Below are 144179 nucleotides of genomic sequence, written 5' to 3'. Positions count from 1 at the left end.
GCTTCATGGTGGGTTCCCATTTCAGCAGTTTACCTTAGGTTGAAGAACTGCATGGTAGTGCATAAGGTTGGAGGAGTTCAAGTGAGAAGAGCAAAGAAGCAGAAAAGGAAAGTAGCCTTCTCAAGATTTAGTAATGAAAACAGTGCTTGTCTGTATGTATTGTGAGGCCTTTGATAACTTAAGCATAGTTTTGGGTGCAAGGTGCTCTGTAGATGCAGGTGCTTTGAGTGACTTGTTGGGAATAACAGGCTGCCAGGTTTTCAGGAGTAGCACAGACGCAGTAAGTGTGTGTGCTTTCCGGTTTTGTTCTCTTGTTTCTTAACACAGTCACATTTTAACTATAAAACTATAATGAACTGTATATAACTAGTTGTCCTCTGGAACTTGTATGTCCTCGTAAACATTCAGTATTTTTATGTTAGCAACTTCCAAGTTTGTCATTTTAAGGTCATTTTGACCCTAAATCTGCATTGTTAAACAGAACATTATATAACTTCTGCTTAAAGGAATTGGGATATATTATAATGGTTTATCATTCAGCATCTTTTGTGTGAATATATATGTGTGTCTATGTATCATGTGGGGATATGCTCATTTTGACTACGAAGGCAATTATGAACATCTTCATTAACTGTGGTGAAGCATAAGGGCAGCTGTTCAGTGTTCTGGTTTACAAGCAAAGTCTGTTCTCAGTCTTTTCTTCACTGTTGGTGTGTTTTAATGTTTCCCTCTCTCCCTTTCATCTAACTTGTCTTTCTTTCCTCTTCAGTGGAGATAGTTTCCGAACTCTCGAGGCTACACACTTCTTTCTTCCCCTTCCCACATCTGCTGCTTCCTTCCAGGTGTACTTTGATGTGACAGCACAGCCTAACTCAAGCTACATACAGGGTTCTTCAGTATAACGTGGCCTAAAAAGTGAAGAACAAAGTTTTCAAATACATTGTTATATATGTGGTTTTAGAATAAAATGTGATTTTTTAGAGTAAATCTTAACAATTTAGACCTTAATCCCTTTATTGTTCCTCTTCCATCCGTTTTAATTCTGTATTTTGTTTCATTTTTGGAGATGATACACTGTGTAATGGGATTAATATTCTTTTGTATAGATTAGCATAAATTTGGCAGGTTCAGCCGCAAAAAGGTTGGCCAGAATTCAGTGTGTTGGAGTTGAATGTTTACACTCGGGCAGAGGGGGTAAGGGGAAAGAAGGGAGGGGGGGAAGAGAAAACCTTTGTTCTTCACCTTTTAAAGAAAAATTGCTTTTCCTTGGAAGCTGTCTGCACTGTTCAGGCCTTACCACTCTACCAAAGCAGCAGTGATCTTCTGAGTTGATCTCTACAGTGGCTTCTCTTGATTTTCGCCAGGACTTGGCTGTGGGTGAGGAAAGTCTGCTTCTTCCATCATTGCTCCTTCTATATTAATAAAGAAAATGTACCCTCTGTGCCCTGTCCACCCAATTCCCAAGCTCCCCCCTCTCCCCTTGGCTGCATTAACTTAGTGTTTTTTTTCTCAGGCCTGGCACTAATTATGTACTTGGAGGGTGACCCTCCGAGGGTACCGCCCCATGAACTGCTGTAATTCAGGTCACCTTCTCCAGGACTCATCTCTGTACTTTGTCTATTTTCTCATCTTCTTTCTTCAGGGTAAGCAGCGTTTCCTTCATCCATTCTGATCCATAGTACTGTTTTTTTGCATTTTCGGTTTGTTAGTGTCCTTCCTGGCTGTGGGCCCAATACTGGCTGGAAGCTGGAGGTTCAGAAGCAATTAGCACTCATCTGTGTGATGTTGAACTCTCTGAAGGCTCTGTTCCTACCGTGGCATTTGCAGAATTATCTCTGGCTAAACCAGGGAAAGCAGATGGACCTGTTTGTTTAGTGGTCCAGGCTGAGTGGCAGTAAATGGGTAACTGCGGCAAGTGCTCAAATTACAGGTGGGTAAGCTGTGTTTACCCTCAGCTGCGTTTTGGTGAGAGGTGCTTGTGCCTGACAAGCAAGTGGCAGAGATGAGATGGACCAAGTGCTGGCCTTCCAAACTAAGCAAAAGTTACCTCTAGTCTTTTTGTCTTTTGCTGTGCTCATGTCCCCTAAAGGGTTACTTTCTCGGCAGTTGTATTTGGGAAATCCTGATTAGTCTTCATGACGGCAGCTTTTCCTGCTGTTTGTACTAGGTTCTTCCTCACGATGTTCTTACCAGGCAGCTTGTCTCCATAGGCGAAGAAGGGTTGCTCTTTGGGGGACCCTCACTAGAGTGCTTGCTTGCTTTTTTAGATGCCCTGAAGTACCAATGTGGCCAGCCTGCTGAGGTAACAGGGTTTTTTTATATCTCCCCTCTGCTGTTTAAGAGGTAGTTGGAGGTTTCTTGCTTGTGTTTATGATGAACAAAGAGAGTTGCCAGAGTCAGGTGGTTTATTCCCTCTCTGACGCTTTTATCCTCTTAACAACTGTGTTTCTGCTAATGAACGGACCGTTGGCCACATGTGCATTTCTTCAGTACACCACAAATCCATACAGGAAGCTTTTTATTCTAATATATTTCTATTTTAATTTTGCTGTATTTATCTTTTTCTTCTGAGGAATATTGCTAGAAAATTTAACATATTAGCTGACTAGTATATCTAATGGAGGTTTTAGTGGAGCAAAATATTTCATACATTTATAGCAAAATCACTTGTGTATGTGAGCTTGTGTTTGAGTCTGGTCACACACAGTAGTTATTTGTGTTTGTTCAGAATGGATGGGTTGTGATTATTTACAGTTTACAGCAGTTCAGGCTATTTTGGGTGAGTGACATTTTTGGAACATAGTTGTATCACATGAAATTTGCTTGTAGGCAGTTTAAAATTAATTATCTCATTATTCTCTTGCTTTTAAGTCAATATGGTTGGTAAAATGTGTGATTTAGCAGCCTTCGTAGATTTTGCAGTTAACATTGAGCAGGTGGATAAGCTTGCTTATGCTAAGCACATCGTGGACATGGATTTAAAGTGCTCTTTACAGACTTGAGTTGATGTACTTTCTAACAGTACAGCATACTTAAATATCCTGTTTAATTTTCCTGAAAAAACAACAAGTTATGTCATAGATTATTATTACCAAACATGATTTGTCTTGCCTGCAGTGTTACTATTTCACTTGGCAGTTCCACATATTAAAGATTAGGATCCTTTTTTCAACCAGAGCCTCCTTTCCTTTTCTACCAAGAATCCTTTTCGTCCTGTTGTGAATACCGTTTCCATGATCGTAACACTTATCTAGGAAACCTTTGTTTAAAAAACAGGGCTGGTCTGAAAACACTGACATGAATCAGACAATAACAGGGCTTGCTAAAAGAACTCTCATTCTAAGGTTGATTTTCAGTGCTCATAAATAAAGACTGGGTTGCCTAGTCCTGCAAACCCTTCTGTTTCATTCCGTGAGCGTGACAGCGGCTGTTTGGCTGCACGGCGATGTTGGCAGGAGCAACGCCCAAGTGCACCTTTCCCAGCGCTCAGTGCTCGGGTGGTTCGTGACCATTCGCAGGGCTGCCTGCGGTCCCTTAATTAGAAACAGATGTCCGAAATGAAAAGGATGATTAGAGCAATGTTAATGCCTCAACTGCTAATTGCAAATTTCTGGCTGTATTTCGAAGTTCAGTAGGATATTTTTTTGTGTGTGCATAGAGAAAGCAAATTTAGAAATTGGTGGTACATAAGTAGTTACATGGTGTGATAAAACTGTGTGTTATTTTGGCTTGAAAGATGTCAGTTCCTCATAGTAACAATTTTACTGGAAGGCACATAAGTAAAATATTGGTAAATGATTTTAAGAATTTTTCCATGTTTATTTGTGTGTGTATGGAGATGTATATGTACACCCATATGCACTTGAATGTGATTGTAGGAAAATTCTAAAACTGAAGCAACTGTGCTTGTGGATGATTTCTTTCAGGTCTGCTGAATTGTTAAGGTTTTTTAAAAGCTGCACTTTTTATTTTTTTTCCAAGTATTTGCCTGAGCTGCACAAAACGAGCCACTTGGGAAATCAACATAGAATTCTAATAGACTTTTCTCCATTTGTATATGCAAGAATGGACAAAAACCATCCCAGAAAATGCCTGCGTCTGCTAAATAACAGTTAATATAATTGCTTGAAATTAATTTTCATATTTTTCATCTTTTTAATACTTCTTGTTAGTTACTTTCATGGCATTAACTTAAGAAAACAACTTTATTTGTAAAAGTTTCTGCCGTCTTAGAAAGCACAGCAGAAATGTAACTTAAAATCAGCACCTGGACAGGCCAGTTTCAGCTGTTGTATATTCTGATTTCTGGAGGTTATGTCTTTCCCCATTTCCCCTCCTTCTCCCAGTACGTACCTCATGAATTTACAGACATATCTTTTTTTTGCTGTTCATCAGATCAACATTTCCATTCTCTTCTTATCTGAAACTTCAGTTCTGCTTATTGCCTTAGAGAGTCCTTCTCCCTCTCAACACCCTCTCTACTACAGGTCTTTCTGGTCACTTTTGCTCTCTCATTTACTGGCTTGCTTCAGTCCTTTGTTCACCCACATCATTCCAATGAATCGTTCATCTTTAAAACTTCAGTGCCCTCCTCCTTATATATTTTTTATATATATATAAACACTATGTTACAGTTTCAGTTTGTGTCAGCAGAATGTTTTTGAAGTGAATCTTTTCCTTAAACCCTGCTCACTGCACATTGGTTCACTTTATGGAGGAATTTAGGAGTGATCCTAACAGGTGACTGATGTGTGTTCAGGCCACAAGACCAGACTAGGTCTAGCTGTGAAGGTTAAATGCTGCTCCAAGTGTACAGTGCAGATGTCAGATCTTCAGTGCCAGCTCTCGGTCTACAGGTGCGTTCCTGCTGGTGCACCATTACTTCCTAATGCAGATGTGGTCTCTGCTGCCCTGATGGCTCTTCCATCTCTGGACTTTGCTGCTCCTTCCCTCACTCCTTCATTCTTACCTGTTTCCATATCTGGAATTTGACTGACCCACAACCTGAACCCAGGCTCACCCATGTTCTGCCTCCCTCTGGCCTTGCTTGCATCCAGGCTGGGTCCTCTCTTACGGTCTTAAGCTGTGGCAGAAACTGATCCTGTCTCCACTTTGGCTGTGACAGCTTCTTGTGTTGTGTCACTGCCAGGATGCTTTCCATGTGAAGTAAGTATCTGTTTATGGTCTTTCCTGTTCTGTGTCGAGACTGAATGTCATTCTTCCCTTTTGAAGTACTCCCCACCACTGCAGCTGTCCAGATATCCTCGTACTAACCTATTTTTTTTGCAAGCCACTTTTCACTGAGAACACCATCTGACCATTTCATCAACTGCTGTCTCCGCAACTGTTCACGTGTCGTATCCTGTGTATGTATTAGTGTCACAGCTGAAGTGTAGCAGGATCTCTCTTTGTTTCAGAAAATTCTGAGAAATACAACTCCAAGAGCTTCCTTCTTCAGTGAATATACTGTGTATTTTTTCCGTTGCACAGGAAGTACTGCATATTTTTGCATAGGATCTTGCCCACACTGAAGAATTTAATGTTCTGGCATGTGCTTTTTGTACGTACTAAACAGTAGTAGACGCTGGATTTTTGTGTCAAAATCAGATTGTCTTTTTAAGTATTCTCATATGTAACAAGTGTTCATATACCTACATTAAGGAAGGTCCATACACACATGCATGTATGTTAAAATGATGTTTCTAGCAACTTCACTGGTAATGTAATTTCAGAAGTTAGACCTGTGCTTAAGAACCAACATGTTTCAGTGTACTGTAACATTATTTAGACTTATTTTAATATAACACTTAATGTTATAGAAAAATCTTGCTTATTGCAACTGTTGCACTTGCAAACAAATGATTCTGCATTGAAGGTTGTTTTTTTTAAGAAGCTGGTAAAAGCTCAGAGAAAGAGAAATCCTTGGCCTTTCTGAGCTACATGCACTTACAGGATTAGCCAGTATTAGCTGCATTTCTATTTGCCTGTTATACAAGTTGTACTCTTTGTGTGTGACCCAGCCTGACAGCACTGCATCCCAAGTTTTTTCCAGGTGACTCATTTTTGGCTACAGACTCTGTTTCTGCTGTTTAATTACGTTCTGTTTGCAAATGCCATTTCATGTCTCTGGTTTGTAAGTTTTATCTGGGGCAGGGCTCTTTTTCTGATAAGCAAGCAGTGCTAGATTTATATGGTTGCTAGCAATATGTGTTTACTGTGCTGCAAGAGGCAAAGTGCAACTATATTCAAGCACACAACTTGAAATTTCTTGTAATACAACATTTATATCCAGTTCAGGCAAAGAATATGCCTGCAGAATAGAAAATGAACTCTGGCATCTGAGGAGCAGCTATTCAATGACATTTTGAGGGCTTTTTAAGTCTCTTTTCTACTCTGGGTATATACTTGTAAGTATAAATTCAAAAGTCACCACGCCCCAGTGAAAGCACGCACGCACAAAATATGCAGTTATCATTACTTACCTACTCAAACAAGACGTGTATTTTTCTTTTGTTTTGCTAATTGCACAGGAAGAATGCTTAGAAAATACTAACACAGTAATTGAATCAGAGGAAAAGTGAAAGGGGTCATCTTGCCATGTATGTTTTAGCTGTCTGTTTAGGATATATTTCAAGCTGGTTGTTTGTTGTTTGTTTGGTTGGTTGGTTGTTTTAGCAACATATGTCCCCCTTCCCATTCTTGCCTCACAAGAATGTGTGTGTTTGTGGAGAGGGGATGTTGAAGGTATGTTAAGCCATTTGTTCAAACTGGCTTTGCAGCAGCGTCAAAGAAATTCAAAAGGCAATGCCAGCTTTTAAAAGAAAAAAGTGTCAAAAGCAACAGAAAGCAAAAATGCCAAATTGAGGATTTTAGGGGATGCTTGTTTAATACTCATTAGGATTCTTGCTTTCAAAACACCTCTAAGGAAAAAGGACATTAATATAAGAAATGCAGCTAATTTAATTGAACAGTAATGAAAAACAAAAACTTTCTGTACTGTGTTAAAGCTCAGTTAATGCAACATTAAAGTATTAACTTGAAATTAGTGAATGTTAATGACAGCTTGTAACTAACAGTTGTTATCTTGTGGCTATGCTGGGAATGGTGTTTGTCGGTATTGGAAGACGTTTTGTATACAAGAGGGGTTTTACCATATCGTTTAATAAGACCTTAGTGTTAGAGGCTATCAAAGAGAGATTAGGCATGTCATGTGGAAGACCACATAGATATTTGTCTTGAGTTGGTCCTTTGTGAATTCTTTTCTGAGTATTTTTGACAGTAGGAAGTCTGACTTTAGTGCTTCAAGTATGTTAACTTCATTCTGTTGTTAGGATTTTGCTTCTGAATCTACAGATTTTTTTTTTCCTTTAAGGCATCTGGATTTAGTTACTGCCTACTGCCTCACCAGTGCAAACAAGGAAGTACAGGATTTGGAATAATGCAAATGTACTGCTGTAGGAAAATCAAAACATACGCGAATTACTGTTTTAATCTTGTCTGCTGAATGTACACATTGTTTTGTAGACGAGGTGATTCATTGCTCTGCTGATATCACTGTGGGGTTTTGTGTTTTGATTTACATCTTAAAAGCTTAATTAAAAAAAAAAAACAACCTACAAACTGGTCCAGTAGAAACATGGAAGAATCCAGACGGACAGAAGCTTTTTCACTGTAGCCTATGGTTGAACAACATCTGCACAAATCTATAAATTTTGTTCAAAAATACACATTCCTCTATGTTGACCATTTTATACTGTGTGTGTTAGTCTTATTGTTGCACACTTGCATACCATAGTTATTGATGCCATACTTTCCCAAGACTTTTGAGCTCTGTGATAATTAATTATGCCTTGTGTAGTAAACAAGTGACTTGAAGTTACTAATATCAATCTTAAAATAATATTTTTATTTTATTTTCTGTCTTCTTCCACAAAACCAGATAATATACCTGAGACAATCCCCAGAAGATGTATACAGGCTTATATTGGCTGGAAGCATTTCATATCTTCCTTTCAGGTAAATAGCAAGTTGTTAGAACTTTGTGTACTTTGATATTTTGAAGAAGAATGTAGCATTTTTCAGTACTATTTTTTTTTTTCTGAAGTTTTAACATGTGACATACTCACTGGTTGAGCTAGAAGTGCAGACTGCTGAACAGGGGTGTTAGCAGCTCGTACCAAAGTGTACTGGCAGCAGGTGAAGGAGCCATGCTGCTTTGTATGCACTCTGAGCTTTTTGATTTACATTGTTTCACACTTGGCAATCTGGTTTTGTGCCAATAGTTGATAGTTAAACATATCAAAATATCTGTCATTCATCACAAATGGCTTGTAATACTGCTCGAACTCTGCTTTTCCTGGTTGTTGAATGTATGAGGCAACTTGCAAATACTTTTTTATGCATCAAGAATGCCAGCTAACCTCATGTGATTTAGCATAACTTTGAAGTATTTATTTTTACCAATGAGGAAATGTGTAGAACTGTTGGTTCGTGGTTGTTTGACCCTGAGGGAATGTAATCCTAGCTGTTTTAGACCACAGACTTCTCTTTGTGGTATATGCTGTGCTGTTTAATGTAGCAAATAAAGTCGGTCTGTCACATAGAGCAAAAACTTTCTAATTTCTTTGAAACAAGAGTTTCTAGAAGTTGGACTAAGCTAATGTTCCGCTGGCTGCCACAACATGAAGAAAAGAATGGCCAAAAAGTTTTTAGGAGGCAAGTTTACGTTCCAAATATATTGTTTTGGGATGATTAATTCAGTCCTTGCTTGCTTGTGTTTTCTAGCTCTCCTGCCAAGAGATGAGCTTTTGATGATTTGAATTTCTATTACTTCCCCCCACCACCACTGCCACAGTATAATGGTGTATTAGTACCTCTTTTTATTTCCATACTTCCATCATCTCATTTCTCACTTTTGAATTCCACTTTTATATTCCCAGAAGAACAAAAGTCCTTCCTACAAAGACTGTAAGTTGTGTTTCTAAGTGTCATAAAGGTGTATATGGGTGATGGAGATCGTAGCTTTTAACTCAGGTCATATACCACACCCAGATTCCCAGACCATCACTTCAAGAGCGCTACTGAAATAAATGCAAAGATGTTTTATATAATAAGACGTACTGAGAGCTGACTTCTGAAGACATGTCCACCCTCTAGAAATAAAGAATACAGTCTGCTGAAGTACCTGCAAACCTTACCATTTTCTTGCATTTACGCGTGCAACTAAACCTGGTGCAAACAGAGGAATTCAGATTATGTTAGTGATCAGCTAAGATGTTGGTCTGGATGCTGTTCCTTTAAGATTTTCTTCCTTTCTCCAAAAAAGAGTACCTTCCCACAGAATAATAAAAAGTCAGTCAGGTAGTTGCTACGTAGGACCATTATCAAAACACAGACTTTTGTTAGCCAGATGCAAAAAATTTCTTTTTTCACTTAAAGAATCACAGAATCACAGTGAGGTTGGAACAGACCTGTAGAGATCATCTGGTCCAACATCCATGCTCAAGCAGGGCCACCTAGAGCCAGTTGCCCAGGATCGTGTCCAGATGGCTTTTGAATGTCTCCAAGGATGGAGACTCCACAGCCTGTCAGGGCAACCTGTTGAGTGCTCAGTCACATTTAGAATGAAAAAATGGTTCCTGATGTTCAGAGGGAACCTCCTGTGTGTCAGTTTGTGCCCATTGTCGCTGGTCCTGTCACTGAACACCACTGGAAAGAGCCTGGTTCTGTGTTCTTTGCAGCTTCCCTTCAAGTATTTATATAGATTGGTAAGGACCCCCTGAGGATTCTCTTCTTTAGGCTGAACAGTCCCAGCTCTCTCAGCCTTTCCTCCTATATGAGATGCTCCAGTCCATCATCTTTGCAGCCCTTCATTGGACTCTCTTTAGTACGACCATACCTCTCTTGCACTGAGGAGCCCAGAACTCAGCACAGTACTCCAGGTGTGGCCTCACTAGTGCTGAGGAGAGGGGAAGCATCACCACCGGATCTGTTGGCAATGCCATCCAAGCTACCATTAGCCTTCTCTGTTGCAGGACACATTGCCAACTCATGTTCAACTTGGTGTCCACCAGGACCTGCAGGTCATTTTCTGCAAAGCTGTTTTCCAGCTGTCATTTTGTGTTTGAGTTCGGCTAGGAGTTCCACGTTCATCCAAGCAGGCCTCCTAGCATTTTTGCCTGCTTTCTATTTGTTGGGATGAACTGCTCTTAAGTTTGAAGGGGGTGATCCTTGAATATTAACTCTCTTCCCTTGAGGGCCTTATCTCACGAGACTCTTTCAAGCAGATCTTTGAAGAAGCTCTTCAGGGTCATCAGTGTGCTTTTCACACTCCTCTCTGCCCTCAGGATCCTGAACTCCGTCATCTCATAGTCACTGCCTCTAAGGCTACCTTTGACTTTCACATCCCAAATGAGCACCTCCTTGTTGGTGAGTATGAGGTCCAGAAGACCACTGTTCCTCATTGACTTCCTCCTCACTTGAAGGAGGAAATTGTCACCAATTTGTTGCAGGAACCTCCTGGATTGTTTATGTCTTGCTGTGTTGTCCCTCCAACAGGTATCAAAGTGGTTGAAGTTCCCCATGAAGACCAGGGCTTGCAAATGTGGGGCTGCTCTTGCAGGGGGCCAGATCCACTTGTTTTTCCTGGTCAGGTGGCCTAACAGACACCCACTACAATCTCACCTTTACCTGTCCTTTCTCTTACCTGAATGGGGTTTTGTTATTTGTGATAATTTTATTATATGCTGCCCTGGTGTTACGTTTTAGGCTGAATTTCCTTTTCCTGCTCATTTTTTTTTTCCCACCTTTCACACTGATTCATTAGGGAGGAAAAGATGCAAACAAATTGTAGAGGCAGACATCCACATTCTTCAGAAGTTCTTCCTCCTCTCAGCTGTAATTTGAACATAATATATTTTTAATTTTTTTGAAGCATTAGTGATTCTGTACTGATGAGGGCTTCATGGTCTCAAAAGAAGGTGTTCTGCCAAGACATAATATTCTTTGACCAAGATTCAGTTTTGTTTTGTTGTTTGGTTTTGGTTTTTTTTTTTTTTTTTTACTTGACTGGAGTATTCCTGTAGAATGCTTGCTCTACACTGCTTACAGAATCTCGTAATGGTCACAAACTAAGAACCTGACATTCTTGGATCAGCAGAATTTTTAAAATTGTAGTTGAAGAGAAGGGTTTTTAATGAAAACCAGTTTCTTCTCACGATTAAGCATAAACTATTCTGTGCATCTTGAGGAAAGTCTTTTAATATATCCACACAAATGGGTATCTTGACAATTTTAGTAAGAAGATGCTGCTCACATATACATAGAGTGCATGAGCATAGCATCTTTTTTTCTTTTAAATGGAATTTGAAGAAAAAAATAAGTGTATTAAAATTTTGACTTCTTTGAAAATTCACTTCAGAAGAAAATGTTCTAAGAGTATATGTTAGAATATGATACTAATTTAAGCATTAGCCTTTGCCACAATGAGTTTGTGTTGTCTGTTCTTTGTCAGTTTCAATGTTCATGTCAGAAATTGAACGTCAGCTATACCAAAACTATAACTGGAGTAATCTTACTCTTGGATCATCTGTTAACATAACTTATTTTATGTTTTGTTACTGTTGTAAGATGCAAGATGGGGGAAATTAAGTAATCATTTGACAGAATTATTTCACTGTAATAATAGTTATTATATCTTGAAGAAATTTTAAACAGCATTTAAGAGAAGTATCTTCAATTGCTTTCACTTGGATTAAAATGGGATAATTTTACTGGTTTCATCATCATATCTTACAGGGATGCTTCCTTTGGTACTTGCAGTTTTCATCTGACGTTGCTGGACTGTTTTCATGCAATAAACAAGGTCTGTAGAACAATATTTTTCATATCGCAAAAGGTCAGCTAAATATTGCCCATCAGAAAAAGGGCTTAGGAAGCTGAGATCCCATTAGAGCTGTGCAGCAGCAGATTTTCTGATTGTTGCCTGGTTTGTTATGTATTATGAATTGTAATAAAACTCCTACATCCAGCAGCCAGGGAAGTCAACCGATAACATATATAATAAACTTGTGAAGATTATAAAGAGAGTATTTTGAGTTTTATTTATGTAATCTTTCAGGACAGTAATTTACACCTCTAATCCCTGAGGATTGTGTGATAGGTTTATTTTATGCCTTCCAGTATTACATTTTAGGCTGAATATAGACTTTGAAAGTGGTTTTGAATTGGCTAGTGGTACTTGTTAGGCATTTGCAGCATATGCTAATGACTTCACGTTTCACTTTAGTAATATAAATAGAACAAATGTTAGAAGGCAGATGTGCTTTTTTAAAAAAAAAAAAGGCCTATAAATTATCATAATCTAGTGTTCTGTAGCAATTCAGTGGTGAAGTACCACGACACTGAAGGACAGGAACTTACATCCTTGCTTTTCAGTTGGTGTGAGTAGTGAAATGGGGAATTCTGCAGCTCTCTGCCCTATTACTGTCTTTTGTTTTATGGGTATCTCTGCTGAATACTGGTGTTTTACTGATTAAGACAGCTTCTTGCAGATCTGTGATCTTCAGCTTTTTTGGATGTTTTGACATCAGCTACTCATATGTCAAGTGTGGTGAATTGCTATTCTTCTTAGTACCGGTGAACAGCAAGGAAAACTACAGCAGATTATGCAGTGAAAGAGGAGATTAGAACGTAGTATTTTAAATACCTGTAGATATGGGATTATCTGTATTTGTGCTTCCTGACTTCACAAGTCGGTAAACTGTCAGTACCCAAATGCTTACATTTTTTATACAGTATAAAATGTAATGGTTGTGGATAATTACAGGACATCAGGGACCACGCTGGTGGCTGCTTAGGACTGTATGTTTGCAAACAATTTAAAATCAGTGAAGATATTAGCATCATAATGACAGTGAATAGCATTCATGCACAAAAATATTTGCAATGTTTGAATGTAGACTTTAGAATGTACTCATCATTTCAATAGATAAATTTTACCAGTTATTTTTCTCTTTTTCATTTTGTACACCTAGCAGTAATAAAAAGACTGAATGCTTCTATAGTCTGGAATTTTGTAGTGATTCGATGAAGACAGAAAATAGTGGATTTGTTTGTCTATGAAGAAATCTTTCTGAAAGAGTAGGAAAGGTATTTAAGGGGCTTTCAGTAGCTTAAAAGAGTGGTAAACTGTCCTTGAAAAGGTGTTGTCTTTGTTAATAGTTGTATTCTGAATTTTAGGCTTTGCAATATGGTTTCCTGGATTTCAATACATTTGATGTAAATGAATATGAGCATTATGAAGTAAGTGTTCAGTATCAGTCTTTTGATTTGTGAATTGTTAATAGTATGTGCTTTTTTTTGTACTATTAGGTTCCACTTCTGTTTTGTCTCTTTAAACTTTGATTGTTAAATAAAGGTGTTTAGTCAGAGAGTGGATATTAAAGTTCACATTTAAGAATAGTCACTCTCAAACGTGGTGGGATGGGAGCAGAAAGCAAAATGGAAATAAATACTTTTCTTCCATTATTAGTAAAGCCCTGAAAGATGACTGGGGAGTGAGAATTTGGCTACCGTTTAGAGGTCGTGCATTTTCTTGAGCAGTCTTAATAGGAAACTAAGGGCATACAAGTCCAAGGCTAACTGAATTCTGTAGAGCAATTAAAGTATGTATCTGTGAATACATGGCAAATGTATAATAACACTCTTTGACGTAAAGAAGGAAACAGAGCTGGGAAACTCTAAGCCTATAAAATTCACTTTGGGGCATGGGAAACAAATGTGACAATGAAGGACTGCAACTCTTAACTATATGCAGTCTCATAAATGCAAAGCTGCTAGTTATCTGTAAAGAGAAAATTAAGTGTTCTTATAATCTAAAACATCATTATGTGAATTGTGAACAGAGATAAGGCCAAGGTCATAATTTAGAAACCTATAAAAAATTGGAAGTTGTGTTTTTCTAAAACTCTTAATTTAGAAAAGGCAAGAAAAGTGAGGTTGAGAGTATTCGGCATCCTTCTGATGGAACAAAAAACATAACATAACTTTTTTTGGCAACAGTTGTACATCACTTCTATCTAGCATGTATTTTGAAACAATTAGGAAAAGCCTGAAAATACAGGGATAATGATAAACTAAGCATTTTCTCTTGACAGAGAGCAGAAAATGGAGATTTTAACTGGATAATACCAAACAAATTCATTGCCTTCAGTGGACCTCATTCAAGAAGTAAAATTGAAAATGGTATGCCTAAAACAGGAGGTGGGGGACACAAGCCCACTGCTTTCTTAATTGATTGTTATCAGTAAGAAAAAGTTTTAAAAATCATTCCTCAAACAGTGTGTTTTTTCCTTGGCTCTTTTTCTTTTATAAGAACCCTGGCAGTAAATTTTAACGCTTGGTTTAATTGTATCTGACCTAGGTGATTATGTTAAAATTCCATTTTCAGTTAGTCTATTTCTTTGTGTTGAACATGAGTTCTGTTTTGAAAGTGTTTTAATATATTTTTTCTGAGTCTTCATTTATTTCTGCAGTTTGAGCCTCACTCTCTTCTTTTTTTTTTTTTTTCCCTTCTTTTTTTAAATAGACTATCCCCACCATGCTCCAGAGGCTTATTTTCCATACTTCAGGAAACACAAGGTCACCACTATAATACGCCTCAACAGAAAGCTGTATGATGCCAAACGATTTACAGATGCTGGATTTGAGCATTTTGACCTCTTCTTTGCTGATGGAAGCACACCTAGTGATACTATAGTTAAAACATTTCTAAATATTTGTGAAAATGCTGAAGGTGTTATAGCCGTTCATTGCAAAGGTATAGTGTAAGAACAATTTATATTCCAAGTGATGCTTATAGCTACAGTTCCTGAGGTATTTTGCGCTATAATTTCATTATATCTAGTTATTGGCATCTCTGCCAAACTGAAACTTTTCCATACAAATTCTTTGTGTGCTTCTGTTCTGCACTTCATCTTCTGATTTTTTTTAAGGTCTAGAAAATTTTTCCCAGCTGTTTCTAAGAACGAGGCTGGGGAAAGTGAGGTTGCCAATATTAACAGCTCTTTCTGCTGGAAAGTGTTTGTACTTTCAAAGGATGCTTTTGAGTGGGAATTTGAAGTCCTGGCAAGGTTTATAGGTTTTCCTGAAGATACAGGGTTAAATATACCAAGTAATAAACTTTCAAAAATATCAGTGCAGCTTTTTGAGGAGATTCCTTATAAAGTATGAGTGTTCTTTCAGAACCACAAAAATCTTTATCCTGCAGAGACCATTTACACTGGCAACCTTGGGCGTGCTCTGAATATCTGTTCCTCCAGAGTTAGACTGCCAAGGAAAAGGTATTCAGAGCATGCCTAATGCAGCTAGTATAAAGATGACAATTTTCCATGGTTCTAGAGGACCTATATTTCCATTCCCACGCCATTTTTAATAGTCTATCAGACACGTATTCTCCACAGACTTTGCCTCACTAGTGTACCTTATGATGCTGTGATTGAAGGAGAAAGGCCTTTTCTTAACCCATTTTCCTGGGACCTGCAAGGACTGCATTTTTGTTCCTGGATCTGCCATCTGTTTGCTGCATGTTTAACAGGATTATACTGTGAAGTGGAAGAACTGGTAAAAACAGTATCTTGACTCTTGGGAAGCAAGTGCATACTCTTACTGTCCACTGCGGTGATAAATTTGGGCATATGGCTTAATTGATTATGGCTGAATATTGAGTATTAGAGGTATAAGTGCTTTGTTTTCATTTATATTAAGATTTTCTTTGCTATTAGTCATACTAATGGTGTTTAGACTAACTTATGTTCCTCAACCTGCTCTTACTCCTGAGAAAGAGTGGAGTTCTGTAACCTGTTCTTAAAGCTGGGCAAGGCATGGAAAGTGCTGTGTGATTGTCTTGGCTATGGGGCTATGCTGAAGATTTTACACTGGTGTTGATCAGTTGATTGTTAAATGAGAGAAGGTGATGTGTGGTTTGACATTCACAGCAAGGGATCGAGGAGAGGAGTCACTTAGCTGGAGTTGTCCTCCTTTCCTTTTGTTTCCCAGGGTAACTGTTTTGAGGGCCATTGCAAAGGAGATGCCTTGTTCTGCAGTACTTTTTGCCTATGTTGGCTGGTACCTAGGCTTGGTTAATGCAAAATTTGTCTTTTCTTTTGGAACTAAAGTAAGAGACTTGTTAGAGAAGGGACTGGAAGAGCAACTGTCTTCAGTGCAGAGTATGATGAATTTGCAAGAAGGTGCTTTGAAAATTTTTGAAAAATACCACCTGTTTTACCCAGTGCCTGAAAACATTCTCATAACTATCTACATATTCATAGATACATAGGTGCATAGATGTAGATAAAGTTACAGATATTTGTAAAGTTGCTGGCTTTGGAATGTTACTTCACTCAAAAAAACTGTGAACAATATGTTAGTAACCTTGTGTATGGAAAAAAAATTGAAAGGTAAGTTGTACTTACCAAGTTGGATCAGTAACAAGTTTGTTTAATAAACTAGACAAGTAAATGTTTGTCCAAGTAACCATGTCTGTAGCTACAGTAGATTCCAGATGAAGATACGTGTATAAAATAAGCCATTATTTTACACAGCTGGTCTTGGACGAACCGGCACACTTATTGCCTGTTACATTATGAAGCATTATCGGATGACAGCTGCTGAAGCTATTGCCTGGATTAGAATAAATAGACCTGGTTCGGTCATTGGACCGCAACAACACTTCCTGTTGGAGTAAGTAAATTGACTATAAATTATTTCAAAAATAGATCTAGTTGTTCTTTTCTTCTTCTTTTATTGTGTTCTTAATGATATTTGATGTTAATTTATTGTGTTTTGGGCTTTTTTTCCTTGCTATGATAGCAAACAGGCAGATCTTTGGACAGAAGGAGATATTTTCCGTGCAAAGTCGAAAGGAAACCGTAAAATCGCCGTAACAAGAATTCTGTCAGGAGTAGATGATATTTCAATTAATGACACGAGAAACAGAAGAACCATCAGAAAGGACATTGAACTGGTAACCATCTGAATATTTTGCTCTTGTAAAAGTTGTCACTGCTCTTGAGAATCTCTCAGGTTTTGAACAAATCTGTGGGCACGCTAAAACTATGTTAATCAGATTCTTTTTCATAGAATCATAGTTTGGGTTGGAAGGGACCTTCAAAGGTCATCTAGTCCAACCCCTTTTTGTTTGAAGAGATATGTGGGGGGAACAGCAAGTATGAAAAATGAAGTGCCATATGCAGGTGAAGTAGGAGCATCCATATCATACTTCAGTCCTTAGGAATTAGGTAAATATTAGAATTTTAAAAAGTACTCACATTTTGCAATCAAAACCACCATGATTTCAGTTTGGATTGTGTATCACTTCATTGTGTTTATTTAAATGGAAGGGATGAAAACTTTTTTTGTCTTTTTGGTTTCTAAGTAGTTGCAACTTCTATAATACGCTTTGATGTTGCCTTTTAAAAAAACAGTGTTGCTATTTTAAAAAGGCAGGTGAAGGAGGGAAATGCTGTACTTGAGTGAAGATTGTATTGTGCCTCAGCAAAGATTTGCTATTTCCACTGTCTTAAAGGTAGACAACCTTCTTATGCATGTAATTTATGACACTTCTTAATGGTTTACAGCTTTAAGAGCACCAAACAGGAAACTGGAATTGTATTTATACAAGTGACTTTTCTTTGATTTTACGCTGCCAGACTTCCCTGTTTGGATAATTCTAACTTGAAGATTTAAGATAAGGTTAATTCTTAAATGTGTGTCTGTATTTTAATCTCTGTTTGCCCATTCCCCCCCGCCACTTATCCAGTACAGTGATGAAGATGAAGCAAACTGTGTAACGCAAGGTGACAGGCTTCGTGCTCTGAAAAGCAGAAGGCAGGCAAAATCTCCAATTGCATCCCCACTAACGTAAGTCAGTTTCTGAAGGTATAAATGCAAGAAATACTTTTATCCTCTTCTTTATGCATACTTCCCTTTTCCCCAAAAAGTTTGTTGCCACGGCTGTTTTATTCATTTAAAACAAGTGTGAGATTCACCGTTTCACTGAAGGCTTGGTGAGCGTTAAGTAGGCAAGAGGACTTGGTTGAAGAACTGCATTACTCAGTTTCTAGTTTTCTGCATTGTTTTTGATTTCATTAGTCTGCACATTACAAGCTCCCATAGTATTTCTGAGTGCTTTACTTTTAGTTTAATCACAACATTCTCGTCTTTCCTGTAGTAGTGTAAAAATGGAAGAATATGACTGTGTGGTGGTGTTTGGCTGAAATAAGGTACGCACTATTTTTTGAAGTGAGTTACCTAAGAGGAAGAGTTGAAAGAAGAATTTTAGCTTCCTTTCATTTCCTCTTCCTTGGAAAGGAACTTTCACTAAATCCTGTGGGTTTTGGGATAATGGCTGGTAGACCTGAAAGGCAGAATGTAGCACTATTTCAGTAAATAAATTCAAAAGGAGTGCAGTTCTGTCAGGGAACCTGGTATACTAATCTCTTTATTTTAGATAAGTACTGAAACACCACCTGTAGAAGAAAGTTCGAAGTCACCTTTGCATCTGTTGTAGCTTGTAGCAACTGTAGGTAGCAAAACTTTCTGTCCGCCCTTAAATAAACTACAAGACAATGCAAGACTTGCAAGACATATCTGGATCTCATTTGATTGCTAGGAGAGGAATGGGGACCCCTGGCTGTCAGATTTTTGGAAATAACATGGCACCAGAGTCACTGACCAAAGGCGACTTGGCTTTTGTTGTGCTGTCTTTCTGTAGGGGATGATGCTGCTAGCTGCTGGCCCTTTTTATTTTTCTTTATTTTTTTTTTTTTAATACCAAACAGTGTCATCAGATTTTCAGAAAAAGTGAGAGGTATGTAGTAAGAATGTGCTGAAGGTAAAAGAATATGTCTTTGGAAACCATCACACATTGCTATGCATGAATTCTGCTTTTGTTTTAAAAGCTTCTCTTTTGTTCATGTTCATCATTTACACAGGCAATCATATAAGAAAAAACAGATTCAGGACAAAGCCTGTACCCAACTGATGTTAAAAAAAAAACAGAACACTTCATCTCAGTTACCTCTAATAGCACAGTAAAAATGAGCTACCTTGCACATTAATTTCTAAGACACATAGTGCCTTAGTTTCCACTTCATAGTATTTTTCATAAAAAAGGTACTTTAAGTCATGTGATAAAGATTGTGAGAGATTGCATTCATTTTTGTTCCATAGAATCAATGTAGACTGTATGGAATTCAGAGCCATTGTCTTAATATACAGAGAGCCTACCAACTCTTAAAATATTAGCCCGTTCATGAAGCATTCTGCAAAATAACTGCTCTAATGAAAACTAGTTAGCTTGTACTTCTGTAGAATAATTGATCGAGAGCTTATAGTTGTGTTTTTATAGTGTGCATTGTGGCATGGGGGGGTTGGAATTTCCCTCCTCCTCTTCTTCTGAGTTATTTGCATGGTTTGCAGCTCGTACTGAAATAATTTGGTAAAAAAAAATGAACGTATAACTCCTTACATTCTTTGTGTTAGTATTATTCAATCAAAATATTGCTGGGAATATTCAGCTGCCATACATGAGTCAGAAGTCTTCCCTAATAAAAGAGGTGCCAGTCTTTTTCTCTTTTAGTTCAGGCTGTTAAAAATAATTAGTCTTGCAGTGAAATTGATTAATTTTATCTAGGCAAACAAAAAGCAGCTTCTAAATCCTGGGTGTAGTCTTATTTCACAGACAAGAAAAAAAAAAGGCAAAATAAGAGCACAGGAAGCTGGGACAATTACAGTCTTTGAGAGCTAGAGGCATTGCTTATGTTAAGTGAAAAGGGATTTGAGTGTAACGTTTCTTAATGTTTATTGAAGTTGGTTGTATAAACTCTGTACGCTTCGATGAAAGAATACTTCGTATATGCTCTAATTAGCACTATTCTGCACCTTTGGCGAAGGATTATGAATTAGCTTTTGCAACTTTCAACACAGGAGGGTAATATGACCCATCATCTGGGTGTTTACATAAATTATTTGTTCCTACATACTTATCTGGCTCTGATCTAATGTTTCCGTATTAAAGCATAGGATTGTGAAGTAGGGTGTATGAATACAGGCTGATCAAACTGCTTAAGAGGTGGCAGCAAGTGGTCAGAGATGCACTGCTCCAGCATGCACCTACTTTCAAAGGAGTGATACAGGCTTTCTTTGAAAAAGATGACTAGTGAGGATTTCAGAAAATCTGCTTTGATTCCAGCAACACGTGGATATTACATTTGGCAATTTATGGTTGCATGGATTGTTACAGTCATCGAAAGTAAGATGCTTGGCAAAGGTTGTAGGGCAACATGCTTTTCAAGAACTTGACACAAGCTAAAATGCACCAATAGCTTTTGCTTTTGAATTTTTGTTCATCTCTTCCTCCCCCTCCAACCCCTTTTTTAGATGGCTCCTAGCTATGCTGGTGTCTACACTGTGTAGCATTGTCATCTGGTGGATTGTATGTGGCTCCCTTCTGCCCAGCCTGCTATTCTGTCTAGATGGTTTAAGAACATAGTAACCATCAGGACCCCCTGAGAGAGCCACTGTGTAAGTGTCCCATTCCATTTCTCTACAATAGCTCACACTTTCTGCCTAGTTTGTCTCATAAATGCATGTTTTCATATCATGTTTCTTACTGGCTTTGCTGCAAGAGTAAGCTGCACTGCTCTGGCTTTGTTGTGGTTTTGTATGTATTATTTGGAATAACTGAGTGATTTTTGTGGCTGGCTTGCAATACAAAAAGGTGCAGAGCTTTTGTACTTATGATAATTTATTATTTTCAAGCCTTTCTTCTCTGCATGCTCCTGCTTTAAAATAGTATGATCCTATGTTTGCATATTGCAAATGAAGATACTAGCTCCAGTTTTACTTCAAAATTCATGAACTTGCAAAGGAGCTTAGTTTCTGAAAGGATAGTTTTACTCACATGAAATGCCAGGAACTAGAATTTTTTAGAAATGTCAGTAGATCTTTGTTTTTACTAAGAGATATTAGTATTACATGCTGTAAGAGGCAGTAAAATGGGATTGTTCTTTTTTAACATAACAGTGGATGAGGCAGGTTACAATGTTAGGTCAAGGCTCACGTGTTTACCCAGCTAATTTGGTTTCATCTTCTTTTATGCTCACTTTATTTCTTTATAGAGCTTTATGAGACTAGTTAAATCCATTCTTTCTGTTACTTGGATTCAGGAGCTGAGTAAAACATTAAAAACATATTAGTTCCTTGAGTACAGTTTTCCCTCTCTCTCCACTCTGCTTTTGTCAGAGTGGCTGCAGTGATTGCTGTGCATGAGTTTTCATCTGTCAGTCAAACAAAACTCCAGCAGTGTGGAGAACCGCCAGGAAACCCAAACAGGAACTTTTTTGCTCAGTACCGTGTCTTCCTGGAGCTGCTCAGCCTCACTACCCTCAAATTGAAATGGTTACTTTGGGCGAATGCTTGAAACTTCAGTGCTCTCAGAGAAATAAGAGGTCAGAAAAAGTGTTTTGCACAAAACTACTAAGTAAGAAAAGGCATTATCCCCTGGCAGAACATTAAGGTTAAGAGTTTCTATCTTTATTACCTTTGGCCTTGCAACATTTTTTCCCACACTTTTTAAAAGCATGGTAGTGTTTCTGCTAAAGTAAATGACTTAATCACTAAAGAATGAGAACTGGGGGACTTGTGGACAACTTACGTTATCATGTTAGTCTTAGCTGAGGTCATCTTAATCTGTTCTTTGGGAGGGAAAGGGAAAAAAAAAAGAATAGTGAAGATCATTTGAGTCTGGTTGTTTTTTTTTATTTTTTTTTCCATTGGTACACAGATTTCTGAAATAACATATTTAAATGAGAGCTTGTTTTCAAAATTTTACACCAAATGTAGCAGGATTTCTTGTCTCAGTGTTTTCCAGAAGTCAGACCTGAGATTTCTGAACTCAGACTAAAAAGCTAAACTTAAAACATGGGTTAAAAAAATGAAACAATCTATCCTTTGTTTTCCTGTACTGTAAGATCAGTTTCACTCAACTATCATCCTTCCTTTCTCTTACGGTTTTTGTGTCTGTCTAAAAGCTCCCTCGCTAGAGGGAAAAAGGCTGATGTTGGTACATGTGTCACTATTCAAGCAGTCATACAATATGGGTTTATATCCGGGAAGAGAAAATGCTTAAGCTTTTTGTAACAACTAGACTAATGTTCTTTCCAGCTAGTGCCCCTTGTGTTTTGAGAGATCAAATTATCAATCGGGATCGTTAATCTCTGTGGGCTAGCCTGGGAGTCCTGTTGGCTGGAGCCCTGTAGACTGAAGAGCATCAGTCACTTGTTGCCTATCGATAACTTGGAACAGTAGTTTAGGAAAACAGCCTGTGCTCCTAAAAATCAGGAGGTGATGAAGGAGAAAGCAATATTGCATTCGACAGACCTCATAAAACAGGTAGCCTTGGCAAGGATAAAATGCCCATCGCAGGTCAGAGAACACATGCTCCTGTGTAACCCCTCTTCCCCTCATCCATCCCTAGGATACTGTAATCATTTTTCTTTTAAAAAGCTTGTTGCGTGGATAGATTTATCTCCAGGATGTATTACTTTGCTGGCATTTCAAGTTTCAGAGGTTTTATCTTGGATTGTGGTGTTTGGGCTTTTGTGTCCTGGTGGTGTGTAAGAGCTGTCCCCCCACACCACTCAGAGTTAAATGGTGAAAAAATGTTGTGAACTATTTAAAAAATGGTGCTACTGACCCAAACACAGTTCCATTTAGGCAGGTTTTGATTTGTTCGGAGGCCAATACGTTAGCTTGAATAAGAAAGTAGTGTATAAACTAGTCTGGTGTTTGTGGAGTATATTAGGTTCAGACCTACTAAGTGATGCTTCCATTACAGATTAACTGGAGATGAAAAATTCTTACAATACATGGATTACCTGTTTTGGTAGTGTGGCTATTACAGTATCCTGTAGCCTGTGTTCAGGAAATGTTCTGGTTTTGCTTTTTTTTTTTTTGCCAATCGTGTTTTATTGGGTTATAAAAATTTTGTGTGCATCAGATGCACTCTCTGCTTGTGTTTCTGGAAGTTGGATGTTGTCATGTACAGCATGACATGCTATTTTACACAAACACAGCAATAAGGTAGGTATCCTGATTTTTTTATGCTGATATTTTGGGAGGATTTCCTCTGTTTTGGCCTCATCTAATGTCCATTATAAAACCTGTTTATCAAACCTCCTGTCAAGTGAGGCTGCTAGTCTAATTATGTTTAATCAAAATTCTATGCATTAAAGATAGTCTCTTACCTTAAACATGTATGCAGTAGCATTCTAATAAAAACTCTGACAGCACTGTTACTGCTCCTGAGCTGGTAATAGTATATTCCGAAGACAGCTCTGGGTGTTCAGCTGTAACAGCATGTCAGGTCATGTACACGTGGGGCCTCGTCTGTTTTCCTTGAGGTGCTATCAGCCTCGGAAGTCTAGAGTCTTAGTCTGATTTAAACGTGTCTGATCATTCAGCAAATATGTTGTTCACAGGGATTTCAATTAATCTTTACCCTTGGGTAGCTGTGTGAAGTTGTGTATCACTGAGATGCAAAAATGACATACCTGCTGAAGAGCAGGTGATGTTAAAGGTTCTGCCATGCTCACAGATGGCTCTGAGCTGATCCCATAAGCCAGCTCCTTTTCTCCCTACACTTTGGTGGAAAACAGCAATCTTGAGATGGTGATATGATTGGTTTGGTTTGGTTTGAAGGTGCAATTATACATGGTGACTATTTTTATAAGTCACATTCCCATTTAGAACCTCTTTTCTTCCTTTGTTTTGAACAGAGAAAAATAAAATTCTGTGGGAAGTAGGGACTGTGATATGTTGAAAATACGAGTATTTAAGTGTTTGTGCAAGATGGTATCTTAACACTTCATAGTGTTTCAGTTCATATTAGATAAGTATATGGGTTTAAGCCATGTATACTGAGCTGCTGTTTTCTAAACTTCTGGTGTCTGGAAAGATTGGACACTTGTAAGAGAAAGATTATAACCATTATATCACATTCCAATAACTTTTGCTTTCTTTTATATGTACATTACATACGTTTTATATAGAGGGCAACGTATATATTTAAGGAGAAAACCTGATTTTTCCATAATTCTGTCTGCATGAACACTGGTAAGCCAGCATGTGCCATGATTTGGTCACACTTATGTTTCAGTGACTAAATGTTATGGGGTTAAGCCAGCTTTATACCTTTCTGTTCAGCCCTGTAAGTTGCTAGTGGCACATATAAAAGGTACAATGCCTGTCTTTTTCCACCACGGGTTCATGTTTAAAACTTAGTTGAAAGTGCAGTAGCGCAAATTTGCTCATGTTGTATGAAAACTGTGGCACTGAAAAGATAATTTTAATATTAGAAATTGTTAGAACTGGTTTACAAGCACAATAGAAGTTATAAAGTGAACTTCCAGGTATTGAACCTTTTCACTTTAGGCATGCAAGGAAAACAGATTTTTTTTTAGAAGAATTTATGTCCTCTACAGAAGTATGATATGATGTTGAAGGTATCTGGTTTTTGTTTTCAGCCTCTCGAATAACTGATACCTCTGACTTTGAATGTGTTTACAGTAGAATTTGCTTTGCATTTCGATAGCCTTGTTATCTTCTCTTGGAGGAAGATAAGACTGTTTGTTTTGGACTTTTGCAAATCCAGTGACAAGACTTTGCAAGTCTGAAACATTAGGAGAGACTTGTTTGAGTAGAAATTTAAAATATTTGAACTTCATTGTTCTATAATCATGTTTGGTAAACAATCTAGAATTATGTGGTAAATAAGGTTGCTGATCAGTTTTACTGCTGTATTTTTGATGAAATTGTGTTACATCTGATGCAGATTCTAATTCCAGTATCAAAACCACATAAAACAATGAAAGCGTAGGGTTTTTTTCTATTTCTGTTTTTGGTGAATATGTTACATGAGTGTGAAAATACTTTATATTTTCTCCCATGTGTGCTTGTCCACTTTGCTCCAAAAGTTACGTTTTATGTTCATATCTAGGATTCTTTGAAAACAGTTGCTTCAGATTATGAAGCAACCAGGCTGCAGTTTGTACAGCTTAATGAAGGTTTTGATTTCCAATCCGATATAATTTGCTGACACAGATGGACTCAGTGAAGCCCCTGGAAATTAGAGTCTAATAACAGCAGGGCAAGAAAACAGTAATAGCTAAGTTACTCTTAGCTCTTAATCTCCAAAATGATGCATAGCTTTTTAGTTGGAACCTTCCACAGATGAAATGACTGGGGAACAGAGGTATAAAATTATGCACTAAATAGATAACTGTGGACTCAATTGACCAGGTGTCACTTTTTGTCTCCGTGGGATCATAATTGCACTACAGGTGAAATACAGAAGATGTGGTTTTCCTACAAACCAGCTGGCTGGTAGCTAAAAGTAGTTGTTTGTATTTCATAGTCTGGAATTATTTTGTCATCAATATAAGCAACATGGGGTTTTTATCTGCCTGTTTAAGGAAATACTCAATATATTGCTCTAGACTCTTCCAGAGAAGCGGTTGAGCACAACCAGCACATAAAGCTGAGTTTTGAGTATGGTGGAGTAATTCTCTGGAAAAGCAAAATGCCAGAATATGCAGTGATTTTCCCACACGACTGCATTTGAAGGGAATGTCTCATGGTTAATTGAAGTAGGTTTAGACTTTGATCTTCACAAATGGAATTTCTTGGGTTTTTTTCTGAATTCCTTTCTGTGTCAGTCTGGAAAATAATGTTTGTTTTTGTTGCATACTTCATATTTTATCATTTTGTTTTGTTACAGTAATTTAAAATAAAATTTCTTAGCTTTTTGTCTTCCAAAAACCTAACAGGAAAATCAAAACCATTAGTGTCACACTCTTTTTGAAAGAAAAACAAAAAACGGAACAAAAACAAACAGCAACAAAAAAAAATACAAACTGCTATGCTCCTAATAAAACAACTTGCATTACCATAATTATAACAAGGATGTTATAAAGAGAAGGATGTGTTTCAGGCAGAACGATTGGTGAAGTCAGCTGATAACTTGTTAGCTCTGCTGCAATTTATGTAATATCCTCTTTCCAGTGTTTTCCTAGAAACTTTCAGGTGATATAATCTTTCTTTTTTCCTACTCTTTCCAGAGTAATTCTGCAGTCCAGTGTTCAGAAAAATAAAACTTCTGAACCTAGCATTTCTGACAGTACAGACATTACTAAAAGAACTACCAGGTCTGCTGCAAGAAAAAACAGTTTACAAAGGTGAGAGTTACCCTCTTTACAGATCCAGTAACTGTTCTCTAGGCAAATACTTTGAGCTGGCGTGTCCATTGCTGACGGGAGCTTTTGCCACAGTTGAACTCCTCCTCCTGGCAATGGGAAATGAGAAACGATTTTATGGTTTCTGTCATGTACTGAGAATATCTGAACCTTAAATCTTATGTCATTTGTTTATGTTGCTCAGTGTTTCAACTTTGAGGATTTTATATTGCAATTCCTGATGTGAGTCAGAATTACTGAAGGTGAGGGTAACAAAAAGGAAAAAAACCCTTTCTTTACGAAACCTCTGCCTGGAGTAAGAGGTGGAAGTCAGTACATGAAGTCAAAACTAAGAGGGATTATTTGATGGACAGCTGAGATGCAGCACCAGTGGAGAGGTGAAGTTTAAAAAATGCGCTTTTATACTGGTATGAGATTTTGTGCTGAGAGTCCAGCTGATAATCTGAACTGAACCTGTTTGTTAAAGCTTAAGGAAATTTTAAATTCAGATGGATTTGTGCAAGAGTGAAAGTGCCCTTTGGCCCAGCAGCACATGGCCACACTATTGCTTTGTTTCTTTGTGTGTGCATGTGTTCCTGCCCCCACTACAGAACCTGTCCACATCATTACCAATGCTGAGCCTGAGAGTGTAGCTTAAAACACTTTCCAAGCAATTTCCAGTGGTTACAATTGACCAGAATTTGTCTTGTGCTTATAGTGAAACACTTTTGAATAGCTCTGTCAGGTGCTGAGGAGACTTTTCTTGGGAAAAGGTGGGAAATAACATAGAAAGGAATTATGTAGCTTGATTTACATGTATCGCTGAAAATTCCAAGTTCTTTTGTAGGTTTTTCTCCACAGAGCTTTTCTTTTCCCTTCCTCATCCTGTTACCTTGAAGGTTCACAGAAGTTATAGAAAATTAACTCTGTCAGGCAAAGAAAATAGTCAGTAATAGTAGACCGCAGGAGATTCTAGTCAGAGAATTTCTAGCAGTGGCTATATGAATTACATTTTTATTTGTATAACAATATGTTAAAAAATAATATTTTATCCTGAAATTAGTGTTTTACTAAAAATCTGAAGTATTTCTCAGGGTTTTCCTGTTTGTTTCGTTCATTTTTTTTCTCAATTTTGTATTATTTTCACCATGTCAGTTTTGGTCCAAGCAGAACTGATGGGATTCTGCGCTCTGGTTTTGTTCTTCGTGCCTCTCCCAGTTCCAAGTTCTTGCAGCACTTGGTAACTGTACACATGCACATGTAACTGAACAAGAGATTTTCAGTTTCTGGAGAACACACCTCCAAGCTGACCTTTTTATTGCGTGAGATGAGAATACCTGTCCTTCGGAGGAAACAGCATCTCTAACACAGAGATCATAGAATTTTCAGTTATTTTGAAATAAATTCCTCAGGTGTATTGCCAGATTTATGACTATGAGGACCAAGTATCAGGTTGATCTCAGACTCCAAAAACTACTTCATATTTTGATGCCTATTAGAAAGAAATTCTTTACAGAGAGAGTGGTCAGGCATTGGAATGGCCTGCCCAGGGAGGTGGTGGACTCGCCGTCCCTGGAGGTTTTTAAACTGAGATTGGACATGGCACTTAGTGACATGATCTAGTAAACGGACTAGAGTTGGACCAAGGGTTGGAGTTGATGATCTCTGAGGTCTTTTCCAACCCAGTCGATTCTCTGATTCTGTGAAACTCCTACCACAAATATTTAATTCCAAATTCTATTTCTTCTAACTTTTGAGGTCAAAGAATTTCAGTCACTTTTTGCTTGGATCAAATAAAGAAACTTATCCTAAAATGTCACAATTTTGGAATTCTTAATGATCCTGTCAGCTGAGAGGGTGCTGGTCCCTTTAAAGTGTATTTTGGTATGACTGTACAATTTCATGGACTTAGAATGCAGTACCTTGATGTTATCACTGTATCACAGTATGTTTGGGATTGGAAGGGACCTCATAAGATCATCTAGTCCAATCCCCCTGCCAGAGCAGGAACGCCTAGGTGAGGAACACGTCCAGGTGGGTTTTGAATGTGTCCAGAGAAGGAGACTCCACAACTCCCCTGGGCAGCCTGTTCCAGTGCTCTGTTACCCTCACTGTGAAGAAGTTTCTTCTCAAATTTAAGTGGAACCTCTTGTGTTCCAGCTTGATCCCATTACCCCTTGTCCTATCGTTCTCTGCCACCGAGAAGAGCCTGGCTCCATCCTCATGGCACCCACCCTTTATATATTCATAAACATTAATAAGGTCCCCCCATAGTCTCCTCTTCTCCAAACTAAAGAGACCCGGCTCCCTCAGCCTTTCTTCATAAGGGAGGTGCTCCACTCCCCTAATCATCTTTGTTGCCCTACACTGGACCCTCTCCAGCAGTTCCCTGTCCTTCTTGAACTGAGGGGCCCAGAACTGGACACAATACTCCAGATGGGGTCTGACCAGGGCACAGTATAGGGGAAGGAGAACCTCTCAATCTACTAACCACCCCCTCTCTAATTCACCTCAGGATGCCATTGGCCTTCCTGGCCACAAGGGCACAGTGCTGGCTCATGTTCATCCTGCTGTCCACCAGGACCCCCAGGTCCCTTTCCCCTACACTGCTCATTAATAGGTCGTTCCCCAACCTATACTGGAACCTGGGGTTGTTCCTGCCCAGATGCAGGACTCTACACTTTCCCTTGTTAAATTTCATTAGGTTATTCCCCACCCAGCTCTCCAGCCTGTCCAGGTCCCGCTGGATGGCAGCACAGCCTTCTGGCGTGTCAGCCACTCCTCCCAGCTTAGTGTCATCAGCAAACTTGCTGACAGTGCACACTATTCCCTTGTCTAAATCGTTAATGAATATATTGAACAATATTGGCCCCAGTACTGACCCCTGAGTCACTCCACTAGATACTGGCCTCCAACTAGACTCCACACCATTGACTACCACTCTCTGGCTTCTCTCCTTAAGCCAGTTTGCAATCCACCTCACTACTCTATTGTCCAGACCACACCTCCTCAACTTAGCTGTGAGGATGCTGTGGGAGACTGTGTCAAAGGCTTTACTGAAGTCAAGGCAGACCACATCCACCGCTCTGCCATCATCCATCCACCTTGTTACATTCTCATAAAAGGCTATGAGGTTGGTCAAGCATGACTTACCCTTGGTAAAGCCATGCTGACTGCCCCTAATAACCCTCTTATCCTTGATATGCCTTGAGATGGCACCAAGGACAAGCTGTTCCATTACTTTCCCAGGGACAGAGGTGAGGCTGACCGGTCTATAATTACCTGGGTCCTCTTCTTGCCCTTTTTGAAGACTGGAGTGACATTTGCTTTCCTCCAGTTCGTGGAGGAAATCTTCTAGGTGTCCTTTTATTTTTCCTGTAGCATTTGGCAAAACCTCACTCATTTTTTTAAGCATCCCTTTGTTACTTTGCCTAAATTTATTTTAATTTCTCAAAGTCTGTGCAGTTTTCTTTACCTCATAGTGCTCAAACTGATTGACCTATTCCAGATAAAATAGATTGCAGGGTAGAGAATAATCATTATTACAAAACTGAGACCATGCCCTAACCAACATCTGTCAAGACCTTGTTGCCTTCTCTGAACTTCCAACATCACTGTGTACCCTTACTTTTTCATTTTCTTGTCTGATATGTTCCAGTGGAAACATCTTGCAGTATTTCTACATTAATCTCATTTGTGGATGCTTCAGATAATTTTAGTCAATTCTTCCTATAGATGGATCACATTTGCGACCCATCCTAATACAGTATAATCTGCAGAGCTGGTTAATTCATTCGCCATTGCATCCTTCAGACTGTTGGAGATACTATGATAGAACATTGCCAGAATGATTTTTCAGCCAAAACAGGCATTTGCAGCTAAAACACTCAATTCTGGCTTTGCAAAGAGAATTTAGGGAATTTCAGTCCTATTGGTAACCATTCACTGCATTTCCTGTGCAGAACATTTTCAGACATCAGGTACCATCTACAAAAGACCAGTACTGGTGGACATAACACATTATATCTTGTTACTGAAATAACACTGCTGTTGATTTGCAAGAAATCACATTACTAGAGCGTTACAGCCTTTTTCTGTGAATGCCCTTATTTCTCCAGTTAGGACATAATTTGCCAATTACTGAGAAGTTTGTATTTTAGGAAGGTGCATGCATCAGATCCAAAAGAACGTGATTCAGTAAGACACAAATGAAAGTCTTTTCCATGTTACCACACATAACAGAATTAGGATTATTTATATAGTAGCTAGTTGATTAGAAATGAAATCTTGAATAGTGAAGGAATTTTGGTAGGTAGAGGTGTTTAAGGGAACGCAGGTGAAGTTATAACGAAAAAATAATTTGCAGTATGGGAGAAAATCTACAAAAACTGTACAGTATAGATTCCTTTACTTCTTTTAACCAGAGAGGTCTATCACAAAAACTAAGAAAGAGGAATATGCTTTAAAAATCTCATATGCTTTTGCTTCGCTGGCAATTATAAAGCAGCCTTCTGCACCCTTGGTTCAACACTGAAAACTACCTGCAGCATTTCAGAGCTTGTCTGTATGTAATCTAAATCTAGCTTTAAAATAATTAATGTTTTTTTTTACTATTTTTTCTACTTTTCCTACAGTCTGATACCTCAGAGGGAGAGAAAGAATAGCAATGCTTTACAGCAAATGTGCTTAATGAAATTATTGTACTTTGAATCCTCTCTTGCTTTTCTGTATGGAACGGAACCTTTCTTCATGTTGTCTGTGATCAGACCAGTCCGTGCTTTCTTTACAGCCAGTGTCACTGTGTTCTTAAGTACAGTGACTTTTATCTTCTGCTTCTTTCTTTGAAGTATCGTTTGCTCATTTTACCTTGCCAGAAATGTTTGTTTGAAAAACATATTGACTACATATTTAACTTTTTTCCTCAAATATGTTTTATTTCAGCAGCCAATCCGTCTCACGGACTAGAACAGTATTGCGTTAAATTTCAAATAAGCAACCAGTGTTGAAGAGGATATTCAGGAGTGAAGGGGATGTGACTAAAGAGGACTTGATGCGATGCAATGCAAGGAAGATAACCTTGGCTCAGTTTTTCAGCAAAAGCAAAACAGGAGAATCTCTTCCATACTTGTAGAATAAAATGAACTGTCACCATGCTTGGTACGCACTTTCCTTATGTGCTAACACTTCCTCAAACAAAAACAACAAAATCTGTGTACATTCAGACTCAGGTGTAAATACTTAAGCTCTCCATTATAAAGAGGGCTTGCTAGTATGTATGATGCATGTGTATAAATTGTGATGGCAATCACTTCGCTGCTTACCACCAGAAATGACCAGACAGTGGGAGCTTTTAAGGATATTAATCTGTGTTGTCCATTCAGACTGGGCTCAAGTCTCCACTTGAGACTGAAAATCAACCACAAAAGCTTTTTTCTTATAGTATTGGTACTCTCCTGTGTTAACTGGCTATTCTTTCTTATTTTGTATGAAGTTTTTTATGAAGCCGCAGTATTGAGTACACAAAGTAACTATTGTCCACCAAAGAGTGCTTTATTTTCAAAGGTTGTGTGGTTTATTTTGAAAAAAAACTAACTATAAGCAATTAACTTGTTTTTAATAGTAATAATTTTTAGTTATTCACAACCAATGGCTATTTTAACTAGTTGTAATTGCTTTAAATCTGGTACGATTTTAAGGAGAAGGAAAAACAGCTTACCATTTAAAGCAGTGCTGTCATATTGAAATATCATTACTGTTTCTTTTCCTATATTCAAGTCTTTTGGGTGAAACTTTAGATTACCATATCTCAAAGGTAAGAATTTTTCCTGGGTTTTATTGGTACACTTGATAATATACGGATGTCACTGTTTTTTAGCTTTGAGACACTTAATGAGTACAGCAACAAAAAGGGGAAAATGAGCTTGCTGCACAACTGAGATGAGTAGTGGAACTCAGGGGCAGGTATAGTTTTTAACATCAAACTAACACTTTAAAACCTGTGGTAAAAAGCAGTGTAATTTTTCAAGGAATCCACCTGAGACTGAAATCTTCATCCACTACAAGACTGTCTTCAAACACTGGCAGCTTTTTTTTTCCCCTGCCACTTTTCACGTTGTGAAATCTCAAAGCTGGCTTTGCGGTGGTGTACCCTTGTCTGCCAATCAAGTGTATAGCTGCATATCCCTCAGACGAGGACTGTTACCACATCGCCTTAATCATGAAACACTTATCAGCTTATTTAGTGACTCTTCCAGTAGAAAATAAAAGAAACTGAGAGCTGAAATGTTAGTGATGGAATAACTCGAGTTTTTAAGGGGATACAGATTACTTCTACAAGGGGGATAATTTTCTTTTCATTAATCTAAATGGACAGGTTCAGTGACTAATTGCAGTCTACATGGTTTAAATAAAAACTGAGCTTTCTGCTAGGGTGGTGATCTGTGAACACCAACATGAATTGGTACTTTGGCTTGAAAACACTTTGTGGCAAGAGCATCATGAGTCGGAGGGGAAGGAGGATGTGAAGTGTAAGCAAGCTTACAGGTGGCATCCATGAGTTTGGGTAGTCAAAATTTGCAAATCTGCATACAAAACCAGAAGAGGCTTGTATGGTGCAAAATAAAGGACCATTGAGGCTCAGACTCCAAATATTTTTTCTTCCTCTCTTAATCTTCACCCTCACCATGTTCTTCTAGATGAAAAGCACCTAAAAGAGAAAGACTGAATTCACCCCAATACAGTGCTTGAAACTTGTCTTTTTTTTTATGTCAGCCACTTGCTCAAAAGCTGAAGTACAGCTAACTACAACAGTACGTACATTGTGCAAATATGAATGTGTGAATTTTCAAAGAAAATTCTTACTTTAGAAGGCAAAAGGGATGAAACTAGTGAGGTGAGAGGGTGAGAGTCAAAACAAGAAAGATTTAGTAATATTTACCGTGTTTGGCTTTGCTTTTGTCTCAGCTGAGCTTCCTCTTTTAGAACCTTTGTTTTTAACCTAAAAGTAATAATTCTATTTCACACTCCTTCCAAACTCCAAACTAGAATTTGCCATTTTTAAAGTAACCAGCAGAGCCATTAGCATTTTCAGGTTCATCAGAAGTAAATTTGCATAAAACAAATGCACAAATACACAGAATAGCAACTCCAGCTAAAGTAAAACTGCGTGTTTGGCATTAATGTATTTCAAGATGCTACTTCCACCACCCAGCGTCTTATGGAGAAACACACAAATATCAAAGGGATTTTACATTCAAACTCTCAAAACACCCTTATATGTAAAATTACCTCATTACCTCATTTTATCCCATCTAATTGTATGGCTTAGTTTGTTCTTCTGAATGTTCAGTATTTTGGCTAGCATTTTTGATATACCATACCAAAGCTGTCTTAAGTACAAGAATGAAGAGAGGGCATGGGTGAGGGAGTCCTTGGTTTCTAAATCTTTTTTGAATTGTGAAGTATTAAGTGCCAAAATGGAACATGTGGCATCAGCTGCATCACCGTTGTACCACAGAGCAGCTGGACAAAGTTATTTCTGCTGTCATCAATAAGTAGTTTTCCCTTTGAAATTCTTTTCCCTCTTTCAAATACATGGCAGATGGATTCTCCCTTGATCTCTTATTCAAAAGTATGCAAGACACTCAAAAGCTGTAATATCTTGGGTCAAACTGCTAACGTCCATTACAGCATCAGTAACATAACTCAGATGTTAACCCAGACCTTGTGGTTTTGCCCCAGTATGACAACAGAGGAAGTGCTGCTGATTTGAAAGAATATATTTGTAGAGACTCATGCATTAAAATTGAAAAAAAAAAAGAAAAATGTGATGTTCACCAGTTTGTTGCACTGCAGTTTTTATATTAATGGTTTGCAGACTGTTTGTCTTGTGTAAACTCATGTACAGACTACCAAGATCTGAAATTCCTTGACTAATCAGTACTGTTCATCCTGATTATTTTTAAATTGTATATTTCTAATCATATTTTTTTAACTTGGATTGACAGAATGGGAGTTTATTTTGCTGAAGGTATTTTTAAGATAAAGCTTCATATTATCTTGTAATATTAAGTAGTTCAATATGCATTTGTGTCTCATTTGAAAATACTGCATATTGTATTTGATTTTATACAAAATATTGAATAGTGAGAATTGTAAACATGAATTGTGTAAAATTAAAAATAATAATCAGAAGTTTGTTTTCTTTTATTACCAGCACTCTAAAAAAATGCAACACAAACCCCTCATATCTATACCACACTGACTCATATGTGCTCTGAAAAATAACACAAGAACCTCAGCTGCCTGAAAACCTTTAATTAAAGTACAAATCCTTAAAACATTTACTTTTCTCATTTCAAAAAGAGAGACCTTCTGGCTCTAAATTTCAGGGGTCTCACTTCAGAAAACAATAGCAATCATATTTGAATTGTTAAGATACTGCTACCCAGTACAAACATGGTTAAGATAGAACAATGAGGTTCTAGTTAATTGGTTTTCTTCCTCTATGATCATGTAGTACTCATTTTTGGAAACAGGCATAATATTAAATACTATATACTTTGATACCATGAAAGTGAAGGCTTCTCAAAAAGTAAAAACTGAATTTTCAGTAACACTTATTTTTGCATAAGAGTTGATGGTGCTCTGGTTTAGTCTTTTTTTTTAAAATCCAAACACAACAGCAGAAAATATTGATCAAGTCAAATACTTATAATCACCCTTGCTTTATCCACATTAAAAAAAATGCAGAATTTTCATACCCCAAGCAGAGCATGTTTGACAAGCAAGGAAACGCTTCGAAGAGATGTTTTTTTGTGTAGAAAGGATCATCTTACAACAGATGAACACAGATTTTTCCGAACTTTCATGGATGTTTAAAAACCACATTTTCCTGACAAACTAGTTGCCTGCTGAAGAGTGAATGATGGGTTTTTGCCTGGGAAAGCTTTGGTTTGTGTACGTGATGTCCAGAGAAAAACACAGTTTAGCCCTATCATACCATCAGCAATTTGAGGAGTTGTGGCACTGGGCAGCGGAGGGCAGAGGACTGAAAAATCCTACAGTGGCAAAGGTCAAATACATGGAGAAGTTAGTGCACTGTGAGAATAATATGCTTATAGCACTTCTAAATAACTCTGATTTGACTCTATGTATCCCCCTTTGCATTACAGTTTCTACATAGCCTATGGGGGAGTAGATTAAAACTGAGGGCTGGTGTTAAATGGGATGCTTCAACCCTAACTCCTTAAGAGTTTGCTGAAGAAGAGATGTTTGCTTTTTCTTGCTTTTGTGTTTTTTGGGGGTTGGTTTCACATGGGTGTGACTGACCAGCAGGCCCCTAAAACGGAATAAGGCTGAGGTGGGCAATGGTCATGTGCTCGTGAAGCTCAGGACACAAGGAAGGTGGCTGTTGTAAAGACAATGACTATCTCAACACAAAGGGGACCAGGATGGGGCAGCTTTTGTTTTAGATAAACCACCATCCACAGCTGAGCAGATGAACTGGTGGTATCAATGCTTCTCCCCAGGTTCCTTAGAGAGAGTGGATGTCTCCCTGAGTGGGCCAGACCAGCATTGGGGGAGTTAATACATAGACTATAAGCCCCAGACAAGTACCAAAACAATTTCTAAGAGAGCAACGGGCTTGAGCTGGCATTGACCTTCCTATTCCTTCCCAGTGACTGGGGACACCCTGCGTGGTGATGGCGAGGATATCACAGGGACCAGTAATGGGATTCATACTGGAATTGTGATGGAACTGAGTACTACAATTGCTGTATTTTGCAAAGTGCAACTCACATGCGTTGTGTTTTCAGTGTACTTTATATCATTCTAAATCAGAAATGCCATGTGACATCAACCATCTTCAAGTAAATTGGGTATTAATCATGACACCCTCCATCCATGAGGCTTCTCCAAGAACCTGGTCCAAGTGCTGGAGCGTGACAAGGGGGTCTGGGGGACAGTCTCTAAGAAGTCTGTCCTTCAAACAGCTCTGCTCCTGGTCTGTGTCCTCCTTGTCAAACTCAGTCCCAGCCCACAATGCTGCTAGAGAATCCATGGCTACAGCAGTCAGCCCAAGCAGCAGCTGCTCTTTTCCACCCTGCAGGAGGGCAGGCAGCGGCCCTGCTGCACACCAGCACACAGACCACTTCAATGTCGCAAGCATCTCCCACTACCAGCTCTCCCAGCTACACCAGTTGCTGCAGACCAGTTAAAGCAGGATAAAGTAGTAAATCCCAAACTCCTTGTGCCCTGCCAGGACAGAGGAAAGCTGACAGGAGAGTACCCTTGGAAGCAGCAAGAAAATCCAAAGTGATTGCTGTAGACAGCAGGACAATTTGCACTGTGGAGGCCCATTCTTACGTGTGAGCTTGCTTTTACCTCCATCAGTGCTTTCATGCCGTTCTCTAAAGATGACAGGGCAGTTCCTTGGTTTTCTACTCAGTAGAAGGGCTCAGCCTCCTATTACCCCTCCTTCAAAGCCAGTTTCTGTCTAGACAAGCTTGTGCTTCTTCTCAAGTTTGAGTTCTGCTATTACCAAATCCATCTTTCATTGTTCTTCCCAAAATGCCATGTTCCTCAGACTGAATCTCTACTCTGTTCTCACAACAGGTGACATTTGTCCTAGTGTCATGCTTCTAGGTGCTTTTTGTCCGTCTCTTCCACACCAACATCATCGCTGTTTTTAAGTGAATTATTATTTAACGTTGGTTTGTTGGGGTTCCTTCCCTTCCTCCCACTGATCAGACCTTTTCCAGCCTATGGTCATCTTTCACTTCAGTGGAAGCTTCATTGAAACAGTTACTAGGTTTTACTTTTCCCTCAATAGCTTCCAAAGTCCAGAGCCTTTGCTACAGACAGGAAAACCTCTGAAAACAGCATTCTATCTATAAGTACCAGAAATACAACCAAAACATTAGCAGGCACAGAATTCCTGGATTATAGTGTGTCTTTTATCTTGCCAGAAGAGAATAAATCCGTACCTTGTTGTTGCTATTTTTACCTTTCAGAAATGCTACCCTGCTAATTCAATTATATTACGCAAAACACAGTATCTTTCATTCAAATGGCAACTGCTGTACAAATCTAGACAGAGGAACTACCATTACTAAAAGCAGAAAGCAGCTTATCGATTCCTGTTAACTAGGTGTAAAATATCATGGCAACAACAAAACACACAATACAGATATTCACACTGGCTACCCAAACAGGGAGAGCAAAAATATTAAGTGCTAGTTTGTCTGAAACATAACGCTGCCGTTAAATGTGACGCAGTGTCTAAAGCTGCTCTGAAGATGCAGCTCTCTGCAACTTTTGTTGCATCACAGCAAAGGCATTTTTTTGCAAATAAAGCCCAGCTGAAGATTTAATGGATTTCACATTAAATTCTAAGTAATAGGCCCAAAGTGTTAACAGCTTCTACTTCTTCCAAGGACCAGAGGTTTTCACCCTCCAAACAAACTGTTCAGTACTTGCTCAGCAAGCTACTGAAAAAGCTCTAATTCCATGCCTGTTATTCAGTGACTGAAATGTACTTTCTCTGTAAAGATAACCCTGTTACACATTCAATTATTGACCCAGAGACAATGAGTCAGTGTTACAAACATATACATGCAGTGTTGTAAGTAATGTATATAGATACATATTTTTATGTGGATGTGTATATATACATGCACATGTGGCTGAGACAACTCTGAAGGAAAAAAAAATGACTTGAACATTATGTAAGAATAACTTTAATGACATAGGTGTACTGGGGCTACAGATTTTGGGTTCGGGCCCAAAGGCTGTACATACCCCCAGACTTGTTTTCACACACAAAAGTGTAACCAGAGCTGAAAGCTCATCTCGCATGGGCTCAATTGCTTAATATTCCTATTTATCAACTGAAGTTTTCTTAACAGGGCTTTTTACTTCTGAGTCTTTTTATTCTTTAGTATTCTTATGCTAACCCCACATATTTGTCTCCTCTTTCCATTAAAGGCACTTTCATATTAATATACTCTTACAAACTCTATACCACAGTACTACATATGATTCAAGCGGACCACACAGCATCAACGCTGTTGTGGAGAGGTGAATTCCTTCCTTTGCAAATGTACTGTGATTTACATTAATCTAAAACTCAAAGCTGAAATGCAGTAGTTTTTCCTAGGCCACTCACTACATTAATCCTAACAGCAGAGTGACCTTTTAGTAGTGCATTAAGGAGTAAGGCAACTAAGATCTGCAACACAATTTAATATCTTCCTAAGATGCATGCCATGTTTTACTAGTGTTTTTTGTATATATTTACACTGGCTACCACTTGCTCTACATGAAGGAGTAAAGCTAAACCAGCAGTGACTGTTTGCAGCAGACGTGGTTAACAGATGCAACTATTTTGGGACCTTAGATATGACAGATGACTGAGATTTAAAAAGTTCTCTTTTCACAGCTAGGCAAAGGAATCATATCACTGTCACCACCTACAATTAATTCCTTCTCTATACTTAGATACTACCAACTAGAGAAACTCTTAAGCCATACTCAAGTCTGACACAAAAGTTTAACACCTAGCTGCTCTATGACACTTTTGGTTTAATAAGCAGTAACCAATTACACTAAACCTCAAAGTTTTGGGGGCTTTGGTTGGCTGGTTGTGTTTATTATCATTGTTATTAAGCAGTCCTAAAATCAGCTTTTTTTTTAAAAAAAAAAAAAACACAAAAAACAAACACACAAAAACCAAACTAAAAACAAAAAACCCCAAACAAACAAAAAAAAATAAAACAAAAAGATAAAAAAACCCACATACAACATTTTTTTTAACAATCTGCTGACCAAACGCTGATTATTCAGATACACTTTAACAAGTCCTTTAAAGCATTCCCCAGAGAAGCCACTTGTAATTCTGTTTTGAAAAACAGATCAAAGTTAGAAGTGTAAGCAGGAACCAGACTGAAAAATAAAACAATCCTTTCAGCCTTCCCAGAGAACAGTCAAAACTGAACCATCTGCATTTTACCAGATTCAGTCCAGCAGAATAACAAGGTTTCAAATTTTTAGTAGAAAAATGAAGGGTTCCTTTTAAGCATTTAACTGCTTAAGGTGTTGGTAAAAGAGGTGGCTACACCTTAGAAAAGACAATGGAAAACAGAGGTAAGCCTTGCAATGGAGCTCCTCACACCTATACATACACTCACCCCTGCAAAAAAACAAAAATTCAGACACATTCTTCTCTGTCCAAGGGGATAAGGGGAACAGGAAGGGAAGAACAAGACCACCCACAGACAAAATAATTTATGTTCCAATAATGAAATTGTCATTTTTTTGGCAGAAATACCCAGACACCTATTAAAATAGCAGCAGCAATTAAATCTTAAACTGCAGCGATTCCAAGTAGTAGCTTGCTCCAACAAGGTGAAAGAGTCATATACATTATTTCATTGAGATCAGTTACTCAAAAAGCAGCAGCATGGGTTCCTCTAACACCTGCACTTTGCTTCTGTACATTCTTTTTTACTACAGGTTGTCAGAGTATCTCTATGCCACTAAAACAAGGTCCTTCTAGAATCCAAAAATCTCTCATTATAGCAAATTGTCATATAAGTAATTCAACAACGTAAGTCCTTTGGGCAGCACTACTTCACAGACCATCTGTTTGGACCACATAGAAAAGAGTCAGTAGCCTTCCTAGGATGATATATCCTACTTGTGTAAAGCCTTACCACTGAGAAAAGAGTTATGTTAAGGTTCTTCATACTCTTGGAGCTTAATCCAAAGCAAAATTGTTGTTTTTTCTTCAAGTGTCGTAACACTATTCACTTGCAGAGGAGACTGCTTAGAAGTGAAATAAGACAAAGTGAGGCAGAGAACAGGAAGAAAAAAAGTTAATATTCATCTGGTTTCTCAGTAAATTGAAAGAATGAGTTCAAGTTGAACAGACATTTGACAACTCCTTTGAGGCCAATAGCTACTTTGAAAATGTCCAGTGTAGTTCTCTTCTCATTTCCTTTCCTTATCGCTTCTGGCACCATCTCATTTCTCTCAGATCCACAAAAACGGCTCTAAGTGACCCTAACTTCCTCCCTGTCAAAGGGGAATCTGGCTCAAGTGAGGAAATATGTCAAAACTGCAATGAAAGGACATCCCACCTCATCCCCAGTGTCTCACAAACTTCTTGGTAAGGCATGAAACATTTTAGTCTGTAGTTAGTCCTGCTGAAATCAAAGCATAACAGTTGAGTTCTGTCTTTAGCTCAAAATTTTTACTTCACTTGCAACATCCCCAAAATAGTTGTAGATTATATCTTGTTACCGAAGCAAGACTTTTAGTCAGTTATCAGTTAAAAGCATCTGTGCTGCCTTAATTTTAAAGATCACTGTTTTGGGTGAGTAAGGTCTGCTGGTTAGTTTCAGGTGTTTTTTTTCGGTTTGGGTGGTGTTTGGGGGAGACGGTGCTTGGGTTGTGTTTTCTTTTTTAATTTGTTTGGCTTTTTCTCCAGACTACATCCAAATAGCAAAGGCTTCAATCTGTGATTCTGACCTGTCAGAATAATGCTTCAAACCCAAACTCATAAGCACTTTCCTTTATTTGCCAAACTCCAAAGAACTGCAGCTTGTGACTGTGTGAAATTTACACCCCACTCAAGGAAACAGGGAAAGCAGCTTTCAAATTTATAGTGAAATAAGAGTCCCAATTGCAAACTACATTGTACAGTTTACATTTCACCACGGTGTCATGGAGAACTTAATATAATCTCTATATACACATTCTAAACACTGTACTCTTGAACTTCATTTGAAAACTTGTAGTGAAGTACTGTAGGCCTTCACACAGTTTTCACGAATGGAGGCAGACACAGGAACCTTTGGCAGGATCCCAGCCCACCAGTATCCCCAGAACCCAACTCCACTAGCACAGGGCCACAACCATTCCACACCAAACACCCAAACAGCTTTTCCAGTAGCAACAGACTTTCTTTATCCACACCAGCATAAAACTGGTCTCTTCACAGCTACACTAAAGCTACTCTGAAATACCACCCTTCATCACGGTTCTTCAAGCTAAGGCTGGAAAATCCTCGGGATCATCAGGATTTGGAGCAACAAGGTGCACCTATAAAGAAAGAAAGAAAGGAAGCTTTGTAAAAATGAATGCATTTCAAAAGCATCTGACAGCTATGTACATGTATTTTACCCTGAAAAGGGGTCTTCTATTCAAGTTAAATGCTTTGTATCCATCACTATCACAGAAATGTGTCCTGGTTTTGTCAAAAACAAGACCAGTTTCTCTTTTAGTGAATTTTCTTTTCAGCTAAGTTCTTTTAAGTAACTGCACTTTTCTGAAGTTGGCTATATGTTTTTGTAAACAGACACAGCAATGGAATGCAAGGTCACTGATAAGAATGCACATCACGTATTTGCAAGGAGGAACGAACATAACAGGTGACTAAAACTGACCACCTAAGTATTCCATCCCATCCACATCATACATCATATAAAGGTGGGAGATCATGAGGGTCTTGCTCTCTTTGACTATGGCCAACATCTGGGGAGGACCCTGCCTGCTGTCCCTGTGATCTGAGGCCTACTGACAGACTGAATCCAGTTCCAGCTTGCTGCATAATCCAACCCAGGACTTCGGGGTGCCTGTTCTGCTGCTGCCGCTGCTGAGCTGCTGGGGAATTTCAAGATTGGTTTTGTGTATTTTGTATTATTTTCTCTATTTTATTAGTAGTATCAGTAAAACATTTTTAACACTTTTCCAACTTGCAAGTCCTCTCGCTCTTTGCCCTCCTATTGCCTTTCCTTAGTAGGGACGGGAGATTGAGAGGGGGGGAAAAGGGGAGGGGGTTCACAAAACATGTGCTGCTGTTTATTGTCGCCCTGCAATTAAACTGTGACAAAATGCTATGCATTTATCTCAGAAGTTATGACTACTATAATTTCTTCAGTGTGAATATATTTATAATGCTGATCTACTGCCTGGAAAGGACCTGAGCATCACAAGTTCTGCAGCCCTGAAATGAAGAGAATGAGTAAAGCAATCTCACCCAAAATACTGTCATTTTTAGAAGCAGCATTATTATCTTTTTACATCCTAAGGTTACTGCATGTATTGGATTGTAGTTTAAAACTCTATGCTCCGTTATTATAAAGTGCTTTTTTCATTCAGACGAAACAAATTAATCAAATAACTTCTGTATCATACAGTAAGGTCACAACCTTGAAGTATTTCTCTCATATGAGTAAGGCAGAATTAAACTGAGACCTTCAGTTAGTATGAAGAAAAAAATGTCATTTTTCAGTGCATTTTTTTTTTTAAGAGAAAAAGGTCAGTTGAAGTTTTCTTAATGGTTGAATTGAACACTTGTATCATTCTGTAGGATGCTGTTGGATTCTGTCTTAATCTGTAGGATCCCAGATTCACTTACCTCACTCCCAGTAATCAAAATGCCATTACTGTACTACGCTGAAATTTTTGTAAGGGATACAAGCCTTTAGTAATTTTAATTATTTTCAAATTCATATAAAGGCTCATTGTAGAAACAAATCTTTGCTGTATCCTTTCCTCTAGTTACCATCAAAGCAATGAATGAGACCTTTTCAAATTTATGTGTTAAGAGTTGTGAGCCTGAACTGATACCTAATTTTAAGTAACATGATATGGGTCAAGAACCCAAAATAACCAGACCAACATACTATGAGGCAGGAATTAGAAACAAACCTGTCACTACAGTAATCAATAATTCCACACAAAAAGGGGTGGGACACACATACAACAACTACAAAAAAAAAAAACCAACCTCCCTAAGCGAACAATAAAGACCACAAAAATCATTACCACTACTTCTGGTCGAGGTCCCGTCTCCTCAACTCTTCTGCCACGACCACGACCACCTCGTGCTCCTCTTAATCCACGGCCAGGGCGAGGAAGACTCCCAAAATTAATATCCAGCTGAGATGTTATGTCATTCACTGGTCTTCGAAAGATATGAGAATCATCTTCAAAGTTCTCTTTTTGCAGCTAAAAAGAAGATCTGGTTAAAGCCTACAGCTTCCATGTACAGCCTTCTCCCCTCCCCAGTACATATACACACGCATACTTTTATAACAGACTAAGCAGCAGATAAATCAAGATGACATCCAGAGTCGCAGGCAGGCCTTAACTTGCACAGGGTTTTAACAGAGGTGAGGCAATTGCATCTTCCCAGATGCCTGGGATAGTTTTTGTTGGCTCAGAGTCCTGGCAACAAATTCTTCCATACCCGGTCTGTAACACTGAAGAGCTTTTTCAGAAATAATATAATCTACAATGTTTTCTAAGGGACTAGAGAATCACACAACCTACAATTATCTTCAACTAATTGTTAAAAGGCCATAGCAAAGCACAGTATTTGGCTGCTACCTGATCTGTTAGTCAATTTGTCTGCAGCTGTGAGACTACTGTTGTTTTAACTCTGTGTATTCCTAGTAGTTAGTGGATGTAAGACTATTTCCCACCGTAATTTTAATGTGCACTGTAGTAATGTTAACACATAGGTAAACTCATCTCATACAGTGATGAATCACTTACTTTACACAATGTCTAACAAAGAGGTTTGACTTGTCCATGTTATGCAGTTCTTGTACCTCTTATTTTATGTTCATTTTGACAAAGTCCTTTGATACTGCCAGCCAAGGAACTTTACAGGCAAAAAGAACAGCAACTCGCATGCACACTTCACACACTTGCATACTTTCTTTAGAGCTTGTGAAAGATATTCTCCTCATCCCTACCACCATCTCCCTCAGAGAAGGAAGATGGGATAATGACAACTGTGACCACCAAAAGCCAGGCTAAAAAGGATGCAGGCCACTTCAGTATTAGTGTCTCTCCCTGGAAGCACTCAATGACCTAAACTGATTAAGACTTAAACAGCTGCGAGTTTTGATGTTTATATTATAACTAGACAAAGGATAATATGTGCATTCATACATGCAGAACAAGCTCTCCAGAGTTATTTCTAAGAAGTGGGACTCTAAAACAGTGTGGGGGGGAATCATATATTCTAAGTACACAATAAAAGCGGGGACCCAGCACACGTGAGAAATAGGACAGTTAGTATCCACACTAACAGATACCAAAACCTGAGTTTAATATATATGTACAAGTGTATACCAGCAAGTAAGCTAGATGGGATTCAAAGTTAAGACAAGAAGTGTTCAGTAAACCAAGTTTCTCTAGCAGCATTACCAGAGATCTACACAGGTGGCAGCAGCAAGGCTTTATATTGCTAAGACTGAGCCGTAATGTAGAATAACTTCATGGATTGCGTATTTACACACAAAACAGGAGTGATGAGCCAAGAGAAGAAAATGAACAGACAGTAAGTTTAAAGCAAGTTTGGGGGCATATATGTCATTACAGTAACAAAGCTTAGATACAAACTTCTAGTCTGTTTGGGTTATACTAAAACTAGTAGAAAAAGAACAGAGACAGTTTCCTAACTCTGGGCATAAAGCAGAGTTTACAGAATTCCTGAGGCAATGCTTACATCATCACTATATTTTGACTTGTGAATCACCACTGCTTTGGAAGGAACAGTGGATTCTGGCTTCCGGATGTTGAATTCAGGCTTTGGTCGATTCTGTTGCTGAAGAATTTTCCACTCATCTAACGTCATTTCTTGAACTACTTCTTCCATTGGCTGTCCTTCAGCAACTCTAAAGGTTTATAGTTGTAAAGTAAAAAGCATTAGCTTACAACATGCCAGGATGAACAAGAACACTAATTTCTAAAGTAAGGATACTAAACAAAACATTTGGAATGTTTCTCACTAAATTACTATCCTCAGTTTCACTTACTCCCCACAGTAACTCGATGTCTGAGTTATACATTAACGTAAGTTGGAAAACATACTTATGGCCTGTTTGAAATTAGTCATATGAACAAATGCTGTCTCCAGCCTTCTGTAGTACGTTCTGGTATTTATCCAGTCTCATTGCAAGTTCAGGCACTTTGCATTCTAGACAAAACCAGTCTGTCTTTTGATCTGGCATATTGTCAGGCCTAATGTTTAACAGTGAGTCTACTCCTGGAAAATACAGCCATAGTAAGAAAAAAAAAAGCATACCAAGCAGCACTTCTAAAACACCACAGTTGTATGGTTTTATTGACTCATACTGAAGGATGACAATACAAGACATATTCATGTTTCAGCACAGCTTTCAGTGATCCAAAAGACAAGATGATCACACCATCACATCACTTCTATGTAACTATTAACATTTCATTTGTTAATTTCACAAGATGCTTCTTTGACTTCTTTTGTCAGATGCAGTAGCACACAAGGACACAGTATCACCTGGCAAAACCAGATAAAACCTACTCCAGTTTCAATTTGTCACAAAGTGCAATAATGATCATATTTTCAAGAAAAACATATGGAATACATCAGAATATGCCTTGCATATTTTTGAGCTAGAAGGATAGAAGTCCAGGGCTTTATGTCTGTATTCATAAGACAAAACCAAAGATTCTTCACTCTTCTCTGCTTGGCTACCCTGCTGCCACTTTTCTGATGCTGACCAAGACTGACTTGCCCAGGACCAGCAGCTATTAGAGTACACTACAGGTGTACCTTTTCATTAAGAGCAGAATGCTAAGGAAAAGCTGCACTGATTACCACCAGACACTTGAGAAACCATTTCTCCCTTCACCCAAACAAAACCCTTACACACTGCAATAGCGTTCAAAGCTGGTTGAGTATTTCCCTGACATGAAAACTCTTTCATTAGATTCCTTCTGGTGGAAAAACTATAGATTAGTTTTTCCTCACTCAATGGCAGCACCAAGTCTTCTATCAAATGCTGATTATTTTTCCAACATAAACATGCAGTTGGTTAGATGCAAGTTGGAAATTTATCATGGAAAGATTCAGAGTCAAATGACAGCCAGTGAACTGTGCTTTTTGGTTTTTTTTAAGTTGTGCAACAACCCTATCAGAACACACATATTTGTTGGGAGTGTTCTGTGCGTTCAAAAGTATCCTATATAGGAACAGGCCTGTTCCCTCTTCCAACTTGATATTGCAGAGAACCAATCTATTTCTTGGCAGTCAAAAGTGTACAATATTTTCCTGAAGCACCCAGCATGTGACACACAGAAGCAGAATCAAACACTAAGACAGGCCTTAATTTTGATTTAGGATGAACACAGTTTTAAATGTGCTTTGTAGAAAAAGTAAATTAAAAATATGCAAAAGTCCTGTACTTTATGCCTACCCTCTGACATGCCTTCATGCCCTGGTATTTTGAAAATTCCCGTTAGAGTAACCAGAAGTTAAAAGTCTGGTAAGCAGCTTGTAGCTCCATACTGATGGCCATAGAGCTGAAACTATATTAGAAGGACTGTTAAGAAAAAAATTAACTAGTTTACTGAGTTAAATAAAAAGGATACTGGTGAAAGATGCAGCTACCTCTGGAAAAACACCAACAGATACTGTTCCATGTGTAAGAGCATTAAGAACCAATTGCACCCCAAACTTTTCTATTTGCTGTCCTCAAGAGTTAGAAGCCAGAAAATTTTTTATCAATTATTTGAAGCTTCAGTTTTGTGAACAGATGTTGGAAAAACTAGCTGCAAGCACTCTGAGGAAGAAAAAAAGAGGAAGTAAACTAACAAAGAGGGGCTCTATTAAATTGGTTTAATTTCTTCCTAAGCCACTGTCTCAGGACAGAATCAAACTCCTCTCCTCATAATTTTTCACCCCATTAGGGAGATGCTGTTTCAGTCCTTGGCAAGAGCCTTAGAAAGATACAGAACTGGTTGCAACAGTTACTTGAGAAGTAGGTGTCAATCTTTCAATCTGCAAATGAAAAAAAGCATTTGAGCTGAGTTTTAAGGCCAGCTCTGTGCAGTTATCCACTGTGTGATACATAAGACATTTACTGCATTTCCTGCGGCACAAAGCTTGCAAAACGAAAGGGCAATAGCACAGGTGTTCAAGAATACTGAAAGAATGACCAGTCATGCGAGATGCTGAACAGACCAAGTAAGTGATTTGAAAACAAACCACCAAAGCAAACAACTCCTGGAAGTCCAGAGGACAAGAAGAAATACGTACTCTCAGGCAAAAAGCATCAGCTGCCCAAACACCAGAAGAACCACTAAGCAAGGCAGCTCAAAGGAGGGACCTCAAACCGAGCAAGAGTATTCGAGGTAACCCAGCCAAGCTGAACATTAAATAAATAGCCTTGTCCCTTCTGCAACAGTGTACTTTTATAAGGAGACACATCAACAGTTTTGTTTGGGGCACCTGTCATTGCTAGTAGGGCAAAACAAGGTCTCAGCTGAGTAATGTCTTCTACGTAGGAACAGAGATAAAGGCCAGAATAGAACTGCAAGACAGCTATGAAATCTAAAATACGTTCTCTACACAGGAAGCCTTTAAGGACATGCTGAGGAGGAAACATACATAATGCTAAAAAAAGAATTTTTCATATCCACAATGTTAAAGCAAGACAGTCAGAAGAAAAAGGACATAGTAGTTTCTACTTTCAAAGTAGAAAGACCATCAAGGGTTATTGAAATCTCTATCAGTAGGACATTAAGATCAACTACAGAGGTATGAGAGGTTGCACAGGTATCAAAGAATCATAAAATGCTAGGGATTGGAAGGGACCTCGAAAGATCATCCAGTCCAATCCCCCTGCCGGAGCAGGAACACCCAGATGACGTTACACAGGAAGGTGTCCACGCGGGTTTTGAATGTTTCCAGAGAAGGAGACTCCACAACCTCCATGGGCAGCCTGTTCCAGTGCTCTGTCACCCTCACCATGAAGAAGTTTCTTCTCAAGTTTAAGTGGAACCTCTTATGTTCCAGTTTAAACCCATTACCCCTTGTCCTACCATTGGTCATCACCGAGAAGAGCCTGGCTCCATCCTCGCGACACTCACCCTTTGTATATTTGTTAACATTAATAAGGTCACCCGTCAGTCTCCTCCAAACTAAAGAGACCCAGCTCCCTCAGCCTTTCCTCATATGGGAGATGCTCCACTCCCTTGATCATCTTTGTTGCCCTGCGCTGGACTCTCTCCAGCAGTTCCCTGTCCTTCTTGAACTGAGGGGCCCAGAACTGGATACAATATTCCAGGTGTGGTCTCACCGGGGCAGAGAAGAGAGGAAGGAGAACCTCTCTCGACCTGCTAACCACCCCCCTTCTAATACACTCCAGGATGCCACTGGCCCTCTTGGCCACAAGGGCACAGTGCTGGCTCATGGTCATGGCATGGTTAGTGACACCTTGAGTCAGCAAGACCACTTTCAAATCTAAATTTTTATGATCATAAGAAAACATGAGGACATTTCACTAAACAGCAACTTGATCTCTCAAAAAAGCAATCACAGGTATTGCTTTCAAAAGTACATATCTACCAAAAACAACCACATGCCTGTGCTAGAGGAAATTCTGGTGGATTTACACTGCAAGTTTGTTTTCTCAACTGGAAAGTACAGGTTGATTTTTAATCCAAAAGATGGTTTCAACTGCTAGGTTATTAGTAGTACAAATTTATTTTAGGATGCCAAGACTCCCAAGGGGAAATACCTCCCATTAGTGAAGCAGAGCAACGTGCGCATCACATTTCGGACCGAGACTTGATTGTAGCAGGTTATTTTGTGCACCAAGCCTGCATGAAAGTGCACTCTCTGCATTACTTTCTACCTTTTAACCTTACAAATTTTAGTAACTGCTTAGTGCCTATTTTCATTTATCAGGTTAATAAGCTCCTTAGCACACCAACAACCATGCTTACAAAATATTGCTAGACACCTAAGTGTGGCCTCTGGACAAGGATAAACTGAATTCACAGTGCAAGTTCATACCAGAACATCAAGTGGAAGCCCTCAGTAATGGTTCCTACTGCTTCCATGTTTTCAGCAGATCACCATAACCTTCTAGCTACACCTTGTTTAATGTGCATACCTTTCTTGCAGGAACAGCTCTACGAGAACACATCAATATGCACAAGAAATGCAAACAGAAAATAATGACATTGAGCTCAGTTTTTCTACTGATCATTTTCACATCAATAAAAATAATGATAGTGGGTCTTTTTCAGATAGGTTGTTGTATTATTCAGCTGCACAACACAAATTTTTATTCAGCCTTTATCAAGAAACCAATTACATTAATCTTTCCTACTAAACATCATTTACAGGAGCATTAACACCACTTACAGCAAAATTCAAAGTTAAACATGGGAATACCAAGCAAACAACTGTACAGGTTAACTACAGAAGAAAAGCACTCAACCCAATACTTAGGAAGATCTGGTCTGGTCTATGGATAGCTTTATGTCACTACTCAAAAAAACAGAGAGAGGGGCAAATAGGTCAGCAAACGTGAAGACAAATTTTGAAAGCTTCCTACTAAATGACCAGAAGAATACAAAGCTCCACCAAAAAGGAAGAACGTCTTGTGTGAATAAATGGAAGAAAACCCCAAATAATAAATACTAACTCTGCAAATACCTTTGATAGGAATTGAATAGACTAGTGTCACACTGGTTAAAAAGAAAAATCTATTAATTTGAATTACCAGTCAACATGTTACATTGTTCAGACTATGAAGACAAGTTCAGCAGCAAGCAGCTGTGAGGAAAGCTTATACTGCTGTACTAGCTGTGTATTTTATACTTACTACATGCAGCAAAAAAACCCAGCTACTAGTATGCAGTTTGGGATGCTACCAAGATATATTGTTGGTGCACTCAAAGAAATTTGAAGATATGGAAAGAAATAACGTGATTTATACTATAGAAGTATTAAAGAAACTCTTGTCCTGCAATACTTCGCAAATGGAAGCTCAAGAACAACATGGACACAGTCCTGAAGCCAAGCAGCCCACAGAAGTCTATGCAGAGTCGCACTGAAATTAGCCAGTACCACAACAGAAAGCTATACATTATCTCCCCACAGACAGATTACTACCGGTTTCCAGGAATACTTTCCCCCTTCTTTTAAATGGAAACAGTTCAAACAGGAAAGAGAATGGGAGAAGAAACAAACTGAAGCTTTCCATCTCTCCTTACAAGCACACAACTGCAACAAAGCAGTAGAAAAGAAATTGATTCCTTGGAGCTGCTACATTTAAGAGTCAAAATTAGAACAATCCTAACAGTAACTTAAGCAAACACACACCCCTACACCCTCAGTATTAAGGCTGTGGTGAAAGCAGAAAGTAGACTTGCTAGAAGCTTTTGCTGCTTTATGCTACCTGCCAGAAAACAGCAACTCCAGAGAGCAAGAGCAACCTAAGCATATGTCACGGTTTAACCAAAGCTAGCAATCATAACCACAACAGCCACTTACTCCTCCTACCCCCCAAATAGGGGGAGAATCAAAAGGGAAGGGAGAAACTCGTGGACTGAGACAAACACAGTTTAATAAAATAGTAATACCAATATACCACTACTACTACTGTTATCTATAAAACTGAAAATATAAAAGATGCTCAACACATTCCTCAAGAGCTCCGTCCATGTCAAGCAGACGGTGTCAGTAAGAGAGAGCACCCAGGTCCTGAACAGCCGATCCTGGGCAGGGAGAGTGAAAAGGCCACAAAGGCAGAAAGGTGCAGAAGCCACTGCAAAACGGCAGGATGGCAAATCACTGAACTAAAGGAAAGTCCCAAATGGAAATTCACCGAAATGGAGCAGAACCAGACGGGTCTCCATCTCCCCAGACATAAAAAAAAAACAACTCTCTTTAAATAGAAAGCTCAACACCAATGGCATGGAATACTCTCACTGATCAGCCTGGGTGTCGGTCAAGCTCTGCCCCATCCATGCCCACCTTCCCCGCTGCCTCGCACCTCCAGACAGTGAGCCCAGCAAGGCCTCGATCTCCCAGACAATAAGCCTTTATTCCAACTCAAAGATACTGTAAAGCTATATTAGTTCTGTCCCGGGGTGTTATCTTCTTGTTCTCAAGCTAAATCCAAACAATGACCATGCTAGCTATGTAAAATAATAGTTTCTAACTACATGAAGAAAATTAACTCACTTTTAGTCAAAACAACACAGCATACAAGGCCTTCAAATAAAACCTGAAGCATGAAAACCAGACCGCACCAGCTTTGCTTTCAATTATTAAAAAAAAAAAAGAAAAAAATCCACACTTTTAAGGTCTATGCCATACAACCCTCCCTGATTACCTAGGCTCTATTTGCACAATGCTTTCTCTTCTGTTTTAAAATTAAGTACAGTCCCCGAGTTGACACTACCCTCAGAGGTAAGTAGAATAAGGTACATGTAATTCGTGTTTTGCATACAGATTTGTGAGTCTTCAGGGCAATATTTACTGCACTGCAAAGAACACACTACGCAGAATTTTGTAATTGCATGTTACTTGCATTTTTTAATCTTTTGGATTTCAGTGGACTATTCCTAAACAAAGCTTTTTTAAAAAAACTAAAGAGGAGTAAAATCTCCAGAAAGGCCCACAGTCTGCCCAAATACCTAGTCATCTCTGAGAAAGAGAAAATAATTAAAGATAACCAGCAGATTCTGCCAGATGCCTTTGCCACTAAATATACACTTTTCAAGCCTTACGCTCTAAAAGAAACTGATGTCAGGACACATCTACAAAGAGCTTGAATTGGATCTTGAAACAAGTCAAGGTACCTGTAGTTGATGATAAAAAAAAGCTGAATAACTGCTTTCCTATTTAGCTAATACAATGCATTCTTGACAGTTTATCCACACTACCCATCTGATTTGAGTTAGTCTAGAAACAGTCTTCTTGAAATCCAGTCACGGTCACTCCATTTCAGAGAGAGATTTCCCCATGTATACTCACCTCTGGCTATATATTCAGAGCTAGTTCAAAATGAAAAGAAATCCAAGCTACATCAACCCAATTTCTTACAGGGTTATACAACCTGAACATATAAAATAGGTTTTGTAGTCCCAGGTAGATTTATAATTAAGAAATTAACCACAGCCACTAATACCTGGACCTGCATCTCTAGGTAAAGAAGACTTCATAGCAACAAAAGAGAAGGCTGACGTACTGAACTGATTGTCTTTCACTCATTAGAAGATATTCACCATATGGTATCTGATTATTCTTTAAAGTCTCTAACTTAGACAAGATTGTCTAGTTACTTTTTCTTAAGCCAGTGTTTATTTCCTGTGAAGTAAGTTCTCACTGGACACTGATAAGAACGCAAGTTAGAAGACAAGAGGCAGTTTCTCCCTCCCTACTTCTAAGGGTCACTGCAAGACCAATTCCAGCAAGTTTTTCAAGTTCTGCAGAGGTTCTTCATGAACAGATAACAACTGCATCGTTATTAGCGATTGATGAATACTGACTTAAGAGAATTCTATCTTCGTGTGTTTTAATTGTGTTTGTATGATTGCATAGGCACCTTGAATATTTTTCTCATAAAAACTACCCTGCTTTTTAAAGTTTTCTACAAATTAGCCAAGTTAAATAGGTAACAGACAATATGTAGCTCCTCCTTAAATTATCAGCAGGTCTTAGGAATATAAGCATCACTTGGCAAATAAATGCAATCTGTAGCTGCATAAACCAAGCTTTAGTCAGTGATGCATTTTCTTGACTCACAAATATAGACAAAGCTTTTCTATTTTTAAATATGTGCACTAGCTTAACTTAACAGTTCATATTTCAAGTGTGCCTCCCATAGAAGTAGATCAATAACAGTCAATTGTTTTCTTTGCATTTATAAAGAAAATATTTTAATCAGACTATACTTGTTCAGAGGCTCTCCTTCAGATGTCCCTGTCTGCTCAGCTGTTTCTGCAGTCTCTTCCGTAGGAGTAGTCTGCTCCATCCCACTAAAACTGTAAAAAAAACAAAACAAAAACACACAACACAAACAATCCACCAAGTCTTAATGGGTCACATTGGAAAAAAACCTTGCAGATCAATACATTGATTTTTTTTTTTTCCATAATTCCTTTGGAGGGGAGAAAGTAGAGGAGAAAAACTCTAAGATCATAAGCAGAAAATAGATCTACTAAGTGAGTAGTTAAGCGACTAACAAAATAAGAAGTATCAGGAAAATTCAACTTCTATGTACTTTTAATCAAAAAGAGTGAAAAGCGTGCATGAAGACAAAATAATTCAATCATGAATACTAATACCAGTACTTGATTAGTATATCACTGATGTTTAGGTTTGCCTTTTTGTTCCTTTTCGACTATTAAAACATTACACTTCATACTCCAAGTTTGTATTTTCTGTAACATGAACACTGGTTCACTGTCACTTGAGAGCAATAGCATGCTTTCATTCCACTGGCAGGCGCACATATTTAATATTAACACCTTCTAGCTTTGATGCATCATTAAGCATCATTGTTTACGTAACTCCAGTTTAATGTCACTTCTACCACAGGCACCACATGACAAGAAATCATTGATATCTCATGTTTATATTGTAAGTTCTGATGCTACTGAACTAACAAAAATTAAATAGGGAGAATATAAGGGATCTTAATTTTCTTGTACTTTATGAAGTTCATACAATCTTCCCTCTTGTACTTTATGAAGTTCATACAACCTTCCCTGACATCCCACAGAAGCTGGTTTTGTGCTTTTGGTCCGTGACTTTCTTCTGTCAGCTCAAAACTATGTTAATCTAGCTGATCCTGTGTTTTGAAACCCAAAGTAACTAACCAATCTTTCAGTTTTAGTATTAAATATTACAGAAGAGACAGATATTAGTATAGCCTTTCCAAAGAACTTGGCATATCAAGCCCTCCAAATTAGAAGCCATCAAGGCTGTATTTTTCAACCTTTTAGCCAAATGGCCCAAATCCACGATCTAAGGTTTAAAAATGAAATTTTGTTTTTAAAACAATATTGTGTAAGAATGTTTACATGATCAAAAATATTTGCTCCAAGCTCAAAGTGCTGCCTTTTCTCTGCTCCTTATCAGCCATCAAATAAAGAGTTCTATATGCATATGAGAACAAAAGCTACTGGAAAAAGTGGCATATTGCTAGGTGCAAAGAATGAACAAAAGTCAACATTTTCAGTGAGCTTTTTGCAAGTCTGAACAGAGACCAATAAGAGAAATACAGAACTGAACACTCCCATTTTTTTTAAATCTAATTAATAAGCCACCACATATTGTTACTGTGCACTTCAGTGGCAGAGTCAGCTAAATATGACCTCCAGAGCCACACTGAATTGTATTACAGCTTTGCAATTTTGAAATTACAAATAAAACTTGAGAAAAAGATAGTGGATTTTAAGCCCACTAACAGAGCTTAAATCTTTTAATCAGCATTTAGTAGCAATGCTATTAAATACCAAAGTTCCACTGACTCACCAATTGAGAAAAATTGTAACATTTCAGTTAAAAAACAAATTGGCCCCAATCAAAAGATTTTGGCAGTCTTAACTAAGAAATATCGCCATGCCTTTGCTACAAATAAATCTCACCACTATGAAGAAGGTGAGTTCAGAAAAACATAAAACTATGTTCAGCATAACAATTAATAGAAAGCAAGCCTTATAAAGCTCAAAATGAACACACAACTGGTGAACAGAAAATTATGATCTAACGTGAGCCATGTAAAATGATGATCTATGGTGGGCACTAGTACACGTTGTATCTTGTGTCATCTTTAACCGTTCCGCAGTTGCGAACTCCACCTCCACCCTTTTTATCATCTACTTTCATCCTCTAGAGAAAGAAACAGGGTTCTGTGAGTTTAAGAGGTTTGTTTATTTTTTTCATTGCGACTTGAAACTAAAATCAGTACTAACTTTTTGCCAGGCAACTTGGATATAGAAGGGAACAGAATACTAAGAAACATTACTGCCATTATGACTATTGTTTACTGGTACACCAAGTAAGAAGCAGCATACAGAACACTTACATTTTATCACTCTCACTCTGTCTTTCAGATTCCCATTTTCCTCTTTGGTCAAAGCCATCAGAACTTCTCTGTATTCCACCACCTCTTCCTCTACCTCGTAATCCACCTCTTCCTCTGCCACGACCTCTTATTGGCCTTTCACGGTCTAATCTTTCACTTGGTCTAAAAACAAGAATTCTAGTCAGATTTTGGTTCCCACAAAACAGTTAAAAAAGAGAAAAAAACATATGGTTGCATTTGTGCAGCTGTGAGAGACATCAGTATATGATAACACGGTACAATTTTTAGAGCGCATCTCTACACAACACGTGGTACGGTTGTATTAGTTTTGCATTAAAAATGGACTTAAATTGAACATAAAACATAAAACACTATCAAACTGTCAAATCTTCAGCAACTTTATTAGGGAATAGCGACACTGCCTAACTCCAGGTTTATACACAACTGCTTAAAGTTTCAGGGAACTTGTTAAATACCAACTACTGTTCTGTAAAGTAAGAACAGCCACACTCTCAAGTGTTACAAGTTAAAGTGGCATTTTCTAGTACTTATAAAAAAAGCAAAATTGCTATACATTCACCAAGCAATAAATAGTATGACAAAAGTTTATTTTCAGTTTGAACAGTAACACTCATTTAACTTGGAACGTGCACCACATATTCCGCAAAGCTTGGCATGCAAGCTCAGAAATGAACATTTACGTTGCAGACTAGGGGTTATGTTTTCAGATCTTTAACTTTTCAGTTTTGCCTTATTCTTCTAACATTTAACAAAACTGCTCCAAATCAATCTGTGAGGAAGCTGAAATTACAGCTAAACTAACCAAGTCGTCCTGCAACAAGTCTACACACTAATAATGCAACCATGTCTTCGAGTCACGTCTAGATCTATTTTAAGAAGGTTAAGTCTTCCCCTTTCCATCCCTGTGCACATGTTCTGTGAGGCACCTTACTTCTCCCTGTATGATACATACCTTTCCACTGCCAATTCCACTTGTCTTTCTGTTTCATAGGAGCGGTATTCCCTGAAAGATGGTCTCCATTCAGTTTTGTCTTGTTTCACATCTGCTGCTCTGTTACTGAATCCTTGCTGTTCTCCCCGCTTAGGTGCTTGCTTCTGGCCTATGTACACACACAAATATAGATTATGAACAGGTTAATAATAAATCAATTGCAGTTACAAAACTACTGACTGAGTTGATTACAGCTTATAGTCTTCTGCTTCACCGTCTGCAATACCAAGTCCACCAAAATATTAAAAGCACTTACAGTTAATGTTGTCAGGCACTGTTTTAAAGACATCTACTTACTTTCCCTTCTGTATTGATGAACCTGCCTCAAGTAAAAATACTACAGGGGTTGACACAGCTCAGACATTCACAGAAAAAAAAAAAAACACGCTAAAGAAAAATCTCATTTTGCTCACATTAAGTCACCAAAATGGAGAACAAAAATGGTTTCTCTCATGTTCTCTCAAAGATCTTGCTAGTGTACTAGAGGACAAGGCAGAGAAGCTTCAAAGGAAGACATGAATTGCAGGATAGATGCAGAAGCAACAAAGGTGGAAGAAAGAGGAGAACCATTAGAGAGAGGCATTAGTTGTCAGTCATGAGACATCTCTTGCCAGATGAACGGAATTTAGACATCTGAGCCTGCACATCTAAGCTCACAGCTATGGTATCCAACAATCAGAAGCGAGTCACCTCCTACTATTACTGCTGTATGGAGGAGAGCGTCATTCACCAACACTACAAGTCCCTGAGTCTAAGCAGAAGAAACCCAGGCAGTAACTACAAAGACTCCAATACCACTAGTTGATGCAAAAATGTCAATATATTCCAACATAAAACACATTAAAGCTTCTGAGGGTTTTGTTTGACCATTGTCAGGATTAAGGAGGAACAGGCTGGGCAGAGTGAATGCAGAGAAATTGTGTATTAGAAGAGAGAATAAACTGAGGTTTTCCACTCAACCTATATACACGTAGCATAACATTCACTATATACTTCCTTTCCCGTTTTCCCAAATTCTATGCTCTATTTAGGGCAAAGTTCTCCAGAAGAAAGCAAGCCTTCTGTCTGCTAGGCCCCTAGAGTTACACTGTTGCCTGAAAAAGGTGTTGGTTTAAGTCCATTAGGCAAGAAACTACAGAAACACTGCTCTGAGACCAACAAAAGCAAGATGTTCTTTCCACAAGAAGCACCTGTGAAACTCTAGGCAAGTTACGGAACTCAGGTTAATAGACAAGTGACTGTCCTGGCTACTGTGCCTCTGTTGCTAGCACATAAAGAGAAAAAAGCCTATGCTATGTTACAATATTAAGAGGTAAAGTAACTAATAGCTCCATAGAAATGCTCATATAAGAGGATCTCTGATCAAAGCCTAGGTGGCAAGCATGAAGTCTGTAACATAATCTTTAAAAAGAAAATGTAAAATAACTATCCTCTTGGTGAATAACATCAAAGGGTGGTAAACAAAATTTTTTGTTATGTAGTTAGGACAGTCCTATCTGTACACAACAGAGACTTCTATTTGTGCTGCAGCAGCAACTCTAGCTTTGGTTTTCTTTACACTACAAACCACTTGATACAATACATTCCAGTAATTGTCTCTTCTCAAGATTTGGAAATGTTCAATCCTTAGAGCTGCAAGCATATTTACATGCCCAAAATCATGATGTGACCTCCGGATAATGGACAACTTTTGAAATCAGTTTGAGTAAGCTTTTCAAACCAGGATGCTTCAATAAAGAGCAAAATTGTAAAGAATACAGAATTGTACATGCTGTTGGGAAATGGGTCTGCTCTACGTACATGTCTACTACACCACCTACTATACAAGTGTTAATTCCATACTGGAATCGTGCTATGGAAAAAAATGACTACTCATTTCTGACCTCATTTTTACTTATCTTATTTGCATCTGGATGTGTAAGTGCAATAGAAGAGTGCCTTTTTATTTATTTTGATCCTCTCACTGGCTATCAGCAGAATCAGTTGTTCTAAACAGATTAACTTGGCAACAATGCAGCAGTCAGAAACCACTTTCCCTCCATATTTAGTATTAGCCCCAATTTCACTTTTGTATTCAAAGAGCTCCGTAGAACTAGTAAAGCAATGTTAAAAAATGAACATGCACACGTCATTTTAAAATAAGATGGTCTCTATACACTTAAGTACATTTAAAAGTACTTCAAAACAAGTCTTGCCAAATATGTCAGTGTATTAAACATCACTAGCACTGACCGTGCTCAATAAAGCAGTCAGTTCTACTCTGATTTCTGTCCAAGGCTATCTCACTTTGATTCCAACAGGTGGATATAGCTACTGGAAATGGATTTTAAACATTTCAAAGATTATTTGTGGCACTGGCTACCTGTATAAAAACATTTTTAACTGGTTTGACAGAGAGGCACCACTGGTAATCCACAGTATGAAGCAACTCACCTCTCTAATAAGCAAAGTCACCCGCAGGGCTAAATCTTGAACTGATTTACAAACAGGTCACAAACACCAGCACGTCTTTCAGCTCTACATATAAAGGCAAACTAAACCAAACCTTGGCAGCAAAGATAGCATAAACTATCAGATTCTCATCCTCTACCATACGTTCTTCCCAATGCAGACTCATTGTTAAATAACTTAAGAGCCCCCTACTCTTGGAGGTGGAGAGAGGGAGGAAATACAAACACACCACACCAAACCATAACAGAAGCAATCTTGTGTAGCACTGCCATAATACCTTTCAGTTAAAAATAACTGGGCTACACTTTGAACGCTCATTAACTACAAGTATACCTCCTGTCTGTTTGATGTATGAATCTGTATGAAGGTTTCCTTCAAAACGACAGAAAAAGCTCTGGCATTTTGTGGATCATCTTCCTGAGGTCTTAAAAACATCGTGCTGAAAACTCTAGATCACTCTTTCCTAGTTACCAAGTTTAACTTCTCTTTCAGGTGTTTTTTTGTAATCTGTATTCAGCTGAAGACACTGCCCCACCTCACCTCCACTTCCCCACAGTGGTTACTGCAGCAGACCCGTCTGTCGGCTGAGTTACCTGTCACTTTACTTTCTAAACTGAGGAATCAGAAAAGAAATCTGATGCTTAAACTGTTTCAACAGACCCAGCTTTTTTTCACAAGCAGCAGCTGAGATATTATTATAAAGACATCTCTAAATATTAAAATTACCAGGTTATAGAATTAGACATTGCTAAAGAAAAAAGAATCCCAGTTTTACAAGCGACTGTTAAAACTCTACATTATACAGACTTAACATACTTAAGTAGTTCTCATTTTTCCCACAATAGTATTTCACTATCAGTTTTGTTTATACTGCAGCATTTAGACAAGAAGACCTTCTAGAAATTGTTTTGAATACATCACAGAATTCTCAGCTGGGAAAGCAGAAATCATACCTTTAAAACTAGCATTGCCTGTGTTCTCAGACACTGCATATCTATGTGTTAACAGACAGATTTCAAACAATGCAGCAAAACCTAGCTGCCTTTGTAGTGGTATTGCCTAGCTATCACCAAGTTGCTCTACCCTTATCACCTGTCCTCAAACAAGTAGGACTTCTGCTTGGGAGAGACAGTTTTCTAGGTTTTGTGGGCTCTTCACTGGCTCTTGCCAAGACAGCATGCTCTCACCTTCTTTTAGTTTTTATTTTTTAAGGGAGAATATGTTGTTCTGTGCAGGAAACTTTGACTTTAGACAAAAACCACAAGGAGCCCAGCTTGCAACTGCAATCGGTGACTACAAGCTAGAGCAGAAATCTTGCTCTGTTTCCCCCATTCCCTCCTGTAATGAGCATGACAGGTGAGGGCGGCCGCTGGCATGCGTGCATATTCACAGGCTGAGGAAGGTTACTGCTGTAAAGAGCACAAAACCCTCGTATTGTGACCCAAAAATTCTGCTGTCAAGGCTACATCATTGTGCTTTATGAATTCCCACAAGTCTGAAACCAATCCATCCAAATGGGCGACACTCAGACACACTGAGACAGCTCCATCAATACTTCACTTCCACAAATGCAGTCTGGGATGAAGAAGTCCCAAACCAAAACTTATTTCTATTTTGCCCAAGTAGCACATATGGCAATATGGCAAAGGCAAACTGCGCGTAGTTTTGATTCAGTTGGGATGAACATTAAAGCAACCATAGTAGCCAGATGAAAGACTTTTATGTCTTATAGCATGTATTTGAAGAAAGGAAAAAGTAACAACAAAATACCTTCCATCTGGCAATCTACCCTTAAAGGTTTTCTGAATCAAAGACTGTAAGCATCGATTCATACAGGACAGATCCAGAGATGGGCTGCCATGTCTTTACACAAACTGCTGTGTGAATAGATACATGCACTGATACATCAACATCACCCTGTAACAAGAAATGCCACAGGTCAACTACAGTCTCCGTAGAAAAAGCATAATTTCTCCTTATTTCACAAAATCTGCCTGAAATTATATCCCTTTATTTCTGTAAAATAAGAAACAACCAATATTCTTTCCCTTCTCCAAGTCTCAGTTGCAGTTCTATATACACTTCTTTTGTATCCTCAGACACCTACTCTCAAAACAAAAACCTTAATTCACATTTCTCCCAAGATGTATGCTTTTTCTAGTTTTAATATCTTTGAGGTGACCAAAAGAACGGACACATTTCAAGAGGTGGGAAGATGAGATTCCTTCAAAGACATAATAATTCAATTTCTAGTCTTGACAGTGCTACCTCAGTAATTGTCAACACTGCTTCTTTTCCATATGGTAACTGGAAACAGACTTGCTGTTCCACTCATAATAGTCCAAATGACTCCAAGCTCTCTTTCATGAACTGCAAAGTTTGGATTAGCAAAACCTTTCATGTTGCAGTATAGCTTGCAACGCTGCCCCCCACCTCAATTCATGCTCTCCCACATACACTACTTTACACTTGGTGATAGTGAATTTCCTCTGCCATTTTATAGCTCATTTACAGGATATAATTAGTGTCACTGCCCTGCAGCTCTTTTACTGGGATAAATAAACCTGTACCAGCAAACTTCAGTTACTTACCCCGCTCACAGCTCCTTTAGCACAGACTTCCCACCTACCTACATAGAAAATAAAAAATGTAAACTGTGATTTTTTGTTTGTTTGTTCCATGCTAACAGCAGTACAGCCACTGGTGCTAAATTCAGATCTCTCTTTCCACATGTTCCAAGAGATCCTTCTTTCCTCTGCTTTCAGCTTAATAGCTAATATTTAAATGAAAAAATTTGAGCCACAAGAAACAATTTAAGTGGAGTTCAGAGGAATTGAAGTAACTACAAAAACGAAACAGGAATACTGTTCCAGTTGGCCTGGAATGAGGGCAAGTGGAGAAACAGTGCACTAATTCAACAATTTCTGTCATTAATTATGGCTGCACACAAAGACACTACTTCATTGACATCTCAGTTACATGGTAACACCTACACATGGACAACTAATCTTCCTTCACAACAAAGCTGTAACTGGAAATAGTAAAAGACAGTTCGCACTCTCAGGGACTAATTTTGCTGTATTTCAGAGTACAGCAGATTTAAGACTGCACAACCTTATTTCCTCCCCTTCACATGTGTGTCCCCGCAGGCTGGAGCCAGCTGCAGGGCACTGCTGGGGGCACACCTGGGGTTCAGCACCGCTGCTTGGGGCATCCCCGGGGCTTTGCAAAGGAATGAACTTCACCATGACCCCGGGAAGGGATTGCCCACCACTCTGCTGTCTGCCCCACAGTGCATCCCAGCCACTGTGCCCAGCCTGCCTCCCAGCCCCACAGCACTGCAGGCTTCCTTATGAGGAGCAGCTGAGGGAACTGAGGCTGTTTAGACTGGAGAAAAGGAGGCTAAGGGGAGACCTTATCGCTGTCTGCAACTACCTGAAAGGAGGCTGTAGCATGGAGGGTGTTGGTCTCTTCTCCCAAGTAGAAGAAAAAAAGAGACACAGAGTCAGACCATATTCTGTGGTATTTTGTTTTCATGTGTGCCAGTACTCAATTACAGAAATGCCTACTGCTGCTTTCCTCTGGACAATCTTTATGACTACATAGCTAAAAGAATAATATCGGAATAAGTTATTCAAAAATAAGAAAACAGCAGTCAGTATAAGGTAAGATTCCCAAGAATCATTCCATGCCAAGTTAACTTAAAACTGTAGCTAAAAACTCAAATGTACATGTAGTATTCAGGAACTACACCTAAATGTTACACGAGTCATCAATATACATGAAAGAAGAAAACCTTTTTGAGGTATTAGCAACAAAGGTTTAGAGATTTCAACAGAACAGAGCTTAATACTGCATGATCAACAAATTTAATTTGCCTGGACTGGTAAAGAATGCAAGCGCTGCAACTGAGCCTTTTGAATAAAGAGCTGGCAAATGCAGTTTGACCACTGTGCTAAGAATGAACTGAGTTAACATTAAGTGGTACAATTATAAGAGCTATAATACCTACAGACAGCCTTTACCCAAATCCTCAGCGTACAGTCTAAGAATCACAAAACAGTACAGTCAGTAAAAGGAAAAAATACATCATTAAGGTCAAAATTGTAGGTTTTGTTACGCTATGAAATCTGTTTTCTCCTTAAAGAAAGATTAAAAAATAGTCTCCTAACAGTTGTGTCAATTGATAATAAATAGTTTGGAGTCTAAAGGTCAAAGTACTGAATTATCTTGCAACAAGCCTCTTAGAAGGCTACCCGATGAGGAAAGACTGAAGGAGACAGGTTTCTTCTCCCTGGAGAAGACTCGGGGGACCTCATCACAACATTCCAGTACCTGAAGGGCATCTACAAAGCTGAAGGAGGCTCTTTCTTCACAAGGAGCCATATAGAGAAGACAAGGGACAATAGGTACAACTTGGATGAGGTTTCATTTCAGTATCAGAAAGAATCATTCACTGGAACAACCCACCCAGGGACATGGTGGAGTCCCCATCACTGGAGGTTTTCAAGATGCAATTGGACAGGGTGATAGATGATCCCTTCTTTGCCAACTCTTCCAGGAAATATTAGACCAGACAATCCTTCAAGGTCCTTTCCAACCTGAGCTGTTTTGTGATTATTCTATGAACACTAGTGCAATACAAACTGAATTTGTCATTTCAACTGTAATATCAGAATCTGATTCAGCTGTGCATATGGGTCTAGATGCTGCTTTATGGTGTTTAATTCCTAAATAGTGAAATTAAATTAGAAGGAGTTATGCCCAAAATTGGGGCAGGAGGGCGGGAGAGAAAATACCCACCACCACCAGAACACTAAGATAGGCTGGACACAAAATGCTTAAGTTTGTTGTTGTTGTTGGGTTTTTTTGTGGGGGTTTTGTTTTGTGTGTCTGTGCTTTGTTTCTTTTTTTTTCTTAAATGTAAGTTTAGTCATAAGTTTTATAATTAAGTAATTTTAATCATTATTATTTATTCCCCCATGCAGAGCTGTACTCTTCTAGCAATTTGTCCATCACTAGCAGCTTTACACCAAACTGAGCTGGTAGGAAGACGCTTCCAAGTGGTTACTCATTCTTAACCATTAAGCTGATAGCCCTGTGTATCTTTTACTGTATCAAGAATTTTTATGGTTGAATCCTGTATAAATACAAATAAAATGCTGACCCCTCTGTTACCAGAAAAGATTTTTCCCTAAATCCACCACTTGCTTTATATTTGTCAACTACCCACAGGTAAGACCAAGTCTCAACTCTCTGGTTTAGCATCCTGAGCACTACACATTTACAGTCCTTACAAGAAGCCCAAGACATAAACATGCAATGCACACAAAATGCAAGGTAGCCACTTTATTTAAAGAAGAAAGTGCAGCATTTCTCAGACCAAGTAACTCTTCTTAAGATAGATGTTAATTCACTTGCACAAAGGCTACTATAAACCAGCAGTCTTTTCTCCATTTTAAATTAGCAGGAAATTAAAACAAGATGCACGTGCCTGATGTCTCTATGCAAGAAACTGAGTTTCTTAATATCAAGGCAGCAGAAAATAGGCAAAGACACTCCACAGGGTCGCTGTGTATTACCACTGAATTACACTCAGAATCTGCATGCTTAAGATATCTATAGACAAGTAGGAAGTAAAGGATGCTGCTCACATGGTTCCACAGTCCTGATAACCACCAGTTCTTGTTCAAGAACTTTTACCTCAAGACTTCAGACTCTGTTGATGACTGAACAGGCACCTTCACTTTCTGTCGATAACCAGAGTACAGTATCCTTTATTAAAGTATTGGCCTTACAGGCAGAGACCTCTGACAAAGTCACATAACAACCACAGAGGAACTGCAAAAGATGAGTTTCGTACAACTGTCAAAAGAGATAGTGACAACTTGTTAAGATCACCTTCTACAAAGAGGTTAATTAACTAGTGCATCCTTCAAAGATTCTCTGCTCCACAAGGTCAAATAATCACTGTCAGAGCAGTTTAAGACTGTAAGTCTAAGCAATGGAATTGGCAGCACTGGCAACAACTTAATGGAACAATAACCCTGATTGAAAGGCCACACCTTTTTCTAGGGCATTAAAACACTCGGTTCAGTTAAAGTATGTAGGCTTTACTACATGAAGAAGATATCTTAAGAACAGTTATTGTGTTAAGCTTCATGGTATGCTGCTGGAGAACAGGAATTTACAAATCACGAGAGCAAAATCAGACTCTTCTGTGCAGAGGTTGTCAATATTTACAAACCGACAGCCAGCTCTCAAGAGACAATACCGTGTAAGTAACAACAATCATTCTCACAAAAATGCCTCCAAATGGAAGGAGCTATAGCCCAGCAAAGCCTTCAGCTGCAAGGAGGACCGTGCCAGACATTCTGACATAAGAGCCAACTGGCTCCCTATTCCCCCAAGCAAAATTTAGTATCAAAACCTAGCAGCTGACAAACAACCTAGACCATTCCTGAACACCGTGTTAAAGAGTTCACCCAGGAAATCAGGTTTGGGCATCAGTGCAAGCTTAAAGCAAACTAAGCACAGATTTTCGGACACGCTATAACCCTGAAGAAGCTGAAGTACCAGAAAATTCACAGGTACCAAGAAAGCTAGCCTGGGAGCATCAGACACCGATAGAAAACAGCCAGGGTGAGAAGCCACAAGATGCATCGACAGGGACGCAAAACCAGCATAAAAACTACAGCTGCTGCAGTGGAAGAGTTAATGATCTTCCATTCGCCTCTCGGGGTTATTTCTGAAGTGTTCCTTTAGTCGTCTGAAGGCCCGTTTTCCCTCCCGAAGCCGCCGAGGGAGCTGGGGCAGAGTGCGGGCGGAGAGCGTGCCCAAGCGCGGCCACGCGCAGAGCCGCCCCGGCTGCCACTTGTTTCTCCAGCGGGACTTCCAGGTGGGCACGCAGTCACAGCGACACAAGGACGTACAGCAAACGGGGCTTCCTCAGACTTGCGCTGACCCTGTACCGGCAAGCGCCTGCCAGCGGCGACACACACGGCGCTGCGGCCGGGGCTGCCCGCACCAGCACCGCCGGGACCGCACTGCTCAGGGAACCGGCTGCCGCGCCGCTCCCCCTCCCGCGGGCCCGCCAGCCCTGAGCCTCCCCCGGCGCCCGCTGATGCGCCACCGCCCCACACCGAGCCCCGCTAAGGAGGCGCCGCCGGCCTACCGGGCTGCGGCGGTCCGCCGCGCGCGGGAGAGGTCCCGGGCTGCTTGCACTCTTTCTGGGACTCCCTCTTGCCGCCGCCCGCCCTGCCGCTGGGACCGGCTCTCCCGGCGGCCGCCGCCTCGTCGTGCTTCTTGCGCTGCTGCTGGCGGCGCTCGGCCTCGCGGAGGATGTCGAAGGGGTCCGACTCGTCGTCCAGGAGCTGGTAGAAGCGGTTGGCGACGGCGCAGCCGAAGCTCTCCTGCATGACGGCCGCCACCGAGCTGCCCACCGTCCCCTTCATCATCGCCGAGGCCGACTGCCCCCCGCGCGCCGCCGGCGCTGCGGAGGCGGCGGCGCCAGGGGCTGAACCAACCAGGGGTGTTCCTGCTCCGCAGCAGCGGAGGAGAGCGCCACACGAACTGCCTCGCGCCGGCTCAGGCTCCGGCGCCCACTCCGGCTCAGCACCACCCAGACCGCCGCACCATGGCCGCTGCCCGGCCCTTCGCCGCGCCACGGCAGCCAATCGCGCTGCGGAGCTCCGACCAGCCCCGAAGCCAGCCGGCCAGCCACCCACCCCCAACGCGCGCACTCAATGCGAAATAATGTCTAGAGCGAGCAACCAATTACGACTTTAGGATCCGCCCCCTCCTCCCTTGAAGTGCGGCTACGGCCAATTAGCGTGCAGCTCCGGCACACTCACTAGTGGACCACTGACCAATGGGATGTGCTGTTCTGGGCGGCGGAGCTGATTAATTATTCATGATCTATGCATTATTCAACAACCGCTCCTGCCCTCCACTGGAACCGCAGCAAGTGCAGAGGGGCACAGCGCAGGCACTGCATTTGCCCGTCGGTCCTTGGGACCCAGCGATTGCAGGAGGCTGGGAAACGGCCTCTCTGTTCATTTGCAGGTCTGGGTACACTATTCGGTAAAGGCTTGCAGCCCGGTGTCATCACATAACTCTGCCAGCACGGGCCTCGTGATTGTAATCTAGGTCCAGTAAGGACTGACTTTAATGAAAGCATGCTCAACTGGGAGCTTCAACGGCTATAGGTGGCTGCCACACTTCCATAAACCAGTCTGGTATTCCCACAAAGTTTCTGAATTGCCTCTTTCTGGGTCCCTCAACTGAAGAAGGGCAGGGAACTGCTAGAGGGAGTCCAGCGCAGGGCAACAAAGATGATTAAGGGAGTGGAGCATTTCCCTTATGAGGAAAGGCTGAGGGAGCTCGGTCTCTTTAGCTTGGAGAAGAGGCTGAGGGGTGACCTCATTAATGTTTATAAACATATAAAGGGTGAGTGTCACAAGGATGGGGCCAGGCTCTTCTCAGTGACAACCAATGATAGGAAAAGGCACAAGGGGTGCAAACTGGAACACAAGAGGTTCCACTTAAATTTGAGAAGAAACTTCTTCCCAGTGAGGGTGACAGAGCACTGGAACAGGCTGCCCAGGGAGGTTGTGGAATCTCCTACTCTGGACACATTCAAAACCTGCCTGGACACCTTCCTGTGTAACCTCACCTAGGTGTTCCTGCTCCGGCAGGAGGATTGGACTAGATGATCTTTCGAGGTCTCTTTCAATCCCTAACATTCTCTGATTCTGCTTAAAACTGCAGGGGTGTTCATGAGACCAGCACACCTCCACAGGCATGTGCAGTAACCCTTCCAACAGCTCACAAACAGCCTTTCAGAGGTACATACAGGTTTCACAGTTTAACTTGGAGAGCTGCTCTGCCCGGCAAAACCGGTGAATGGAGCTCTCTGGCCCTCACAGAGCCTCCATGCGGTGAAGCTGGAAGTGTGGGCACCGCTGTGATCATAGGAGGCATGCTAGTCACACCCAAGGGGTGCGTGGAGCAAGCTGCAAGTCCTTTTACTATCTCTGAGGTTTATAGTGCAAACACTCCTGGAGACGCAACACGATTCCTTGACAGGGCACAGGCAACTGTGTACACAAAACATGTTTGTCCCCTCTGCCAGCTACAGCAACCCCAAATACATGCTGTAAAAACCTCAGCCCTTCAGACACAATCACCCAAAGAATGCTGACTACAGCGACGATTACTGTGATGAGGCTGTTTTCATCCTAATCGTTCATGGGAAACTAACACTTCCTCTGTTACAGTAACTTCACTGTACATCCCACCTCCCTTTGAAATGAATCTTATCCTTGGTACGGCTCCTCGAAACTAAATCACACTCCCTGTGGTGCTTCAAAAAGGCGAGATTAGGGACAGCGCTGGCAGCAAAACAACCATATCCTCCCTCCTTCCCTCTCAGAGTACAGAGCAGGTCTGGGCATACCACGGTAAAACAAGACATGGTGCATCCTCTCTACATGTCACTCCAAGCCCTGAACATGATCCCTGTGCCTCCCCTAGCTTTCATGTAAACTCACTTATGCAGGGCATGCTTGCTATATAGAATAGAACTAATTTCATTAGACTGTGCCCTTTCCAGCTTCATCCTCGTTCAAGACATGACAAACAATTTTGCATCAATGGAAATAATGAGAGCAACTAAGTTAGGGCTATTACCTGCTCACAGCTTCACAAAATCCTGGTAGTCAAGTCAGATCTCTTAGGCTCTGACATGCTTCAAATTGAAGCAGGAAATGCTAACTCAGCAAAGAGAATATATGCACAGTTCTTGTAAAAAATAGCTAGCCATAATTAACAAAATAAGTATTTCTGAAGATATATCCATGAATGTGATATAGTAATAAAATATTGTATAAGAAACATCTATCTAGATCAAATGTTCTTGCCTCTGAATAGTAGTTTTATGTTGTAGAAATATTAAATGTGTTTTCAGTGAAAAGAAGGAACTGGAAAGCTACTTTGTCCTGTCCTAGGCTGGAGAAACACATTAACAGCACCACATTACTGCAGCACATAAAAAAAACCCACCACCAAATCCATAGCATGCTTTTTGTAGAGCCTTTTGATATCAATTGTAGTACCCACACTCGATTTCCTCAACAAACACTGTATTCAGAAAGCTTTTCAGAAATTTTTGAAACATTATTTTTATTTAAAACATTCTACAAGCTTGAATTAAAGCCTCCTGAAGTTATGCTATATATAAAATATGGCAGACAAAAGAGTGTCAATATTGACTGTAGAAACAATGTGCTTGCAGTTTTAATAGGCATTTTGAAGGTCGTAGTATCTGTGCAGAGGGACAAATACAACTAATTCAGAAATATTTCAGCCGTAAGATTAGAGATTTGGTGTTCTGTGGAACCTGTCTTTGCTTTCACAAAGTTCCAAAAAAGACTGAACAGAAGTGTAACTTCTCAGAGAGATTCCACAATGACAACCAAAAATAGCACTAGTTATATCTTCTCTTCATCCATATAATTGTTTTCTAAAATGAACGTAAACCTTTACAAAAAGTTCTTAGTTTTCTGATGCTTGATCAAAATAAAACTTCTGGAAGATAGATTTCAAATGCCAAATTCATTAGAAGTCTTGCACAGCAGATTAAAGTAATCTGTAATTTCTTCATCTGCAGCTTTTCACTGTGTGCGATCACTGTGTGATTGTCAAGGGACATACTTACATAGTTTTAGGTGACCTTTGAAGTAGCATTGCTTCCACTTGTTTTCAGTTTCTGTTCTGTGACTAAGTGCTGGACAACTCCTGTGACATACAAGCCTATTGTACCACACAGACACCTTGTTCTGTGAAATAAAGTGCTGCTAGTTGTGGCTCCACCTCCAGCAGTTAGTGATTTTGTTCTGTGACATCCTCCATCCAGGTTCTCTCCACAAGGGGATTTTTCACATGTGCAGAACATCAGCCCTACACAAGCTTCCCAATGAGATATAGATGTGGAATATGGCATATTTACCAAAGGAACCCTTACTTAATTTTTTAAAAGGGCAAAGGTGCCTAATTACAAGAGACAGAGAATTGTGAACGGAGGTTGATGTTTCTCTGACCTTTACAGCGAAGTATTTAATCACCAGCAAGGGGCACCCTGTTTTTGACCTTTCCTACAGCCACTCCCTCATCCCTGGACATGAATCTCATTTTCTAGTGTGCAAATCTCTCCTGAGTAGAAACATCCTGAACCCACTGCAGAGCTTAAGGTTCCATTCTGGGGCAGGACACCTGAACAGGCCGAGGGAGCAGTAAAGAGCTACGTGACCAAAGACTGAACTACTATTCTTCCATCACCTTCACAGGAAGAGATGGGAACTTATCTTTGTTATGGCCATGCTTACATTACTCTGTTTCCTTCCCTCTGGAACATTCAGTAGCTGGCTTCAAGTGAGCTATTAACAATTTGATTGTCTTAACACATTGATTTAAAACAAAAATTGGAAAATGTAATAATAAACACTTAGATAAAATATTACTATTGCTAAATTATTATATTGTGCTAGTTTGACTGAAATAGAGTTAATTTTCTTCATGCAGTTAGAAAACTTTTCTTTTTCATATCTAACACGGTCATTGTTTGGATTTTGAGAACAGTAAGGTAACACCTTGGGACAGAATTAATATTTTTTAACTGGAATAAAGAGAATGTAAGAACTTACTGATATCTTAGTTGTGGTCCAGGAGCCAAGGTCTTTCTGGACTCTCTGTCTGCAGGTGTGAGGCAGCGGGGAAGGCGGGCATGGATGGGGCAGAGCTTGACTGACACCCAGGTTGATCAGTGAGAATCACAGAATGGTGAGGGTTGGAAGGGACCTCTGGAGATCATCTAGTCCAACCCAAATATTCCATGCCATTACCATCATGCTTCATGTTTAAGGAGAGCTGGCTTTTCCAGCTGGGGAAACAGATACCCATTCAGGTTCTGCTCTGCTTCAGTTGAGTTCTGTTCAGGAGTTCCTTTAGTTCAGCGTTTTGACATTTTACAGAGGCCTCTGGGCCTTCCTCTCTCTCCCTGGGATCGGCTGTTCAGGACTCGGGTTCTCTGTCTTGTCGAGACTGGCTGCTCGGCATGGAAGGATTTAGTAAGAAATTGCATTGAGTATCTTTTCTATTCTATTGCCATTTTATATCTAGTAGTAGTAGTAGTGGCATATTAGTATTGTTTTGTTATATTATTAAACTGGTTTTATGAGTTCCTCCCTTTCCTCTCGATGCTCTCCCCTATTTGGGGGTATGAGGAGTCAGCACATGGCTATCCTGTTTGTGATTGCTAGCTCAGCTTAAACCACAACATACACAAATCCATATGACAACACACAGTAATTTGCAGTGTGATTAACTATTTCGTATTATCTACCTAAAGGCCATCACTGTGTCAAAGTTTTCCAGTTTGAACTTTGGAATATCACTAGAAATAGTTGAAGCATACATCAGAGAGAAAATGTACCTTCTTCCCTCTTCATTTATCATGTATGCATGTTCTATTTTAGTTTGAAAAATATAGCATTTAGCCACCTCAAAGAGTTAGCTGTTCTACTCTCTTTTTCTGTGAGAGTTTATGATCCTCAAACTCCTGAATTGTTACGTCCTTCTGGAGTCTAACGAGCTGCATAGAACACAGGTACTTTTTCCTTGTTTCGTGTTGAATTTGTACTCCCTGTCCTTTCAATATTTCTGTCTTATGTTGTGTGTCATAAAAGGTATGCTTTGTTGTAATAATAAGTAGGATTTTATCTGATTGTATGTTGTATAATGTTTCATTATCTTCATCCTTTACCTCTCTAAGAGAACTTTTTCTTGTTCCTACACTAATGCTAAAATATTAATGCTTCTATACATTAAGCTAGTAGCATAGAATCAGAATACTATCAAAAGCAAAAATGCCAAATATTTTTAAGATACCATAGCTCAAATGATTACTTCAGAACTGTTTTTACACAATGTTACAAGAACTATTACTTTAATACGTGTGACTGAATGTACTCAAAAGCAGCGTGTTCTAAGCCCTTTAGACCACATGCATTCTGTGTGCACATTTCCCTTTCCAGTAGCAGGAGGTGGACAGAGAGGTCACTTCTCTGTAGTGATTGTTATTACTACATGAAACATTATTGTTCAGAGCAGTTAAAATATCAGAAGTGGCATCAGCTCACTTCTTCCTTTTCTTGTGCTGCCTCCACTAACAAAGATCTATTATTTGGCACTAGAAAAATTGACAAGATCCATGCAAAGAAGTTAATCTGCTGCCAGGCCCTTGAATATCATTACAAAACTTAACACGTACACTGAGGTAAGCACAGGGTTAAGTATGGAGATATTCAGTTACTAGCAATGCATTGCACCATTCACAATATCTACAATTTTACATACGAAATCATAACATTCATTCCATTGGTCACTGGAGGTCCTGAATAGCTACATGTACTACATGAAGCATCAGTCACACAGTTTTGGAAAGTTAAAAGGGTATTCAAAGTTTGGTTTTGGAATGCAGTTATTTCAATATGAGTCCTTCTTTTTCTCCCAAATAGATTTTAACATCATTTTGTATTACCACTCCTCTACAATGCCGTTCTCTTACCAGAACTTTCTTCCACAGGTTACGTTTAGGGCTCAAGCTTTTTAAGTGGGTCAAATCCAAGCATATGGAAACCTGTTTGCTCATTTTGGAAACAAAAGTTACATGCTGTCATGTTTTCTCTGTGGCCTGGTAAGCAAATCCTGACCTGGCACACTAGTCGTAGCACTTCGACAGTTAACACCGACTTTCTGAAGCTGGGCTATTATTACTATAAACAAGAATTTACCTAAGCAAAAATTTAGAGTTTTTCTAGTTAGCGTAAAGGGTAGTTGTGACAAATTGAACTGTAATTCATAACGAAAGGGCTGCCTGTCTCTGGATGAATACTTAATACTGCAGTTCCTACATTAGGAGAACCCATTTCCCATTATCCAGAGCAGGGTTAGTTGGTAGCCACGCACTGCAAATTTGCTCTGCCTTGCACTTTCCTGTTCCTGAGAGCAGTGATGCTTGCTAACACTCTTAAAATGCACCAGTCTACAGCACACAAACTCCAGAGAGCAACACTGAGTGGGGAAAGAAAAAAACTTGACTGTTTTTACAGCTTCATGGCTTCTCTGTGCCTTTGATACTTGTCACAAAATCTACCTGTTAATGTAAGAAATGTAAGTTGCTTATTTCACAACCTGTAAGTAGTCAGTAAGACAGTCAGGCAAAAGTGGCCCGTTAATGTACTTCTACTAGCTAACTGCAGCATAAAATGCCCACACAAAGAAACATGCTCCTGCTGTAGAACAGTGAGATCTACTGCTTAAAAAACACAGAAAACCAGGACAAAATAAATGAAGTATTGATTTATCTGATAAACCTAAAGCCTTCTTACTTTCAAGTAACTAAATTTTCAAAGGTAAATGAGGTACAGTGTTTACTTGGGCATTTAAAAACTGAACATACAACCTATTCATGTTTTCAGCAGCTAAAGCCAGATCAGTGTATTCCACCAAGTTTCCAAACCGTTCCTCGCTACCACCAAATCTTTCACAGATCAGCCACGCATGTCTCGCTCACACAGATGAGTTAAAGATGACACAAATCACAGTTACCTGTGGCCATGGAAACCTTGCACCCAAGCGGACCTGCAGCCTGACCAGCAGTTTTGTGCTAAAGGGCTGCAGAACTAGACGGGGTCTCAGTTTCAAAGGATGTAGACTGGAAATCTAGATTTTTAAATACCATTTTAGTCATCGCAGTATAAATACCTAAAGTTATATATAAAATGGTCAAAGGAAAGACGCGCCCCTCAAACACTACTGAGGTAAAAGTTATAATCTGCACGAACTTCTAATCCATGTGCCCGAAAAACCTCCACAAATTCCCGAGTCGCGGCCCCTGGCAGCCGATGAGACGGCGACGGCCCGGGAAAGCCCCGCAGCCATTTGGCCCATCCCCTGCCCACTTCTTGCGCTACTGTGCCCAGTGCCGGCTGCTCTACAGTGACGCGGCAGCGGTACCGGCCGGGCCCACTGCCCGAGGAGCCGCTGCGGGATCCCCGCCGGGCGGGGTCGCCGCAGGGCCGCACATCCGCGGCCCCACGCCGCCTGTCACCGCGGGGGACCGCTGCTGGAAGGGGCGTCTCTCCACGCCCACCCTCGCCATCGCCCTGCAACGGCCATAACGGCCGCGCCGCCGCCGCTGCCACCTCCTCCACAGCGCCCTCCCGCCCTACGAGCGCCGCGGCGGCTCCTCACGGGGGAGCCCTCCCCGACAGCCAGTGAGCTCGCTCCCAGCGCTGTCCGTCGCTGAGAACAAAACCGCAGCGGGGGGAAAGCTTCCCCCGCCGCGAGAGAGCGAAACCACCGCGGCGGCGGGCAGCGCTGTCCCGCGGAGCGGCCCCTTTAAACCGCGCACACGCCGCGCCCCGAGCCGGGAGCGCCAGGGCCCCCGCGTTGCCGCGGCGATTGGCTCACGGCAGCCCGGCACAAGCGCGCCAAGCCCGCCCGGGCGCGCCAGCCCCGCCTCCTCTTCCCCAGGCGCGGCGGGCCAATCAGCGCCTCCTCAGGAGCAGAGCGCCGCGGCGCGGCGGGGCGGCCCGCGCGGCCCGCGAGCCCACTCAGTTTCGAACTGTGCCGGTGAGCCGGGAGCCTGCCCAATAGGAGGACAGCAGCGAAGCCGCGTCCCGCTCGGGCCCCGCCCCAGCGGGTGTGGCAGTTGGCGTCCCCGCCTAGCGGTTGGTCGGCTCTGTGACGCTGCGCCGCAGTGGGTGATTGGCTACGCCCAGGCGCGAAATGTAACGCGGGAAAACCTGAGGCTCGGCCTGGGCTGTAGGCGCGGAGGGGTCGCGGCGGCTCCTCCTCGGGCATCGCCGGGACCGCGGCTACCGGAGGGGTCGGCGCCGCTTCGGAAAGGTGCGAGGACGCTGCGGCTGCTTCATCCCGGCCGTTGCTATGGCCGGGGGCTGCCGTTGACTTTGCGGATCCGTTCGGGGGTGGCCGCGGAAGGGGAAGGGAAGGCACTGAGACCCCGCCGGGAGCCGCCGTCCCCGGCGATGAGCGGCTGAGGCAGGCCCGAGCGGAGACAGGTGGCGGCGGTGTGCAGTACCTCCGTGCCGCTCCACATCCCCCATCCCGGGACGCGGGCTCGAACAAGGGGCTAAGCCGCCGCGGAGCGCCCCCGCGCCCTCACTCCCTTCACAGCGCCGGTGCCCGCGGGGGTCGGCGATGGCAGAGCGGCTGCCACCGGGCCTTCCGCTGATTTTTTGTCAGGACTCCCCAAAGCGCGTCCTGGTTTCCGTTATCAAAACCACCCCAATCAAACCCTCCTCGCGGGGGGGCGGCGAGGAGCCATCGGCCGCCCCGCCCATCCCCACCAGCCCCGGCTTCAGCGACTTCATGGTCTACCCCTGGCGCTGGGGCGAGAACGCCCACAACGTGACCCTCAGCCCCGGCAGCACCACCGCCCCCTCGGCCCTCCCGCCGGCCCGCGGAGGAGCGGGCAGAACCCAGGCTGGGGATGAGGAGGAGGCGGCGAGCCCGGACAGTGGCGGCAGGGACCGGCACCTGAAGGTGAGCGCGGCGGCGGCGCGGGGCCGGGGTGGGGCGGGCGGCGGAATTAAAGGGTGACTGCGCGCCTCGCGCCCCTCCCCCGCCCGGAGATTTAAAGTGAAGTCACTTCCGCCAGCGGTGCGCGCGCCCCAGTGCTGTCCGTCGTGCGGGGGGAGCGGGAGGGGCGGGGAGGGAGCCGCCCGCAGGCGGAGCGGCAGCGGGGCTCCTGCCCCTCCTCCCTCAATTTAAAAGTAGCGCGGGTTGGGAAGTTTTATTCTGTTTTATTTCCTCCCCGTTTCACTGAGCGCACTCCGGAGCGTGACGGCTCCCCGCCTGCAGCCGGCGGCCGCAGCCCCGCTGTCGGGGATGGGCTCGGTCGCTGGCGCTGTCAAGGCACCGGGTCTCGGCTGCACCCGTGACTCAGGAGTCACTTGGGGGAGAGTTGTGGGGTTTGGCTGAAGTGCAGCGACGCGAGCGCGCGGTTATTTCCACGCAGGATGGGATACGGCGTGGCCGGCCGAGAGCAGACACCGTCCGTGACCTGATCAGCGAAGGAGAGCACTCTTCCAGTAGGATACGCTGCAATATCTGCAACAGGGTCTTTCCACGAGAGAAATCACTGCAGGCCCACAAACGAACTCACACCGGTGAGTAAAGGGAAGGTGTGAATCGCTGGTCTTAGCTGCTTAGGAAGCAGCAGGGAAGGAATTAAAAAAAAAAAAAAGTAAACTCCCAATAAACTCAACCTGTGACTATTTTATTGTAGGTGCTATGTTAAATCTTACTTTTCTTCCAAGACTTGTTAGTGCAATCAAAGTCTTCGTAAACCGTGTTCGTCATGGGATAGTGTAGCAGCAATTTGGGCTATAGTGGCAGGTTGTGTAAATACTTTATCTGTTGCTGTCACTGGCTTACTGTGTAGGAGGGAGAACTTTTCCTGACCACGGTGCTCTGTACATGGTAGCACTTCTGACTGCGCTCCTCTGTCATTTGTTTCCTTCTCGCTGATGTATTTTTCACACAGCAATTGAAGTTTAGCTGTAAGAGGAAACATTAACTCAAAAACTGGCTGGTAACTTGGCCAGTGTAACACCCTGGAAGTGTAGCTTAAACGTTGAGAAAAGAGTTCACAAGCTTAAAATCACTATTGAGTTATCTTTCCCGCCACCTAGAATCATTTTCTGGGGTGCAGGTGGTCACGCCAGTTTACTGAACTGTATGTAGAAGGCAACTCACAGTTAAGTTAAAATGTAGGATCAACTCAATACCCGGCTGAGGTTGAACTGGACATGCTGGTTTTTTAAACCAAGTAAATACTTTTATTTTTTTTCTCCATGTTCCAGCAGAACTGTTTGCAATAATGTGTGAACTAATGTAGCTCACAATGCCAACACAACCACCAACACTTTCCCCTGACACACACAAATGCTCTTACCACCCAAACAAAGGCCCAGGAAAACCTTGGCTCCCACAGTGTCTTACTCTGACACAGGTTACTGAGACTAATCTAGATAGTTCCCTCGTGCTCTTTGGTCAAATGTTTTTGTTTCGCTTGGTTGTATTAGGTGTTGAGCTTGTGTGAACTACTTAACTGAGCAGAGCTTACCCTAGTGTTCCTCCTCTGACTTAGTAAGTCAGCATCCCCCTCATTTTGTCGTCCTTCCCAAGGAGTGGTGACACAGGAGCGGTGCCATGGCGTGCCTTTGCACAGCTGCACACTGTCAGATCCTCTTGAGAGAGGGGGCACCTGCCATCTCTGTTCTTGCTGCTTTTTGTATGGGGAAGCCTTCCCTGATGTCTGATCAAAGAAAACTTTCTTGGCTTAAGTCTGGAATATGTTTCTTTTGCTACCTCCATTTATCCATTACAAATTTTCTCTAATAGTCTTCCCTAATGAGGTTTTTGTATACAACTTCATATGTTACTATGCTGTTGACCTCAGTTATTGTACTGTAGTTCAGGTTATGTTAAGGATAAAATTTATCTGGTTACAACTTGAATTACATTACTTCTCCATTTCCTCATTTAACTGTATATTTCTTGCTCTATTGATGCCTAGTTTCATGGGGCAAAGCTTATGTAGTGCTGTGCAAGAGGTTTAAATCAGAAAATACAATTTTTTTTTTCCTCTAGAAATAATTGTATAATTCTGTAGTATTGAACATGTACTTCAAAGCAAAGATCTGTCTGCGGTAAAAGTGGATCTCTGCTACTTGGTACACCAGGGCTTTTGGAGTAGGTGCAAGTGTCTGAGTGGGTAAAAAGAGTCTGCTTGTTCAAGTCTCAAGTCTGGGACACTGCTAGATATTATGATTTTTCTGTTATATTCAGCTTTCACAAATCTGTCTGTTATTATTTTTAAGGTGAAAGGCCTTACTTGTGTGACTATCCAGACTGTGGGAAAGCCTTTGTTCAGAGTGGGCAGCTCAAAACTCACCAGCGTCTCCACACAGGGGAGAAACCTTTCGTCTGCTCAGAGAATGGTGAGCCACCGCAGAACAATTTGCAGCTTTCAGAACTAGGTTCAGTCTAGTACTGGAAACGTATGCATGTTCACATGGCGAAGACCCATAGAAGCTTTAAATTTTAATTTTGGAGGAGCTTCTAGAGAAGGGAGAAGCCACACAGAATCTGCGTAACCATGCGAATGTTTATCTAAAGATAGCTTAAAATACATGAGTGGATTATCAGTAATTCTGTCAGTTGATACTAATGTATAAAATGATGTGGCATGCTATGGACCTTGCAACCAAGGCTTGCTGTTTTCAACCAGATCTCAGATTTTGTGAGTGGGGAAGGTTGGATTGAGCAGCATCTTTGTCCCACAGATGTTATATTTACTGGTTGGTTGACTGCTTTCTGTAATATGTTCTTCATTGTCACTTTGTGTTTTCTAAGGCTGTTTAAGCAGATTCACGCATGCAAACCGCCATTGCCCCAAACATCCGTATGCCCGACTGAAGAGGGAAGAGTTCACAGACAAGCTGAACAAGAAGCAGACAGCTGACAATAAAGCTGTGGCTGAGTGGCTAGCAAAGTAAGTTCTCTCATGGTGTCATCCCTCTCTAAATACTTATAAGGGTGATCTGAGAAAGCATTCTATCCTTAGGGGGAAAAAAAAAACCCAACAAATCAAACCATGTGTTTCTCCAGTACCATTCAATGCCTTTCTTTCAAGAACTGCAAACTCCTGGTCTAGATGAAGTTCCTCATGAGACATTTGTTTTGTTTGTTTGCTTAAATGCTTCTCTTTGCTTGATCATCATCTGCTAATACATTGTTAGTTAGCGCTGCAGTCTTGCAGAATTTGCATCTGTATGAGGGGCAACAATTGTGTCTGTCTAGGGAGAAACGCCTGCTGAGAACACTGTGTAGAGATGTCACAGATGTTCACTTAAAATACTGAATAAAGGAGGTTTCTTACCGCTTAAATACTGCTATATAAGGGCTGAAAGATAAAGCCAAATGCACTGCTTAGTCGGATGCAAGCTAGTACTTTGGATTGCTGCTGTGCGAGTCAGTTGCATATATTTTAAAAGCATTCCCCATGTTTGATTTGGTAGATACTGGGAGAGTAGAGAACAGCGTGCTCCTGCATTGAAAACTAAAACAATACAGAAAACAGATCAGGAACAGCAGGACCCAATGGAATACCTTCAATCCGATGAAGAGGATGATGAAGAGAAGAACAGTGCTCATTCAGCTGCTCGCCGCCGCCTCCAGGAACAGCGTGAACGCATGCACGGCGCACTGGCTCTCATCGAGCTTGCAAACCTTGCTGTGGCGCCGCTTCGACAGTAGATAGAAACAGAGTCTGCCTATACAAAATGTACTTGCTGGTGGTACTTAAACCAGTTAGATCATGGGCATAAGCTAAGCACCTTATTTGCTTATCATAGGCTGCTATTCTGTAGAATTTATGAAGAATGTTGTTGCCCCATAACATGGGGTGAGAGAATTGCACTTTTTGTAAGGTAAAAGACGGATGTAAAGTTTCTAAGTATTTGTAAATACAGGACTGCATAATGCAGGGTTGACAAAGTTATGTGTTGTGGGAAGCTAGATTTTGCAAGGTTAATTCATTTATTTGAAGCAGTTTTCAGAGGAAGCACTTTCTGAACAAAGTGTTCGTGATTAGTAGAATGGTACATGTGGCCAAAGAAGGCTGACAAAAGTATTTATCTGACTATTTAAGCAAATTTATATTAAGTTGTAGGTCTGAAGATGTTAAGCAGCAATGAAACTGTGTGTTTCTGATGTCAGTGTATCTTTACCTAGCAACACTGAAGTGGAAGGCAAAGTTTAGTTAAACACAACTCGTAGAGAGGGAGAAACTGCTTCATGTAAGAAAAAAAAGATTGTTCAGGATCTTCGCTGTGACTGCTCAAGGTATGAGGCTTGACTTTGCTGTTTTACGTTTTCTGATTTGATTTCAGCAGAGAATCTCTTGGTAGCACTTGTTATTCCTAACGTGACGTTAGGAGCTTTTGCACATTGTTTGGTTTATCTGAAAATGATTAGTCTTGCAAAGTCTAGACAAAGGAAAACAATTGGTGATATTTTTTTCAGATATTTTTGGACCCTGTAGTGATTTGGCACTTGATTTTGTTAATAAAGGCGGTATTTACAGGGTGGTATTGATTTGTAGTAAACTATTCTAGATCTCCTATTAGCAAACACTAAGTTTTAAAGTATTGCTTTTATATGATTATTAGCAAATAGAAGCCTCCGTACTTTCTGCGCATAAAGCCACCTTACTGCTTTACTTCAGGATAACATGCCAATTTTTTGTTCACTAACTGTAGTACAGCTATCAGTTAAACACTGCAGAAAAGTATTCACTATACAACTAGAAAATAGGCTTCCAAAGATAGCGTGTTAACATGTGTGATTTCATATATTTCCCAAATAAATGAAGTTACAGAATGCTGCCTAGTACTCAGATGCTCATATAAAATGTTTAGGAGGATATGTTGTCACTTTGTTATATACTTTCAAATAGTATTGACTCATGGTGATCTTTTTCGGTAATTTGCTTTGAAGGCAGCCAGAGTCCTAATATGCTAACGAAACCTTATTTTAAAATCGGACTTCATGATGTGTGTTTTGGTTTGTGTTGTTTTTGGTTTTATTTTTATTTTTTTAAGCTACTGCTTTAGGGGATATTAATAATTCATATTTACTGACCTACTTGCTTTAACTCATTCCTTGTATTGAAGGTCAGGAAATTCAGGTGAGAAGGGAAGCGACTTTCCCTCACGCTTAAACAAGAGGAAGAAATAATTTTATCAATCGCTTGGTATAGACTGACCAGCGCATTCAGCTGTTCCAGAAAAGCAGCATGATTTTACACCAGAAACTACAGCTATTGGATTATGTTCTCTGATAATCTGTTGGTTGGAAATCTCATGAACCCAGTTTGTTTAAATCATGATTGATGCACTTACCTAAATAGTAACTGAGTAATTAAAAAAAAAAAACCAAACATTTTCATTGAATGTAAATAATTCTGTACCAGTTATACGGTTTACCTTTTCCTTACAGCTCCTGAACTGATGTGGAGCTTATTTGTTCCTGTTTAGGCTTAAAAAAAGCCTAAACTTTCAGGCTTATGAAACACTCCAGTTGTTCTAGGCTTCTTAATCTAGGTAAAACTGGTAATTAGTGTTAAGTTTGGAGTTTCTCAAGTAAGTTACGTTTTTGACTGTTCAGTTGGCTGTATGCATATAGTCTGATCCCAAAATGAGCCCCGAGCATAAATCTCTTGTGCTTCTGAGTCATAACTCAGAATTGCTCGTAATATTTCACAGGGCACAAGACTGTGTAATTACCAGCCAGTTGCAGAGTGGAGTCAACTTCATTTGGATTTTTTTTTTTAATACTTCTTTTTTTTCCCAGTCGGCTGTAATGCTTTGGGCAACTGGCAGAATATTTGTGCAAGTATGACAAGCACACTGAATTTTACTTTGCTGTAGACAAAAATCAGACAGCTGGAGCAGTTTTGTGTTGTAAGAAGTTTTGAATAAAATACCAAGTTAAAAAAAAAAAAGACTGTTTTTTTTTGTTCTTTAAAGAAGTGATTACATACAGAAGATCTTGAAGTGTTCAGTGCTTTGAAAGATGAAGTTGTAGTTTGGCATGACTTAACAGCAGGAGAGTGGATGTGCTGCCATTTAATAGATGCTTTGAATAAAATCTTGGTTTAAATTTTGAAGTTTAGTGTGTGCTGCTTGGTAACTGCTAAGTATTTAAAAGCCCTTGTTTCAGACACCCGACTTGCCTTAGAGCATGAAGGTGTTTATTTCCCTTGTGTGTTGAAATCTGACGTAAGTTAAATACCCAAAGGGAAGTTTTTAAAGCTTTTGTTTGTTTTTTATGGTTTCACAAACCCGTGAGTGTGTGAAGCCCAGTCCTGGGCGGAGCGGCTGGGCCTGTGGCAGCCCCTGCCCGCGGGTGGTTCGGGGCTGTCCCTTCCCGGAGGGGAGCGCCGGCAGACGCTCAACTTTTTCTCATAGGGCTGCACTAAAAACAAAGCCAGCCGGTGCCGGATGGCGGCGTAAGGTACCGGAGGGCCTTGGGGCCAGCTCTGCCGGCGCGGCGCCCCCAGTCCCGGAGGCGGCAGCCTGCCGCACTGAGATTGCTCTTACCCCGAGGTCCTTCCCCTCGGGCCGGGCCCGAACCACAACGGCACGGCCCGGCTCCGCGCAGCGCCAGGGGGCGCCCTGCGGCCGCCGCCGTTCCCCGCCGTTCGGGGCCGAGCCGGGCCGGGCTGGGCCGGGGAGGAGCGGCGGCCCGTCCGGTCGCACTCGTGCAGGCCGAGGTGGGGTCCTGCCCGCTGCCGCCGCAGCTCCGCGCCGCCATGAGCGCTGGGCAGGCCGCGGGGGAGGCGGCGGGCGCTGCCGCGCACTCGGCGCTGCCCAGGCTGCTCTCCGCCCTCTTCTACGGGACGTGCTCCTTCCTCATCGTGCTGGTCAACAAGGCCGTGCTCAGCGCCTACAGGTGAGGGCCGCAGGTTGCGGAGGAGGAGCCGCCGGGCAGCGGTGGGGCCTGTCCCGGCCCGGCTGTCCCTCGGGCCGGCGGCGCTGCCGCTCTTCTGGCGAGCGGAGGTTGTACCGCCCTCCCGAAGCGGAGCGGGGCCGCACCGCCTGTCGGGGAAGCGCCGGCGTAACCCAGGGTTGTTCGGGCAGCTCGGGTGCCGGGGCTCCCCACCTGGCACACCGGGACAGGCCCTTGAGCCGCGGAGATGGTGAATGTTGCCGAGGCCGGGGCCGGTTTCTCCAGTTTCAGACCCCGTTTATGCCCAGCAGGTACCACTTGCGCCTCACCGCGGTGCGACACGCCGGGCTTTTCCTCCAAGGCCATTCGATATTCCTGGTGTCAAAACTGGTGGTTTGCTCGATACACTGGTTCAGACCCTTCGGGGAAGCAGTGTTTCTCCTAACTGTTCCCACCAAACCATCTTCTTACCTTCCTGAGAGCGCCTTTATTTTCTGAGGTAGCCAAAAATGAAACATGAGCCCTTAGAAAGTCTTGTAAAAGTCTCTTAATCATGAAAACACTACCTCTGCAACTTCATGGGGCGTCTCATGTGGAATCATTGTGCTGTAGCTGTGATCTCACCATTAATATTCTTTACTTCCAAGGTTTGCTCTGGTTATGCTGTTCTAGCTCATTATGAACTAGAAACACTAAAGTGAAAAAACCCAACAAAACAAAAGAAAAAAAGCAACACTTGCTGTTGTTTTCTGATGTTCAATGCTGTTTAAACAAGTAGCACCTGTATATAACATCTCCCCGAAATGATACATGAGACAAGTTGAGATTTTATTTTATAGTTGTTTTCATCCTGTTAATACAATCTGCAGCTCCCTGTAAGTCCCTGGCATACATCTAGTGCATCCGTGAAATATACTCAAGGACAGCACACACATCAGTAAGCCTGAATTTTGTATAAAGAGCTTACAGCATTGCTGGGAATGTTTAGGGCTTTACAAATCAAAAATGCCTGGAGAAATCTGTGTAGTACAGACAAGTGAAGCCTCCATATTGTATAGCTGCAAGTACAAACCAAGACACAGTTTAAGCATCACATGATTATAAATGGGAGTCATGTTTCTTTTGCTTTTCCCTCCCCCTGACCCTTCACCCCCAAAAACCAAACCAACAACTCTGTTTCCCAGAATCGTTTTGCTGCCAGCTGCTCCTAACTCGTTTTCTTTTTTATGACTCCAGTGTCCTTATGGCCTTTCCGCTGCAATTCAGAGCATTTCTTTTGCTAACACTGTGTTCCCGTCCCGGGGCGGCTCATTTGAGCACATTTCTCAGCAGCCAAGTAGTAGTATAGCGGTTCCTGGTGGCTTCTGTGATAAACAGCCACAACCTCAACTAGTCTTTATAATGGAAAGTTACAAAGCTTGTTGAGAGTGTGGACCTCGCTTAGACATTTGTTAGTGCAGGTGTGCACAGAGAATGAAATGGCTTTCATTTAGATTGCCTGGATGCTAGTTTGTGCATAACCGTTCCTGACAGTGCAGTCCAGAAAAATGCTGCGTGGCTCCTTGGAGGCAACAAGAGCTCTGACCTTCAGGGTGCTCCTTGGTACCTGAGGCTTTTGAGCAGAGAGGCTCCAGACACTGCTGGTTGTGGCATAAAGCAGCCATCCACTCTAAATAACTTCTTTGCTTGTATTTCAATATACTTACAGAGAATTTGCCGTTACTGCCACATGTTTCTCGGTTTTAACTTGATGTAGATTTAGGGGGAAAAATTGAGATGCTCAGCTTCTTCAGGTGTTGTGCCAAAGTTTCTGTTCTCTTAGTATTCAAGTATTCATGCTTTCAGCTAAATTTGACTGAACAGGTATGGTAGAAATTTAGCAGACAATAGATGTTTCTACAACATTTACCTAGGCACTTTATTTTCACAAAAAAGTGTTGCTAGTGTGTTTGGACCATGTAGATAAGCTTCCAAGTTAGGCCAAGTGCAAGACTTCTATACCCTCTGAGGATGTATAGTCTATATGTGAGACCACTTAAAAAATTATGCAGCGTTATAGTTCTCTCTGTTACCTTCGCTTACAAAGATACCCAAAACAATTAGCACTTTAGAACTGATCAACTGTGCATATGCTATATTATTTGGATGCAGCTTGTGTTTTGCTGCAGAAATAAAATCTTAGGACTCCAGCAAGTGCAGCAGTTCCTGAGCCTGTTTGAAAGACAGGCCAGTCATCCACATATCCAGTTCTTGACTTTAGTTCTAATTTTAAACTAATATTTTTCTTTTTTTTTCTTTTAATTTTCGCAATATTCAATATCTGTTTATTCTTTTCAGCTTCCCATCACCAGTGTTTCTTGGAATCGGACAGGTATGTTCACATTAAATAAATAATGTAGTAAAGCATACTAAATGCACTCATTATTTTGTAAGTTAAACTAACGTTAGCATAGAGGTATATTTTAGGAGGGAAATCTCTGTTATACTGCATTGCTTGTCTTCTAGACTAGATACACTGTAAGGAAAAGTGATTTATTTTAGTAAGGTCAAGGAAATTTCAACAAAAGTCAAAACTGTTTCATGGGAGGAGTCATATGAAGGGCTGAAAATAGAATTTATTTCCCCTTACAGACTTCAGTAATTAAGAGACCTGGCCTTCAAAACTTTCGAGATTTGTTCTAGCAAGTGCATAGGTCGTGTGAGAATCCTTGAGCATTTGTGGATTACATGCAGGGACATTGCCTCTATTTTTAGACAAACGGTGTTTTTACTCAAAAATCTCTCCCCCCTTTCCCAGCAGTTTTCCAGTAGGACTACCACACAACTTTGGTTCTTTGTTGCCATATTTGCCTGTGGCCAATTTACACTACTGCAGCAGAAATGTATTTTATTGTTATTGCTGATAGGCACCATGGTAAAACCAAAGTTCAAATGTTTGTGTACATGGTTCATGAAGAAGAATGTGTGATTTTGCAGAGGGATGGCTGGGAAAGATGGAGCCTCGAGGCAAATGTTTGGGTAAATTCATTTAAAAGAGAGGATTTTTTTCTGCCAAAGTTACAAGCTAACGGGTAGTGAGGAAGAGATGGAAAGAGGTTACCACAAGTCAGACTTCTCTGCCATTTCGTGCTGAAGAGTCTCAATCTCTTGTAAAGTCTTTGCTGTGTGAGAGAGAAAGAGAGTCACATATCCAGACTGCTCAAGGAACTACACATCGTGTTTCAGTGGAAGTCAAAGACTAGAAAATGTGGCAATAATTCATGGTAAGGGTAATGACATGGCTTTATTTGCAAAGCATAAGACTCAATGGCATTTCCATTTTTTTGTTGACCCTTCCAGGATTTAGCTGAGCACTTTGTAAAGTGCATGTAATATCGTATAATGCTTTAGTCTGCAGACATGATTCCACCTCATCTTCTATGTAGACAATTACTGTATTTTTATATAAGGAAATTTTAACTTTTTTACCTTCCTGGGGCCAACATTAACTTTTATGATGTATGACTGCTCAGATATTTTTCATTTGGTCTGTATCTTTGTTATTTCTTCCTTGTGTTGTCAATGGACTGATGAATGCACAATCCTCATCTCACATTACCAAAAAAGCTGTAGGAGTGATTCCGCAGATTAAACAACACTCTGAGTGGAAATACCATGATTATTCTGGTACCATGTCCTGTTCTATTTTCTCAGCTCCTTCTCAGCACTCATTGTTTCACTGGGTGCCACTAATTTTCTCAAACTAGTAAAACATATGTCTATATTGTACTTTTAAATAAGTAGCAATCAAAATTGATAAGAATAAAGTTATTACAGTTTATTAATTGCGTGATGTGTAATGCGTAATACATAGCATTTATTAAATGCACATGAAGATTTTGTCGTTGAAACAGTTTTTTCATATGTACAGTTTTGCTCTTAGATTACTTCTTGTTTTTTCTTTTTTTTAGATGGCAGCCACCGTACTTATCTTGTATGTGTCAAAATTAAATAAGATTGTTCACTTCCCCGATTTTGACAAAAGTATACCTGTGAAGGTAAGGGTTACGTAGGTCCTGATATTGATAGGAAAATGTTACCTCTTATAGTGGCGTTCTTTCTTACGGAGGCTAGATACAAAACAGCAAAAATTTTGCATTTTATTGTCAAATGTGATTATCTTTGTTTCATTTAGTATGGGATTTGATCATTTCAGTTTCACTGCGATATTCTGGCCTTTTGTTGCAGAGAAATCTGGCAGAATGTTATTACACAGTACATGGGAAAGGGTGCTGTACCTTCATACAGCTGGATGAATTCTTTCAGATTCCTGGTGTTTTTCTGGATGTGTACAGCTCCTTCGGGGATCAATGGGAGATCTGTGTTTAAGAAAGGATTTTGATCACAGCATGAAGGGAGAAAGGCTGCTTAGGAGTTTGAATGGGACATGTGGTAAAACAACAGAAAGAGAATATGTGATAGAAAAAAACCCAAACCCAGTTTACTCCAAATGTAAGATATATGTTCCTTAGGAGGGGCTAAAATAATGCCTGCTGTAAACGCTGTAGGTAGGGGCTAGCTGCATCATGCAGACCGTAAGTCTATATGGTCTGGCAGGACAGAGAAAATAGGACAGGATCTGTATCTCGGATTGGGAACTAGCGTCTGAAATGACTGCAGCACTGATCCTTTTAGATTTCTGCATCTATGTGCAGGGTTGCTTGAGCTTCACTTTGGTGTGTGAGCCTGTGTATTTATGTCTTGTTGCAGGGTGTTGGTCAGTGTTTGCTCAGGAATATAGAGCGAGCTTCCAGCTCTGCTGCAGGGCTCAGATATCACAGCTTTTCAGGCCACCGTCTTCGTTGCAGAATCTTCTTACTGTCAATCTGAGGTTTACTATGAAGATCTCACAGCCTTTGGTGAATACTGTGTATTCCTAATGCATGTTGAAATCATTGGCATTTAGAAATTCTGTAGGAATATCTGTACCATTGATTATAAGAAGAACAATCCTAATGTTTTCCCAAATGTGAATGAAGAGAGTTTCACAGTGGGTAGGTTTGAGTTCCCCGTATAAACAACTTGCTGAGACCTTGAGAAGTTTCTTCCCTCTGTCTCCTCCAGTCCAGCTACTCTCCTTCCCTGTTGTTGCCTTCACCTTAACATCAGTACAAGGGCATTAAAAAGATACTCTTTTTTTTTTTTTTTCCTAATAATGTCTATCCTTTGGAAGGCTTTTCTGGGTATGCTGGAGCAGTCAGCACTGCAGCATCCAGGACTTGTGTATTGCTTGTAGTGCTGGATTTGACTAGTCACAGTGAATCAGCTGAATTGCGCATTGTTGATTTCTTTACTTTTTAAAGCATCCTTTGACCGACTCTTTATCCTTTTGACAGCTCTTGCTTTCATTGACAGTAGGATTATAGTTGCTTTTCACTCCTGGACTGGTTTAGGTCCTTGGTACTTTCAGCTGTAGTTTTAAAGTAGCAAAATGCTTATTTTAATGACAAAGCTTTGGAGTTCTTGACCCTTTTTGAGTCATTGTTTCACAGATCTCTGACGTTGTGCTGGATGTTGTAATTTTGTCTTTACAATAGACAAATTTCAGAGGAAAGAGAATGTTTCGTCAGCTCTGTTTCCATCCTGTGAAGTAAACCAGTTTGTTGGGGTTTTTTTCTAAATAAAAATATACAGAAGAGAAAGTGCTTTGCAGAATTTTTGCAAACTTATGTTGACAGGGTGAATATTGTTACTTACAGTCCTGTTTACTTTTACTACTACTTTCACTTAAAAGTTAACCTTAGTTAACTATAGTTAACTTCTGTACTGTCTCCTCTTTGCTGTAAAAGAAAGGCAGAATTTGTAGCATAGATAAAAAGCAGCTGACATCTCCATATGCTTTTCCAGCACACAATGCTTTGAGAGGGCATCGCCTCCAACAAACACAGTGTCTCCTGCAGCATGTATAGGCACAGCAGCAGCTGCCGCATTTGCTGGAACAGAGGATCTGTTTTGTCTTCCTGCCATTTCAGCTCCGCTTGGCTGATGGTGACTGGGACTAGATGTACACGCAACCTTTGTCCCCATTGATTACTGTGGCTGTTTTTAATCTTCTGCAACTTTTCTGTAGTGGGAGGAGAACGGCTTTGAGCTGCAACTGAATGTCATTTAGGGACCCCTGACTTCTTGTACCTTTTCTTAAGGCTCTGAAGTTCTGTTATTGTTTCTCTGTGTTGTGTTAGGGCCCATATGTTACTGTGCAAGTCAGTCTTGTTATGCCAGAAGCTGGAAATCGTGAAGTTTAATTTACCCCTGAGTACTTATCTTTTTTTCTAGTGTCTTGTGTAGCATAATTTGTTTGGTAGATCTAAAATTTTGTATCTTGCAGGCCTACTAATATATATGGAGTACCTAGAGAAGCACAGCATACTTAAGAGTTTATTCATTCTTTTATTCAGGCTATTCTCTTGCTTGTTTAGCTATTAACATTACTTTTATACCTAAAATTAAAATGTTAGAATGGGTATTAATCTGAGGATTACCGTAATTAAAATAACACTGATTAACATTTACTGTGAATGGAGTCTGAGTCTCAGACTCACTAGATTGCTGCTCTTCTAATGAAATCAGTGAAGCTGTGGTTATGAATGGTCACATGAATGAAAACTGCAGATCAGTTTGCAGCAGTTACATTTTTTTCCTTAAAAACCCTCTTTCTTGCTAATGGTATGTCTGATATTATAGTTATCAAATTCTGTCATGTAAAGTTTCTCAACAATGCTTCAAAACATAATAATCCGACTTGCACTTTTAATTTTATCACAGTTGTTTCCTCTGCCGCTGATTTACGTTGGAAACCACATAAGTGGATTATCAAGTACCAGCAAACTCAGGTACAGTAAATGGAATTTATAAGTAGACTGTTTGGATTTTACCCTTTTATGGGGGTAAAAAGTAAACACTGAAGAAAAAGCATTTTGTGGAGACTTAAATGCACATGATGTCTGACTGTCTGTCTAAACCCCCTGATATTTTTTTGAAATTCTTACTGAAATGTTTGATCCGTCTACAAGTTGTATACTTCTTTTAAGGGGGGCATAGCTGGGCCTGTACTGACAGAAAATCGCTATGCTCTTCTGTGACAATGAAAGTGCTTTCACTTTCCCCACACACCCAAGCATCCAGCTTTTCCTGTGTGTCTTAACCAGAGGGTTTGAAGGCTTTAAGAAAGATGTTTTTAAAGGAGGAAGAACAAGGAAAAAAAATCTGCCACCGTGGCCGTGCGGCTTATTTAGGACACACAAAGAGATGGAGAAACTGCTGTGTAGTGGTGGGGATGGTGGCAGCACTACCATTGCGGTGGTTTCTTGTATGTTATTACAGGCTCCTGAAGATTTGGTAGTAAGCTAAACCGAAACGGAGAGTTTTGCAGCTTTTCAGCATTTCAGTAACTTTGATACAGACACTAGGAGAGAAAATGTATTACTTTTAATTCTTTTATGTTTCTTTTTATTTATAGAATTAATTTTCTCTGACTAGCAACATCAGGCGCCTGATTCTGTAACTCTTTGTTGTGTGCATTCAGAAGTTGTTCCACTGCAGTGACTGTGCAGCCATTGTGAATATGGAAGTAGTTTCAGTCCTGTAAAAGTTTGATCCATGGGTTCTTCTTTCCCATTTCCCTAACTGTAATTTTAAAATAAAGTTTAGTAGGTTATTTTAAACACAAGTGCACCATCTCCTCCTCCTATGGCTGACATACCTCTTTAGGTTTACTGTTCATAACAGATTTTTCTTGTAGAAAAGGAAGAACGGCTACTATGTTTCTACCATTAAATTTTGTTACATTGCATTTTGTTACATTATGTGGCATTTGTTTATATTATGGCATTTTCCACCATGTTTGGGTTCTCAGTAAGGTTTAGATAGTCCTATGCATACCTTCAAAATGTCTGTTTTAAAGTGATTAAGCTCTGTGTTAGGATTTGTGGCATTTGTTAATGCAGTTGCTAATAGTTATCTTAAACAGACAATTAATTGGTCAATATGGCTTTGCTGTCAGATTTCCTAAGTGTCAGACAGAAGTTTTTCTCAAATTAATTAAAAAGTTTTCCAACTGCATGGCTTTGCATAGACCAACAATATGTTGTCAAAAAGTACCCGCTGATAGTTGCAGCTGGTCCCAACTTTCATGTTGCTTTTATATTCTCTGTTTTGTTCTTGTGGATTTAATTTGCTTTTCTGGAAGTGCAGTTTGTTTAATAAGCATATTTCCTTTGTATTTTATTTCTGTTATATGTTTTGAGATACAGGCTTATTGTGTGTCCTCTAAGTTTACAACAGAAATCATTTTACTTACCATGCCCATGAATTCTACAGAAAGAATTATTTGATGGGGGCTCTGCTAGGTAGAAAATAGCTTTTGTATTCCATTTCACTCTTTAGAAGGTAGCCAGTTGCATTGTTTTACAAACTGGCAAATCATGTTATTTTTCAATGATTTGGTTATCTAATCAGCATCTAGTTCCAGACTGACTTTTTTTAATGTATGCTAAGTGGCTGGGATTTTGTTTTGGTTGGTTATTGCTGGATACTGGTTTCATCTTCTGGTTAGTAAAATTAGATAAGAATTAGAACATAAAAATACTGTTAATCTGATGCTGTGCTTGGATTTTTTTTTTTTTGACAGTTTGCCGATGTTTACAGTGCTCAGGAAGTTTACCATTCCACTTACTTTACTGCTGGAAATCATCATACTTGGGTGATCCTTTTTTTTTTTTTTCATTTAAGATACCTTTATTTTAGATCATATCAAATTGATTTATATCATGTCAAATTCTGGCATCTCATCAGAATATTGAATGAACGCTTTTTACTGACAAATAGAAAATATTGAATGAATGCTTTTTACTGACAAATAGAAAAGAGCAAGTAAAGTGGTTTCATGTAGGTTTTTTTGAAGACATTGATGCATGCACTTGAGTGAATTGAGGGAAAAAAAAACAGCTTGCTCTTATTTACACAGCTCATTCTCTTGACTGTTGCACAGAAATCAGGTAAGCAGAGCACAACTTAGACACTTCTTTTAGCGGTTGTGGTTTGTGTCTCGTCTCGGAGGCCCCTCAGCTACAAAGCGCTTCAAACAGGCAGATCCTAAGTCTAAAAACATACCAGTTTAACGAAGCAAAATGGTATCTGTCAGTGTGCTGTTAGATCAGAAAAGCACCTCAGTTATAGATACCTCTGTTATTTTTAGTGGGAAATTAAGAAGTGTATGCTATTGCAGCTTGGGATCACTAGTTTCAGTTGTAATGACTTGGAAGAACCAGAATATAAATAGGTCATACTTTGTCGCTGTCATGGTTCTACCCAGATATCTTGCTTGGATAAGGTGAGGTCACAAGGGGAAAAGCAGCTTGCTGAAGCTGAACCCAGGCAACATGAGAGTGATGGTCAGGGGAAAAGCTTCTTGAAAAGCCTTAAAGGAGACTGTCATCTCCTTTTGGCTAAAGCAGCAGTTGATCAATGTGAGTCATATTTGGGGATGCTCCAGGATTCTTTTCTAGTTGTAAATTCTCACAGGGAAAGCAGAACTTGCTGTCTTCTCCTGTTGGCCTGAGAATTCCCACAAGCAAGTGAGGAAAATGTGAGTCTGTGAGGTTGTCATCTGTTCTTAGCTGGACTAAGCAATGTGGTGTACTAGTGCAAGCAGCATCCTAACCTAAGGGAAGCTTAAAAGCAGAATGTTGTATTCCTGTAGGCTGCCACAGTAACAGTGTGTTTCCTGAGGGTTGAAGATGAAAAGACTCCAGAGAGTCTATGCTGGCGTACCTCGGGATTTGAAAAGCAGTCAATGTGCGAGTCATTATGATCAAACCCTATCATACCTGGAGACTGCACACAGCTTTGTTGCTGGGACAGCGGTCCACAGCTGTGCTCCTTTGACATGCAGGATTTCTCCAAGAGCAATGTACATTTTGTTCTGATGGATCTTTTCTCACTGGCCAGCTCAGAGCTGGGGGCTAGCCTGAGAGAATGACTAGAGCAACGCCTGTAAGGCATGTTGCGGTATGGAGCAAAAAGAAGTTTTTAAGACATTTCTAAATAAAGTAATAGAGGTTTGAGAAGCAGACTAGTTTTACTCTGTGGCAGTGCTTATGTAGACATAGCAAAGATAACGTAAGCTTTCATGCTTTCCCCTTCAAGTACAAGGTTTCATTTTGACTTCAAAATAAGTATCTATTTGGAAAATAGCCCAGATAGTTTGTTGTACAGCATCTTTCCCAATAAAGGTGAGATGAAAAACTACATGAGAGATATGTAGTGGTTTTCCTTTATTGAATTGCTTGAAATATGTCCATTATGAGTACTAATACACAGTAAATTACAGTTTGTTCCAGTACTGTTTCTTCAATTACCTGTAATCTTTAATTTTAAAATTATCTAGTAGCAGAATGCTCATAATGCTTTTTCAATTTCTGTTCTCAGGGCCAAGATTTGACAGTGTGGCACAGGGTCGATCACATGTCTTCCTTAAGGTTATCAAGACTGTGTCCTCATGTTAAATATTCTGTGATTACTAACTGTTTTGAAACGTTTCAGGCAGACAGCCATTTAATCTCTTCTTCAAATAATGAAAGTATGAACTGTCTAATTTTTGTCTACAGGAAACGATATCCACTGAGTATTATAGTCAGCGTATTTGCCATCGTTCTTGGGGCTTTTATAGCAGCTGGGTAAGGTTTTAATTTGTTATATGAAGTCATGTTATAAGAGGAGGGACACCAGGATATTTCTTTATTTGTTAAGTGCCACGTAAACCTAGGTTGAGAACGGTTACTCTGGATCAAGTTGATGTGGAAAATCTCTCTACTGACATCATTGGGAGGTGCAGGAATACAAAGGGAAAAATTTAACTCCAGCTGAAAGTATTTCGGTGCTTCTTCCCTTTGCCGCCCTCCCCAGTTTTCCATGTTTGCAGGATCACAAATAAAGCAAGTTAAAACTCTATGGAGAATGGTGCTTTTAATCAGTGTGTTCTAATAATCTTACAAAAACATATTCTTGTTCTGGATAGAAAGACTGGTCTTTTGATTGTCAAATATTGTTTTGTATTAGGCAGTATCTATTTTTTTTTAATCACTGTGAACAAATTCTAGTGTGAGGCTAAGTTTACAAAGCACTTGTATACTACTCTCTATTTTCATTCTGTTTGAATATTCCTTTACTTAACTGGAAATATAATGTTATTTTTTGTTTCTTGGCTTTCCTGTGTACAAAGGTAAATAATTTCTATGTGATGTGGCTCGGATAGAGCCATGTCCTGTTACAAGAATTACCCTATATCCATGAGGTCACAAGTCAAAACAGAAAGGATGACAATATGTCTGACCTGACTGTAAAAACAAGTAGTCAGACTTTATTCCCTAGCTACTTTGTATGTTAACAGGAATAGATGAGTATATTCAGTAATAATTGGACAGGTTGTCAGGATTGAGACAGATGGAATTTTTTCACAGAATGAAAACTGATCATTTCCTGCCACTTCTGAAGTGACTCATTTGTGATGGTCCAGTGGCTGGAGAAATGTAAAGTACTTTGACTTACGAAGACGGCTTAAAGCAAAACCTGTGACTTGCTGGAGTTGTCAGGATTTGCATTTCCTCATTTATGATACCTTTTCAGGTAAACAAGGTAGTGCAATTCATCATATACTGTTTTCTTATTTACAATATAATATTTCTTTCCCAGGTCTGATCTGTCTTTTAATCTGGAGGGCTACACCTTTGTATTGCTAAATGATATCTTCACAGCAGCAAATGGAGTTTACATAAAGCAGAAAATGGATCCAAAGGTAACTGTGAGGTGATTAGTTTGAACTTAACATGGTGACAATATGGTAACAGTGAGTTCATTATTATATGACTTCATGAACATAAAGTTATGAACTAACATATAGTTTCATTTGCTTTCAAATTTCGGCTGATATATGCATCCATAATACAGAACAGCCTGGGAAAAACTTATTAGTATCTCAGGCCAGGCGAAGATGAACGGTGTATTTTTTCTCCCAAGTCTTTTAGACAAAGTTTGTAGTGGCTTTGAAACATTGCTTTGGGCTAAAAAAAAAAAAAAATCCAAACCAAAAGCAAGTTGTTTATCTGTAAACTATATATATGTATCATATATATTTGTAAAGATGGCTCTTTGACTAGAAACACACTTTAAGTGAGGTTTATGTAAAATAAACTGCTGGGTAGGAACAGAGCCCTGTGCAGTTTGAGTGAATAACCATAACAACTGATACCTTTTTGGCTATGTAAGATTAAGTGCCATGAAAATCTATCAAGCCATAGCAAAGGCCAGTCTTGGAGATGCTGGGTAGAGGTTTTGTCACTGACTTTGGTGGAAATACGTATTTTTTAATAATCTCAGGAATCCCATCTAATCCCGACTCTGTAATTTTTTATGAGCAGCACTTAAGAGCCTCAATTTTTTCTGCAAAATATGGAGTTTCATTTTAAAGCAAGAGATAAGCTGGAGAGATTTGCCCAGTAGCATGGCTGAATCTGGAGGAAGGGAAGGCTGCTTTTTCATTCCCCAAATCTTCTGCTTTTGTGTCAAGCAAATTAACCAACAGGATATGTGGCATCCCTCAAATTGCTTGAAGTTACATCAGTTACCAGTGATAGAGATGTTGCATTTAGAAGCCAAGCTTCATTAATTTACCTGTTACGCTGGCCCCAGGGAGCCACCCTGCCCTATGCTTTCGTGGTTGATTTGTCATAGGTGGAATAGGTAATCCCCTGTCCAGGCAGAGACTTACGTGGAGTCTAACATAAAGCAGTTCCGGACCATTTCCTTGAGGAAGTTTCTGACTAGCTAGTGTTGTATAGAAACTTTTGAAGGTAGAGCAGAGCAGTAATATTCTGCTGAGCATACGGACAAAGTGACTGATGGGGAAACTCACCTCAGAACTGAACAATGAATCCAACAATTACAAGCTTGTATTTTAAATCGGGGTGTATCATGTTTTGTTTGCTCATTGACAATAGTGTCAGAAGGATTGCCAGAGTAATATTTAGTATTTTGCTCCCAAATGGCTTGTAATTCTAAACACCATGTTTCATTTTTCACAGGAGTTGGGAAAATATGGTGTCCTTTTCTATAATGCTTGTTTCATGGTGGTACCAACAGTTATTATTAGCTTTTCTACTGGAGACTTTCAGCAGGTAAGAAGCAGTATTGCCTTTCTCAGACTGATAACCATATTTTGTTCATATTTTTCATGGGGGGTGTGGATTAGGGTTTTTTTGCTTGTTTTTAGAGAGGTAATCCTACTTCCATGCTATTGATTAGTATTTGAAATATGTGGATTGGACTTCTCCCTTCACAGGCTAAAACTTGTAATTATTCACCTTAAAGAGAAGCTGAATTTGTGTGATAGCCCTTATATGAATCTTTTTTTAAGAATTAATGTGTGACTGAGGACTCACAGCTGGAGCAATTGGGAACCCAGCTGCACTGTGTGACTTGAGACATGCTCTAAAACGAGATTGCAAATACAGAAACCAGAATATTTCCAGTCTTTCTCTCATTGTGATGCACAGATTTCTGTTTAGTCTCAGTCTAGTTTTGTAACCTACATTTTACATTCTCATAGAACAACAGCTTGACTCTCTATAGCTAATCATAATATGGGATAGTACCCTAGGCAGTATGTCCTGGCACGCAAAGTATCAGACCAGGCGGTTTGTATTGCTTTTCTGGCTCTCTCACAGACTTGCTGAGTTGCCTTTTTCTTACCAATAAAATGAGTCTAGAGACTCGTATTCCTTTCTGGAAATGTTTAAGATTTGCCACTGAAAATTGTTGCAGAGCTTGGGAGTATCATAAATCATTTCAATGTTCTTTGTTTTATGTTGTGTCCTGGACTCACATAGTTCTGTCATTGTGTTCTTACAACTCTGCTTTAAGGGCAAAACTTGTCATTCCCTGAAAAATGATGGATTTAGATCTTCTCTGAGTGTGAAATCTCCCTGTGATGTCAATCTAGCATGACCTTTTGTTAGTTTAGGAAAATACAGCTGATGCCCTTGTTGGTAAACTTAGTGGGAGCCAAGTTTGTATGGCTGTAAGATTTCAACTGCTTTCCCAAAGGCAGGGCTGGAGGCATTTTGGGAGAAACGGTCAGGGAAGTTTGCCTTGTTGTTAGGTTTATTCCATGGCAAAAATAAGGAGTGCATTGTGCCCATATGTTGATTTGGCACAAACAATTTAATGCTCCATTACCTGAAAAGAATAAATAAAGAACAGAGAAATGCATAGTGCCTGTTGTGCATAAGTAATGGCTTGGTCACTTAGTATTAAAAGTCCTATTAAATGATGTGGATAACTAGCATCAATGTGATGCACAGAGATTAAATCACAGGGAAAAAAAGGAAAAAATGGAAGAATACTAATGAAAATCCAACAAATCATTGCAGATAACACCTGTGTGTAGCCAATTTCAAGGCCGCAAAAGTTGGCTTGCTTTTAGCCTAGAAGAGCTTTTAGCCTAGCAGAGCTTTTTGTCTTGATCTGTCACAGACTTATATCTTTTGCCAGTCAAAATATCAGCACGATGCCTATGTGCTAGGGAGATTGCTTCTGCTCCTTTAGCTAGTTCTGGAGTGGTATCTACCACATCTTGCAGATGTAGATCTTGTCATGACTGCAGTTTATGTGTCCCACTTCTCCTTCAACCAGCTGGCTGACAGAGGACAGGAAAGTGTGATGCAGTGGCAGAGACAGGAGGCCCCAGAAGGTCTCCCTGAAATGCTTTGCAGTTTGTTGTTGCACACCAGCACAATTATAGCAGGGCAGGGCTGCCTCTAATCTATTACCTCACGTGGTGGAGGCTCAGGTAGCCACCGCTCAGCATGGACTAACAGCCTTGATCCTGTTCCTCAGGGATGTGTTCAGCATTTGCTGGGTTTTGTGCTGATACGGGTGACTTTAATCAGGTTAAAATGAAGCATATCTTGGAGTTACTAGAGATGGAAAATAATCTTTGACATGTTTCTTTGTGGCTGTTGTGTGGCACTGTGTGTTTGCTGCATGTCACTAAGGAGCAGGCTTCAAAGTGATGATTTAGCCTTTTCATTGATCTTCGTTGATGAGAGGCCTTAGTAACGTTTATTTAATGTACTTTGGAGCTCAAAAATGCAGGCTTGGACCTTGAAAGCTGTTAATGAATGAATCTATGGTATGAAATAGATTTCAAGGAGTTTATTTATTTATTTATGTGTCTTATATCAACACTATCTATTACACAATATTAATCACAGTGTTGGTATCTGTACTAATAAATATAAACCCACAATTTATCTGTGTTGTATTTGTGTTTTTTGCTTGCAGTATGCATTTTTATATCTGCACTGCTGTATATGTTACAAGAATGTGCCTATGTATCATGGGTGCTGTCGTCTTGTCTCTGAAGTTAAATGCATAAAAATATTTTCAGTAGTAATATAAATGTTTTGTAATTATAATATGAGTCAAATATATTTTGCAATTTCACACATTTTCATATTAACTACATTTTGTATGTGTTTACAGCTGATTATATGGCACATCATTCTTGTTTTCTCTCTTTTTTTTTTTTTATTTTACTAGGCAACACATTTCCAGCACTGGACAAATTTTTTATTTGTCTTTCAATTTATTCTTTCCTGCTTTTTGGGGTAAGAACACAGGGCAATCAAGTAAGACATTTTAATGGCAGTGTTTCAAATTGCAAATGTCAAATGTAAGACTTGCTGATAAGTTATGTTAAAATTCAAAGAAAATATATTTTCCTTTGAGGCTTCTATCTTTTAATTATTTCTAATAGTATAAATAACTGTTTCAGTACTGTTGATGTTGTTGACCTCACACATACAGTGGTCAACAACATGACATTAGTTTTTTGCTTTCTGTACTCAGTGTCTCTCTGCTGACTGTCTCTTCTGATTATCTGATTTACTCTATGCAGTTAACAGAATGTAAGCCCTTCAGTATAGGAACTGTTTCAATGAGTTTTTTCCTTAAAGTACCTGGAAAAGTATGGGAGACTCAACAGTAATGGAACAGTGCTTTGTTCCTGTTGTGACAACAGAGTCAAAGGAAGAATAGAAAAATTAGTTGGATCCTGTTCTTCTCTTCCACTCGGCACCTACTAAGGGGTCCAACTGACTTCAGTACTGACATTTAAGAAGCTGAGAGGCTAGGGATGACCCTACTACAGCTCAAGCCGCACATTTTAACATGTGTCTTGAGCTCTCTCTATATGCATATCCTTAACTTAAAATACGGATCCACAGAATATTTCTTTTAGGGTTTGGAACAGGTGGGATTGACAAAATACTGATCCAGAAAATGTTGAACATTTCAGAGTGTTGCTAAACTTCTGAGCTCCCTGGGAGGAATTTATAAAATTTTCTCCTTTATTTAGGTTTCTCTTGATGTATTCTACTGTCCTATGCAGTCATTACAATTCTGCGCTCACAACGACAGTAGTTGGTGCCATCAAGGTGAGTTATGGAACAGAAGAGAGAGATAAGAATGTTCAAATAGACAGGGAAGAGCATTGACTCAGCAGCGATCCTGATTATACTTTCAGCTAGACACTCAAAATGAGGGCTAATACCAATCCAGTGCTTGTGCCAAACAGGGTCACACTACAGAGTGACCCTGTTTTCTTCCATTGAAGCTCAGGTGTGCTCTAGAAAGCAACGTGAGTATTGATTTATTTTTATATTCCCCACAAGAGAAGCTTCAACCACTATAAAAGATGTACATTTTGTCACGTTTTGTCAGGTACTGTCACCTGCTTCTGTTCTTTACAAGGTTACTGTGAGGTTTTCAAGGTGGCCTGTTGCATGTGCATTGCAAACTGATACAGACTAACCTGCTTTCACTTTGGGCTGAACTGATTTCCATTGCTGATGATTAATGGGGAACTCCTAGATACAGAATAATGGCTATGCTGTAGCGGGGACTGTATTGCTTTATGGTTAACTGCTTCAGCCTCTGTGTGAGAACTATATTCTAGCTGAATGGACTATTTAATTTTGGTTTGTATATGGTCAGTCAAAACCAAAACATGCGTGTCATAAAAACTGAACTTGGTGTCCTCACAGTCTGTTTTCTACCCCAGTTTAATTTAAAACCACTGCAGCTTCCTTAGTTTTGATGAGGCCAGCATGTCTGAGCTGGGAACATCACTGACTGCCCAAGCACCTTTTTGTAGGGCAGTTTGGAAAGAAGCGTGGAGCTGTAAGCTATAAGAGTTTTAGCAAAATATAAAACTTGTACCAGGTTATGGTTATTGGCCAAACAGCTATCAGAATCCAAGCTGATTTAGACACAGGAGTAACAGTCCTCAGAGTGCTCCCTTGCATAGGTGACTGAGGAGAACAATGCTCCAACATAACAAAATGCACTAAGAGAAGATGGTACTTCTCTTTCCATGGTTTTCTTTTGAAAGCTGGCAAGATTTATCTAGTTGTTTTCATTTTGTGGCCCTGAAAGCATGCTTTTAGATTTTATATGTCTACACTGAATCATTAAGACAGAGCAACGCTGTTTCACTTTTCTGAGCAATAACAGTCTTTGAGACATTTTGAACAGCTTTAAAGTTGAGAAGCACTTTATGATGCAGTAGTCCCCAGTAGAAACTGGTAGAAATGATGTCATTATCCAGGCTAGCTGCTAAAACATTTGAAACCAAGAAAGTGTTGGTAAAATGATCATACAGTTCTCTAGCTTTCCTTCTGTCTGTAGGGGACAATTTTCTGAAAACTGGATGGGGGTGGGGTGAGAGGTAGAACCTTTAACTTTAAACTGTGCCTGCCTTGAACTTGGAAGCAAAGTGCTTTCAATGCACATTTAGTTGTCAAAATAAGGAGGTAACCATTTTAAAGCAATATTAAAGAGCTTTTATTGTAACTTCAAAGCATGCTTTTTATGCTTGAGAACCAAAACCCTGCTTTTAAGAAATGGGATTTGAAATGAGCCTTCCAAAGATGAAGAAGTACATTTTCAGTACGTTGCTATAGCTCCATTTTAACTAATATCAAATAGCTAATTTTATTTTTTGTTTTCTTTCTTATTCTTTTCCCCAGAAAGTCACTCTCAGTGCATTGCATGCATTTAGAAGGCATATTGATTTTATTATTTTATTTTACTGTTAGATGACCCATAAGAGGTCATCCCATGAAACTCATTTAAATGCTGATTTTAGAGCAGCCAGCAGCAGAGTATACCTAATTCCTTAGGAAAGTAAATTAAGTTATATAATTTATATTATTTGAGATGGAAACTGACTTGAATAAATGCATGGCTTTTGTTTCCTTTCAGAATATATCCATTGCTTACATTGGAATGTTGATTGGTGGAGATTACATATTCTCCGTGTTAAACTTCATAGGACTAAATATTTGGTGAGTGGAACTTGAATAGCTTTTATTTGTTAAGGCTGAAAATTTCTCAGTGAGATATAGTTTTATCTTTTGTTTGATTTGGCCAACTTACATGATGCAGTTTTGAAACTACTAGCTTGAGGAAGAGGTGCTTCAGTATGTAAAGTTCATTACAGTTAGTTATGCCTTTTCATGTTTGTTTTCAGATATTGAATCTTACTGTGGTAGGATCTTAACTCTGGAAACACGCCTGCAGTTTTACTACGTGGGATTGTGTTCATTCTTTTTCTTTATGAGCAGTAGTTCTGTGCTGTGAAGCTACCAAGTAAAAGCCAAGTAGTGTGGGAAGTGAGAACATTGACTGAATGAGTTGTGCCCATTGAATATGATTTATAACTTGTGAGTTGTTACTTTTTGTGCTTTGATGAACTGTTACATCTGTATGAGTCTGTTGGAGCAAGTTATGATCTTTGCTCAGAGTGAGTTTCTGAGATGGCACTCTGTGCTAGCTGGCATTCTTTAATCCACTGAAAGGAAAGGTGCGTACATATAAAATAGTATGGGCAGCATTTGGTATCTCTGACACCTCTGTTTGTTCTCTTTTCTTTAGTATGGCAGGAGGATTGAGATACTCGTTTTTAACCTTAAGAGGAAACAGCAAGCCAACGCAACCTGAGGATGAAGAGAATGCACTTCCTGAGTCAGTTAGCCAAAATGCCTGACTTGAAAGAGACTGAAGATAGAAGTTGGATTAGCATTGCTGAGAACTTAAATAAGTATATGCTGGAACATATTTGGAACGAGAAAAAAATCTACCTCAGCTGCCACAGGTGTACACACAATTCGTTGGTTCAGAGATATTCTTGCACACCATGTTTTTTACATGTGGACAAGTTTAATTTTAGCCTTTTTTTTCACTATAAGTGAACTTATAGGAAGAAATGCCATGAGCACATCTCAAGTTTTAAATTTTATTCGTTTACCTGTACTTCGGTGCTATTTGTACTCAACAAGATCCATGAGTTCTGTTTCAGTGTGTGCCAGTACTCTCTGAGGCAGAACTCCCAGTAAAGATGCTGAGGCTTGATTCACTGTTGCCTTATGCCATATGCAATCTTTGATATCAGTGAAGAGATGAAAGATGCTGGTGATTCAGAATGATTTCACGTACGCATTTGCTCTTGTTTAAAGTGACTGTGGAACGTATAGAGCAAAGAGAAGATGTGCCCCAAGATTGTTACTTGTGTGTTGACTAAAGAATTCAGAATATGGCCAGGTGTGTTCACTATGCATTTTGTAGACATTATCTCTCAATCTTTTCCTTATCCTCAATAACATCATGGTGTTCTGCTGCAGTTGTCACTTTTGGCTATAAGTGAACCCTGGTAACTTTTCTGCAGGATCAAGGAGAGAAGGAAGTTGAGAGACGTTTTTTTAGTATTTAAAAATATAATTTTTGTGTGTGTGAGCCAGTATCAAACAGATAATGAGGATAGATAACAAAGGTAAATATATTTTTGTTTAGGTACATTAATCTTTTTATATCACAGTCCCCTTCTCTGATGTTTTGTCTATAATTACCATTTAATGCTGCAGAGAAGTAATACTACTATGTACGAACTACAAGAAGGGAAACTGATTGATATATGGAAGACTAACTGGTGCTTAAGTGAGGAGAAAGGACCAGTGTCCTGCTGTATCTTATACATGCAGTGAAAGCTTATCTGATACTAGTTCATGCTTAAAATTCAGAGCAAGCAATTATAACAAGCTCAGACCAGAATGTGATGGTCTGGGTTGTCATTGGGGATAATAATGGCACCACTCTGTATCTTTATTTCCTTTTCTGAAAATACAGTTGATAATGCTTGATAATGTTCTCAATAATGTTCTTGATAATGTTCTCAATTCCCTGCAAGCATGAGCAAAGATTTTTAAAAATAATCAAAATAAGATTTTGGAAGACCTTGACATGGAACCAGGATGATCTAATGGCTTGCGTGATCCCTGCTTAAATTAAAATACAGCTAAAACTGAAAAGCATTTATTTGTACGTAACACGTGAATGACCAGACTGGATTAGATCTAAGAAATGTGTGCGTAGCTCACGCCAGAAGCTTCAGGGAATGACTGGGCTGCCCACTGCCTCTGTGGATTTGAATGGCAAGAGAACCAGTGGCTGCAGATACTAGAAGTGGAATTTCAGGGCACAGTCAAAGTGGAAACTGAAGTCTGAGCTATCCAGTTTCTCACAGCTGGCCAAGAAATGGGAGTTTCATTTTCTGCCTGTTGAAGAGCTGAAGAGGGAAGAGGTTGCTGCAAATACTTTAGGGAGATCATCTGTTTTAAAATAGTTCCTTTATACTTAAAAAGCCTTCAATATTTTGAGCGTATTCTTGTATAGGACTGCTTTTTCTCCAGATCATCTCTACCTCCAGAATCCTAATTACTGAACCTCAACTCTCTGACATGGGACAAGATATTGGAAGGTTTTCATTAATTACTAAAAGATTATGAGAGCCGTTTGATTGCAATACTGATCGACACACAATGGCATCTGCTATATAAGATGTAGTTCCCAAAAAGGAACAGCTACTGTATGAATTTAATTCATTAATATTTTGCTATACCTTTTATAAATAAAGAGAGACAGATCACAGATTTAACAAGTTTTTTTGGGTTTTTTTGGTGTGGGTGGACACCTAAAATGCTTTCAAGCACACATGGATAGCACGAATATTTGCTTTCGATTCGATCATCTGCTATACTATATTTTAAGTAGTTATATTAATTGATTCTAAGCTGTAGTGGAAGTGATTTTATATAATTTGTTTTTCAGGTCACATTTTTTGAGGTCCTTCAGACTTAGACTTCTCACCTAAAACACAAACCTGAATCTCACAGTCTTTATGATAGTATTACTCAGAATCTTTTAAAAGATAAATTTAGGAGTAACAAAAAGTAGACCTTGTCTAGAAGAAATTACAAGTCCTTGCGTCCTTTCACAAAGCAACTCAGCTTCAGTCACTCTTTTCCTCAGTATCTATGGAGATAATGTTAATTCCGGTAAATTTCCAGGTTTAAACTCTGGGAATATGGGCTCAACTATCATGTTGGAATTCAGGCAGTTACGGAAATTGCTGTCTCATTCAAAACCTCAGTATTTGTGTCTCTCAGTTAATAAGGTAGTAATTTAAAACTGATTTATCTTAGGATACACCTGTAGATAGTCCTAACCTTACTTTTCTACAGATTTCACATTAGCTTAATGAAATACTGAAACAGTTGCCAAACTAGGTGACCTGTTTGCTGTGCGAGGCTTCATTTTCTTTCTGTTGAAAAAATGGTAAAAATCGCTAAAGAGAGCATTAGCCTTCAGGATACATATTTAAAAGTAGTAAGTCAGCTACTTTTAAGAAATAGTGGATTGACTTCTGAAAGTCACATTCTGTCACAGACGTGTCTCATGGCTACATGCTGCTAGCTACAAAACTTGATTTTCAGAAATCAGTCCAATATTTTTAAAACTTTTTGAAGTTCTACAGGTGGCAAGGTGTTGTTTAGGATTTAGAACACTAACTGGGTTGGAAAGGAATGTTGTACTGTATGTTGATCTGTTTGTACTCTTAATTCTGTAAGGACTGCCTAGCAGCGTTCTAGCTGTAATGGTGAGATTGAATGGGGTGAGAGAGAAGTACAGTGTTCGCACAAATAAGCTTTCTAGCCATGCAATGCGTAAAGCTCTTGCAGTGATTCCTATGAAAGTCAGAGAAACAATACCTCAGGAAAACAAAACAAAATGAAAAAAACAACAACAAACCTCCACCCCCCACCCCCCGCCCCCACCTTAGACTAGGCTGGATGACTTAATTCTTCACATTTATAAGAATTTATTATTTTTCCTCTCACTGTCTGGGCCTGATTTACAAATATGAGGCCCATGAACTACTGTAAGCATCTCTCAGCCTTGTTACCAGCCTTTAGAAAATAAACGGTAAGGAAGCATGGGCAGAGCTGGAAGTGCAGAAGAGAAGACTGGCGGCCGTGGAAGTTTGCATTTTGACTCCATGGTCAAATGTAAGCGTTGGGATTTGGTTTGTGTTTGGTTTTTGGTTTGGTTTGTTTCAGGAGGTAGCACCGTTGTTGTGTATGAAAAACGCGATGTAACTTGTTCAAATTTAAATTATTTCTTGAACAGTGTGCGAGCCTTTGGGGAATTTGTGATTGTGTGTAAATATTTTTTGAAATTTAATACTAAGACTTTTTTTTTATTTGACTGGCCTTATTTATGGGGTAAAACAAGATGGAATTTTCAGAGACCTTATGTATGAGGAAACTGGGTTGTTGTTAAGCTAAGATGGTAATGATATTTGTATATTACTATAGATAAATTAGTGTTACATTCCTTCAGGCATCATTTTTACTCTGTAATGCATCTGCATATTGTGTTTTTTTGGCTGAGGGTGTCAATAACTTGACACTTGGCATACATTGCTGATATTCAGTTGGAGGATGGCTTGTATTATTTTACCTTAGCCTAAGTGCATGTATAAGCATCAGTACTTCTTCAGTTTAAACTGATTTTTTGAAAAATGGATGTTTCAAATTGCCCCTACAGAGAAGAGTAGAGGTTGTTACTGTGCCTTCCCTGCGAAATTCCATATGTTAACTTTTTGTTGTCAGAGGATGTAGGGGGACAAGTAGGAAAGCCAAGGCCTCCTTAGAATTAAACCTGGTGAGAGGGGTCAAGGACAACAGAAAGAGCTTTTTCAAATACATGGCAGATTAACAGTACAGGCAATGTAGGCCCACTGATGGGTGCCCTGGTGACAGAAGAAACAAAGAAGGCAGAGTTTGTCTACTCTGCCGGAAGCTGTCCAGAGGAAGGCAGGACAATGATGGACTGGGTTAGGGAGCAGTTAATCAATCTGGACATCCATAAATTCATGGGTCCGGATGGGATGCACCCGCGGGTGCTGAGGGAGCTGGCTGAGGTCATTGCTGGACCACTCTCCATCATCTTTGCCAGGTTTTGGGAAACTGGAGAGGTGCCTGAGGACTGGAGGAAAGCAAATGTCACTCCAGTCTTCAAAAAGGGCAAGAAGGAGAACCTGGGTAACTATAGACTGCTCAGCCTCACCTCCATCCCTGGGAAACTGATGGAACAACTTAGCCTTGTTGCCATCTCAAGGGATATCAAGGAGAAGAGGGTCATTAGGAGCAGTCAACATGGCTTCACCAAGGGGAAGTCATGCTTGACTAACCCCATAGCCTTTTATGAGGGCATAACAAGGTAAATAGATGATGGCAAAACAGTGGATGTGGTCTACCTTGATTTCAGTAAGGCATTTGACGCAGTCTCCCACAGCATCCCTGCTCTTAAACTGAGGAAGTGTGGTCTGGATGATCGGGTAGTGAGGTGGACTGTGGCTGAAGGAGAGAAGCCAGAGAGTTGTGGTCAATGGGGCAGAGTCCAGTTGGAGGCCTGTATCTAGTGGAGTGCCTCAGGGGTCAGTACTGGGACCAGTATTATTCAATATATTTATCAATGCCTTGGATGAGGGAATAGTGTGCACTATCAGCAAGTTTGCTGATGACACCAAGCTGGGAGGAGTGGCTGACACACCAGAAGGCTGTGCTGCCATCCAGCGGGACCTGGACAGGCTGGAGAGTTGTGTGTGGAAAAATTCAATGAAATATAACAAGGGCAGGTGTAGAGTCCTGCATCCGGGCAGGAGCAACCCCAGGATCCAGTATAAATTGGGGAATGACCTATTAGAGAGCAGTGTAGGGGAAAAGGACCTGGGGCTCCTGGTGGACAGCAGGATGACCATGAGCCAGTGCTGTACCCTTGTGGCCAGGAAGGCCAATGGCATCCTGGGGTGAACTAGAATGGCAGTGGTTAGTAGGTCGAGAGGTTCTCCTTCCCCTCTACTCTGCCCTGATGAGACCGCATCTGGAATATTGTGTCCAGTTCTGGGCCCCTCAGTTCAAGAAGGACAGGGAACTGCTGGAGAGGGTCCAGCGCAGGGCAACAAAGATGATGAAGGGAGTGGAGCATCTCCCTTATGAGGAAAGGCTGAGGGAGCTGGGTCTCTTTAGTTTGGAGAAGAGGAGACTGAGGGGTGACCTTATTAATGTTTATAAATATGTAAAAGGTGAGTGTCATGAGGATGGAGCCAGGCTCTTCTCGGTGACAACCAATGATAAGACAAGGGGTAACGGGTGCAAACTGGAACACAAGAGGTTCCACTTAAATTTGAGAAGAAACTTCTTCTCAGTGACGGTGACAGAGCACTGGAACAGGCTGCCCAGGGGGGTTGTGGAGTCTCCTTCTCTGGAGACATTCAAAACCCGCCTGGACAAGTTCCTGTGTAACCTCATCTAGCTGTTCCTGCTCCGGCAGGCGGATTGGACTGGATGATCTTTCGAGGTCCCTTCCAGTCCCTAACATTCTGTGATTCTGTGATTTTTTTTTTGATCACTTGAAGTCTGAGTTTAATTGATTTAATCTCTGTCTTGCAGTGAGATACTGTTTTTGTAAGCATTTTTCCCCTTAAGGTTTTGATACATGTCCTCAACTTTAATACTAGTTCAAACATTCTTTGTTCAGAAAAGCTCTAAGTCCTGTTCCCTCATCAATATGTTACCGTACTTGTTCATGCCATAGTTGCACCATTGTGAAAGAGGCATAATGATATTAACCTCTTTATGGAAAGCTCTGTGAAAAGTTGTATAATATTGTTTTGTCTGTATAGAAAGAATTAAGTGACTCTAGCAACCTCTAATTATTTTTTTCTTCAGATTGGTAGATAAATTGTTTTTCTGGTCTGTGCAGAATTTCAGCATGAACTTGCCCTGGAAATGTCTGGGCTAGAGTTTTAACTCTTTGCTCTAAGAAGTAGTGCTGATATGTGTTTGTCCCCAAGGTCTGGAGTATTCTTATCCAGGGTTTTGGTTTAGACACATCTTCAGTCTCTATGAATCCTAAACAATGACAATAAAAATATTTTTTTTCTTTTTATTCTTGGGTAGTTTCCAGAAAAGGAGTGAAACGCGAACGCCAGAAATTATTGTTGAGCTTGGATTTTTTCAGTAGTTTACAAATCCGGGTGTAATGTAGAGATGTTATTCTAATCTAAGCCCTGGATGTTCCTTGGAAAAAGAAAACCACGTGATTTGATTAGACTTCTCACTTCTCTGCCAGTGCTCAGAGACAAGCAGAGCGCTGGAAAGAGGCATTTCCCAGGGAGAGAGCGACTGATTCGCACTAGCGTGCAGCGTTCTCTCACCATGGAAGCATTCCAGCATGAGCTGCTCACTCTTACTGGGGGTCTGATCTGTTTCTGTACTCTGGTAAAATGCATCAGATTTATGAAATATATTTTGTCACATATCTGGAGTGCTTTGCCTCAGACTTTTTTTCCGTCGCTGGGAGAATGGGCAGGTAAAGGAAACTTTTTCACCTTCTTCTTGTAGCTGAGTGCTGGTGGGTGGTCACGTTACTAGTCGGGAGCGGTTTTCTTTGCATTTCCTTACCCTGTCTCCACAGCTTCCACTAAGTGTGGTTTGCTTAATTTCTTTGTGTTTTCTCCTAGAAACTTCGGGTTTATGAGCCTGAAGGTTTTGCATACTTGGGGAGAACAGAAAAATAGCCAAATGGGTAACAGCTCTTGCACCTGGTGTCTAGATGTGGATTCTCTCCCCATTCTCACTTCTGATGTTTCTTCTCTACTGCAAATGATTTCGTTTTAATAGTGTTGCCTATATCCTCAGTTTCCTGGTATGTGAAGCAACTAGTTTATGTCCAGCATATGGTCTCCCCTCGGTCTCCCCTCTTCAAAGCAACTTTTCTTTGTTCCTGATAACGTTGCTCCAGTGTGTTTTTTCCAAATTGGTGACCTATCCTTAATGATACCGTTAACAAGGCAAATCTACTCTAGCCTAAAAACTTCAAAGGCTGCAACTTGGCAGCACTTTTGAAAAGATACTATGCATTCTTGTAAAAAACCAGAAATGTTTCATAAACACCTCTTCTTCCTACTGATCACTGATATTTTTCTTAAGCTTGTTATATTATCAGTATGAAGCAAGAGTGATCAGGTTCTACAGTTTCCGAGTTCCTGGGCTACAGATCTCACTGATGGTGGCATCTCATTAAGAAATCACCGAAACAGTATACTTGGGTTTTGTTTCTTTCCTCTACTTTAGAGACTTGGATGTGACTGGATTGTATATGTGTTTGATAAGCATATCTCACAGTGGATTAATAAGAAATTGAATCCACCCCTGTGCAGAAGACCTGCCTGAATACCAGCTGCTTCTGAAGTACGTGATAGATCTCAATTTAAGTGAGGCAAGGACCTCCATTCTGTGCATGAGCTGTGGAGCATCCTGTGGAAGTTTCTGTGTAAAATTCTTGTTTCCACTGAAGGCTGGAAGACTTGTTTCCTTTATTGGACCTTTTATGCTCTGTCCTTTTTATAAAGTCTTCTGAGCCCAGTGAAATTCACAAGGTTTGGATGACCTGCTGTATCATGTGGCGCTTGAGATCCTGAGAATCATGAAAATTAAAGTTGGCATCTGGAAGCTTGTTTCCAAACAGGCACTTGCTTTTTTTCATCTGCAGGTCTGCTGGAAAGCTAAAGATCTACCGCTGCTTCACTGAGGGGTCTCTTTGTGAAATAAGAGAGTAATTGCTCTTCTGTGGGCAACAAACATAATGTTTCAAAATTCCCCCACTCTCCCTGTGTCTCTCGCAATTTAGAAGTCCTTAATCCACAGTTTTTAGATCTTGACTAATTTTCATTTTGCTCCAAAAACTTACCAGCTCTACATTGGAATTGCTTGGGTGCTTTCTATCTTTGTACATTTCTTCTTTATTTCTAGGGTGATAAAGATTTTGTTTCCCTTTGGTATTTTCTTTTTCTGTGTAACATTTGAAGTTCAGGGTGCTTCACAAATGCTGAAGCTTGTTTACTTTCCTAGTAACACTAAATCCAAAGGTAAACTGTGTAGGGCAGCTCTTGAAGAAGAGCATTTTATAGATGGTGGTAAGTTTGTGATATTTTCTTACAGATTTCTTGTGTGAGAAAGCATTATGTCAACTTTGGTCACCAGTTCGTTCTTATCTCCTACCCTTCTGCCACCAGCATATAAGTGAAAAACTTGCAAAACAGAATCTGTAAAAAATTATATGGAAGAAAATTCTAAGACCTCCTAGGCAATTGACTTGGTGCTTGTTGTTGATTCCACTGAAAATTAGAGTAATAACTATCTACTGCATCAGATGCGTTACTGTAAGGAGGGGTTTGCTTTGAAAACAAAAGTGCTAAATGAAGTAACAGAGAGATGAAAAGGTCACAATGAAATACTTTTTAAAAAGGATTGAGTCTGTGTTTCTGAAGAAGCATTTAGGCTGGAATGTTCAAGAAACACAGATGATGAAGATTAAAAAGTTCAAGAAAGAGCAAGCTAAAGCAGGCTTCCAAATGTAATCCTTATTCTCTTTCTCCAGTGGTCACAGGAGCAGGAGATGGTCTTGGGAAGGCATATTCCTTTGAGGTAAGACAGGTTACTTACCATTAAATTTATTTTAACAAAATGGCAATTGCTACCACTTCATCAGCCTCTGCAAGTTAGTAAAATATTCTAGAATTTAAAGCCACTGTGATAAACATATTCCTCTGCATGTGCAGAATAGCATTAACCAAGTTCTGAAAGGAAACTGATGCTCCATTTCACAGGAAAGTTGTTCATGCATCAGTGGTCTCCTCAGACCAAGGAAATGAGTAATCCAAAAGATTTCACATTGACTGTCCAGGGTAGGAAGTCTCCTAAATTGTCCTATTTTTTTCCCAATTTCTTATCTAATCTGTTTTTTGACTTTCAGTGGAGTGGTCCAGTATCAACATACAAAATGTGATTTTACAGCCTTTACACTTGCAAACACATTTTGAAAGATATATCTAAAACAACAAATAAAGGAGAAATCGGTGTGAATTAATATAAACTACAAGTTATGGAAATTATAAGGAAACCTAATGGTTTAATTAAGAATTGGTAACTCTAAGAAGCTGCAGGAGAAGAAAGGAGCTCTGTGCTGTCCCTGTAGCTGCTGCTGTGCAGTTACTGGAGCAATCCCTTTCTATTGACCCATGCTAATCAACAGCAAAGGCAGAGTGGCCTTGTAGTGTCTTGTACCAGCCTTGCTGTTACTGATAGTGACTGAACGTTAGATTTTCTCATTGGTGTCTTTATCCAAAACTGACTCCCTTTCTAGAAGCTAAACATCAGTGAAATGTGAGTTGTTGTCCTCAGAGCTGAGGTGACCAGGTGAAAATCATCACCCTGTAATATGCAAGAAAGAGTTTGGATGTGGTGCCTTCAGCTCATAAGTTACAAAATATATCTCACATGAAAGGAAAATGAGATGGCTTTTGAATTAATTTACAGGACTTTTAAGCTGGTCTCTTTAAGTTTATGTCTAAGTGTGTGTGCTTGTTAAGCACCAACCTCAGTATTTTAATTACTGGGAATGGCAGTACAATAACTACTTTTGAAAGTACATTGAATGTAGGCAGTGCGGAGACAAATACCAGGTATTATAGTTTAACATTTGGCATAGTTGTGGTAAAGATCACAAGCTCTCCCGTGAGAGGGAAGGGAAAACATTGCCTTCTGTCTGCTCACTGAATTGCTCTAGTGATGAGCAAATGGGAAGGCTCTGATTAGTGGGATGGAAGTGAAACAGGGAGAGGAACCATCAGAAATGTTTAAACATTTGTTTAACACCATGCCTCTGGGTGAAGTCACTGCACATGCAGCTTGCTGAAATAACTTTGTGCATGAGCACCTGATGATATTTTATCCATGTGAAGGCTGCAGGAACCTGTGAATGTCTAGATCAGAGCCTCTGTCTTTGTTCTGCTTCCTTTGCACTATATGGGTTATGCAAGAGTAAGTCCTATTTAAAAGGGCAGCTATAGCATGCAAATGGATGTTTTATTCCATGAGGAAAGAAAAACAACCACAACTACTGTGTGGTTTTTTTTATTTTTGTTGTTGTTTTTAAACTTGGCTGGAACTGGCTAGCTTTTGTGGAACATTTGTTCATTGTTTTTGGCTTTTACAGGATGACTGAGAGCCCTCTTTACCCATGCTGAGATGTACCTTCCTCCCCAGATGGTCTCTTTGATTGAAGCTGTGCTCAGCTACTGCTCAGTGGGGCAGATCCCAAGCCCACACCACATGAGCTCACAGCTTGGCACGTCATCTTGCTGGCTGAGGTCGAAGCACACACTTGTGCGTGGCTTGTGGATAAAGAAATCTGGCCTCGCTGTTTTAATAACTGTGTGCCTTTGGAGTTTCTGGCTCAGGACTGCTGTCTTGCTGGTCTGATGTCAGGGTACAAAATTCTCTGATGTTATTCTGGCATAGGTTCTTCTGGTGTTATGGGCTGGTGTGAAGGCAAACCTTGTTTGATAGCCGCAGTGTCTGTTCTTCTAGAGTTTGAGCTCTGACACCAAGTGATTAATTTATTTCTAACATCCTAAGCTCAAGCATGGCCTGATAACAGCTGGTGTAAGGGTTCCGCACTTGTTGGTAGTATTGTGGTACAGGAGACTAAGGAGAGTTCTTGTGTTTTACAAGGCTAATGTGATGTGTCTTTCTCTGCTTGGTGTTTTATGTGGAAATCCCAGTAGGTGGTTCATTGGGTAAAACCCAGCAGAATGAGGTACAGCAACAATTACAATATTTAGTGGTTCAGTACCCTTGTTTGCAAGGTTTATGGCTAGATACAGGTCTCTGCAAAGCCAAGAGTAGGCTGAGGCTGTGTGAAATGCTCGGCAGATGTCAAGTCTCAGGACACTACTTTGTTGATGCCAAGACACAGACATTTTGGAGCAAATTATTGTCCCTTCAGTTTACTGAGCTTGTACTGAGAGGCAAGCACACACCAAACTAGAGCTCATCTTCTTCTGCATGGAAGTCCAGGCTTCCATGAAGGCTCTGTTTGTATTCTAGTGCATCAGGGTGTTGCTGAAGGACAGGCCTTCTTAGACATAAAGGCCCTGACCTTTCAACTGACTGCTGTGATGTCTGAGCACTGGGATTTTGAATGTAGTTTGCTATACTTACTCCAAAAAACAGGTTTCTGTTAGATTTGGCCCATTAGTTCCTGGGCTGATGAGGTTTAGACTCATCAGACTCAAAAAAAGAAACAAAACCAAGTCAACTGTGAGCTGGTAGGCTGTCACATCTCTACTCAACTGTTAGCATTTTGAGTATTGGTGCAGTCTTGTTTGTTCTGTTTTTCTGATGTAGTAACGACAAATGTGCTTTAGCATCTGTTACTGATGTAACACCTCAAACATACTGGGTTTATGGATGAGGCCAAGCCATACTCTGAGATTTATAGTTTAGTCTCTGCACACTTCTCATCTGATGTCAGGGCATGAGCAGGATGTTGGTGGCTCACATGGTCACCATTTCTGTTATTGTTCATAACTCTCTTACAAGTCAGGCCAGTGTTTGTGTCTAGATCAATATTTTAGCAGAACATTTTGAGACAGGCACTGCATTCATTTGTTAATACAGCAGTTTCTCAAATCTTAAACCTTTGTTTCATTTCCTGAAATTGTGAGTAGTATTACCAGCAGTCTAACAGAAGCTAAATATGATCTGAGTTTTCCTGCTCCAGTTGTAAACGTATTCTAATTTCTCCTCTTGGTCTTGGAATTATTCCCAGAAATACTGCTATTGTACTTGCGTTGCACAGGTGTGGAGCTAGCAGAAAGATTGCAGAATCCTTCTGCCCATTGTCTGAGCCCTGGTCTGCTGGACCAGAAAGGGTTGAAAGTTTTTAATCATAGAGACCTTGCAGGTCTGAAACCCAGGCAGGGAAAGAGAAGGGGTGAAGCACCGAGGCCATATCAACACAATCCTTTAAATACGGAAAAATTTACAGTGGGCAGCTACAGATTCTCTAAAGCATTATGAAGGATTTTAGATTATTATATAGATGATCCATGTGGAATATAACCAGTTTGTCAGTGTAACTGTAGTAGATACATGCATGGTTTGGATTTAAAACCTATGTCTTACCTTTCACGAAGCTTTATTGTTGAAAAACTCACCTCCGACTGAGCTGCAAAACCATGCTAGAAAATGCAGGGTGACTTTATACTAATTTAATGTAGGTTTAAACTTTTTAAGCATGAGTTTGTGAGATTCCAGAGTGCAGATCCTGCATGGTCTTTCTTTATCATTAACCATTTCTAAATGCTAAGTTGTCATGATTCGTTATTGGTTGAGTTGGTAGTAATGATCTTACAGATCAGACTGATATTCAGCAGCATTTTAGTCCTTTGCCACTGGGAGTCAGGATTTCCTAACACAAGCACTTTCATGTTACACAGTGGTGGGAACCAGGGTTTATTCTTAACACTGAGGGGAAATACCATTCTCTAACATCAAAGCCTTTGTATGTTCGGAAAATGCTTTGTGTTAAAGGCATCTACACTAAAATTTACATTTATTTGAAATGTGGTGGTGTTAAAAGTGATTTAACCTTTCCTGTGGATGGCCAGGAAATTATTTTCTGAGCACAGTTCTTTTGTTCGCTTGAGGTTGCATTTGAATCTCACGGTAGTTACAATGTCCTATTTAACCTATTTCTGAAAAGGATGCACATTTTTTATGTGGATGAGGAAGCAAAAAAGGAACAGTCAGGTGTGTAGCTTCTTTTGCCCTGAGAAGTGGCTGCTACAGCCTTGTACTTCTGGTTGATCTGGTGTAGAGCAGCAAGGGAGAGTCTTCTCATCTGATGGTTAACAATTTTGCAAGATTGCCACAACATGTGCTTTTAGGTGAAATACAATGCAATCTTAGCAAGAGGAATACTTTTTAACTTGTTTTTTAGGAGGGATTTTTCTACCAAACAAAATACAGAGACATAGCTGAGATGATATTGAGAAGCCCAGTGAAGCAGAACTTTATTTTTATTTTGTATATGACGCAGCTGATATTTGGCCTCGAGTCTGAAGGTGCAAAAGATAAAATAATCCCCATCCAAAGACCCTGAATGGCAGAAAGGAGCAAGTGACCATGGAAACTGAGACCATGTCTCCAACTGGAAACGGCTTGAGTCAGTCTTATTGTGGACAAAGGGAAATCTGCCAGTATGTAGGCAATTAGAGTTTTGTTCTTGAGAACTTCAAATGGAGCCCTTAAAACAAGCTTTTGAAACCCCTGAGCATATGAGTCTGTGCAGGTCTCTTTGGAGCACCAGTCAATTATGTTAGAGGGTCTCCGAAAGCACAGAATTGTGATCGTGGTCTTTGTGCTGAAAATGCAAATGTTTGTGGCCAATGCATTTTATAGACAGTCTGCCCCTTGTACACTCGATCTAGTGAATTTTTGAACAAAGGTCTTTATTTCTTGACATTCCTCTGCATTATTTCAGAAGAGCCCAACAGGACAAACTGTTTCCCTCAAATAGGCTTAAGGAGAAAGCGTTGCAGGGAGTCAGCTATGGAAATGGATGGGTCTCCAGTGGTTGGCCTTCACTGATTAGTTTATTCTTCTAAGCAAAGCTGATACTTTCTGATGACATTGGCTTTATCTTTTGTACTGACTAATTTAGCTCTCTTTCTCTTTGCTCTCACAGGCATTTTTCTAGTTTCAGCTCTATCTTTCCTTTATGCACACAACTCCTTTCAGCTTCCACTTGTTAAGTTGGTTTCAAAAGCTGGGGCTATGTTTCTCTCTCAGGCTTTGCCTAAAACTCTTTAACTGATGGGAACATGAGGCCTTGGGAAAGCAGGAGAAAACCGTTCTCTATTTGTTCTGCATTTGTTCTGCACATGGTAATACCAAACTGACTATAAACGGACTGCTGTGTTAAATAGTGTTTGCAGCTATAAACTTCAACTATTGCCAGCATCTTTGAGGATATACGTTTGTGTGAATGTATTTTGAGTTTTCATGCATGGACTTTGCCTTTTTGCCTTTTGTTTGTTTGTTTGTTTGTTTGCATCTATTGGAAAAAAAAAAAAAACAGTTAAAATGCACCAGATTTTCTTTCTAATAAAAAATATAAATAAAGTCCAAATCTTTTCAAACTCTTGAGCTTTCAATTCAATATGCTTAATCTACTTCCTCAGGATAAAAAAATGTGAGGGTAGAAGGTGATGTTGTAAAACGACTAGGAATCCATCAACATATTTGGCCTCCTAAATCCATGTAGAAATAAAAATGTCTTTCTGGGAAATGTCATGATGCTTTCACTCCTTGCAGAGTTTAATTCATTTGAAATAGACTCAGTTTATTTATTTTCACTCATATTATTGAAGTTTGATTATTGTCCAGTATATTTTTCTCGTAAGGATCCAAGATTATACAGTGAAGGAGATGTTTTGGAAGACCATTAGAAGACTGATTATCGTTTGGCCTGTTTTTAATATATGTTGTTTACACATCAGGCAGGTGAGAGGTGAATGAAAGTGACTTAAAAAAAATTCCACGATTGCTTTTGTTGCAAAACTGGAAAAAAATGAAAGATTCTTGTCACCTTACTTTTTCCTAACAACTTCTATATTCCTCTCTTGTAGCTGGCAAAACGTGGATTAAATATAGTTATGATAAGCAGAACACTTGAAAAACTGCAGAGAGTAGCCTCTGAAGTTGGTAAGTGTTCGTCTCAAACATATCTTCATGTTTGGCAGGCTGGCTTTACATGGACCCGGAGGTCTCTTGCCGTGGTACTGTATCTAATAGACTAGGGCCCCAGATATTACTACAGATATAGCCCAGATATTGCGCCTCTACTACAAATAATTTCTGGTGTTACTGTGTTGAGTGAACCTTTCTACTCATGGATTGCTTTAAAAATACGTTAAATCATTCAAGCAGTGCAATGGGTTTAATTAAAAAAGTGAATGTGGGTTCTTTACTCGTCCTTAAAATCTGTGAATACAGGCAAAGAGGATGTAGTACTAGAGCTGTCAGAGGAATCTGTGAAACAGTTTGTGCATAGGAAAAATAAGGTTACCTTTAGGCTAGTTCTTGAAACATAGCAAAGGAGGAGTAAAAATGAATCAAGTTACTTGGTTGTTTTTTAGCTTGTTTGTGGTTTTTTGTTTGTTTGTTTTTAAAAAGATTTTGGAGTTACATTTGGCTTTCAATAAAGCAGTTAAATAAAGGAAATTAGCCGTTTACCTCAGGGAACGGCTTGTTTGAATACATCGAAGGTTAGAATTTCTTTAGGAAACAAATGAGTCTATATCCTCCCTTAACTCTAAAGATTGCTGTAATCAAGGTTATTCTTCTCACTGTCTCTTTTTCTGTATATGGCTTCTATCCACCAGATTCTTTGATTCACAGGTTCTTGTGTTAAGCATGTGTCACTCCAAGGCTCCAGCAGAGTACCAGGTCCAGGATACGTACCTGCAGACAGAGCAGGAACATGGCAGACTTGAAGTGTGTGAAAAAGTCTGTAACTTCTGAACCTGCAGCTACCAAAATGAAGGATTGGACCCAGAAATTTTCTGTCCGATTTCCCTCTTTTTTTTTTTTTTTTTTTTTTTTTTTTCCCCAGGGATAAACTTGTTTTCCTTCAGGAAACAAGGGGTACCAGACAGAAAGCACCAACTCACTGAAGAGTTTCTATAAGCAAGTTTTATTAATACCTGTGGGGCCAATGTGACTATGGCCTAAACCAGCCCCTTCTAAGGAAACAGCCATGCAAAAATGATTTCTGTGGAAATTAAGTCAGCTTTGGTGTCATTGTTGCATTTCTTTGCAGGTAGATGTTAAAGAATTACAATAATAGGAACCTGAAGAAAAAAAGGCCAGAGAGTTTTTGTAGTTTCTTTGCATTGTAAATTATAATCAGAAGCAAAGAATGGAAACAGTAACATTCCAGACACTAACATAGCTAAGCAAAGAAAAAAAATGGTGGAGGGCTGGAAAGATGACATAGTGTAAATTCCTCTGCACTATGATTTATTATGAGGCCGTCCGCTTGCCACCTTCCTAATTGAGGCCACACTGCGCTGAGTTGTGTAGCAGCACCTAATGAAGGACTTGCTGTGTCCTGAAAAGTCCTGCCAAGATAACATACTCTGCAAACGCTCCTGCACCTTGTGCAAAAGTGACCCATGACTGTTCACACATGAGGAAGCCTCAGTGACTGCACCAGTGTTACCCATGTCAGCCAGGGTGCAGGGGGGTGGATGAAGTGACCTCAGGAGCTTGGTCAGGTTTCTGTGCCATGTTCAGCTGGGTTGTGGGCACAAAGAGTCCTCCCCAAAGATCACTGAAACTGGTGGCAAATCCCAGTGAGATCTTTCCATTGTTTTCAGTGGGTTTTGGCTGAAGCCTGGAGTGACTCATCTGTTATTTGTGGTGTCAGGTTAGAAATGAGAACATAACAAGTAGATGGCACAAACAGAAGGAAAGAGAGGAAGATACAGTCATGAAAAGCATAAAGTATCTGACCTGGAGGCTGCTAAAATCAGCAGGGAGATCTGGATGTGGGCTTATGTTAAAGCTTTGAAAATGTTCCACTGATTCCAGTTTTCAGACTTAGGCTTTACTGTAATTAAGGTAATAAGATGTTGGGAAGGAAGAAAAGTTAAACTTACTGTGATGTTATGTGAGCAAAATAAACAATGTAAACCAAAAATTAAGCAGAAATTTAACCAGGAGGAATGTGCTGTTTTCTAAATTTTCTAACTCTCACAGACTTTTTCTTTCTAAACTGTTGAAACAAGTAGTGTCTCTCTGTGAGCAGCTATTGTTACCCTGAACTAACAGAAAGAAAGAACAAGTTTGTGGCAGGCTATGTAAATTTGTTGCAGGACTGGACACATTGCTCTTCTTTTTCTTCACAGCTACACCATGTATCTCTTTCTGGTTAGTTGGCTGCCATAAATGAAAGACTTATGTCCCTTTTCATGCAGTCACATTCAGTTTAGATAGTGAATAATGTGAGTTGAAAGAGTCTGAACTATGGGTAATTTCAGACATCTCAGTGTTTGGCTTTCCAGGTCCTGTGGGCCACAGGTGTGCCTGAGAGCAGCTCCCAGAGCTGGCGCAGGCAGAAATACACAGTAAGCAAAATATTTCTCTAAAGAAGCACTGGAACTGAAAACCTGATTTCAATCCACTCCGACCGGGAAGCTCTTTTAGAACAAGATAAAAGATAAAATAAGTCTTGTGGAGGGCAGACAGAGAGGATCTTTACACCATGTATACTGCTCATTTAACACATAAGTATGGTGGTTGTGAAACATCGATCAAACCATAAAACCAGGGGATTAGAAATGATGAAATGCTATTAATGGCACTCCTCTTTTATTTCTTCTGCCTACATTTCTGAAGCAAGCTGTACAGGCAGAGCTAGGTCCTGACTGAGAAGTTATACCTTAGGATCTCTTTATATGACCAGGTTCTGTACTATTTGGCTGTTAATGCCAAACACACAGAAAAAGCCACTTCTCTAAGACTGTGTGTATATGTGTTTGTTTGGTTTGGGGTTTTTTTTTGTTTGGTTGGTTGGTTGGTTTTGTGGGGTGTTTTGTTTTGTTTTGTTCTTTTAAGAAGAAATAGATCTGTATTTAAGGAAAGATAAGGTGTGTGATCTTCAAAAAGCAGTAGAAAATACAACAACACCAGTTCAGTCTGGCTGAGCATGTGGTTAATGAATTTGGGTTTGCTGATGCAGGAGGTAGTTTATCCACCTCTCCATCCTGAAATGATTCCTGTTAATACAGAATAAATAAATAATAAAAAATAATAATAATAAAAAAAACCACCCCACATCATCGAGAACCAAATATGCCTTGCTCCCACTACGACCTGTGAAGGTGCTAATTCATTTAGCTATCCCCCCTGCTACAGCTTCAGTTTCTAATCTGCAGTACTGTGTCCTCTGCCTCTCATCCTTCCTCCTCCAAGAGCTAAGCAGCTGACAAGCTGAGATTATTGACCAGCATAAACCAACTCACTTGGCACAATCTTCCTTCATCCTCAAAGGCTCTTAAAAATGCCTGTTGTGTGTGATTCATCCCTTGAGATAAAGTGTTAGTGCTCAGGACTGTTTTCCCAATATACACTAAAAGAGCAGAGCATTGGAGAGCCTTGACTGTTTTTTTGAGTGCTCTGGTAGCAATTTTTTTATTTTTTTTTATTATTTTTCTGAATTTGTGTTGTCTGGTATCTTCTACTGCCTTTTGCAGTTCCGATTTTACCCTCATTTTTTCCCCTCTGTTTTCCTGCTATTTCTGAATCTGATCTATCTTATATTTCTTTGGAGATACTTTTCTCCAAAACTCTTTCAAAATGTAGCCAGAACTTGCACTTTATAATCTAACAGAACTTTTAATATTCCTCCCTAATCTTAAATGTTTTTATAACCTCTTTCTGTTTTTAAAATAACTTCTCATTTTACTCTCCTTTCTGCAAATTTCCACTGAATATGAACAGCATCTTAGCCTGAGTACTTCTCTCTTCATATTCAAATTTAGGTGTTTTACTTCGAAAGGGTCTCCTGTTCTGCAAAGATCAGTTCTTGTGTCACTCAGGCATTCATTTTGCTACCTCAGGTTTTCAGAAAATCTTCGTAACTCTTTAAGCAGAAGGGGAGAGTTTCTGGCAGACTGCACGTCCTAACCAAATTTGTGTTTCATCCTGATTTATTACCTTCTCAGTAAATTTCAAAAGGCAGCACATTATCCTATCTGACAAGTGGGATTCCTGAGCGGTCTGAGGTCAGAAGGAGTTAGATGTATCCTTCTTAATGATACATTTTATAACACATTGGATTAAACAACCCTGTTCAAGTTTTTAATTTTCCTTAAATTAATTTTCTCTACATTTTTTAAAAAGACAATAACCTGTCCTGCTGTTTGAAAACCTAGGCTTTTTGCTTCTGGCACGCTTAGGACTTTTAAAAAGAGTTGGAATGGCTTGTGTCTTCAAAGGCTGTCATAAATCTTTGTCACAGGGAGGAAGAGACATAAGAACATTGGAAATTATTTTTTTGTTTTCTCCTTTGCAGAATTGTTATAATTTTCTGAAGAGCTATCCTGGATAATTCATTTATCAGCATGATAGTTTTATTGTTTTTTAATACATTGTTTTCTTCTTAAATGAGACAGAGGAAAGCCATCTGGAGTACTTGCTTGTTGGCTGACAGTGCTGGTTGCAGCCGTACAGTTCTGTACAGACAAGGGGATGCAGAGAAAGTCCAAATGGTTTGTTTGATCCTCATTTTTATGTTGCTCTAGTTTTGGCTGCCCTTCTGATTGCCTACAAGAAAGATGGCCACAACATCGCTACACTTTTTAAGACCCATCTCGTTTTGTTTATAGAGCTCTTCAATCAGAAGGTCACTGTAGGTGTCTGCTCCAGCTGTTGCTCTGTTCTTTCCCACTCGCTGCATTTACACTCACAATGTCCTTTTCTTTATACTTGTACCATTCCCCTAGCCTGGGACCATGAGGGGGTCATTTGCCACTAGAGTTGCTTTTATAGGTTAAAGGTTCAAAGAGTGTTTCATCCCTTTCATACACCCAACCGCAGCTTGGAAAGAGGGCAAGAAAAAGGGCACTCCTTCCTCCTTTCTTCTGTCATGGAGACAGATGTCCTCTAAAACAGCACATGAGATGTAGCGTTTCAGATCTGGAGTCAGTGCATCAGCTGTTCCGTCAAACGGCTTGCATTGCTTGAGTAGTGATGGCGTGGTGGTCAAGATTTGCAGTATGTTGAGGGGCGAGGAGAAGTGATCAGGAGGCAACATATTTCTCTCATGCTTCAACAGAGGCTCTGTTTTGCTGCAAATTGGACTTGCTGGACCCAGAGCCAGCTTTCTGCCAATATTGCTCTCCTGCAGGAGCTGGTGCAAGGGCCCTTCCTAAGTTCTGAATGTGTACACCAAGGGATGGGGCAAGATTTATGGGTATAAATCAACGAGTCTGATTCCTAATCAAGGCGATACTCTCTGTCACCTGTATGATAAAATCAGGCTCCAAACAAGCAGAGACAGTTTCCCAAACAGGACCCAAAGCAGACTTTCTGCCATCCACGTGCACCTGAATTCCTCCCACTTGAGCAAGTCTGCAATCCGATCATCTATTGACATTTCCAAGCTTTGCCTGTCGCTTTTTCAGCAAACTTCATCTGGATTTCAGGTTGCCCATAAAACTTGAAAGCAGGTTTAGTAGCAAGAATTTACAATGTGAACATCTAGTTAGAAGAGACCTTACTGGGCCCCTTTAAAGGAGAACCTTGCCTTTAAAAATGAGTAAATAAGAGCCTTTACCTCTTTTCCTCATGAAACTTCATTGAAAATATGAACAGCAATAAATCAACTGCTGAGAAAATGGTAATGTACAGCTGGGCTCCACTCCTGCATAGCAATGACACTGGAAAAATCACACACATTTCCCTTTCCCTTCTGTGTAAACTGACCTTGTAAAATCTAAGCTATACCCTCCCTAAAATGCCTTTTAGTCCTGAAGAATCCTGGGGAAGGTTCAGTCTATGGAAGAGCAAATGTTAAAACAGGGGAGGAGCTGTTTGAAATTAATGCAGAAAATAGTGCATCACATCGAGCTCTGTTTTTCCCTCCTCCTACATGAAAAGGTAAACTCTGTTTATTAAAGTGTTCAACTTAAAAATTAAAACACTTCAAAACTATTCTGCAAAACTGTGCTTATGTAGAGGATCTGGCATCTACATTCACTTGTCTAACCTGTGTGACAGTGTTCATTTATAAATATTATGACAACCAGGGGAAGAAGTCTGGTGTTTATTTCTGGACTTTTTTCTTATGAAGGACCAAATGGTGTTTAGATTCTGTGAGGGAACTTCCATTGAATTTGCCAGGCCCTGAAAACAACTGGGTATTGAAAGTGTTTTGGTGGTGGTGTAATATTTCTTAAAGTAAGAAAGTTGAAACAATTGCTTGCTGTGCAGTGGACATTACTAAATGAGACATCTGATTGTTTCTCTCATTACTTAATTACAGCTCTCTATCTCTGTTTTCTTTGTGTTATTGGTGTTTATTTGTTTTGGTTTTGGTTTTTTTTTGTTTGTTTAATTACAGAGCAGGCTACGGGTCAAAAGGTCAAGGTTATACAAGCTGATTTCACTACAAATTCAGTATACGAGAACATTGAAAAAAATCTGCAAGGCTTGGATATTGGTGTTCTAGGTGAGTCATTAAGGTCTGTTAATTGAAGAGTATTTTTATGGCTGCGATGTATTAAACAGGGGATTATATAAATGATGTGTCGTGACAACTTGTTTGCCAACAGTTAAAACCAGGCATACCGCTACCTAATGCATTTGAGCATTACTTATCATGAACAAGTTTTAAAAGTGTATTAGGATTCTCCAAAGGCTTCCTGTTTCTCTGTAGAATGGTTTTGTTACTGTAAAACCTCTTTTGCCACTTTATAAGCAACATCCAGCTTCTGGGGTGACTTCTTCCCCGTTTGGCCTCAAGGAACTAATTTTCACTATTCGTTGTTCTACAGCTGTGTGAAATTCTTATATTCAATCTGAAATGAGCCTGTGGCTAACACTAATTGGTATGATCCATGCAGCAACAATGAAAACATGTTTTTTGGGGAAGACTTTTTTTTTTTTAAAGAAAATCATCCTTTTAGTAGTGAAACAAATGAAGCAACAGCAAAACACAAACAAACAAACCCCCAAACTCTAGCAACAGACTGTTTTTATGTTCCCTGAAGTCAGTACTGATCAGTAGTAATGACTCCAGCGAGAACAAGACTTCATGCTAAACAGCATTTCTGTTCACATACATCTCAAAAGCTTTTGGGTCTCGAGAAGAAGTCATTTGTTTAACTAGCTGTATTATGCACTTCATGTAGATTTGGTTCTTATCATTATATTTCCTTTGATTAGTTAACAATGTTGGAATGCTTCATAATCCTCTTCCGTGCCGTTTCCTTAATGGACCAGACATAGATGAGGTAGGATTACTCTGTGAGTTTCTACTTCCATTATAACAATGAGGAATTGTAAGTCCATTTAATAAGGGACAGATTCTGCCTCTGCTACCATCAGTGTGTATTTAACTGTTCAGCTGAGTGGGAAAAAAGATGGAGCTCAGAAGGAGCATATTTTGATTTGATTTTAATGCTTAGAAGACCTTGCAAGAGAAAAAGAACAGTAGATTTTAGCTAAACTGCAGCAAGCACCCAGTGACAGAGGGGAGAGCACAGCTGGCCCGATTGTAGCAAAGATCAGCAGCCTCTCTGCCTCATGAGTAACGTCACTTGCTTCAGCCTGGTCACAGCCACAGCTGAAGTGTTGGCTTCTTGTTAGGGTTATTAAAACTTACTTTCTTTGGAACACCATTGTTTAAGTATGTGGGGGAAAAAAAAAAAAGAAAGAAAAAATAAAACTCATTTAAACATACTTTACTTTTGGGGGGGAATTAATTTACGTATGTAGAATAGTTTGGCAGGATTAAGGATCTAATCAAGTTTTTCATTGCCTTATTGTTGTTTACCTCTGTAGTATTAGCCATGAAAAGAACAGAATTTCTAAATGTATTTCTTGCCAGAACCTGTCTTGGGATCCATTCAGTCTGTATGTCACCATATATTACAAATCGGAGGTCCCCAAGCAGGCTGCTTCCCTCAGAGCTGCAGCCATAGGATGTCACCTCTGCTGCTGGTATGACTTTTGCATGCTGTTCAGGGGTGGACATCTCTACAGGGCAGTGCGTTTGCTGCCCATCCAGCCTGCCTCTGTCACATCCCACATCACAGGCACAGTCAGCGACAGCCAGAGGCAAGCAAAGCAGCTCCAAATGCAAATGCCTTGCTAGAAAGCTTTTCAGTTGGAATTGCTAGCTCTCTTACCTAGATCAGCTACAAATTCCGAAATTTACTATGAACTTACTGTTTTCTTGCTTCCTGCAGGACCTCATCAACTGCAACATTATTTCTGTTACAAAGGTATGTGACACACTCGCATCTATGTTACATCTGTATTTTATTGGTTTTCCAATAATATCACAAGAGTGACCAAACAGCTTTCCTGTGTATTTTCATTCAATTTATTTGCAAGTAGTAGTTTTCAGCAGGAATGTCAGCCTTGCTTTAAGGACCCCATCTGTTTCTACTGCCTATGAAATATTTTGATCAGAACTGGATGGAAATGTTTTAACACAGTTGTTTGATTGAGACACATCGTTACATTGCAGCTGAAATATTTTGCAAAACAATGTTTGTTTTTGTAAACATGAAGATTTGTTTCAGAATCAAAATCTTCAAGACAGGAAGATATGCAGTTTGACTTTTTGTATAGTACTTGCATTTTTTTACACAATTCTGTTCTGCAAAAATACTTCTGTATTTATGCAGAACAGAACTTAAAGACCTGACTCCTGATTCTGTGTTGTTACCCCTTGGTGCCAATTTTGGTTGGCTGCTTCCCACACAAGAACAGTTAGTGTTTCATACTTTCCAACTCGGATTAAGATTTGTATTGATGTTTGCAAGCAACATGGTAACATGAATAAGAGCAGAACAAAAGCTTTGTAGTTCATCTCAACCTTGGCTAATATCTTTCTAAACATGACATGAAGATTATCAACAGATGTTGTGTTTTTTTTTTTTTTTCCTTTGGCTAGCAAACTTTACATCCCGAATTTGTAATGCTGCTTAATGACTTCAGATAATAAATCATGTAATATCAGTCAATTGAAACAAATTCTTCCATAAAGTAGCTTGGTGAACTTTCTGCTCCTGGGTTTTAATCTATTTATACAAACAGAAATATCTGCAATACCTGAATGCTATATATATGTATGTGTGTCTCGCAAAAACAGGCAGACATTTGTACCCTCTCAGTCTGGATACAAAAAGGTTCATCCTTTATAATTTCCAGCCTCACACATACCTCAGAATCAACGTCTCTGCTTCACCAAGCCCCGGGGGTTCCTTTTCTCCACTGCTGCAAGCCCGTCCTTTTCAGTCTTTCATGAACATTCATTCTTCTCCAAAATACAATGAAGAAATCATTCTCCTAACCACCATTCCTCACGGTTGCGTCCAAATCGTCTTTAAATCTCTTTTGTTGACTTTTGTTTTTATTTTTTCCTCTCCCTGCCTTTGTTCCTGCTAGGATCCTGCTCACCACTTCTTGCAGTGGGATGCTCACGCTCCAGGTATTTCTGGCTCCCACAGATGTCAGCAGGATTTTCAGCACTGCAAAAGCAGGATATTTTCCTACATTTTCAACTTTACTTGGAAATTCCCTTTCAGCAAAGCTAATGCGACCAACCTGCACTGTTATTCTCTCTGAAAACGAAGCTTGTGAACCCCACACTTTTCCTACTATGCTGTTGTGCACAATGACACTATTGAGAAAGTAGGGAATTTACAAGGAATCAATTAAGCTGCATCATTCATTTGCACTGCTTTTCTTTACTGCCCTTTACTAGCTACATCATACTCTTATCCTGAGAAGATTCCTATGTTATGTGTGTTTTTATAAATAATAGTACGAGTATGATATGTATAGTATATAGTGTGATATGTATAGTATGATAGTAAGCACTTAGGCTTACTATCAATAATATGATTCAAATACAACAAACACAAGCAGATTTCTTATCTAAAAATTTATTTAATTTCACTTTAAAGATCACAAGCATGATTAAGTATTTTGCTAAAATAAGAATGAATTATTAAGTAAATAAAAAAGGTTGTTTAATTATTTTCTGCTATTTCTGGTCCAGGTAGAGCTGGAAGCAAAAACAGGAAAGCATTGTGAGGCTGACTTTCTCCTTACAGTTATGACTCAGTAATGAAGAATAATGAAATTCAGATACTGTTGAAAAGCTTTGGATAAGCATAAAACACTCACTGCTTAGAAGACTAACTTTTGGAATTTTTGACAATTCAGATGCTTTGCAGACCATTAGCATTTCTAAAATGTTTTCTGAAACTTTGAATGTGCCACATTTTAGCTATTTGTTCTGTACACATATGGCTGGGGCTTGAGCAAGTGGAAAATCTTGTGAATAAAACAAGATGAGTTGAAAAATGCAATCAGGAAGAGGGAGAATGGATATAATTCATAACACGCTTGTCTTACAGATGACAAAAATAATTTTGAAACAAATGGAGTCAAGGTAAAAGTCATTTTTTATAGAACTTTCAATAGCTTTTAGCTGCTACCTCCACTTTATTCAGTGGTAACTACGTTTATCCATTATTAACTTCTGTACTTTTCAGTATGTCAATCAGTATGATTTCTTCTGTTGCTGTTAGTGCTGTGTGAATGAACAATAGAAACTGACACAAATTGCCAGTCAACTGTAGAACAAGACAGAAATCATAAAACATAGGTTTCTGTCCAGTAAAAACCTGCATGTGTTGCAGAAATACAATGGCATGTGATGGGTCCAATTAGGCAAGAAACAGCATTTGAATATATGGTTGTATTCTTCTAAGAGCGGTAACTGTGCTTGGAATAATACTCTTCAAGCTCTGGAAATCCCTGACTACATCAGAGATATTAATTCAGCTATTCAATTAAAGGTCCCTTTTCTCCTTTTAATACAACGTGTATTTTAGACATGGGGACCATTAAACCAGAAGTTAAGGTCTTCAGATGGAATTTGTAGAAAACATTGTTAACTGCTGCATTTTAGAAGCCAGTGAATGCTTTTTGTTTTGGCAACAAAATTAGGTTTGTTTGGTTGGTTGGTTGGTTTTGCTTATTTGTTTGTTTGTTTTTGTTGTTGTTGTTTGTTGTTGTTTTTCTGCTTGTTGCTGAAAGAATTGTTTTTAGTGATTTGTACAGGGAGTTGTGAATGGGGAAGGTAGAAAAACAGATGCATGGAGCCCGAAAAAGAATGTGCTGGCTAATGAGCAAAGGGGACCTACCAGATACTTAGAAGCATAAAATCCTTCCTCTGATGGCATTTTTCATCTGTTAGATGTACAATAGCATGTACAATATTCCTGTGGTCCTGATTGCACTGCGCATTTAAATTTAATTTATGACATTATTCCTAACTGGTTTAGACTTAATTGCACCTAACTGGACAGTAAAAATTGAGTCTTTTGAAGGTGTAGTCTGCAATATAATAGGAGAGCTATGGCTTGTGGGGGAAAAAAGTTGTTTTCCACTGTGCAGGCTCTTACTGTAATACTCTCAAACATAAATTGAATATAACTTTTTAAATTACATTTCAGACAGAAAGGCCTTATTCTGAATCTATCCTCTGGTCTGGGTACTTTCCCTTGTCCATTATACACAATGTACTCAGCTTCTAAGGTACGTCTTTCACATTGCTTTATAAAGACATCCCCACCAGGTGTTTACCAAAGCATTTGTGTCAGCAATATAAGGCCATGTTTTCAGGACATAAATCAGTGTGGCACCACTGAAATGATGAAGTAATGTAAATTAGCACTAGCTGATAACTAAGAATCATCGAAGCTATATACATTAAATCCAGCTGAAGGTATGTCTGATTATTGGAACTCTTTTGCCTTTGATTAAATAGTATTATACCAGTGCTCACAATCTGTCCTCTTTCTGGGAAGTGATGACTTTTACTAGGCTGGCTTAGCTAGTTTACTCAAAACTGTAGATGTAAGAAAGTGCTAGATTTTACTTACTGAACCAAGAATAAAATTCCTGGTAGGTGTGTGGTGAGTTGCTTGACCACATAGGTTTCACCTTGAAATTTTGCTCTGAATTAAAACCCCAGAGCTTATAAAAATAAGGAGTGAATGATTTTTGCTGAAACTCCAGAAGCAACTTGCTCAGCTCAGGTTTGCTTCACATGAAAAATACCAGCAATATTTGCTTGAACATAGCTGAAGTTCAGCTTGGTAAGAAAAAACTAGTTATTCTTGGTAAGAAAATATGTTTTCCCATTTCATTTTTCTCTTTTTAACCTAAGATTCTCATTACTCAAATCTTGAACTACATTGAAACCAGACAATTTTAGTTCCTAAAAAAAGTTTAGATAACATTATTTCAAAGTGATATGGTACATCGCTTGTATTACTTTGAATTTTTTCATTCTTGGGTATCTTTTACATTTATTTCTTTTTAAATGGCCTGTTTATTTGCAATGCTGTGAATGGAGGCTATTTTACTTGTCAGCACACTGATGTTTCATGCAATATCACAATACTATTGCTACTTAAATTGTAAGACCTGTCAAATGATGGCTTTGAATAGCTGTCATTTTTTCTCCTTAGTAGGACTTTTTTTGTTTCGAATTACAGGACAATGGTCCAATGTTGTCAAGTTTCTGAATGTTTCTCGAAGATCTGACTCCTAGAATCAATCTTAAAAGAAACTCAACTTTTACACAGAGAAGTTAGTATATGCGTACTCCTGGTATGGAGAAAACCTTAGATAAACCTTAGAGGCTGAAGCTACAAATTCCCCGTATTCCACCTAAATTCCCAAATGCATTACTTTGAAAATCATATTTGTTGGCTGTGCTGATAGGTATACACTGAAGGCATGAGTTGTATCACACACCCCTTTTTATTGCAAGAAAAGCAACAGTGTAAGCCTTGAACTGTGAGGGCAGGTGTCAGCCAGAGATGAAACACTAGCTAGAATAAGTGGGAGTCCAGTAATTATGTCTTTGCATTTTCATAAATGTGACAAAGCTTTCTGTCTGCTCCTCAGAAGTACTTGTTTCATTTCTGGCTTGGGCCAATGCCAGGCTCCATCTGTTCTGGTACAGATAAAGAGTCAATCTTGCCATTACTCATGTGCACCAGCAGAAGCTGCATAGTGAAAAGTTAGTTTCTATGTTTTCCATCACTGCAGTATGCCTTAGGTTGTGTGGTGCTTGGCTATTTTTGCTAAAGTCCTGTTTGCACATATTTGTGAACATATGTGAAAGTATTTACTTTCCTATGCTAATGTTATTTTGTTTAATTTTATTCTAGGCTTTTATAAGCACTTTCTCCAAAGCACTACAAGCAGAGTATAAGGAAAAGGGAATTATCATACAGGTGATGCTACATCTTGCCATATTTGCCTTCATTTTAACAAATCCTTCAAGAAAATCTGAGATGCCTAAATCTGTATGGTGTAGCTGTCTTTGGTGAAGTGCTGGATGACCCTGTCAAAGCTTTGTCTTCACCTCATATGCAGCTTTTTTCCTTAGTATCATTACTTACTACACATGCTGCCTTAGTCCACTGCAAATATCTGTTATAACAATAGAATAATGGAATAGTTTGGGGTGGAAGGCACCTTCAAAGTTCATCTAGTCCAAACCCCCTGCAATGAGCAGGGACATCTTCAACTAGATTAGGTTGCTCAGAGCCCTGTCCAGCCTGGCCTTAAACGTCTTCAGGGATGGGGCATCTACCACCTCTCTGGGCAACCTGGACCAGGGTCTGACCACCCTCTTTGCAAAAAATTTCTTCCTCATGTCTGGCCTGAGTCTCCCCTCCTTAGTTTGAAACCATCATCGCTTGTCTCGCTGTAACAGGCCCTGCTGAAAATTCCATCCCCATCTTTCTTATTGGCCCCTTTTAAGTACTGGAAGGCCACAATAAGGTCTCCCTGGAACCTTCTCCAGACTGAACAACCCTAACTCTCTCAGCCTGTCCTCACAGCAGAGCTGTTCCAGTCCTCTGATCGTTTCTGCAGCCTCCTCTGGCCCCTCTCCAACAGGTCCATGTCTTTCCTGTGCTGAGGGCTCCAGAGCTGGACACAGGACACCAGGTGGTGTTTCACCAGAGCAGAGCAGAGGGGCAGAATCACCTCCCTCAATCTGCTGGCCACGCTGCTTTTAATGCAGCCCAGGGTATGGTTGGACTTCTGGGCTGTGAGTGAACATTGCCAGCTCATGTCCAATTTTTCATCCACCAGTACTCCCAAGTCCTTCTCCACAGGGCTACTCTCAGTCCCTTCATCCCCCAGCCTGTATCGATATCTCTGATTGCCCTGACCTGGGTGCAGGACCTTGCACTTGGCCTTGTTGAACCTCATGAGCTTTGCTTGTGCTCACTTCCCGAACTTGTCCAGGTCCCTCTGGATGGCACCTTGTCCCACAGGCATGTCAACTGCACCACTCAGCTTGGTGTCATCCGCAAACTTGCTGAAGGTTCACTTGGTCCCCGTCTGTGTCATTGATGAAGATATTAAACAGTACTGGCCCCAATATGGACCCCTGAGGGACACCACTTGTCACCAGTGTCCATCCAGATATTATGCCGTTGACTATTACTCTCTGGGTGTGACCATCCAGCCAGTTCCTTATCCACCCAGCAGTCCACCCATCAAATCCATACCATACAAATAGCATACAAATCCATAATTTGTAAGATGCTGTGGGATTCTTCAAAGTGAATGGCCTTATGTGAATGTTAGAGGACATTAAACTGTTATTATGATTTCTTATTTTAGGTAGTGGCTCCTTATGGTGTTTCTACTCCAATGACGATGTACCAAAAACCTGGTCTTATTACCAAGACTGCAGAAGAGTTTGTTAGTGAATCACTGGATTATGTCACCTTTGGAGATGAGATTATTGGATGTTTAGCCCATGAAATGCTGGTAATTGAATTTGGTAGCATGTTCATGTGTCTCAAAGGCTGAACAAAGGCTGTCTGGGCTCAGCAGGTTCTTTTGACTGATTTCAGAGAACTTAAGGTTGGGCATCAAACAAGAAGCAGTTTGTTAAGGTTGTTAAGGCTAACATGACACTGGTAAACTACAAAGGGAGGAATACACAGTTAAAGCATAGTGGTATCAGCACAGTGGGGCTTTCTGCACTTTCATGTCTTGAGCTCAGCTCAGTTTTATATCTGCTTAGTCTTTATCCTTTCTCCATCTGCCTGTTTTCATGATCCTATTATGAATATTTCTGAGACCCATACTCCTTTACAGAAATTGGCCAGCAGATTCAAAAGTTATTAGTGGGGAAGGGGAAGGATATAAAACCAGGCTGTACTATCATATAAACATCATTTCCTTAGGACACCAAGCTAACAAAATAGAATAAATATTTATACATGGCAGCTGTTAATGATGAGCTTTAAATGAAAGTATAGGGAAGAGAAAAGATTTGCTGAAAACTTAGAGTAACAAACATTTCACTCTAAGAGAAAAGTACATACTGAAAGTATGAAATAAAAGCTTTTGCATTTACTGTTTTCTATGACTTTCTGAACTCTCAGTTAATTTCTTTCAAGAGGTTTCTATAACCCTTTGCCTTTGTATTGTTTTTGCTTGATTATTCTGAAGGCATGTGTCCTGCGGTTCATCCCTTTATGGGTATTACACAGCGACAGACTTCAAGAAGCAGTCCTGCATGCATTTACCAGTTATCTGAAGAAGAGGTGGAGGAACCCGTAGCAGAATCATTTTTTTCAGAAGATATGCAATGGGAAATGCCAGCAGGATGGCTTTTACTGTGTCTCTGTATGTGTGAATATGGAAGCAAACAAATCAGTTTGATTGGATTACATCCAAATGACCTATGAAGTGATAAGTGATCTGATCAAATGAATCTATTAAGTAACTTCATTCCTATCTCTTTCCAAAGATCATAGAATTTGCTAGAGCTGTTTCAGTGAATTTTGTGAACCTTAGATACGTTCTAAGAAATTTATATTACTATTTTAACATAAGCTTGGAGGCCACAAATATTTACACTTACTTGATATTCGTGAATAAAACAATAATTTGCTTTATTTCTAAACTTGTTCACAGTGTATTTTGATGCTTTCAGTGAATGTTTTGTGTCTTTTGTTTCTTCTTCTTTTTCTGTGCCCCACCTCCAAAAAAAACCAAAAACAAACAACCCCACAAACATTTATTTTATATAAATTTAAGAGGATAAGCTCCAATTCATATATAATGGCATGATTCAGGAATTTGGTGCTTTAAGGAAAACACAAGCAAACGTGGATGTTGAAAAAATTATGTCAGTGTCAACATCATCATATCTCTCTTGAGACGGGATTTTAAATGAGTCTTTCGACTATGCTGGAAATGAAATCCTGTCTTTAAATAAAAAAAATATCTGAGCCACAATCCTGAAGGACAGCAGAAAAAATGTTGAGGTGTGAAAGTGCTGCCATGTCACAGCAGCAGTGTGCACTTGTGAGGTTGTATCCATGGTGGAACCTTTCTCCAGAATACCCCTGAGATGAAATATCTATGATTGCATCTCTAGGGAATAAAGCTTAATAAATATTACCTTCAGCCTTCAGAAGAAATTTTGCTTACTAGTTTTAATGGTCTGTAAGCAGAAGTTTTTAACTTCAACTTTGTGCATGTGGAAGTGTATATTTCAAGACAGGTTTGCTGTTTGTTAAGGAAGGAGTGAGGGAGACATTTATTTTTTGTGCTCTTAATCATCATTAGAAATAAAAGCTGTGAATAAATTTTAAAACAAATTATGTGGTTTGGGAGCAAAACTATCACTGACTCTTAGAGTATGCAATCAGTTCAGTCTTTTCAAAACGTTTTCTAATTAATTTCTTTTAGGTTGTGTCTCATCATGAAATGATGACATTCTGTTCCTTGGAACAAGAAAACATTTCTATGACTGTAGAAATTTTTGAAAACCTCCTCATGTACTATATGCTCATTACATCTCATAGCCTTTTAAATTAATTCACTTGTATATTTCTCTACGGCCTCGTGTATTTCATGCCTTAATATAAAGTAATTCTTCAAATAAAACTGCTACTGAATATTACCACCCAATGTAGAAAACATCTGGAAGTGAAAATGAGACATCTGTGCTGGACATTTCAGCATTGCTGGTTTAAAAAGCAAGGAATAGGAATGGTTTGTTCATCACTCCATAAAGACTATGTTTTTGAATGATTAAACTATATTCTTCTAAGTGTGATATTTGTGCAGCTGCACAGCAAATAAGTATGGAATATAATATATGATACATATTATGTGTGGGCCACAAGCTGAAGTCCCTGGAGGAAATACGCATTCAATAAGAGGCCTGAGTGTGGAATGCAGAGTTTATGTTTGCCATTGTTATAAGTGCTCACTTCTCCATGCGTGCATATTTTCAAGCAATACCTTCTCAGATACAGCATGAAATGCAGCGCATGTGTTCCTCCCCTCCAAATACGTACTTGTCCACAGGCAGCTCTTGGCATCTTTGATTTACATATGTGAGTAGTCCCAGCAGGATGAAGCAACCCTACTGAGCAATGGCTGCTCCTGCTCTGCTCATCCATGGAGGTGACTTGTGGGATCCAGTGGCAGCAGCAGCAGACCTGAGGACTCCCTTGCCTGCAGCTTGTCACGATACCACATATATAGCTACAAATTCCCTTGTTTTCTCTCTGATTTTCACCTAAGTTTCCTAACTCAGGTTAAAGAACACCCTTTTAGCCTTCCCACAATGAAAAAAATACCTGTATGTTTGCCACTGGAGGCAAATACCAGTTTATCTGATGTACAAGAACCCCAGTAACACAGAAGTAGCATTGGCACAGGAAGAGGTTAGTGAGCAACAGAGACTTGGTTTCCAAAGTGTACAAGTCCTGTAATCTATGACAAGTGACATTTCCATATTTCTTGTCTCACGTTTGTTTATGGTTGTACATGCTGTGTGAGTCTTGCAGGCTGTTACTTAAGTAGAGCTAGCAGCTCAAAGCAGATTTGTTTCTCTTGATGAACAGAAGGATCTTGTCACTTGCTGCTCTTGCATGGTCACTCTACTAAAGGAGCCATGTTTTGACCTTTTGGCTTGTTGTTTACACACTCTTAGGCTGGGATCTTGCTGACTTGTGGCCCTTCAGAGAAGTCAGTGGCTGTTTCAGCCGTCAGTGTGTAAGCCTGGAGGAGAAGCAGTCGTGCTGTTTCCTTCATTTTGTAGGCCACATGTCTCTTCTGAGTGCCAAACAGCTCAAAAGTTTTATCATTCACTCTTGGTGCTAAACTTGGACTTGGTTGATGGGGAAACAGAAACAGAGGGGGAAAATAGCAGAGTTTTTCCAAGTACTTCCTGACTGTGGAGAAGGTGGATGAGTAGAACAGCAGGTTGGGCCTTCTGCTTCCTCCCCAGCACCAATTGCATGGTATTTCCTGTTTTGTGATAAAACATTGCTAATTACAATAAAAACACCTTCACAGTGGAGCAGTGGCTCTCCCTGGAGTTTGTGGAAGGACTCAGTGTCTCCTTTGTTCTACGGAGCAGGAAGGAGAGGTGGAGAGAGGCAAAGTGTCTGCCCCAAGCTACCAAGGGGAAAAAGAATCACCTTGAGACAATACCGTCCACCTCTTTTCAGACCCAGCTGCACTCCTGACCTGGCAGGGAGACCCAGGGCTGGGAAAGTTAAATACCCCCAAATTAATTAACAACAGAAAAAAAAGGCTAACCACCTAGACCCAAACCCTGCTGTGCTTATGGGCTTACACCCTGACTCCAGCTGATGATGGAACAACTTATCCTTGGTGCCATCTCAAGGCATATCAAGGATAAGAGGGTCATTAGGGACAGTCAACATGGCTTCACCAAGGGGAAGTTGTGCTTGACCAACCTTAGGCTTTTGTGAGAACATAACGAGGTGGACAGATGATGGCAGAGTGGTGGATGTGGTCTACGTTGACTTCAATAAAGCATTTGACAAAGTCTCACAAAGCATCCTTACAGCTAAACCGAGGGAGTGCAGTCTGGACAATGGGGTAGTGAGGTGTACTGTGAACTGGCTGAAGGAAAGAAGCCAGAGAGTTGTGGTCAATGGGGCAGAGTCTAGTTGGAGGCCTGTATCTAGTGGAGTGCCTCAAGGGTCAGTACTGGGACCAGTATTATTCAATATATTCATCAATGCCTTGGATGAGGGAATAGAGTGCACTGTCAGCAAGGTTGCTGATGACACCAAGCTGGGAGGAGTGGCTGACACGCCAGAAGGCTGTGCTGCCATCCAGAGACCTGGACAGGCTGGAGAGTTGGGCGGGGAAAAATTTAATGAAATACAACGAGGGCAGGTGTAGAGTCTTGCATCTGGGCAGGAACAACCCAGGTTCCCATATAAGTTGGGAAATGGCCTATCAGTGAGCAACGTAAGGGAAAGGGGCCTGGGGGTCCTGGTGGACAGCAGGATGACCATGAGCCAGCACTGTGCCCTTGTGGCCAAGAAGGCCAATGGCATTCTGGGGTGTATTAGAATGGGGGTGGTTAGTAGGTCGAGAGAGGTTCTCCTTCCCCTCTACTCTGCCCTGATGAGACCACGTCTGGAATATTGTGTCCAGTTCTGGGCCCCTCAGTTCAAGAAGGACAAGGAACTGCTGGAGTCCAGCGCAGGGTGACAAAGATGATGGAGTGGAGCATCTCCCTTACAAGGAAAGGCTGAGGGAGCTGGATCTCTTTAGTTTGGAGAAGAGGAGACTGAGGGGTGACCTTATTAATGTTTACAAATATATGAAGGGTGAATGTCACAAGGAAGGAGCCAGGCTCTTCTCAGTGACAACCAATGGTAGGACCCAATGGTAATGGGTTCAAACTGGAACACAAGAGGTTCTGTTTAAATTTGAGAAGAAACTTGTTCTCAGTGAGGGTGACAGAACACTGGAACAGGCTGCCCAGGGAGGTTGTGGAGTCTCCTTCTCTGGAGACATTCAAAACCTGCCTGGACACATTCCTGTGTAACCTCATCTAGGTGTTCCTGCTCTGGCAGGGAGATTGGACTAGATGATCTTTTGAGGTCCCTTCCAATCCCTAACATTCTGTGATTCTGTGATTCTGTCTGAGGAAAAACTGCCCTCCAGGCCTTAAATGGAGGGTTATGGCCCTTTTCCCCAGGGTCACAGAATAACAGCATCGGGAGAGTTGGAAGAGACCTTCAAAGATCATCTAGTCCACACCCCCTTCCATGGACAGGGATGTCTTTCACCAGGTCATGTTGCTCAAAGCCCCATCCAAACCCTACCTTGAACACTTCCTGGAATGGGGGCATCCACAGCTTCTCTGGGCTGCCTCTTCTGGTGCCTCACTGCCCTAATGATGAAGAATTTCTTCCTTAGATCCAATCTCAGTCTACTCTCTCTCAGTTTAAAATCATTATCCCTTATCTTGTCACTACAGGTCCTCGTAAAGAGTCTCTCTCTCTTTCTTAGAAGCCCCGTTTATGTATTGAAAAGCTGCAAGAAGGTTTCTCCAGAGCCCTCCCTTCTCCAGGCTGAATAACCCCAACTCTCTCAGCCTTTCTTAAAAGAACATGTGTTCCATCTCTCTGATAATTTTTGTGGCCTCCTCTGGAGCCTCTCCAGCAGGCTCATGTCATTCCTGTAGTGAGGGCTCCAGAGCTGAACACAGTACTCCAGGTGTGGTCTCAACAGCACAAAAGGGCAGAGTCATCTCACTTGACCTGCTGGCCATGCTCCTTTTGATGCAGCCCAGGATATGGCTTTCTTTCTGGGCTGCACACACGCGTTGCCAGCCCACATGTCATTTTTTAATCTATTAGTATCACTCATTCTCCAGTCTGTACTGATATTGGAAATAACCGTAACCTGGGTGCAGGACCTTGCACTTGGCCTTGTTGAGTTTCATGAGGTTCACATTGGCCCAACCCTCAAGCCTGTCACAGTCTCCCTGGGTGACATTCCTTTTCTCAAGCACATCAGCTGTAGTACTCAGCATGGTGTCATCCACAAACTTGCTGAGGTGCACTCAATCTTGTTGATGAAGATATTGAACAGTACCAGTCCCAAGTCACAGGACACCTCAACATTTCACAGTCCCTTCAGCTGCAAGAACAGAACCATCTAGTGATGCCTGTGTTTTTCGGGGCCACTTCAGCAACTGCATACCCACTGTATGCCAATTTTGGCCCCAGTCAGGGCTGTGCAATGGAAACAAACCTGAAACTTGCCTGCAGACCCTGTTGCCAGGCGGTCAGGCAACAGTAAAGGCAACCACTGGTTCCGATTCCCCTCAGAGCTGGCACCTTCATGGCATAAGACCCTTGCTCATGGCCACATTCTTCACTGTCTGGGTGCCAGAGAGGTTTGTTCAGGGACTTGAGACGATCACCCAACTGATGGCCATGCAAAAGTGCTCAGTGAAGGGCAAGGGATGGAAAGCCCTTCAGGAGTGTGTTGTACCCACTGTTGTTCCCAAAAGGGCTTATTTGGTAGTTTTACTGCAGGGAACTAAACCTTGTCTGTTTTTCTGATTAATTGGTGAGTGCAAGGGAGATAGAAAGAAAAGCACTGGACCTGTAGAAAGAAGCAAATGGGGTCTGAAAGTACAAAGTAGCACATAAAGCAAAGTATGTTAAGAATCTCCTTTTCTTCCTTTCGTACACTCACACTGATTTAATCTCCCCACTCTGCCCCTGTGGGTGTGCATGTGCCTGGTCACCCAGGGGTGATGCCAAAGTGTTATCGGCTTAGGTTCCCTTGAAGCTGGGGTTCAATAAGGGCACCAGTTTGCAGAAGATCAGATCTTCTATCTTTTGAGTGTCAGGCTCCTTTTAGGTATCACAGTGCAAGCGTTCAACAAGGATTTTGTATGTGTAGGCCAATATAGAGCTGTGGGATTTTATTTATTTATTTATTTATTTATTTATTTATTTATTTATTTATTTTACTTTGACTCTTGATTTTTTTTCCCCCGAATCACTGTTTGTTGAATAATGAGGTTCCAAGCTAAAATAATTTACAGCTGCAGGGTGCAAACAGCAAATTTTTGACTCACACTGATTTCAGTTATTGAACTAGTCACATGTTCAGGCAAATGAGATAAACACTCAAGAAAAAAAAATAACTTAGCCTGCAAGATTACGGAAAATGGGAACTACTCAGTGCAAGATAACTTTAAACAATATGATGTGCTCAATCAGTGGATTACATCAGTAACTGAGTCAAAGCCTTACTTTCACAAAGATTGGAGCTCCAAATCTGTCTAGACAAGCAATTTACAGCAGAAGGAAAAAAATCTAAACCATTGAATCCTAATGTTGTAAACAGTCTGTTATCAAGACTGGTAATACAGACAGGGCCCTACTGTTCTCAAGGACCACCCACAAGAGAAAGAATTTGATATGGCAGCTTGCCTAAAAAATTTATTTGCTGTATACTGGTATGTGGTAACAGCATGAAGGAACTGTAGGAGTGAGGAGAAGTGCTTTGCTGAGGGAGCAGCTGATGGGATTGGCCTTGACAGTGACTGCAGTGTGCACTTCAGAAAATGTCAGTCTTCCTAAAACACAGCAGAAAGTCTGCAAATGGTCTCCTTGGCTGTTCTGCTGTGTCCTCTCATCTTCCCATCAAAATGGCAGTTCAAGAATCACTAATTAATCATAACCTGTGTGTAAAGGGCCATTTTTTTTTTTTTTTAAGTATTTTTAAAGAGCTTTATAGGTTAAGAGCATACTCAGAGATCCTGTTGCATGTTCTTTAAGTCATGATAGCATACATCTCAGTATGCTGAGCTTTCTGGGGGTGAAGACAGAGTTCAGTATTACAAATAAGAGTTTTCCAAGGTGAGAGTGACTATCACTCACTGTCTGTGGCTCCGGCAGAAGCATGGCAGACAGCTGGTAAAAACCGCCCCTTTACATCCCTCTGCATCTCCTAGGACATCTGTGAGACAATGAGAGCTTTCTAAATCACATTTTCAGTCTTGAATGTTAAAGCTAGGTACCTACACCCACACACACTTAGGTCCCTCTTTTAGAAGAGTATGGGTGATTTACATTCAATATGCCGGCTAGCTTAGTTAGCAACTTGAGTGAGTGGTAGCAAAGCATGCTTCTGACCAAAATATCATATGTTGAGTTTGATGTATTTTAACCTTTCAGAAACTATGAAAAACAAGAGTAACTTAAATGTTCATATAAAGCATGTTTCAAACTAAAGCTATCTAAACTTCTCCAGCATTGCAAATTTAAGTGAATACAGGCATTTGTAATGAAAAACTGTAGCAATTGGACTGAAAAAGAAAAAAACCTGTCAAATGGTTCTACCTCTTTTTCTTTTTTTCTTTTTCTTCTTTTCTTTTTTTTTTTTTGGTGCCAAGAAAGAAAGCTGAATGAAAAGAGTCTAGCTAGCATTACTGGCTACTTGCTCAGTGAAGGAAAACACAGGAAAGGCAGCCGGCCCAGGAGGGCTATTACATTCCTCTCTCCCCTTCTCTTCCCTCTGTCACTCTGCAAACTTCAGAGCTGAATGGTACAGCGAGAAGGAGTGGGGAGCAAGGTCAAACATGGCTTTACACACCAAAGTCCCAACTTCATAGCTTTGCTTGCACAAGGGGAGTGTGTAAAATCTGCTGTGGGTAGACCTACTGCAGTTTGTACCTCCCTGAAGTCTCGAGGCAACTAGGATTGCTGCTCCCTGTGAACAGATTAAAAATCTATTTGGCCTTCCCAGGGGACCTTGTAGAAATGCCAAGGATGGCAAAATTCCATGCGGACAAATAATTATGCTTGCTACTGTCCGAGGTGATAAAGGCCCATTTCAGTACACAGAGAAACTTTGCTGAAATGCTGTGACCTAGAAGGAAATGTCCTCCTAATGCAAGACCTTGCTACATTGTGAACACAGTGTGAGTTTGTGATGGGAAAATGTCTTCAGCCAATAGCTCAATGAGAATTAAATGAACGGATGTCGAAGTTCTGCTCTGTCTTCAAATAGTCAGGTAACCTAGGATTTACCATATAAGTAACTACTGGAAAGAAATAATGGTAAAATCATATTCATGCAAAAATACTTGGTGAAAGAATGGAGGAAGAAGACAAAGGCAGTTTTGTTTTGACACAGACTAATGCATACTTGTGTATGTGTGTGGATGAATCAGGTGCCTGAACTGGAGCAATGGAAGGGAAGTGATCTAGGCTGAGGACTGATGCTGGCACGGACTCAGTATGTGGTCAGAGGTGATCATTAAGATTGTTGAGGTCCCTGGGGCAAAGTGTCCCTCCATGCAGACAAGGACATTCATCCCACATCAGTGATATTATGATGGGAATCAACTTTCTTGGAAGACTTATTAACACAAGTACAGGGACAGCTGGTTAGTATTACTGGTGTTTAATGACTGTGTTAGCACTGCAAGTGCTGGAGAATTTAGTTCTTACCCTAAAGAACGCACAGCCTAAAATAACTTATTGAAGAAAAAAGATGCAGTGTATAGTAGTGTAGTAGCATTATAGTTGCTTAAATTCTGCTGAGCAGGCTAGGCCAACTTCTACAAGTGTTCTTTGGAAAGTAGTGACCTGTCAGCATGGATAGAAAGACAGAGAAAGAATTCCACTGACTTCAGTGGACTTTGGCTCAGTCTCTAGTGAGACAGAATGACTCTTTGCCTGAAAATAGACATCATCTTCTCAGAATGGGTACAGTACTTCAAGCAAAAATACAGTGCTGTAATTGAATTTACTTACTTAGTCCTGATATGGTATTTGAGGTAGCACAAATTACTTGCAAGGATGTGACTGATAGTGTTAACCAGACCAGTTCATACCTCATAGTGAATACTGAACTGCTTTTATGGAAACTAAGAGACCACGTCTGGAATATTGTGTCCAGTTCTGGGCCCCTCAATTCAAGAAGGACAGGGAACTGCTGGAGAGGGTCCAGCGCAGGGCAACAAAGATGATGAAGGGAGTGGAGCATCTCCCTTATGAGGAAAGGCTGAGGGAGCTGGGGCTCTTTAGGTTGGAGAAGAGGAGACTGAGGGGTGACCTCATTAATGTTTACAGATATATAAAGGGTGAGTGTCACGAGAATGGAGCGAGGCTCTTCTCGGTGACAACCAATGATAAGACAAGGAGCAATGGGTATAAAATGGAACACAGGAGGTTCCATTTAAATTTGAGGAGAAACTTCTTCATGGTGAGGATGACAGAACACTGGAACAGGCTGCCCAGGGGCGTTGTGGAGTCTCCTCTGGAGACATTCAAAACCTGCCTGGACGCCTTCCTGTGTAACCTCATCTAGGTGTTCCTGGTCCAGCAGGGTGATTGGACTAGATGACCTTTTGAGGTCTCTTCCAGTCCCTAACATTCTGTGATTCTGTAAGAGAACAAAACATCAGATCTTAAATACTAACGTAGGCCGGGACCACAGACTCTCTTTCTGGGAACAAGGTGTAGGTGGCCCCACTCCGGAGATGGACCCCAGCCCCACGAAGGATGCGCTCTGAAGAGAAGCAGGCAGGACGAGGTAGGTGAGCGCTGCAGAGCTGCCTTTGTGCCACTGGCTCCTTCTTCTCCTGTCAGACTGAAAGGAGAAGCATTGCCTGGCGAGTGAGGCTGCCTCTCGGGAAGCAGCGGCTCAAGAGGTGGCCTGGCCACTAAGAGGTGCTGTGAGAGCATGTAACTGAAACGTGGCAGCCTAACTGCAGCTTGTGCGTGGGAAATACGTGACGCTAAAATCTACAGAAACTCGCTTTATTCAGGGGCACACCGAATGGTTCGAAAAGCAGAACAAGTCAGGGTCAGGAGAACAAGCTAGATCTGCAGGGTTTATAAACGCTGCTGTACAAATAAAGCTTAAAAATTATGGGGAGCCGTACAACTATCTGAACACAGATACCTCAGGGGGGCACTATGACCCCAAAATAGAACCCTGACAGATTTCCCTAATATTTTATTCCTCTGTTTTCTTTCTTCTAAAGTCATTGTAAGCTTTGTACTTTCATTCAACTCCTCTCTCTGAGTATATACAGGAAAGATCAAAAAGCAAATCAAATACTGATTTCAAGGGCGTTTTTCTTGAGGCAGAACTCAGTGAAGCCCAGGTAAAGACATCAGAGCTTGTGATCTTTGTTCTCACCTCAGCCATACACGGACCACAGCAAATTTCAGCTCCAAACTGAACTGGAAAGTCTGACAACACAGCAGAAAGTCCTGCCTTTCATACATTTCTCTACAGCTTGCCGACCACATTAATAACTTCCAAAAGAGCCAACTGGGCATGCTCACGCCAAAAGCCCACTGATGTCAACACAATATTGAAGAAGGATCAACACTACAGGAGATCAGCCCACAGGGGCACACCTGGTTCTGGTTTATATCTGCTCTGCTTGCAGACTCTGGTCTAAATCCCCTATGTTGTTCTGTTCCCATCCACAGGCTAACACATGGCTAGGAGTCAGATCATTTGACTGCTTTATGGGCTCTTATCTTTCACTGTGCTCCACACAAGCAGAAATACTTCTAGATCTTACTCTGGTAGAGGAAACAATGGCATATGTGGCATTAGGTAAATAAAATACCTTTTTACCTTTGAAGAACATGAAAGAATGTTGTATACCTTCTTGCTGATCAAAGGTGGTTCTATTTCCCTTTTTCTTAGAGATACAGATTTACTGTTTTATTTGTCTTATATTTACAGCATGTAAGGCCACTTTAATCTGTCACTCGCATTTCCTAGCTTGTCTGGCATTTGTTTTATCTCTACTTTGACCAATAAGCTTTATCATGAAAATGTAACTGAGTATTTACAGTCCTTTTTAATTCTAGCCTGTTTTTGTCACCTACATCTCCTTTCTAATCCACTCCACCCCCTACTGCCATGCCTATGTGTATCAGCTGAGCAGCACTGGCGACGTAAGATGACAGTAAACACTTCAAACAGATTGGAAGTTTCTCAGATGTGGCCAGAATGGCATTCTCCTTCACACGCAAGGGGACAGTGACAGGGGACCTGAGTATGCATGGAAGAGTGGGAGAAAGAAAAGTAGGAAAGACAACTAGGCTGGGAAATGAACTGAACTTCAGCATTAGCACCCAGGGAGAGGTTGGAGTTCCCTGGGCAGATCAGGAGCTGCTATCTGCGTAGAGGCATTTTGGGCACTGTCAGGGGCCACAAAGACCACAGAGCAAGGCTTCCTGCTGCCCTCAGTGGCACAGTCCATCACACACAGGCTTCTCAGCAGCATTTTTCAATTGTGCTTCAACCTTAAATCACCTTGAACTGAAGAGTCCAGAGCTGACTTTCTAAAAATATAAATGGAGTTCTGAGTCCATGTGAGAGTTACCATACAAGTAAAACTTGTAACTTGTCACTTGAGTCAGTTTAAATAATCTGAGGGCGTAATATGTGTTTAAAACATGTAAGTCCTGATTCCCTAATATTTTAGTGCAAAGAATCTGAGTTAACTCAAACATCCCACTAAGATTCTCCAGGGTTTGCTGCAGCTTTTGTGCTATGTCTTCTTCTTTTCTTGTGTTTCTTTGATCTCAGGCACATAGGTAGATCATTTCTACCTTCTGGCTTTTTGTCTTCCTTAATTTGTTCTGGTCCTTGGATGAGACCAAAATCTGGGAAAATTAAAGCCCCTTTAAGATGAAGATAAATGATATCTTCTTTCCTAGCATGAGTCCTACACTTCGTAGCTTCAACCAAGGGCCTGTCGTTACCTAGTTTCTCTCTTCTCTCCTGTATTTTTCAGGGGCAAAATGCCTAGGTCACATGGAAAGTGAGCGTTCTACTGAAGAAAGGTGTTCATGACAGGAAGGCATCTAGTGAAGAA

The 144179-nt window shown here is 40.2% G+C and overlaps 4 protein-coding genes across 12 annotated transcripts in view; 3 read left to right on the top strand and 1 right to left on the bottom strand.

Moving 5' to 3' along the window:
* CDC14B (cell division cycle 14B) overlaps positions 1-41843 on the top strand; it is a 57108-nt gene extending 15265 nt beyond the window's left edge. Inside the window, exons 5-14 of one of the 8 annotated variants that reach the window (XM_082074923.1) lie at positions 7940-8016; positions 11797-11863; positions 13240-13302; positions 14157-14244; positions 14588-14818; positions 16602-16740; positions 16870-17023; positions 17819-17919; positions 26178-26294; positions 41653-41843. In XM_082074923.1, coding sequence (XP_081931049.1) covers positions 7940-8016; positions 11797-11863; positions 13240-13302; positions 14157-14244; positions 14588-14818; positions 16602-16740; positions 16870-17023; positions 17819-17919; positions 26178-26294; positions 41653-41680 — 1065 coding nt within the window. In that variant the 3' untranslated portion in view covers positions 41681-41843. Of the gene's footprint in view, positions 1-7939; positions 8017-11796; positions 11864-13239; positions 13303-14156; positions 14245-14587; positions 14819-16601; positions 16741-16869; positions 17024-17818; positions 17920-20439; positions 20584-26177; positions 26295-31232; positions 34485-41652 lie in introns of those variants that run through there. The other 7 variants (XM_082074922.1, XM_082074921.1, XM_082074925.1 and 4 more) reach the window with 7 other exon arrangements.
* HABP4 (hyaluronan binding protein 4) lies at positions 40852-66376 on the bottom strand. Its single transcript, XM_082074930.1, has 7 exons — positions 65821-66376; positions 56157-56304; positions 55184-55345; positions 53046-53135; positions 44818-44986; positions 43125-43307; positions 40852-41396 (listed from the first exon to the last, which is right to left on the bottom strand). The coding sequence occupies exons 1-7, from the start codon at positions 66101-66103 to the stop codon at positions 41340-41342; spliced, it is 1092 nt and encodes a 363-aa protein (XP_081931056.1). The 5' UTR covers positions 66104-66376; the 3' UTR covers positions 40852-41339.
* An 8131-nt stretch (positions 66377-74507) lies between these two features.
* Positions 74508-81459, top strand: ZNF367 (zinc finger protein 367). Its single transcript, XM_082074066.1, has 5 exons — positions 74508-75272; positions 75748-75898; positions 77615-77734; positions 78150-78288; positions 78815-81459. Exons 1-5 carry the CDS (start codon positions 74928-74930, stop codon positions 79050-79052), a joined length of 993 nt encoding a protein of 330 aa, XP_081930192.1. The 5' UTR covers positions 74508-74927; the 3' UTR covers positions 79053-81459.
* Positions 81460-81787: 328 nt separating this feature from the next.
* SLC35D2 (solute carrier family 35 member D2) lies at positions 81788-133361 on the top strand. 2 transcript variants are annotated; one of them, XM_082074812.1, is made up of 19 exons: positions 81788-82250; positions 84585-84618; positions 86198-86284; positions 89052-89119; positions 90916-90987; positions 92894-92962; positions 93978-94080; positions 95366-95458; positions 98701-98779; positions 100608-100690; positions 116284-116359; positions 122784-122891; positions 123608-123675; positions 124633-124668; positions 126817-126851; positions 127921-128002; positions 129649-129714; positions 131120-131269; positions 131960-133361. In XM_082074812.1, the coding sequence occupies exons 1-19, from the start codon at positions 82111-82113 to the stop codon at positions 132068-132070; spliced, it is 1560 nt and encodes a 519-aa protein (XP_081930938.1). In that variant the 5' UTR covers positions 81788-82110; the 3' UTR covers positions 132071-133361. The 2 variants fall into 2 exon arrangements, with proteins under 2 accessions (XP_081930938.1, XP_081930939.1); XM_082074813.1 differs by lacking the exons at positions 116284-116359; positions 122784-122891; positions 123608-123675; ... (4 more) ...; positions 131120-131269; positions 131960-133361 and adding exons at positions 97884-97951; positions 101280-103328 and having other exon boundaries at positions 81793-82250.
* The last annotated feature ends 10818 nt before the right edge of the window (positions 133362-144179 follow it).

This window comes from Streptopelia decaocto, assembly GCF_964273445.1.
Source record: "Streptopelia decaocto genome assembly, chromosome: Z".
Classification (NCBI taxonomy): domain Eukaryota; kingdom Metazoa; phylum Chordata; class Aves; order Columbiformes; family Columbidae; genus Streptopelia; species Streptopelia decaocto.
This window is presented reverse-complemented; position numbering and strand designations above follow the sequence as displayed.

What these genes read in the sequence shown, in the direction of transcription:
- HABP4 (XM_082074930.1), bottom strand. Translation starts at nt 66,103, where the DNA reads ATGATGAAGGGGACGGTGGGCAGCTCGGTGGCGGCCGTCATGCAGGAG. An exon ending in CGGCGGACCGCCGCAGCCCG is followed by an intron (nt 56,305 to 65,820) that starts GTAGGCCGGCGG and finishes GTGTGTACATAG; the next exon opens with GCCAGAAGCAAGCACCTAAG. An exon ending in GTGGAATTGGCAGTGGAAAG is followed by an intron (nt 55,346 to 56,156) that starts GTATGTATCATA and finishes TCTTGTTTTTAG; the next exon opens with ACCAAGTGAAAGATTAGACC.
- SLC35D2 (XM_082074812.1), top strand. Translation starts at nt 82,111, where the DNA reads ATGAGCGCTGGGCAGGCCGCGGGGGAGGCGGCGGGCGCTGCCGCGCAC. An exon ending in GCCGTGCTCAGCGCCTACAG is followed by an intron (nt 82,251 to 84,584) that starts GTGAGGGCCGCA and finishes TATTCTTTTCAG; the next exon opens with CTTCCCATCACCAGTGTTTC. An exon ending in ACATTATTTCTGTTACAAAG is followed by an intron (nt 124,669 to 126,816) that starts GTATGTGACACA and finishes CTTGTCTTACAG; the next exon opens with ATGACAAAAATAATTTTGAA.
- ZNF367 (XM_082074066.1), top strand. Translation starts at nt 74,928, where the DNA reads ATGGCAGAGCGGCTGCCACCGGGCCTTCCGCTGATTTTTTGTCAGGAC. An exon ending in GCAGGGACCGGCACCTGAAG is followed by an intron (nt 75,273 to 75,747) that starts GTGAGCGCGGCG and finishes ATTTCCACGCAG; the next exon opens with GATGGGATACGGCGTGGCCG. An exon ending in CCACAAACGAACTCACACCG is followed by an intron (nt 75,899 to 77,614) that starts GTGAGTAAAGGG and finishes ATTATTTTTAAG; the next exon opens with GTGAAAGGCCTTACTTGTGT.